Genomic DNA, 102,276 nt, shown 5'->3' on the forward strand with positions numbered 1-102,276 from the left:
GAAATCAGCCCTGAGTGCTCACTGGAAGGACAGATCCTGAAGCTGAGGCTCCAAGACTTTGGCCACCTCCTGAGAAGAGAAGACTCCCTGGAAAAGACCCTGATGTTGGGAAAGATGGAGGGCCCAAGGAGAAGGGGACGACAGAGGACGAGATGGCTGGACAGTGTTCTCGAAGCTACCAGCATGAGTCTGACCCAACTGCGGGAGGCAGTGGAAGACAGGAGTGCCTGGCGTGCTCTGTTCCAGGGGGTCATGAAGAGGCGGACACGACTAAACAACAACAAAAACCACACACACACAAGAGGAAACCTCTATCCCCGACCTCGTAGCATGACACATTTATTTGGGGTCTGTGGTAACCCCTTATGCTAGGCCCTGTTTGCACCCTACATGTAAAGCTCTAGGTCTAGGGTAACCCTTTTCAACACTCAAGGCCTCCAACTAAGCAGACATCTGGGAGATTTCCTTTATTTCATTTTAATGCACAGTGGCAGGTTTTTTTTATCCCACATGGATGTGGCCAAAAGGAGGATGGCATCCCATCATTCTCAGGTGGTACCATATATTTAAAGCACGCCATGATGCCACTTTAAACAGCCATGGCTTCTTCCCCCACAAAAAAAATCTGGGAACTGTAGTTTAAGAGTGCTGAAAGCCGTCCGTAGACCCCTATTCCCCTCGCAGAACTACAATTCCCAGAGTTCCCTGGGAAGAGGGGTTGATCCTGAAAACCATTCTGTGAACTGTAGTTCTGTGAGGGGAATGGGTGTGCGTGTGTCTCCTAACGCCTCTCAGCACCCTACACTTCCCAGAATAATTTCGGGGAAGTCATGTCTGATTAAAATGGTTTCACAGGTGAGTCTCACCAATCTGCATTGTAAGTACCATACTTTTCGCTCTATAAGACACACCAGACCACAAGACACACCTAGTTTTTGGAGGAGGAAAACAAGAAAAAAAATATTCTGAATCTCAGAAGCCAGAACAGCAAGAGGGATCGCTGCGCAGTGAAAGCAGCAATCCCTCTTGCTGTTCTGGCTTCTGGGATAGCTGCGCAGCCTGCATTTGCTCCATAAGACGCACACACATCTCCCCTTACTTTTTTGGAGGGAAAAAGTGAGTCCTATAGAGCAAAAAATACGGTATGTATATGCATCAGTTACAATATCCAATGGGATAGGAGCAATTCTTCCATTGGTCGATAGCAGGGCGGCCGAGCGGCCAATAAGAGTTCCTTCCGCGTCCCATTGGCTGCCAGCTGTGTGGACCGGATTCCGTGGCAGCCAATCACTGCTCGCGTCCTCTGGGCATTTGGAGGAGGACAGCTTGGTGTGGCCTCAGCCTCACTCGGTCCACGTTGCTCTCGCGCTGGGGCTCAGGGTGGGTGCTGAAGAGAACCTTGGCAGGAACCAGGAAGTTGAGCTGGCTCAGGCTGAGCTCGAGGGGCCGTGGCCCCAGGTTCAAGACCACCAGGATTGCGGAGCAGGATCCGGGGCGGAGAAAGGCGAAGACGTCCTCCGAGTGGCCGGCAAGGGGCAGAGGGATGTAATCGACGCCGTGTAGAGCGAAGGAGGTGGCGTGCAGAGTGAGGAGAGAGCGGTGCAGGATTTCCAGCAGAGTCCGGTCAGAGCTTCCTTCCTAATTGAGAGAGCACAGAAAGCAGCCTCAGACCACTGGCCCACCTAGCGTGCTGGTCCTGAGGGTTAAGCGTGTAGCAAGGTCCGAGTCCAGGTCGAGGGTGCAGTATGGAGGCTGTCCGTCAAGGCTGAAGCGGGGTCCAAGGCAAGGAGTCGGGTGAGGTCAGGAACTCTGGCAGAAGAGCAGGACAGGGTGCAGACAGGAACAGGCTACCAACAACGTTGCTCCCGCAACCTGGGACTGGGGCTGGCCGGCTTTTATCTGCCCTGAGGCATAGGGCGGCCCCGGTCCACAGGTGACTCGCCTCTCCTGGCCTGGAGGTGAGCACTCCTCCTGCGGAAACTTAGTTCCCTCTGCCTCTCTGCCCTGAGCCTCTGCAGCTCAGGAGAGGCTGGAGGGTTACCGGACCCAGAGGCAACCTCAGTTTCCTCTGACGGGGCTGAGAGTGGAGCACCTGCAGGCAATGGGTCCTCCATCACCTCAGGGGCCAGAGCAGACTCAGCTGACGCCTGCACCTGAGGACCCAGCACAGGTGAGGACCCTTCAGACTCAGGCCCCAGCCCCGGCTCAGCTGGTTCTGGAGACGGGGACTCCTGTGCAGGCTGGAATTCCTCAGGTTCAGCCTCCGAGTCTGAATCCCAGGCCATCACACCGAGCTCCATACTGTCTGCACTGGCAGCAGCTCTCCAGCGTTTCAGGCAAGGGTCCAGGCCTACCTGCAGATGCCGAGGATCGAACCCAGAACCATTTGCGTGTGAAGCGTATACGCTGCAGCTGCACGAGGGACGTCCCCTCGAAAAACACATACAACAGGATTCTAGTCCTCATCGCTTTGAATAAGGGGCTGATTTAAATAGGGGGTCTGCGGTGCCATCAGACCAAAAGTCAGTGTTGCTCCGTTTGGGCTGGATTAGTGGTTCCCAAAGTGGGGGGGGGGGGGTAAGATCACCGAGGTGGGGTGCTAAGAGTCAAGGGCGCAGCAGGAGGTATGGGTGTACTTAAGGGTTGCGTAGGTTGGGGAGCAGGCCAAGTGTCGAGGGCAAATCTCCGGAGTTTCAGAGAGGGCACACTTACAGCCCTATAGGAAGATGGAGAGGCAGCACGGTATAGTGGTTAGAGTGTCACACTAGGACGGGGAGAGAAAAATACAACAAAACATCAGACATTAAAAACTTCCCAAAACAGGGCTGCCTTCAGATGTCTTCTAAAAGTCATATAGTTGTTTATTTCCTTGACATCTGATGGGAGGGCATTCCACAGGGCGGGCGCCACCACTAAGAAGGCCCTGTGCCTGGTTCCCTGTAACCTCACTTCTCACAGTGAGGGAACCGCCAGAAGGCCCTCGGAGCTGGACCTCAGTGTCTGGGCTGAAAGATGAGGGTGGAGATACTCCTTCAGGTATACAGGACCGAGGCCGTTTAGGGCTTTCAAGGTCAGCACCAACACTTTGAATTGTGCTTGGAAACGTACTGGGAGCCAATGAAGATCTTTCAGGACCGGTGTTATGGGGTCTCAGCGGCCGCTCCCAGTCATCAGTCTAGCTGCTGCCTTCTGGCTTAGTTGTAATTTCCAGGTCACCTGCAAAGGTAGCCCCATGGAGAGCACATTGCAGTAGTCCAAGCGGGAGATAACCAGAGCATGCACCACTCTGGCAAGACAGTCTGCGGGTAGGGAGGGTCTCATCCTGCGTTCCAGATGGAGCTGGGAGACAGCTGCCCTGGATACAGAATCGACCTGCGCCTCCATGGACAGCTGTGAGTCCAAAATGACTCCCGGGCTGTGCACCTGGTCCTTCAGGGGCACAGTTACCCCATAAAGGGCCAGGGAGTCCCCCCACCCGCCCACCCATTACAGCTTGTGCAAAACCCACCTTTTTCTGCATTGGACACCCCTCTTGATTTCAGCTAGTCCATCTGCCTGTCTTCACAAGCCAGGGAAGTCCCCAACTCCAGTATACCTGAAGGAGTGTCTCCACCCCCATCGTTTAGCCCGGACACTGAGGTCTAGCGCCGAGGGCCTTCTGGCAGTTCCCTCAATCCGAGAAGCCAAGTTACAGGGAACCAGACAGAGGGTCTTCTTGGTGGTGGCTCCCGCCTTGTGGAACACCCCCCCCCAGCAGATGTCAAAGAGAAGAACTACTACCAGACTTTTAGAAGACATCTGAAGGCGGCCCTCTTTAGGGAAGCTCTTAATGTTTAACAGACCACTGTATTTTAATATTTTGTTGGAAGCTGCTCAGAGTGGCTGGGGGAGCCCAGCCAGATGGGCGGGGTATAAATAATAAATTCTATTTTATTCTAACTCGCTGAAGGTTTGAGACATGTAATAAATCAATAAATTCCGGGGATTCGACCCAGCGGACATGCTTTAGCACTGAGCTAAAGCCCTTCGCCAAGTGTGAGACAATGGTCTGTGTCTCACCGTGGACGCATTCTCCAACGGAACAGGGGATCCTTCGCCACCTTGCAATAGCGGGACTCCTGGAAGGGTGAGCTGGAGAACTCCCAACATCTGCCCCAAGCCAGCCTTCAGTGAGGATCCCCATGGCACCTGGAAGAAAGAGAGAAACAGAGAACAGAAAACGATGTGGACCCCAAACCAAGGACTTGACTCATTTACTGGTTTATTTTTTTGCACAAGGGATTACCGTATTTTTCGTTCTATAACACGCACCCGACCATAACACGCACGTAGTTTTTAGAGGAGAAAAATCTGTAGGCATGCCACCCGTAGGCATTCCCTCCATAACACGCACAGACATTTCCCCTTACTTTTTAGGAGGAAAAAAGTGAGTGTTATGGTGCAAAAAATACGGTATTTGGGTGCCTTCTCAGCATAACAAATCCTCTTGTAGAATTGTAGATTACAAGCAACTTGTGCAAAATACAATTTACAGCTTGGGAGAAGTTACAGAATTAGGATTCAAAAGTCACAGCATATTACAGGTTGAAAAAAAATTATATGAAAACGATGTACCGTTGGCATTTAACTCCTAGTAAATTAGGAAAAATGTATAAAACCGAGTCAAATGTATGCTGGAAATATAAGGGGAAAGAAGGCACCTTCTATCATATGTGGTGGAAATGTAAGGTAGTAAAAGGATTTTGGAAAATGATATATAATGAGTTGGAAAAAATGTTTAAAATAACCTTTTCTAAAAAACCAGAAGCCTTGCTTTTAGGAATTCCAGGTGCTGAAATCCCAAGGGAGCAGAAAATACTATTTATGTATGTGACCACGGCTGCGCAGATGTTATTGGCCCAGAGATGGAAAGATGATAAAGTCCTGATCAGAAAAAAATGGCAGATCAAGTTGATGGACTTTGCCAAAATGGGTGAAATGAAAGGAAGAATCAGAAATCAGGAAGACCAACATTTTAATAAGGAATGGGGGAAAATTTATCACTGATCTTCAAGACCATTGTAAACAGTTAAAATCGTTAGTAAGATTGGAATATCGCTTGTAGTTTAATGGTGAACATTGGATACAATGGGGAGATAAAATATTTGGATTATTATAAAAAGATGCAGTAGGAAATGATTAACAATAGGGAAGGAGGAAAGCCCAAGAGATTCCTTGTAATTTTGTTTTTAGGTTGGATATGTGAAAAATCTGAAAAACCAAATATTTTTTAAAAAATAATAATTCAAAAAGCAGCTTGCACCAGAGAAGTTTCACGCAGCCCAAGCAAAGTCCCTCCTCACCATCCAGCCGGGCCAGGGCATCTGCGGGTGCCCCAAGGCCCCTTCCACCCGTTGCGCCAGTCCTTGGGCAGTCAGGTTCTTCTCGACTCCCAGCAGACGGCAGCTGAGGATGACGCTGTCAGGCACCCGGCAAGAAATGTTGCATCTTTCGCTCTCGTCCAGGACAATCAGGACCCTGAAAGAGATGCATGTGGAATTAACCCTGTCACTGTTTTGCAGGGCGTGTGCTGAATTGCAGATTTCAAATGCTTGCTGCTTCGACGCTGTGATGGCCTGGGAATCCGATTCAGAGGCTGAACCGGAGGAATCCCCGTCGCGGGGATTCGAACTGCCAACCTTCTGATCAGCAAGTCCTAGGCTCTGTGGTTTCAACCCACAGTGCCACCCGCGTCCCTCGCGCCCCAACCTACACAACCCTTAAGTATGCCCATATCTCCTGCCGCCCCCTTGACTCTTAGCACCCCACCTCGGTGATCCTACCCCCCCTACTTTGGGAACCACTGATCCAGCCCAAACGGAGCAACACTGACTTGTGGTCTGATGGCACCGCTGACCCCCTATTTAAATCAGCCCCTTATTCAAAGCGATGAGGACTAGAATCCTGTTGTGTGTGTTTTTCGAGGGGAGGTCCCTCGCGCAGCTGCTGCGTGTATGCTTCACACGCAAACGGTCCTGGGTTCAATCCTTGGCATCTGCAGGTAGGCCTTGACCCTTGCCTGAAACACTGGAGAGATGCTGGCGGTCAGTGTCGACAGTATGGAGGTAGGTGTGATGGTCTGGGATTCGGACTCGGATGCTGAACCTGAGGGTTCCCAGCCTGCACAGGAGTCCCCGCCTCCAGAACCAGCTGAGCCGGGGCTGGGGCCTGAGCCTGAAGGGCCCTCACCTGTGCTGGGTCCTCAGGTGCAGGCACCAGCTGAGTCTGCTCTGGCTCCGGAGGTGATGGAGGACCCATTGCCTGCAGGTGCTCCACTCTCAGCCCCGTCAGGGAAAGAGGAGGTTGCCTCTGGGTCCGGTAACCCTCCAGCCTCTCCTGAGCTGCAGAGACTCAGGGCAGAGAGGCAGAGGGAACTAAGTTCTCACAGGGGGGAGTGCTCACCTCCAGGCCAGGAGAGGTGAGTCACCTGTGGGCCGGGACCGCCCTAAGCCTCAGAGGAGATAAAGGCCAGTCAGCCCAATCCCAGGTTGCGGGAGCAACATCGCTGGTAACCTGTTCCTGCCAGCACTCTGACCTGCTCTCCCTGAGTTCCTGACCACGCCCGGCTCCTTGCCTTGGACCCCGCTTCACCCTTGACGGACAGCCTCCATACCCTTGACCTAGGACCAGACTCAGACCACGCCACATGGTAACCCCCCACCCCCCGGGACCAGCACAGACACAAGACTTTTTTTTGCAGTAAGGGACACGGCAGGGGTTGCTTCCAGATGGCCTGCTTATGGTGCATGCACCAAGGGGGTTATATGATGTTATGTCCAGCAATAACACAACATTTCCCAGTGCGTTTCGCCATGGCTTCCTCATTGCGAAAAGCTTGCTTTTCTTTTTAAAGCGGGAAGTGGGTTTGTTGTGCAAGAGCAGCGGATCGGCTGTAACCGTGCAGCCTGAATTGCTGGTATGCGTTTGAATCGCACCTAATAATAATAATAATAATAATAATAATAATTTATTTATTCCCCGCCCATCTGGTTGAGTTTCCCCAGCCACTCTGGGCGGCTCCCAATCGAGTGATAAAAACAATACTGCATTAAATATTAAAAACTTCCCTGAACAGGGCTGCCTTCAGATGTCTTTTAAAGATAAGATAGCTGCTTATTTCCTTCACATCTGATGGGAGGGCGTTCCACAGGGCGGGCGCCACTGGAACACGAATGCATTGCAAAGTGCAAGATGGCACTTTTACCTCCCTACAGACCAATCCGAATGAATTCTAAATAAAAGATGGACATTGCAAAATCTCCCGGCTAACTATGTGCAATGCATTGGGGACGAATGACGTCGTGCATTTGAGGGTCAGTCTAGATGATGCCCTGAGTCCCTTCCAGTCCTTGGAGTCCTGTGCCCAGTGCTGGTTGGAATCTATTGGAGGAGGCTGCCGGGCTGGCCGCACACGTTTTTTGTAAGGTCGTTACCTGGGCTGGTCACCTCAGTGTCCCCATCAGCATCACAAAAGACTGAGCTAGGTTGCAACTATGTGAGGGGGCCTTCCAGGCTAATGGGTGGAAAGAGGCTGGAAGCTGGAGACACAGAGACCTGCCAGCTCTGTGCTGGACCTAAAGCTGCAACTAATGGAGAAGCAATTAATGCAGACCCCCCCACCCCACCCCAAGTGTCCCTATTTTCCAGGAACAGTCCCGGATTTGGCAGGGGGTTGGACTTGATGGCCCTTGTGGTCTCTTCCAACTCTATGATTCTATGATTCTATGGATTTACGGAAGCCGTTCTGGTTTCTGATTTGATCCCAGAATGTCCAGCTTTTCCTTCAGGTAAAGGTAAAGGGACCCCTGACCATTAGGTCCAGTCGTGGCCGACTCTGGGGTTGTGGCGCTCATCTCGCTTTACTGGCCGAGGGAGCCGGCGTACAGCTTCCGGGTCATGTGGCCAGCAGGATTAAGCCGCTTCTGGCGAACCAGAGCAGCGCACAGAAACGCCGTTTACCTTCCCGCTGGAGCGGTACCTATTTATCTACTTGCACTTTGACGTGCTTTTGAATTGCTAGGTTGGCAGGAGCAGGGACCGAGCAACGGGAGCTCACCCCGTCGCGGGGATTCGAACCGCCGACCTTCTGATCGGCAAGTCCTAGGCTCTGTGGTTTAACCCACAGCACCACCTGCGTCCCTTTTATTATGGAATAGGATGTCCCTATTTTCATCTGAGAAATGTTGGAGGCTATGCTTAACGTTAACGTATAAATGCCCAGGTTTCATATATGTGTAAGTATATCCTAAGGACACGACAGTATCTGCTGTTCTTCATTCCTATGAAACTGAACCCTGGCCAAGCACTGGAATGTCTTGCCACTCAGATATTGGGGTGATGCGTAACAGTACCCAATAAAAGGCCAAACCCCCAGCCCCCCAAACTTCAGATTCTCCAATGCCTTGGGACTGCCTGCATTCCCCAGTCCTGCCACCAGAGGTCCTCGCAGACCCTGGACTAAGGAGGGTCTGGGGGAAAGGAAATTGAAAAGATCAGAGAATAAAATATATGATGAATTTAAGAAATTATTTAAATTGACTTTTTAAAAAAGGCCGGAGATTTTCCTTGTAGGAATTCTGCCCATAGAAATAAAGCAAAATACAAGACCACTGCTTATGTATTCAATTACGGCTGCAAGAATACTGATAGCCAGAAGTTGGAAAAGTGAAACAACAGCTACAAGAATAGATTGACAATCACTCATGCTAGAGTACTTTCAATTAGCAAAGCTGAGCGGAAAAGTTAGAGGAGCCCCAAATAAAAAAATATACAGACAATGGGGACTATTCAAAGAGTATATATATAAGATTGTGCTGTAAAAATGACGTTATCCTAGCAGAACTGAATGATACTTGTATATAATAAACAAATGGAATAAACATACTAGAAAAATATACAGGAAAAGTTATAAAACAAACCGTGCAACAAAATTAAGATAACAGAAAAAGTACAAAGAGAATGATTGGAAGTTTCTTTCAGAAGACTCTATTAGATAAGACAGGATGTTATAACCAATGTTCATTTCTTCTTGTTAACTCTCTTTTGCTTTTTTATTTTTATTTCTTTATCTTTGTTTCTCTTATAATTTCGTGTTTAATTTTGTTGTAACTATTTGTAACATATATGTAAGATGATATTTTAAATCAAGAAAGACGAATTATTTAAAAGAAAAGAAAAGATCAGAGAACCCCCATAGGCCACTGACCCCTCACTTACTTCTCCTGCCCCCGATCTGGCTTCATTTGCGCACCCAGCTCACTCCAGGCATTCAGCACCTGCAATCAAGCCCCACAGAAGACAGTATCACACACCCACATATTTGGGGTTCATCAATCCTAAGAGGGAAAGCTCAGGTTCCCGACTGCAGTTCCAATCAACAACACACCTTAGATTCCTCAGTGTACTTACAAATGTGCATTGCAAAGGGGGCATTCTAGTTCCCCCCCCCTTTTCTTTACCTATAGAGCAGGCACCCCCAAACTCGGCCCACCAGCTGTTTTGGGACTACAACTCCCATCATCCCTAGCTAACAGGACCACTGGTCAGGGATGATGGGAATCGTAGTCCCAAAACAGCTGGAGGGCCGAGTTTGGGGGTGCCTGCCATAAAGGCATCGTGTTGGCTAGATGGGCTCACCCCAAATGTGAGGAAGCTGGGGTGAGGGTTAAAGGCTGCCCAAAACCCCTTGCTAGGTTTGAGTATGTACAGAGTCTGGAGTTTAAAATGCTTCTATATTAAAACTTCGTTTGTAACTCTCTTTTTCGTGTCTTGCTCTGTAAAGCGGATTTCCCTTTAAAACTGGTTTTGGGGGGTCCCTGTCCTCTCAGTGCCACATAAACCCTGAAGTTGCTACTGCAGACAAATAGGAGGGACTTTGCAATCTGTCCCTTCGCTTCCTTAAGTATGAAAGGCACTAACCTAGCTTGTGTTGCGACATCAGTTAAAGATTTATTTATCCAGGCAGATCTGGATAAAAACCTGGCGGTGGCTTCTTCTTCTTCTTCTTCTTCTTCTTCTTCTTCTTCTTCTTCTTCATCTTGAAACACAGGTGCCTAGCAAGCCGTCTTACACAGAGTGAGACCATTGCTCCATCTAGCTTGATATTTTAAAGCTATGGTTTTCCCAGTAGTGATGTATGGAAGTGAGAGCTGGACCATAAAGGAGGCTGATCGCCAAAGAATGGATGCTTTTGAATTCTGGTGCTGGAGGAGACTCTTGAGAGTCCCATGGACTGCAAGAAGATCAAGCCTCTCCATTCTGAAGGAAATCAGCCCTGAGTGCTCACTGGAAGGACAGATCCTGAAGCTGAGGCTCCAAGACTTAGGCCACCTCCTGAGAAGAGAAGACTCCCTGGAAAAGACCCTGATGTTGGGAAAGATGGAGGGCACAAGGAGAAGGGGACGACAGAGGACGAGAAGGTTGGACAGTGTTCTCGAAGCTACGAACATGTGTTTGACCAAACTGCGGGAGGCAGCGGAAGACAGGAGTGCCTGGCGTGCTCTGGTCCAGGGGGTCGCGAAGAGGCGGACGCGACTAAACGACTAAACAACAACAACAAGCTTGATATTCCTTCCAGTAGCACCTTAAAGACCAACTAAGTTAGTTCTTGGTATGAGCTCATACCAAGAACTAACTTAATTGGTCTTTAAGGTGCTACTGGAAGGAATTTTTTTATTTTGACTATGGCAGACCAACACGGCTACCTATCTGAAGCTTGATATTGTCTACACGGACTGGCAGCATCTCTGCAGGATTTTAGGAAAGGGTTTTTCAGCCCTACCTGGAGATGCTGCCAGCAGGGTTTGGACTTGGCAGCTTATGCAGACAGCACAGGTGCCCTGTTGCTTAGCCACAAACTTCCCCACGTGCGTTTTTAAATTTTTTTCTTTTTTTTAAGTGTCGGTCTGGGATTCGATAAGAAACGGTGGTATATGAATATTTCAAACAAGTAAATAAAACACCACTGGGTGGCACCTCTCTTACCGCCTCCAGACGCCAGGCCGGATCCTTGCCCACCAGGAATCCGTGGACCCCCAGAGCCTGCCAGAACTGGAACGCCCCCTGCAGGGTCAAAAGGAGGCGGGAGCTCAATTTGGCTGCAGAAATCCCAGGCTCACTCAGCTGGGAATAAGACCCACTTTGAGACAGAGGGACTGACTTCTCAGTTAATGTGTCGTGTGCCCACTTGCGGTGCATGGAACTGAACATGCCAGGACCCGTCAGGGCTCAGCCCAAGAGCATGTCAAATCAGAATATTGCGTCTTGAAAGCAAGGGCCGGATTCGAGCCAGGTGTGGCCCCTGGCTCGGGCATAGGGTGTCTCTGTGCATGTACAGGATGAACCCAGGGCCAGATTGAGATTTGATGATGCCCTAAGCTGCTGAAGGTAATGGGGCCCTTTATATGTCCAGCTGTCCTTTGTCAACAACAAATTGTCTGGTTTTTTTGTGTTAAAAGATACACTATATGGTAACTGATAGACCTAATAGGTATCTAAAGCCATTTGCACACAACAAAATATGTATTTTATCCAAGTAATTGTTGAACTGAAATACAATTAAGATAGGAAAATTCATGTTAAATTGCTGTTTTACGGGTTGTTTTTAAAAGTCTGGAATGGATGAATCCGTTTTGCATTACTTTCTATGGGAAAGCGCCCTTTGGTTTTGGAACAAACTGCCGGAATGGATTAAGTTTGAAAACCAAGGTATATAGAAATAAGCAAAGCAGAGATATTTTAGGGAGCAGGCTAGCGGGCGTGGGCCATTATTTACATCATAGGAGCCTACACAACACAAAAAACTGTTGCTGTAGGTAGGTTTTATTTTATTTGTTATTTTATCTTATGTTTTGGAAATGTACATCCAGGTTTTTTTCCCTTTTCATTTTTTGGGGGCCCCCAAGAGAGTGGGACCCTAAGCTATAGCTTGTTTAGCTTCTACGTAAATCCGGCGCTGGATGAACCTTCCCTCAAAACGGACATTGTATAGCTGGAAAAGGTTCACCAAAATGATTGAGGCAGGGAAAGCTTGCATCATTTGGGAGTTTTTATATTAGAGGAAAAAAGCAAGCGTAGTTAATCTGTGGAACTCCCTGCCACAGGAGGCAATGATGGCCATCAACCTAGATGGCTTGAAAAGAGGATTGGGCAAAGTCATGGAGGAGGAGAGGGCTGTCGATGGCTACTAGACAGGACAGCCATAATCTGCCTTCATGGTTGGAGGCAGAAATGATTCTGAATCTGGAAACCGCAAGAGAGGAGAGGGCTCTTATAAATAATAATAATATTTTTTTATTTATACCCCGCCCTTCCTGGTTCAGAAAACCAGGCTCAGGGGAGCTAACAACAAATTTAAAACACATAATTGATGCATCAAAAAACAGCATAAAATACAGTATAAAACGTGAATAGTAAATTCAGAATTCAAAAATCAATTTAGGAGGGGAAATCAATCCAATAAACATTAGATGATCACCAGGGCTAGCTGGCTAAGTTAGTCCTATTTGGGCCGGCGAGGAGACCAGGGGAGAAGTAGCTGTGGGATCCCAGAGCGTGTAATCTTCATAAAAAGGGGAGAAGGAAGGAAGGAAGGAAGGGGAATAAAAGATCAAGCTAAGTTCAATTAAAGGCCAGGTGGAATAGCTCTGTCTTACAGGCCCTGCGGAAGGAGGTTAAATCCTGCAGGGCCCTGGTCTCATGGGACAGAGCATTCCACCTGGTCGGAGCCACCACTGAGAAGGCCCTGGCCCTGGTGGAGGATAATTTAACTTCCTTAGGGCCTGGGACCTCTAAACGTCCTGGACCTTAAGGTCCTCTGTGGGGCAGACCAGATCTTGCACTCAGATCCTGCCTGCAGGTTTCCCATAATGTGCATCTGGTTGGCTACTATGAGAACAGGGTTCTGGACCAGATAGGTCACTAGCCTGATCCCGCAGACTGTTCTTAGTTTCTTATGCACCACCACCCCCAGCCAACTTCTGCACATCTGGGATCAGAAGAAAGGTTTCTGGGCCAAAGTCTGTGAATTCCAACCAGGCTTGAAGTTTATTTCAGAATTTAAGCAAACCGACACCAGCAGCCTACTGCCCTAGCAGCTGAATACGGGCAAACATGGCCAGACTTTGAGGAGGAACGACAACCACATACCTTGAGGTGCTGGTGTGTCCAGTTGTGCTTTGCAGGGGAGTCCAGCTCCTCTTCCCAGACTGGGAGTTCAAGCAAAATTCGGAGTCCTGGGTGGTTGGAGGAGAGGGGCGTTGGAATGGGAAAAGGCAAAAATAATAGAATCATGGCCACCCCAACCGCTGCTTGCAAATCTCCGGTGAAGTTGAGGCCTATGTTGAACAACTCTTATCCTAAAAAAAGTTCTTACTAATGTTTCATCGGAATCTGCTTTCTTGTAATTTGAATGTTTAGCCTGGAGAAGAGGAGGTTAAGGGGTGATATGATAGCCATGTTCAAATATATAAAAGGATGTCACATAGAGGAGGGAGAAAGGTTGTTTTCTGCTGCTCCAGAGAAGCGGACACGGAGCAATGGATCCAAACTACAAGAAAGAAGATTCCACCTCAACATTAGGAAGAACTTCCTGACAGTAAGAGCTGTTTGACAGTGGAATTTGCTGCCAAGGAGTGTGGTGGAGTCTCCTACTTTGGAGGTCTTTCAGCAGAGGCTTGACAACCATATGTCAGGAGTGCTCTGATGGTGTTTCCTGCTTGGCAGGGGGTTGGACTCGATGGCCCTTGTGGTCTCTTCCAACTCTAGGATTCTATGATTCTATGAATCTGTTTATAGAAGTCCACTCCTCTGGAGGAGCAGGTAAGAAGCTTGCTCCATCTTCCATGTGACCACTCTTCAGATATTTGAAGGTGGCTAAAATATCTCCTCTCTGTCTTTTCCTCTCCTGGCTAAACATTCCCAACTCCCTCAACTCTTCCTCTGAAGTTTGGAGACCCAGCTCTGCCTCTCTTTCAAATCAGAACCAGTGAAGGCGGTGAAGGTCCTGTGTGAGTGTCTGGAGGCGGTTGGAGGATGGATGGCGGCTAACCGATTGAGGTTGAATCCTGACAAGACAGAAGGACTGTTCTTGGGGGACAGGGGGCAGGCAGGTGTGGAGGACTCCCTGGTGCTGAATGGGGTAACTTAGCCCCTGAAGGACCAGGTGCACAGCCTGGGAGTCATTTTGGACTCACAGCTGTCCATGGAGGCGCAGGTCAGTTCTGTGTCCAGGGCAGCTGTCTCCCAGCTCCACCTGGTACGCAGGTTAAGACCCTCCCTGCCTGCAGACTGTCTTGCCAGAGTGGTGCATGCTCTGGTTATCTCCCGCTTGGACTACTGCAATGCGCTCTACGTGGGGCTACCTTTGAAGGTGACCCAGAAACTGCAACTAATCCAGAATGTGGCAGCTAGACTGGTGACTGGGAGCGGCCCCTGAGACCACATAACACCGGTCCTGAGAGATCTGCATTGGCTCCCAGTACGTTTCTGAGCACAATTCAAAGTGTTGGTGTTGACCTTTCAAGCCCTAAACGGCCTTGGCCAGGTATACCTGAAGGGGCGTCTCCACCCCCATCGTTCTGCCCGGACACTAAGGTCCAGCTCCGAGGGTCTCCTGGTGGTTCTCTCACTGAGAGAAACCAAGTTACAGGGAACCAGGCAGAGGGCCTTCTCGGTGGTGGCACCCGCCCTGTGGAACGCCCTCCCATCAGATGTCAAAGAGATAAATAACTACCTGACATTCAGAAGACATCTGAAGGCAGCCCTGTTCAGGGAAGTTTTTAATGTGTGACATCTTAGTGTATTTTTGGTCTTTGTGGAAGCCGCCCAGAGTGGCTGGGGAAACCCATCCAGATGGGTGGGGTACAAATAATAAATTATTATTATTATTATTATTATTATTATTATTATCATTATTATCATTATTATCATTATTATCATTATTATCATTATTATCATTATTATCATTATTATCATTATTATCATTATTATTATTATTATGTGGTCACCCTCCTCTGCCCACCTTCCAGCTTATCAACATCCTTCTTAAATTGTGGTGCCCAGAACTGGACACAGGAACCCAAGTGTGGCCCGACCAAGGCAGAAGAGAGCAGGGCTATTATCCCCCTTGATCTGGACACTAGGACTTCTGTTGGTGCAGCCTAGAAGTTGCAGCAAAACAACCTCATCAGGTGTGGGGCAAGATTGTACTTGAAGAACTGCAACCTGCCATTTCCTGCCTTGAAACAGGCCCTGTCTGTGGGCACCGGAAGCTCAGCTGCTGTATGTGGCATCAGGGCCCCTTGCTCCACCAGCATGGCCTGCTCTGACTGGCAGCTGCCCTGTGGGGCTTCAGGCAGGACTCTCCTTCGGTGGAGGTTTTTAAGCAGAGGTCAGATGGGCACCTCCTCTAGCTGCAGGGGGCTGGACTGGATGACCCAGGGGGTCCCTTCTAACAACCAATCAATAATAATAATAATAATAATAATAATAATAATAATAATAATAAATAATGTTTTATTATTTATACCCCACTCATCTGGCTGGGTTTCCCCAGCCGCTCTGGGCAGCTCCCAACCGAATATTAAAAACACAATACAGCATTAAACATTAAAAACTTCCCTAAATAGGGCTGCCTTCAGATGTCTTCTGAAAGTCAGGTAGTTGTTTATTTCCTTGACATCCGGTGGGAGGGCGTTCCATAGGGAGGGTGCCACCACCGAGAAGGCCCTCTGCCTGGTTCCCTGTAACCTCACTTCTCACAGTGAGGGAACCGCCAGAAGGCCCTCGGAGCTGGACCTCAGTGTCCGGGCTGGACGATGGGGGTGGAGACGCTCCTTCAGGGATACTGGACTGAGGCCGTTTAGGGCTTTAAAGGTCAGCACCAATGCTATGAATTTAGGACGGGGTAGGCAACCTAAAGCCTTCTCAATCCAGCCTGCAGACGGTCCAGGAATCTGTGTGTTTTTACATGAGTAGAATGTGTCCTTTTATTCAAAATGCATCTCTGGGTTATTTGTGGGGCATAGCAATTCGTTCATTATTTTTTTCCCAAAATATAGTCCAGCCTACCACATGGTCTGAAGGACAATGGACCAGCGTACGGCTGAAAAAGGTTGCTGACCCCCAGTGGCGTAGCGTGGGGGGTGCAGGGGGGGCCGGCCGCACCGGGCGCAACATCTGGGGGTTAGGGTTAGGGGGCGCAAATCCACGGGTTAGGGGGCGCAAATTACTTGCCTTGCCCCGGGTGCTGACAACCCACGCTACGCCACTGCTGACCCCTGATCTAGGTCTTTACCTCTGCCACTGAGCTGTAACCACCCCTTCATACCTTCCTTCTTCCCAACATCCACCAGGGCTTCCAGCTGTTCCTGAGACCCATGGGCAGGTAGGATCCTGCTCAGATTGGCAAGGTCGCTCTCAAGGATGGGACCCAGCACCAAGGCCTGGATGGAGAAGGCTAGGAGCCGGTCCAGCTGACGTCTCACACCTTGAGGGAGAAGAAGCAGGGAGGAACGGCTGGGTCACTACATAGACTCCACCCCACAACTAACACCCCTCTTGCCCCAATTTTTATCGAGCATGATTAAGTGGGCACAAGATGTGGGTCACTATATTGGTTACGAATGATGGGGAAAGTTGTGGGAAATAAATACGAATTTCACGGCATGTCGTGCAATAAAATAAAACTCGATGAAAATGGCCCACAGAAGGTATTTAACACCCACCAGATTGGGACGCGGGTGGTGCTGTGGGTTAAACCACAGAGCCTAGGACTTGCTGATCAGAAGGTCGGCAGTTCGAATCCCCGTGACGGAATGAGCTCCTGTTGCTCAGTCCCTGCTCCTGCCAACCTAGCAGTTCGAAAGCACACCAGTGCAAGTAGATAAATAGGTACCGCTCCGGCAGGAAGGTAAATGGCGTTTCCGTGTGCTGCTCTGGCTCGCCAGAAGGCGGCTTAGTCCTGCTGGCCACATGACCCGGAAGCTGTCTGCGCACAAATGCCAGCTCCCTTGGCCAAGAAAGCGAGATAAGCGCCGCGACCCCAGAGTTGGCCACGACTGGACCTAATGGTCAGGGGTCCCTTTACCTTTTAGATTGGTGGAAATGTCTTTAAAAAAAGGAAAAGGTCTATTTTGGAAGTGTAATGAAATTGAGGAATCCCTTTACCACATGTGGTGGTCCTGTAAAGTAATTAAGGAATATTGAAAACCATATAGAATGAATTAATTTAAAAAAAACAAAAAACTTTCCCCAGAACACCTGAGGTTTTCCTCTTGGGTCCCAAAAAAGCAAAAGAGTTTATTACTATGCGCCACCTCCTCAGCTACAGCCTTATTGGCACAAAGGCGAAGAACAAGTCTAGTACCCACTAAGGAAGAATTGGCAGTGCGAAATGTTCGAATATGCAGAACTGGCTGGTCTGACGAACAGGGTAAGAGAAAACGAAGATAAGGAATATAAGGCGGAATGGGCAATTGACTATTTTAAGAACCAATCTAGACAAATACGTAGCTTAGCAGGTCTCCAGTAAATCCAGCAGAGCTGAAAGAGAGTATTTAAATGGTAACAAATTGGATGATTAAAAAGATGTGGATTACGCGGAGTAGCCGAAAAGAAAAGGAGCCAGGAATAGGGTGGAAGGGAAGTCATATGGTATATGTATACATTCTGTACTTGGTACAAAGTTTTAAGTGGGACAGGGACAGGAGGTTAAATATGCTCTCCGTTCCTGTTTTTGAAAACGTAATTTTTTAAAAATAAAAACCACAACCCTCCTGACCTCCTTACCTTCCAGGTCCCCTTGCCCATCGCCGTCGGAATCCGGGAAGGAGGCCGCGGGCAGGTGGTAGAAGGACGCTTTCTGCCACCAGACCAAGGGTGGCTGCGGTCGTGGCATCGTAAGCAAGAGGAGGACGGCCAGGGCGAGCAGGCAGGCGAACAGCGCCCCCAGGAGGCAGAGCAGGGCCTTGCGGACGCCCGGCCAGGGGGCAGACCCCGCCTGCTGGACCACCTCCTCCTGGCTCAGGTAGGTGGGGCTGGGGAGGGCGTGGCCAAGTAAAGGGATGCTCTCGCTGGGCACCTGGGAGGTGAGGACCACGTCTTCCGCTTTGCCCATCCTCTATTCCTTTGACCGCAGAGCTGCAGGGGGTCAAAGACAGAGTTGGAAAGAGGGGAGCATTTTGCGGTGGGGATAATGCAAGTCAGCGCAGTATTTGGGGGTCCGTGGGTTTGATTTTGACCAGCGTGGATTTGATTTAAATCAAATCGATTTCAATCACGATTTCAGTCACTAGTCAGGAAGACGTAGAATCATAGAATCCTAGAGTTGGAAGAGACCACAAGGGCCATCGAGTCCAACCCCCTGCCAAGCAGGAAACACCATCAGAGCCCTCCTGACATATGGTTGTCAAGCCTCTGCTTAAAGACCTCCAAAGTAGGAGACTCCACCACACTCCTTGGCAGCAAATTCCACTGTCCAACAGCTCTTACTGTCAGGAAGTTCTTCCTAATGTTTAGGTGGAATCCTCTTTCTTGTAGTTTGGATCCATTGCTCCGTGTCCGCTTCTCCGGAGCAGCAGAAAACAACCTTTCTCCCTCCTCTATGTGACATCCTTTTATATATTTGAACATGGCTATCATATCACCCCTTAACCTCCTCTTCTCCAGGCTAAACATGCCCAGCTCCCTTAGCCGTTCCTCATAAGGCATCGTGATTTCAATCATCTTTTTACAGAAAGGCTCATTCTTGATGGTACAGTCATACCTCGGGTTGCGATTGCTGCGGGTTGCGTGTTTTCGGATTACAGACATGCCGAACCCGGAAGTACCGGAACGGGTTACTTCCAGGTTTCAGCCCATGCGCACAAGCACTAAGTCGCACTTTGCGCATGCGCAGAAGCACTAAATCACACTTTGCGCATGCACAGAAGTGCTGAATCGTGGCACACACGGCACTGCGGGTTGAGAATGTGCCTCCTGCACAGATCACGTTCGCAAGCCTTAGTATTTGCAACCAGATGAAGGTTTCATTTTTGGAATCATAAATTTCCAGAGTAGTTTTTACAGTTATATCAAAAAATAGCTGATTTGGTTATACTATTAGAAATACAAAGACAGGGAATTATTGAAATTATTGTTTATATTTGGACAACTTTTCTGCTGTGCTTTATTGGAAGGAGAAAAATAACCATTTCCTTAATAACAATTTAAACAATTTATTCAACTAAAACACTAGCATTATAGCATATGTATCGATGTTTGTTACCTGATGTGGTTAAACGATTTAAAAAAACAAAAAACAGACTGAGTTTTGGCACACGTGAAAAACTTAAAACAAATCCTTACTTCCTGATGAATAGCCTTTGGACTATAATGTAACCTAAAAAGAAAACTATATTTAGAAAGATTTTTCCTCCGAAAGCATTTTATTTTAAAAATCTGATTTACATTTTTAAAAAAACTAATTTAAATAAATAAATAAATAATAAAACCATTGCTTTTTATCCACCCTGATTCTGAGATGAATCGTGGGTTCACAAAATTCTCCTGCCCACAAGACAATGAATGGGGCGCTCGAGTGAAGTCTCAGCCAAAGAAGAATGGCAACGTAAAGTGATGGAATATGAGCAGCTTGCAGATCTAACTTGCAGAATAAGAGAACAAGAAGAACGTTCATTTAAAGAAGATCGGAAGATGTATACTGACTATACAAGGGGAAATTGTGTACACTTGAGAACATTGGCAGCATTAAGATAAAATCAACAGTGTAAATCAGTTCTGATGGAAGTAATAATGGCATACTGAATGGTTTAGTTTAGGCCTTTGGTCAGGGTTTTTAGTCTGATTATTTTCTTTCTGTATAAGAACAAGCATTAAAGAGGCCTCCTAGCCTGCTCACAGGTCCTTTATAAGACCAGAGGTAACAGCTGGCCCTGGAGAATATTAACCACTCTCAATTTTACCTATGGACAGCCATCTGTCCAGATTTTAATTTGCTCTGAACTAATTTTAAGATGTATTTTAATTAATAGATTGCCTGTTTTATGTTCTTATGTTCTTTGTATACTGTGTTACTTTTATGAAGTTAGCCGCCCTGAGCCCATCTCTGGCCGGGGAGGGCGGGATACAAATAAAAATTTATCGTTATTATTATATAAAATATGCAGGGATTTATGCCTTGCAAAATGAACCATGGAAAGAGAAGAAGGGAAGTCATTGATATTTTAAGGTTGTCTAAATGAATACAGTCATACCTCGGGTTACAGACGCTTCAGGTTGCATTTTTTTTGGGTACGGACCTGCCGAAACCCGGAAGTACCGGAACTGGTTACTTCCGAGTTTCGGCGGTCGCACATGTGCAGAAGCGCTAAATTGCGCTTTGCGCATGTGCAGAAGCGCTGAATCACAACCCGCACGTGCGCAGATGCGGCGCTGCAGGTTGCGAACGCTGCGGGCTGCAAACGTGCCTCCCGCATGGAGCACGTTCGCAACCTGAACGTCCACTGTATTCTAAGTTGTAAAAGAGAAAATTTAATAAAAATTATATATATGAGAGAATGAGTGGGAGTTGCCGCACCCGAACTCTGAAGGCTCCCCGCATATCTCAGTAATAAGGCCAGCCCTCCTGCCGCTGTAAAGGTGGGCGTTGCGAAAAGGTGTCTTGCAAAATGCTTCTTGCGAAGGATGCGGGGACTATGTGGCAATCCTGCCCCGTCTCAGGGAAGAGGCGGAGGTAGCAGGAATTCAGCTTTAATGACCTTCGGGAAAATCAAGGCAGCATTCCAAAGTCACACACGCCTGTCTTTGCTCCCGTGTCTGCCTTTGTGAAGAAATCCACGAGAGGGGCCCGTCTCCAAGGCCTCCTCACCCTTGTTCCAGTTACGATACCTCCAGCTATCTCTAGGCTCAGATCCCTTCCTTAGCAGGATACAGCTGATAAGGAGCAGCCGCGCTTCCTTCCAGGAAGGATCATAGAAGCACAGCAGGGACCCGGGGGTCATCTAGTCCAACCCGCTGCAATGCAGGGACCACAATAAAGCATCCATGACAGATATTATTATTATTATTATTATTATTATTATTATTATTATTATTCCATGGGTGGAGGGAAGACACAGGGCAAGAAATAAGAAATGGATAAATGTTGGTACATAATGAAATGTGAAAATGTGAATTTACAAATATAATGTATATGTATCATTATGTAAAGATTTCATATATGTAAAGGTAAAGGGACCCCTGACCATTAAGTCCAGTCGCGGACGACTCTGGGGTTGCAGCGCTCATCTCACTTTATTGGCCGAGGGAGCCGGCGTACAGCTTCCCGGTCATGTAGCCAGTATGACTAAGCCGCTTCTGGCGAACCAGAGCAGCGTACGGAAACACCGTTTACCTTCCCGCCGGAGCAGTACCTATTTATCTACTTGCACTTTGACGTGCTTTCGAACTGCTAGGTTGGCAGGAGCAGGGACCGAGCAACGGGAGCTCACCCCGTCGCGGGGATTCGTACTGCCGACCTTCTGATTGGCAAGTCCTAGGCTCAGTGGTTTAACCCACAGCGCCACCCGTGTCCCTTATATATGTATTGTAACATTAATAATGAATAAATGAAAAAAACAAATCCTTCTTTTTCTCTGACCTGAATCTTCCAACTCCTATCCTGAGCATTAAAAAAGAGTCAGTGACGATAACAATGATGATACTGCCACTTATTTGTAAAGGGTGCTTCAACGACTGCGTTTTTGGACGATGTTCTGAGAGCTGTGGCAAGCACTGCAGAGCCATTTCAGAATCAGCCGAGGCCTGGCTTTCTGCTGCTTTGCAGAGAGACAACGCCTCTCCTTCCATATCTGTGTTACAAGAAAAGATCTGCCACCGACCTGATACATTCCTCGGGGTTTTGCTGGGATGGAGCCATGATAACCTCTCCCCTCCCAATCCTATGCACTTTTACGCAGAAGTAAACGAAGTAAAAGAAGGGACGTGGGTGGCGCTGTGGGTTAAACCACAGAGCCTAGGACTTGCCGATCAGAAGGTTGGCGGTTCGAATCCCCGCGACGGGGTGAGCTCCCATTGCTCAGTCCCCGCTCCTGCCAACCTAGCAGTTCGAAAGCACGTCAAAGTGCAAGTAGATAAATAGGTACTCCTCCGGGGGGAAGGTAAACGGCGTTTCCGTGCGCTGCTCTGGTTTGCCAGAAGCGGCTTAGTCATGCTGGCCACATGACCCGGAAGCTGTACGCCGGCTCCCTTGGCCAGTAAAGCGAGAAGAGCGCCGCAACCCCAGAGTCGGCCACGACTGGACCTAATGGTCAGGGGTCCCTTTAACTTTACCTTTAAGAGCACTTCCAGAAAGTCACTGTTTGGGGGCAGGATTCAGTCACAGACCTGCGAATTCAGGTTGTACAGTTCAAGCAACCGTTGTGCTCCAACCATGCACCCAGTTCCCAAAATTGGAGGGGGTTTTTTTGCAATAAGGATGATCTGGACTTGTGTAGAATATGCAATCTAACATGCTATAATCGATTACAACGTGGCACCTAACATACTGTTGGTATTCCTGAGCAAGATATTATGCAGTGGGTTGTATAAAAATACTGTACAGCAGCTCTTAATAAAAAAAAGATTTTAATCAAGTCTTACTGACTAGTGATTTAAATCGTGATGAGTAGAATGTGTCCTTTTATTTAAAATGCATCTCTGGGTTATTTGTGGGGCATAGAAATTCGTTCATTTCCCCCCCCCCAAAAAAAATGGGAAAGGTCTGAGGGACAGTGGACCACGGCTGGAAAAGGTTGCTGACCCCAGCCTAGTGGGTTTTTGCTGAAAACAAAATGCCTAAATTCTAACACATCCTAGTACGTACTTTTCTTACAATCTGCTCCTCATTTTGGAGCTCTCTGCTGAGCAATGCTGGTGGCTGGTCTGAAAAATGCTTGTGTTGCATGGATACAGCAGGCTGTGGATGAAATTTACAGTGGATGCTCGGGTTGTGAACGTGATCCGTGAGGGATGCACGTTCACAGCCTGCAGCGTTTGCAACCTGCATCTGCGCACACACGGGTTGCGATCCGGTGCTTCTGCGCATGTGCAAAGCGCGATTTAGCACTTCTGCACATGTGCAACTGCTGAAATCCGGAAGTAACCCATTCCGGTTTCAGCGGTCCATAACCCGAAAAAACACAACCTGAAGCGGCTGTAACCCGGGGTATGACTGTATATCCCAACTTTTTCTCCAAGGAATTAAAAGTGGCATTCATAGAATCATAGAATCCTAGAGTTGGAAGAGACCACAAGGGCCATCGAGTCCAACCCCCTGCCAAGCAGGAAACACCATCAGAGCACTCCTGACATATGGTTGTCAAGCCTCTGCTTAAAACCTCCAAAGTAGGAGACTCCACCACACTCCTTGGCAGCAAATTCCACTGTCAAACATCTCTTACTGTCAGGAAGTTCTTCCTAATGTTTAGGTGGAATCTTCTTTCTTGTAGTTTGGATCCATTGCTCCGTGTCCGCTTCTCTGGAGCAGCAGAAAACAACCTTTCTCCCTCCTCTCTGTGACATCCTTTTATATATTTCAACATGGCTATCCTGGTCCTCCCCCTCATTTAATCACCCCAACAGCCCTGTAGAGGTAGGTGAGGCAGAGAGGGAGAGGGAGCTTTGTGGCTGATTGAGGATTTGAACCCAGGCCCTGGCTGTCTATGGAACAAGGTGTTTCATATACCGGGGAAATGTGGTCATTTCCAGTACAGTGATACCTCTGGTTACATACGCTTCAGGTTACAGACTACACTAACCCAGAAATAGTATCTCAGGTTAAGAACTTTGCTTCAGGATGAGAACAGAAACTGCTCCGGCAGCAGCAGCAGGAGGCCCCATTAGCTAAAGTGGTGCTTCAGGTTAAGAACAGTTTCAGGTAAAGAACAGACCTTCAGGACAAATTAAGTACTTAACCCGAAGTACCACTGTATCTGCATCCAGTAACAATGGAAAGAAAATTAAAATCAGTTTGCATTAAAGGTGGACCTGCCCAATTCACCCTTTCTGGAAAAAATCACGAACCAAAGCCAAACCAACCATCACAAGTCACCCTTCTCTGAATTTTTAACGTAGATCCTCAGCCAAGTCTCATGTACAAAATTACATATAGCAGGACCTGAATTGTGCACGGATAAATTCATTTGTCCGCGCAAATAACACGCAGGAACGCATTGCATTAAGGGCAATCGCTTTGCAAAAATTGTGTTTATTAGGCATAAAATTGCATACGAAAATGCACGTATCGGGAGAACTTTGCACGAAAATGCTGACAAACTGTCGGGAGGCCTTAAAGTAAAATCCTCGAACCGATTTGGAAACGTGCAGCGTGGAACTTAAGATTGGGAAAAGGAGAAACCCAAAATGGACAGATTAACATGTCCCTTGCATAATTTTTTTCCAGGGAAAAAAGGGGGTGGCTTGAGAAAGAAGCCCCCAGAGACCGCTTGCCGTTCAGGATGCAGTTGCTAAACTGGGGATTTGCCGGGTGGCCTAATAATAATAATAATAATAATAATAATAATAATAATTTATTTGTACCTCACCCATCTGGCTGGGTCTCCCCAGCCACTCTGGGCGGCTTCCAACAAAGATTAAAAATACATTAAAATGTATGCGGCACGCTGCCGTCCACTCCGCCGAACCCCCAGTCTCTGTGCCTTCCCACAAGCTGCAAAACAGGGTAATTATAAACGAGGCCTACCTTACAGGGTCGTTGTGACAGTTATACAGAGGCCATCACATTTTGGGAAACACTGGACCCGTTGCCAAATATTGCAATGAAATGGTCCTGCAAAACAGGCGTCGCTCTTACCGTGTTGTGTTCTCTTCTTGCAAAGGAGGGCAGGGAGAATGAGAGTAGCAAAAGAGAGTAACAGGCCTGTCTCTCTGGGTCTCCTCCTTTCCTTCCCAGACTCTGGCGGGCTGGGAAGAAGGCAGGAGTGGGTGAAGTCTCTCCCCAGATATCTCTTGCATCCAATGTCCTGGACAGGGGGGGAGGGGGCTGGGAGCTCCCAGGTCCTTGTGAGCCATTAGGAGGGGGGTGGCAATATTTCGTCAGCTGTGCAAGCGGGAGGAAAGGCCCCTTCTCCTCACCTTGTTCCTTTCCAGCTCTTGAGACTCTTTTTCGGGTGGTCAAATGACCAACAGGGAGCAGTCTTCTCTCTGAAGACCAGCTTGGTCCAAAGATCAAAAGCCAGAAGAAGGAGAGGGCTTTTGCAGCTTCCCACCCCCAGCAGGCCAGTTCGTAACATGCGCAAATAAGCCAAGAGACCATACTGTCTGCAATTTATTTTTAATTAGGTGCCAGAATTCTGACTCTTTTGGGTCTAAATTGCTTCCAGCCAGTGGCGTAGCGTGGGTTGTCAGCACCCGGGGCAAGGCAAGTAATTTGCACCCCCCTAACCCGTGGATTTGCGCCCCCTAACCCTAACCCCCAGATGCTGCGCCCGGTGCGGCCGGCCCCCCCTGCACCCCCCACGCTACGCCACTGCTTCCAGCTATCGGATGATGTCCGTTTAAGTCCTGCTCCAAGCAGGCGTGTTGAAAGCAGTCGTTTGAGGAACGGTTGAGGGGGACACAGTAGCAAAACGAGCACCCATATTTAGGGGCAGTATATCTTTGAATGCCAGATGCTTGAGGGGGGGGGGCAAGGAGGGCTGTTAACCTTTCATGTGGATTTCGCAGACGCAACAAGACTTTCTGAAGTATATCTGAAGGAGCGTCTCCACCCCCATCGTTCTGCCCGGACACTGAGGTCCAGCTCCGAGGGTCTTTTGGCAGTTCCCTCGCTGCGAGAAGTGAGGTTACAGGGAACCAGGCAGAGGGCCTTCTCAGTGGTGGCGCCCTCCCTGTGGAACGCCCTCCCAACAAAGAGAAGAACAACTACCAGACTTTTGGAAGACATCTGAAGGCAGCCCTGTTCAGGGAAGCTTTTAATGTTTGATGCATTACTGTATTTTAATACAGTGGTACCTCAGGTTACATACGCTTCAGGTTACATATGCTTCAGGTTACAGACTCCGCTAACCCAGAAATATTACCTCGGGTTAAGAACTTTGCTTCGGGATGAGAACAGAAATCGTGCTCCGGCAGTGCGGCAGCAGCAGGAGGCCCCATTAGCTAAAGTGGTGTTTCAGGTTAAGAACAGTTTTAGGTTAATAACTTTTTTTATGTATGCAACAGCAGCAGCAAGAATACTCATCGCGAAGTAATGGAAGACACAAGATTTACCCACCAGGGAAGAATGGGAGATGAAGTTGATGGACTACATGGAATTGGCGGAAATGACTGGCAGAATCCGAGACCAGGGAGAAGAGTCAGTGGAAGAAGACTGGAAAAAGTTTAAAGACTATTTACAGAAATATTGTAAAATTAAGGAATGCTAGAAGAATGTTGGAACGAAGTGATATGGCTTTAGTAGAAAGGTTATAAGGAATTAAGTACAAATAGATTAATAGAGTATTAAAGGAAAAATAAGGTTGAAATGTGTTAAGATAATTATAGGATAGGAAACAGGGGAAGATGGAAAGGAATTGCTGAAATAATTAATAGAAGTGGAATACAAAAAGGGAGGTGTGAGGAGGTCGTGGAAATATGTGAAAGAAAGATAAGATACTGAATTTTTCTTCTTCTTTTTTTCCTTTTCTTTTCTTTGTTGATGTGTTTTTAAATTGTTTTTGTTTTGTCTTGTTAGTTTAATGTTTTAGTGTAAGGTAGTGTCTTTGTATTGTAATGTATTGTTTTGTCTTTGTTGTTTTTCTTTGTAGTGTTTAAATTGTTGTAAAAGCAATAAATATTATTTAAAAAAAAGAAGAACAGTTTTAGGTTAAGAACAGACCTCCGGAATGAATTAAGTACTTAACCCGAGGTACCACTGTATTTTGTTGGAAGCCGCCCAGAGTGGCTGGGGAAGCACAGCCAGATGGGCAGGGTATAAATAATATATTATTATTATTATTATTATTATTATTAGTCCAACCCAACTTCCTGTCGGCCTGGTCTACCTCACAGAGTTGCTGTGGGGGATTAAATGAGGCAGGGTTTAGGAAAAGCATCCGTCCAAGTCCTTCACATTTGACTTCAACAATTCAGTCCTTGCAATGCAAAACTTTGACGCACGCACACACTCAAGGGTCTGGAAAACGAAGCCTGGTGAGGAACGGTTGAAGGAGCTGGGTATGTTTCACCTGGAAAAGAGTTGGCTGAGAGGAGATGGGATATCTCCAAATATCTCCCATGTGGAAGACGGAGCCAGGTTGTTTCCTACTGCTCTGTAGGAGAGGGCCAGACTCAACGGCTTCAAATGACAAGGAGATTCCAACTAAACGTGAGCAAGACGTTTCTGATGGTAAGAGCTGTTTAGCAGTGGCCCTCAGGAAAGGGTGGACATGCCTCCATTGGAGGTTTTTAACCAAAGATTGGGCGGTCATCTGTCAGAGATTCTTTAGCTGTGACTCTTGCATGGTTGGGGTTGGACTGGATGACCCTCGGGTGTATCTCGCAACTCTACGATTCTATCCCCCACAGTTTGTTCCACATTTTTAAACAACAACAGCAACAATCTTTATAACGGTCCAGAGACCCAACAAATCATTACAAAGCAATACACAATTCATACAGCCTACCTCCAGGTTAAACAAGCATTTTGTTCAGAATAATAGGGATCATTGGTTCTTGCAACCACCGATAAAAACTTCGCCACCACTAATGTTCTAGCGTTTGTCCGGTCTTCCAGTAGGAACCTGACATAGTGAACCTCTGATTTTCCTGGGAAAGGTACCAGCAAGGGTAGTATCAGTTCAGCCCTGGCTTGCTCATATTTTGCACAGTGCAACAAAATATGTTTTATGGAATCGATGTCATGAGCACACGAGCAAAGTCTGTCCTGGTAGGGAACTCCTCTCAACCTGCCATCCAACACTGCAGAAGGAAAGACCTTTAGTCTGGCTTTGGTGGAAAGCCTTCGGTAGTTTGGTACTGTCAGGTTTTTAATGTAAGATGTTAACTTAAAGACATGCCCATATTGTACTCCTACTGCCAGCGGACTACAGACTGCGTGTGATCGCGATTGCAAGTCACTGTGTGCACTATCCCATAATCTTTGCTTTAACATCTTTTGGGCACCTTCATAACCCAGGTAATACAGTGTGTGTGGGGGGGGGGTGACAGACCAATAGAGGTGGATTTTTAAAATACAAGATGGGGCTGTGGCTCAGGGAAAGCGCATTTTCCTCGCATGCAGGTGGTGCTCGGTTCAATATCAATATTCAATATCGATTCAGGTTTGTCCAGCCTGTAGACCTGACTCTGGCTGGCAGCATCTCCAGATAGGACTGAGAATATCTCCATCCCAAAACACTGGAGCGCTGCTGCCAGTCAGAATCAGGTCTACAGGGTGGACAGACCTCACCTCGACAGAGTCATGCTCTGACTTGATGAACAGCAGCCTCCGGTGACGGCTGACGGTTCTGTTCTGAGGCTGCTTATGTCTCTTTCAATTTCGCTCTGCATAAAACCCGTAATTATTATTATTATTGCATTCATCTGTTTGGCAAATGACGATTCCGGCAACCGTTGCTAATTTCCTTTCCTGTTGTTATGTTACTGAGCTGAGGAACCTTTTTCTCGCATCTGTTACTTAAACGTTATTTTATTTTTTAAAATAAAAGCGTCCCTGTGAAAACTATGATAAATAATTTGTGGGGGGAATGACACGTTGCTGAGTCCTTCCTTTCTTGAGCTGCGCATTTATAACCAGGAAGGAACTTCAGAGGCAGCTGGGCTGGTGGCGAATTGTGAATTTTGTGATATCACAGAAGTACCGTCATTGCGAGTCTCTATCCATCGCAAAGAGCAGGAGCAGCCTTAATAATGATTTGGCGAGTCAGTCCAGCAGGACTTATCATTGTTGACGTAGGACTGATACGGGGGAAAGCAAATGCGCCGTTGAAAGAATGTTGGGGGTTGAATTTCCCTCGCACATTCTGAACAACCCACAGCAATGTATTCAAAGGTCAGTCTGTGCAGGAAACTGAGTTTATAAGTCAGCCGTCAGGCTCAAAAGACGTGCATTGGAGTGTTTCTGCTCTGCGTCCTTACAATAAATATATTTCCTTAAGGAACAAGGTCCAGCCCAATAACCTCATTTGTATTTTTCAGGCACATAGACTTTTCTCTTTCCTCGTTTGGCACCTGGGGTTTCTTCCCCATTTTCTGCCAGTGTGTTAACATTTGCAAACAAACGGCAGTTCGTTAGCAAAAGCAACGTATAATTGTCCCCGAAGACGCTGAATTATGCTGTGTACACAGTCATGAGCTCAAAGTAAGAAACAAACATATTGGATGAAGAAATCCAAGCGAACAAGTGGGTGAAGATTTCAGACCAGTACGATGCAATCTCGCATTCAACCACACAGTAGTGAAATGTGAGAAGCTGAGACAGGCTCACCAATTACGCCACAGAAATTGTCATGTGGAAGCCTGGAAGCACAAAACTTATATGGTACAATAAAAAAAAAGGAAGCCTCAGAGACAACTTGTGAGGTTCCAGAACATTAAATATTTTGATATTTGTGAATACCACTTCCCTGTACAAGAGGTATCTGTGCAGATGATCATATGAGAGAGCCACAGGGATCCCAGAAGAACTAAATTCTGAATCTGTTTTCAGTGTCCTGGGTGCACAGATAAGCGAAGTGTCTCTGAACATGTGCAGAGTGCCCTCACCCACCCGCAGGCCAGATTTAGAAGGTGATTGGGCCGGATCCGGCCCCCGGGCCTTAGTTTGCCTACCCATGGCATAGTATAACTCAGGCATCCCCAAACTTGGCCCTCCAGCTGTTTTGGGACTACAACTCCCATCATCCCTAGCTAACAGGACCGGTGGCCAGGGATGATGGGAATTATAGTCCCAAAACAGCTGGAGGGCCGAGTTTGGGGATGCCTGGTATAACTTTAGGGAAGGGCTTTGCTCTCGGTTGTAGCGCCCCCTGTCTGTGAAAGGGGAAAGAATGGCCTTCCTCACAAAGGGGATGTTCTCAAGGTATTTCGCCTTACCTGAAATATGGCCACTCAACCGCTATGATCTCCGGAACCGGCACTGTTCCAAGTGCCACGTGTAACACCCGTTCCAGATTTGTAAGAAATTGACATTTTTTGTGGCAGCACCTATGGAACTCCCTGCATTTTGCATCAGGCAGGAACTTTCGCTGTTGTGTTTTTGGCACCTGTTTAGGGCAAGCCTCTCCAGATGTGTAGAACGTCAATGCATGTTTTGATCTGCTTTTAGTTTCTTGCTGGTTTTATCTTCTGAATGTTTTAAAGAGTTGCTCTTACTGACAATGCTGTTGTTTCATTCTCTTTGTAAACTGCTTTTAGGTGTCCCTTCCCCGCCCCTGCAACCAAGCAATGTATGAATCTTGTGAAATAATAAACAAAGAAACAAAGGCTGGTGCAAATTTTGCTGAATGGAGCAAAAATATTAGAAACCTGCCCAGCCAAGGACCGTATTAGCGACCCAAAGACTTGTGTTGACATCATCTGCTCCAGGGGTCAGCAAGGTTTACCTTGCCTGGACCGGTTCACTCCAGCGGATATCCCTCCGTGGGCCGGATCGAGCCCGCGCCCACGTTTTCTGGCATCAGAGGCAATTTTCAGCACCGCAGAAGCAAGTCCCTGTGCTGCGTTGCACCGGTTTAGCACAGAGCACCGGGACTTGCCAAGTGGGGAGCTCGGTTTGGGGACTTCCTGGCAAACAGAAGGGGAAGAAATGGAGGCAGTGAGAGATTTTACTTCTTGGGCTCCATGATCACTGCAGATGGTGACAGCAGTCACGAAATTAAAAGACGCCTGCTTCTTGAAAGAAAAGCAATGAGAAACCTAGACAGCATCTTAAAAAGCAGACACATCACCTTGCCAACAAAGGTCCGTATAGTTCAAGCTATGGTTTTCCCAGTAGTGATGTATGGAAGTGAGAGCTGGACCATCAAGAAGGCTGAGCGCCGAAGAATGGATGCTTTTGAATTCTGGTGCTGGAGGAGACTCTTGAGAGTCCCATGGACTGCAAGAAGATCAAACCTCTCCATTCTGAAGGAAATCAGCCCTGAGTGCTCACTGGAAGGACAGATCCTGAAGCTGAGGCTCCAAGACTTTGGCCCCCTCATGAGAAGAGAAGACTCCCTGGAAAAGACCCTGATGTTGGGAAAGATGGAGGGCACAAGGAGAAGAGGACGACAGAGGACGAGATGGTGGGACAGTGTCATAGAAGCTGCTAACATGAGTTTTGACCAAACTGTGGGAGGCAGTGGAAGACAGGAGTGCCTGGCATGCTCTGGTCCAGGGGGTCACGAAGAGGCGGACACGACTAAACGACAAAAGTGGGCTGGTTAAACGACCCCCGTAGGCTGCTTGTGGCCCATGGGCCTTAGGTTGCAGACCTCTGGTCTACACAGTGCTTTGCAAACTTGGGTCTTCAGCTGTTGTTGGACTACAACTCCCATCATCCATAGCTAGCATGACCAGTGCTCAGGAATGATGGGATTTGTAGTCAACAACCGCTGGAGACCCAAGTTTGAGAGGCACTGAATTATACAGGCTGCATTTCCCCTTCTGATGAATTCCAGGGGTGTCTTTCCTGTTGGAATGCAGTGTTAAAGAAGCAAAACTTTAAAAGCAGTTAACAAATACCCTGAGAGGCAATCTAAAACAAAAATTTATGGAAAAGTGGGATAGATATAAAACAATACAGTAAAGTTTTGCTATCTATGCTAGCATTTGATTGACGTAGGAGTGAGACTGAGTTGAGAAATAAGACTAAGAGCACATATTGATATAGGAATGTATTAGAAATATACAATAGTAAGAGTACATTCATGTAAAAAAGGAATACACAACAGTATAGACAGGAAGTCTAGAGTGTTGGAATGTATATGATTTTGGGGGGGAAATTTTGTTTTTGTTTTTTATCTTTGTTCTTCCTTTTTTTGTTTTATTTTCTTTCTAGGCATATAAAATTTGTATATAATTTTTGTATACATGTTGGAAATTATAGTAAGTCCTGTAACGTAATATGACATTCACCGATGTAATATAAGAATGTTAACAAATAAATAAAATGCAAATTCAAAAAAGAAGCAAAAATTCTGTCCAGGCAAGAAACGAAACACATGATCTGTTCTAACATGGACTGCCTTTGCCTTGAGTGCCAGCTGTTCCGCTCAGTCCAGATGGTGTTTTCCACCCTGGGGGCGGTGGGGAAAGGGGGCAGTGGTGGCCCCAATCCGACTCGCCCCACCCCATCCATTGCCATCCAGCTTCCTAAGTTTGCCCAGAAATCCTGGTCAGATTTGCTTCCCCAGCCTCTCTCTTTCGCAGAAATGATGTCTTGGCATCCGTGGTCCAAGCTGCACAGCAGAGCGTTCAATCCGAGGCAGCATTCGCACTCGGGGCCTGAAACGAAGAAGGGCAGGGAGAAATAAGAACTTGGTTGGAGCACCATGAGCAGAAACAGGGTGGGAAATTGTGTCAGAATGCGAGCAGCCAAAGTTTGTTTCAATCGATTGTATTTTCTGGAAACTTGAGAATCAGTGGTGTTAATAATAATAATAATAATAATAATAATAATAATAATAATAATTTATTTATACCCTGTCCATCTGGCTGGGCTTTCCCAGCCACTCTGGGCGGCTTCCAACCAAATATTAAAATACCAACCAAATATAAAAATACATCAAATATTAAAAGCTTCCCTAAATAGGGCTGCCTTCAGATGTCTTCTAAAAGTTTGGTAGTTGTTGTTCTCTTTGACATCTGCTGGGAGGGCGTTCCACAAGGCGGGTGCCACCACCGAGAAGGCCCTCTGCCTGGTTCCCTGTAACTTGGCATGTTGTGCAATGCTGTGTTGAGCAATATATAAATTAAATATTTAAATTACGGTAAATCGAATCAAATTAACCAGCCGGTCCAGCTGTAAAGCAGCCTCCACCACACTTTCACAAGTTCCCAAAAGTTTATTTGGGAGCTTAGCATATGGTTAGGCTGCTCTGAAACTGGTTTAACTTTGTAGAATCGATAGCCAGGAGGCAGGAAGGCACAGAGCAGAAGGACATCAGAAGAGCGCTTGTTGCGTCTGGGCCTTGCAGGTTTCCGTTATGGCTAACTTGTATTTGCTGGATGGGCTGCTGGTGTTTGGCTTGCTCTTCATGTGCACCTGCGCCTACTTCCGGAAGGTGCCTCGGCTGAAAGTCTGGCTGCTCTTGGAGAAGAGGGGCGTCTGGGAGGTATTCTACAAGTGATTGGTACTAGACTCCATGCAGCAGTGGCAATATCCTGCATTATAAGCGCTTTTTATGTCCTCTTTGTAAAATGAATCTCAGCGCTTCAGATGGACAGTGTTGTTTGAATGAAGATGCTAAAGAAGGCATATCTCTTTTGCTTCAGAGGACAAAATATATCTTAGAGGAACTGACACAGAACCCTGCACAGATGTCAAGGGAAAATTCTTCTATGACCAAGCAACCATCCTCTGTGCTTCTAGTAAGCTTGAACATGATCAACAAAGATGGTTTCATGTGCAGATTCTTAAAATCAATATTACAATCTGCACAAGGAAAACCATCAAAAGTTTGTGGCAAATGGGAGTAAATAGTGTGTTTCCAGAGTCTGGCACAGTACAGAGGGGGGAAGGATTCGTATTAGCAACCCAAAGACTTTTAAAGGGAATTGCTTTAAATCCCCAAAATGCAATAATGAACAGCAAAGTACAGATGTGGATTTTGCTCTCATTGGCTTTTCTCTTTTATTAATGCACTTTTAAGATTGGAGGATAAAGCTGTCATAAAAATTAGTCACTGGGTATGGTAAAGTAGTTTGTAAAATCTTTGCACAGTTCAGAGAAGAGGTTTATGCACTTTTTACCCTTGAAGGGAAAAAAACCAATCTGAATCACAAAAGAAATAAAATGCTGTTTGGTGACAAAAAAAGAAGAAAAGAAGAGCACCTGCTGGATCAGGCCATCCTGGCAAGGAGCCACCAAAAGCTCCTGGCTAGGAGCCCCATCCTCTTTTAAAGCCATCCAAGTCCGTGGCCATCACTGCCTCAAGAGGCAGGGAGTTCCGTAGTTCAATTCTGCCACATGATGTTCTTTTACCTGCCCCGAATTTTCCAGGCTTCAAACCCAGTTGTCTGGTGTGGTGGTGCCACGAGGAGAACAAAGGGGTTGCCCTCCATGACCCTCTGGACTCCCTTCCAACTCCTACACACAGTTCAATAAGATCCGGGGGTTTCTTACCGGCATTTCTTGCTCCTCGCGACTCTGCTTCGCCCGCTGATAAGCCTCCATGATCACAGCTCTCCTGTGAGAGGAACAAGGTGGTCACTAGCTTCTGGTACCCCAAGCCGCTTGGCCCTCCTTTCTTTGCAGAAAGAAAAGCTTCTGAGCATAAACAGAGTGCTTTCATACAACCACCGAGCAAACCCGGCCACAGGTCTGGGATTAGGGGGCACCGACTTTTCTCAATTTAGGCTAAGCCTGAAAATGGCCTTTCTTGACAAATCAGATGTAGTCCATGCCCTTTTAAAATGTGGTTCTTTTTTCGGGGGGTGTAATAATAATAATAATAATAATAATAATAATAATAATAATAATAATTTATTTGTACCCTACCCACTCTGGGCGGCTTCCAACAAAGATTAAAAATACAATAAAACATCAGTCATTAAAAACCTCCCTGAACAGGACAGCCTTCAGATGTCTTCTAAATATCAGGTAGTTGTTTGTCTCTTTGACATCTGATGGGAGGGTGTTCCACAGGGCGGGTGCCACTACTGAGAAGGCCCTCTGCCTGTTTCCCTGTAACTTGGCTTCTCGCAATGAGAGAACCACCAGAAGGCCCTCGGCGCTGGACCTCAGTGTCCGGGCAGAACGATGGGGGTGGAGACGCTCCTTCAGGTCTACTGGACTGAGGCCGTTTAGGGCTTTCAAGGTCAGCACCAACACTTTGAATTGTGCTCGGAAACGTCCTGGGAGCCAATGTAGGTCTTTCAAGACGCGTTATGTGGTCTCGGCGGCCGCTCCCAGTCACCAGTCTGGCTGCCGCATTCTGGATTAATTGGAGTTTCCGGGTCACCTTCAAAGGTAGCCCCACGTAGAGCGCATTGCAGTAGTCCAAGCGGGAGATAACCAGAGCATGCACCACTCTGGCGAGACAGTTTGCGGGCAGGAAGGGTCTCATCCTGTGTACCAGATGGAGCTGGTTATTGGATTCTTGCTTTTATTTTGGTTTTATATTTATATTGGTTTTTATGTTGATCTTTTCTGTGAAGTGCCCTGAGACCTCTGGGTATAGGGTGGTACAGTGGTACCTCAGGTTAAGTACTTAATTCGTTCTGGAGGTCCGTACTTAACCTGAAGCTGTTCTTAACCTGAAGCACCACTTTAGCTAATGGGGTTATAAATTCAATAAATCATCATCATCATCATCTGGACCCCGCCCCAAACTCCACCCACAGGTCCGTACTTGGCTCCACCCACCGGCCCTGAAGCCCCGCCCAGGCCCCGGAATCCTTTAGGTTTCGAAAGCTGGTGATCTTTCTTTCTGGAGCGCACCTAGAAGAAACGGACCCCCCTGCAGATATGAGAGCGGGGTGGGGGTGGGTGATTCCCAGGGAATGGGGAGGGAGATCATCATACTTACTTGCTAGCCAGGCCTCCCCCAGGGGGAAGGTTAGGGTTCGCTTCTGTAGCCAGACGTTGGAAGACGGAGACGAGGTTGGGACCCCCTTCCTGTTCCAGTAGTTCATCATAAAGCTCTGGGGTGAGATTTGGGGTGGGGTGGGAGAAGTGGAGGGGCTGGTTACCTCAATGGCGGATAATTGCCCCATGAGTGACTTCTAGGTCCCCATCCCCCCATTCAGACACAACGGGTCCATGAATAATCATAGTTTAGACGTCCCGGGCCCTAAGGAAGTCAGACTATCCTCCACCAGGGCCAGGGCCTTCTCAGTGGTGGCTCCGACCTGGTGGAATGCTCTGTCCCAGGAGACCAGGGCCCTGCAGGATTTAACCTCCTTCCGCAGGGCCTGTAAGACAGAGCTATTCCACCTGGCCTTCAATTTGAACTTAGCCTGATCTTTTATTCCCCTTCCTTCCGTCCCCTCCCCTTTTTATGAAGATTACCCGCTCTGGGATCCCACAGCTAATTCTCCCCTGGTCTCCTCGCTGGCCCAAATAGGACTAATTTAGCCAGTTAGCCCTGGGGATCATCTAATGTTTACTGGATGGATTTTCCCACTAAATTGATTTATTGTTATTCACATTTTATATGGTATTTTATGCTGTTTTTTTGTTGCATCAATTAAGTGTTTTAAATTTGTTGTTAGCCACCCTGAACCGGGAAGGGTGAGGTATAAATAAAATATTATTATTATTATTATAATTATTATTATCATCATCATCATCATCTTTATTTGAGTTTGCAGAACAGGCACCGAAGGACGAGAGTTCGAATGATCAAAACAGAGCCCTATGCAAAAGAGCTCAGCTCCCCCACCTGCTGTTTGGCACAAGCCTTGCAGAACCTGAGCTGCACCTTTGCAAGACCTGTGTAACTTTGCAAGACTCTTTCTTGCCTAAGCTCTGAGCTCAGCTTCTCAGATCTATAGCACTGCATGTAGACCACCAAGCCAAACAAAACGGTGTGCTTGTGTTATGTACTGAGTTGAATGGGATCCAAAATGCAACAGTCTGATTGGTCCTAGAACAATAGGATCCAGAACGCAGCTGTTTGATTGGTCCTAGAACAATAGGATCCAGAACACAGCTGTTTGATTGGTCCTAGAACAATAGAAATCAGAATGCAGCAGTCTGATTGGTCCTAGAACAATAGGATCCAGAACACAGCTGTTTGATTGGTCCTAGAACAATAGAAATCAGAATGCAGCAGTCTGATTGGTCCTAGAACAATAGGATCCAGAACACAGCTGTTTGATTGGTCCTAGAACAATAGAAATCAGAATGCAGCAGTCTGATTGGTCCTAGATCAATAGGATTCAGAATGCAGCAGTCTGATTGGTCCACAGGAGCCACCCAATCCAGCTCCAGGTGGAAGTGAATCTGCAACCTGATTGGCCTACAGGAGAATCCTGGAATTACCCAATCACATGGAGCCCATTGTGTAAATAATGTATATAAAGCAGACATTCTGGGGGAACTTCCATTCCTCCTCACCACTATGAGCTGAATAAAGAGAATCATAGAATCATAGAATCATAGAATCATAGAGTTGGAAGAGACCACAAGGGCCATCGAGTCCAACCCCCTGCCAAGCAGGAAACACCATCAGAGCACTCCTGACATATGGTTGTCAAGCCTCTGCTTAAAGACCTCCAAAGTAGGAGACTCCACCACACTCCTTGGCAGCAAATTCCACTGTTGAACAGCTCTTACTGTCAGGAAGTTCCTCCTAATATTTAGGTGGAATCTTCTTTCTTGTAATTTGGATCCATTGCTCCGTGTCCGCTTCTCCGGAGCAGCAGAAAACAACCTTTCTCCCTCCTCTATGTGACATCCTTTTATATATTGGAACATGGCTATCATATCACCCCTTAACCTCCTCTTCTGCAGGCTAAACATGCCCAGCTCCCTTAGCCTGAAAGAGCATGAAATCCACTCTCGACTCTGAGTATATTTCACCTTGGCAGCGGAAACTGTGGTGTCTTTAGTATATATGGTTTCATTTATCCATATGAACAACCTGAGTCTAGTCTGGAGGGCTCATGGCGTTCGCAGCCCTACAGATCTTGTGTCTCCATTAGTCTTGGGATCCAGCACAGAGCAAGCAAGACTCTGTGTCTCCAGCTTCCAGCCTCCTTCCAGCTCAGCTCACACCTCAAAGCACTGGCTATTGTTCAGATAGGTGAAGGAGCTGAAGGACAGTCCCACCAGTTATCCTGGGGGGCCTTGCAACTCTTGCAACCTAGCTTATCCTTTTGGGATGTGGATGAGGACGCTTTAGCTCCGGGGTCAACAAACTTTTTCAGCAGGGGGCTGGTCCACTGTCCCTCAGACCTTGTGGAGGGGCCAGACTATTTTTTTTTTGGGGGGGGGAATGAACGAATTCCTATGCCCCACAAATAACCCTGAGATGCATTTTAAATAAAAGGACACATTCTACTCATGTAAAAACATGCTGATTCCGGGACTGTCTGCGAGCCAAATAGAAGGCAATTGGTGAAAAAGTTTGCTGACCCCTGTGATGGACTATGTCAGGGGCCAGCAACCTTTTTCAGCCATGGGCCAGTCCACCGTCCCTCAGACCGTGTGGGGGGGGGCAGACTATTTTTTTTTGGGGGGATGAACAAATTCCTGTGCCCCACAAATAACCCAGAGATGCATTATAAATAAAAGCACACATTCTACTGATGTAAAAACACCAGCCAGGCCCCACAAATAACCCAGAGATGCATTTTAAATAAAAGGACACGTTCTACTCATGTAAAAACACGCTGATTCCCGGACTGTCTGCGGGCTGGATTTAGAAGGCGATTGGGCCAGATCCAGCCCCCAGGCCTTTAGCTCATTGCTGTGCAAAGAAACCTGTCTGAGTAGCTCACCCACAGAATCCTCTGTTAGATTCTAACCCTCACTTGGGTACCCAAGAACTGGAAGGGACCCAGGGCATCATCCAAACTGACCCTGCCCCAAAACCTCACAGCACTACTTTGCCGTCTGTTATTTTTCCTCCCCGTTCTCAAAATCCCACTCCTCCCTTTTGCCAGCGGCCACAAGGCCTCCCAGGCCCCGCTCCGTCACAGCGCAAACAGCGTACGCACCTGCCACTCTCTTCTCCAGAGTAGCGTCCAGCTCCTGCTCCTTCTGCAAGGCCTCCTGGGAGACGCCCGGGGCAGCTGGGAAGCAGACCACGATGCAGGTCATGTTGTCACGGCTGCCCTGCAGGGAGAGCGTAGAGCATACCTGTCAGCTTACAGATTTGAAAATAAGGGACCGACAGCCTCGAAAATAAGGGATCAGCAGCCAAAATAAGGGATTTTCAGAGCACAGGTATGTTCAACTTCTTCTTTTTTATATATAAGATATTTATTAAGATTTTTTTCACACATTACAATGAAAATGAAAAAAGAAAAAGAAAAATGCAAAATAAAAACAGTTAAAAACACATTAATTTTCCGTTTCTTATTTTCCTTAAGCTTATTTCCCCGGACCTCCTCATACCTCCCTTTTTTGTATTCCACTTAAATTTATTAGTTCAGCAAATCCTTACCATTAAGCTTTTACCCATTTATAGACCTTTGTTTCATATTCTCTTAAAGCATTACAGCTGGAAACCACTTACTGTATTTTTTGCACCATAACACTCACTTTTTTCCTCCTAAAAAGTAAGGGGAAATGTCTGTGCGTGTTATGGAGGGAATGCCTACGGGTGGCATGCCTACGGATTTTCCTCCTCTAAAAACTACGTGCGTGTTATGGTCAGGTGCGTGTTATAGAGCGAAAAATACGGTAATTTCTATCCAACATCATTCTAACATTCATTAATTTTACAATATTTCTGTAAGTAATCTTTAAATTTCTTCCAATCTTCTTCCACCGACTCTTCTTCCTGGTCCCGGATTCTGCCAGTCATTTCTGCCAATTCCATATAGTCTATCACCTTCATCTGCCATTCTTCTAAAGTGGGTAGATCTTGTGTCTTCCAATACTTTGCAATGAGAATTCTTGCAGCTGTTGTAGCATACATAAAAAAAGTTCTATCCTTCTTTGGCACCAATTGGCCGACTATGTTCAACTTCTGAGCCCCTCTGAGCCAAAGGCAGAAAGCCCAGCCAGCAGCCAAACGAAGCCTCATCAATAAGGGACAGCAGCGGGACATGGCGCTGGGATAAGGGACTGTCCCGCCAAATAAGGGGCGCTTGACAGCTATGGCGTAGAGTCGTCTGAGGATTGTGTCCTTCCGCCTGCTTAGCAAAGCAATTGTTTTGCAAGGGTGACAACCATCTTCTTCAACCTGGAGGACCATATTCTCCCAGGACAAAGATCTCAGATCCGTTTCCTTCCTCCCAGATGCACGAGACAGAGCCAGCCCAGTCTGTTTACAGGCAATGCTTTGACTCCTTATAGGAGGAAAAGTTGCAATATATGGGGTTTTTTAGCAGAGTAAAAGGGCACGTATTTTGGGGGTGCAGACAGCATGTTAGAGGTGTGCACAGTTATGCATGGTGCAAAGAAAGTGAGAATGTGCAGCTTTTTAATAGCATTTTTAATAGCATCAGTGTTGGTGCTGATCTTGAAAGCCCTAAACGGCTTCGGTCCAGTATACCTGAAGGAGCGTCTCCACCCCCATCGTTCAGCCCGGACGCTGAGGTCCAGCGCCGAGGGCCTTCTGGTGGTTCCCTCGTTGCGAGAAGCCAAGTTACAGGGAACCAGGCAGAGGGCCTTCTCGGTAGTGGCACCCACCCTGTGGAATGTCCTGCCTGTGGAACTGTGACTCCTGCATTGCAGGGGTGGGACTGGATGACCTTTGGAGGGCCCTCCTAACTTTACAATTATGAGATTCTATAGCTTATCTTTTCCGTTTTCTTTAAAGCAGCGGCAGGACAGTTCCCTGGAGCCCAGTGAAATTCGGAGGGACACCTGTTCCCCTCACCTGCTGCTTTAACCTCCTTCAAGATGCTCTACGGACCGCAGCTCCTTAAAAAACTCTTCTGGAAACTCACCTTTCTTGCTCCTCCTAAACGGCTTCTTGATGCTCCACTGTCCTGCTTCGCTAATCCTGGACCTCCAGTGCCCTCAGTTGGCAGCTGCTTCCTTAAGCCCTTGGGGGAGGAGGCTGGTGTGTGTTAATTACGTGGCTGGGCCCAGGAATGGAAACGAATGCCCAGCAGGAGAAGGAAAAGGTTCCCACAGGGCAGCAAAAATCTTAAAACTGAATGTAGAAAGTCCCACAGATCCAGTTAAGCCAGGAAGATCTCAGGTTCCTCTAAACTTGGGTTGGTTGGTTTAACACCCCGCTTGCTGGGGAAACTCAGCCAGATGGGTGGGGTATAAATAATATATTATTATTATTTCTTTATAATAATATAATATAATATAATATAATATAATATAATATAATATAATATAATATAATATAATATAATATAATATAATATAATAATATAATATAATATAATAATATAATATAATATAATATAATATAATATAATATAATATAATATAATATAATATAATATAATATAATATAATATAATATAACATAATATAATATAATAATTTTTATATTATTATTATTTATTCAGCCTGCTTAATACTTTAATTTTCATTCTGGGGAAGGGGAGTAGTTTTTCCTTTCCTTTCAAGGAGTTGCGATTCCTGCATTGCAGGGGGTTGGACTGGATGACCCCTGGGGTTCCCTTCCCACTCTGTAATTCTATGAAATGGAGGCAGTGAGAGATTTTACTTTCTTGGGCTCCATGATCACTGCAGATGGTGACAGCAGTCATGAAATTAAAAGACGCCTGCTTCTTGGGAGAAAAGCAATGACAAACCTAGACAGCATCTTAAAAAGCAGAGACATCACCTTGCCAACAAAGGTCCGTATAGTTAAAGCTATGGTTTTCCCAAGTAGGGATGTATGGAAGTGAGAGCTGGACCATCAAGAAGGCTGATCACCGAAGAATTGATGCTTTTGAATTCTGGTGCTGGAGGAGACTCTTGAGAGTCCCATGGACTGCAAGAAGATGAAACCTCTCCAACCTTAAGGAAATCAGCCCTGAGTGCTCACTGGAAGGACAGATCCTGAAGCTGAGGCTCCAAGACTTTGGCCACCTCAGGAGAAGAGAAGACTCCCTGGAAAAGACCCTGATGTTGGGAAAGATGGAGGGCCCAAGGAGAAGGGGACGGCAGAGGACGAGATGATGGGACAGTGTTTTCGAAGCTACCAGCATGACCAAACTGCGGGAGGCAGTGGAAGACAGGAGTGCCTGGCATGCTCTGGTCCAGGGGTCACGAAGAGGCGGACACGAATAAACGACTCAACAACAACAACAACATTTCTGTGGTTACTCACCCTTCCCCCTAAGGTCACAGGGTGGGTTATGGGATCAAATCACAATATTAAACAAAATTTAGAACACCTTGCCATCGTCAAAATAAGGTGGCTCTAAAAAGACGCACCTCCTGTCACTATTTCGGGAAGAACTGTCTGGCTGCAAGAGCTATTTGACAGTGGAACAAACTCTTCGAAAGTTCAGCCAGAGGGCTCTCCATCATTGGAGCTTTTTAAGCAGAGGTTGGAAGGCCATCTGTCAGGGATGCTTTAGCTGTGATCCCTGCAGTATTGCCGGGGAATGAGGAAAAGCCTTTGCAAGTTCTGCAGTTCCTTTCTATTCAACTTGCCCTAGCTGAAGGATGCTATTTCCGGATTCCAGAGTCCTCCCATTTGGAGGTGGCATGTCTTATGATTTACCCCACTTACTGGTTTGCTGAAGCTACGAAAACTTAGGAGCAGCCTTGTTCAATGATTTACATCTCCCAGCTGGGAGGTTGTTTGGATATCCGACTTTTTATTAAGGCACAGGTCTCCTTACACCTCTGAGAAAGGGGCCTGTTTTGCTTTTAGAGTGGCAATTTTAAGGACTCATAAAATCATAGAATTGTAGAGTTGGAAGGGGGCCCTGTCATCATCTAGTCCAACGCCCTGAAATGTTGTCCCATGCAGGATTCGAACCTGCAGCCCTGGTGTTATCACCACAGCAGAAACATTTGTAAGGGATGGTAAGTTACATTTTTTTCAGGGGAGCAAACGCTTGTCTGGTTTTAATAATTATTTTAACCGTGTAATGAGTTTTATTTATTCTGTGTTTTGCAAAGGCATCAATAATAATGGGGGGGTTGGACTAGATGGGCACTGGGTGTCCCTTCCAATGCTGTCATTAGAATCAAAGAATTGTATTGCTGGAAAGGACCCCGAGGGCTAAGTAGTCCAACCCTCTTCAATGCAAGAATCAATATGATACGATAATCTTTATTCTCAGGCGGCTAGTCCTAGTCTTTATAACCCTGTACCTTCTTCCAGAAGGCAGAAGCTGAAAGAGATCATTTCCCGGGTGCGCACTATCCTGAGCTGTCTCTGCAGTTTTCTTATGGCACCTGGAAGGGTAGATTTGATCCAAGGTGGGAAGAGTGCACCCAGTTATTCCCTTCACAGTCTGGACAGCATTGTTTTTTCCCTGACCGTGCAGCTCCCAAACCACACACAGAGACCATAAGTTAATACACTCTCCACAGCACAATGGTAAAATGCCATCAACAGGTCCTTTGAGAGATTATTTTTCCAGAGGATTCTCAGAAAATATAACCTCTGCTGTGCTCTCTTCATCAGGTCTTTACTGTTTTCTCCCCAGGTTAGGTCATCTTTCAACTCCATGCCCAGAAACTGAAACACCGAGTGCTATTCCACACACTTCCCCTCAATAATGAGTGGCTAAATATTTAATTTACGTTTCCTAAAGTCCACAATAATTTTTTGTTTTCTTTAAGTTAAGGAGTAAGTTGTTTTTCCTGCATCACTGCTCAACTTCCTTCCTATAGGCCTCAATCTCAATAATCTGAGACATCTAGAAATCTAAAGGTAAAGGTAAAGGGACTGTTAGGTCCAGTCGCGGGCGACTCTGGGGTTGCGGCGCTCATCTCACTTCATCGGCCGAGGGAGCCGGTGTACAGCTTCTGGGTCATGTGGCCAGCATGACTAAGCCACTTCTGGCGAACCAGAGCAGCGCACGGAAACACCGTTTACCTTCCCGCCAGAGTGGTACCTATTTATCTACTTGCACTTTGACATGCTTTCGAACTGCTAGGTGGGCAGGAGCAGGGACCGAGCAACAGGAGCTCACCCTGTTGCGGGGATTCGAACCACCGGCCTTCTGATTGGCAAGTCCTAGGCTCCATGGTTTAACCCACAGCGCCACCCACGTCCCTTCTAGAAATCTAGTTGGCTGCACTTTCCACGATACTGAAAGCCCCTGGGAAGGTTTTGAAGCAGAGGTTGGATGGTCACCTGTCATGGATGCTTCAGCTGAGATCCCTGCATTGCAGGGGGTTGGAATAGATGACCCCTGGGTGCCCCTTCCATCTCTACAATTCTATGATTCTAAGTGAGAACCCTATCCTCCCCCCTCACCTTGTAGAGGCAGGAGTCCAGCACGCACTCGCAGACGTCCCGCGGGCTGCCGGTGAGGCAGAGTCGTGAGCGCACAAAGGCGCACAGCCCCGCGTTGTCAAAGGTGTCCCAAACCCCGTCGCAGGCCAGCACCAGGAACTCGTCTTCGTCGGGGCAGCGCTCCAGCTGGTAGACCTCGGGCTCGGGGGACACTGGCTGCTCGGTGGGGCCACGCCAAGACACGGCCTTGTAGCCGAAGTCGCCCAGGGCCCGGGAGACGGCCAGCGACCCGTTGACCCTCTGCAGCACCACCGTGCCGCCGGCGTTCTCGATGCGCCGCCGCTCCCTCGGCTTGGTGGGCTTGTGGTCGTCAGTGTAGAAGGTGACGGCAGCCGAGCGACAGAGAAGGGCCCTCGAGTCACCCAGGTTGATGAAGTAGAGGTGCCGGGGCGACACCAGCACGGCCACGGCAGTGGTGCCGGCGTGCTCCCAGGCCTCCGCCCGCGACAGGTCCTGCATGCGCCTGTCGATGGCCAGGAAGGCCTCGCGCACGGCCTCCTTGACGGCTGCGGGGTCCTCCTCCTGGCCGGACAGGGCTTCGGCCTCCAGCACATGCCCGAGCAAGTGCCTGGCGCAGAACTGAGCCACCGTGCTGCCCGCGTGCCCGTCGTACACGGCAAAGAAAGCCCAGCCGGCCAGGGCTCCGGGCAGCTGGGGCTGAGCGGTGTGGGCGTCTTCCATGTGCGCCCGCCAGCCTTGCATGGAGCCCAGGCCGTACCTCAAGCCGCCCACCTCTCCTTCCTCCAGAAGCTTCTCCGTCTGGGGCTTGTCCAGGAAAAAACTGGGGACTTCCTGGGCCTCCTCCGCTTTGAAAAACAACGAGACCCTTCTCTCGGCTTCGGCCACCAGGAGCCTCACGAAAGTGGCCATGCTCAGGAGCTTGGCCATGAAGCGCAACGCGTTCCCCGAAATGTCAAGGGGGCTGTGGCCTCCCCTGGAGATCCTGTGCTGCTGCTGTCCTTGAAGAGCAGAAGAACGGGAGAGCCTTTTGGGTCAGGCCAGGGGCCCATCGGCTCCTTGCAGAGGCAACCACAAGCCCCAACCAACTTTTGAGTGCTCTCTTTGAGGGACGACTCAGGCTGGCATCTTGAAAGACGCGCTAGGGATCTCTCTTGTCCCTGGCGACCACCCGCTGTCGGTCACTGGTGGCTCGCAGATCCTACCCTCTTCCGGAAGGCTGCACAATGTGGCGCCTGGCGGTCCCTGAGCTTTTGACGCCCGTTGTGCGATGGGTGCTGCACGTTAGTCGAGGAGAGTTGTTACAGCGCCGCAGCCTCAGTTGCTGATGGTGGTTTGCCCATGGGACCACCGTGGCAGCCCAGGTGGTCTTTGCTAAAGTCCTTCCTCTTTAGACGGTCCACACATCATCCCCTCTTCCGAAAATAACATCAGCTAACCCTGATGTTCAACCCTAATGTTCCTGCTCTGCTCCTGGCTGCTTCCAGCATCGTCTCTGGGTCACTCCCGCAGCTTCCACCCCCCCCTGCCCTGCACCCATCGGTCCCCACCCTCCGGGAAAGCCGTTCCCAATTGGCTCTCGGCTTCGGCATTAGCCCAGCGGCTCGTAATCTCTTCATCCAGTGCTAAATATGGGGTTTAAAACCCCCTAATCCTCGCCTGTGTCAGAGGCGGCCTTTGCAGGGACTCCCACTAGGGATTCACCTGCCCCCCCCCACTCTGGCCGCCAGATGGTGCCTTTCAGCCAGCGGGAGATACAGTTTCTGTTTTTAAAGCCAGGCGCTTCTTAGGGCCGGTTACGAAACAGAACCCAGAAGGTCGCAACCTTTATCCTGGTATTGCACTCCTTTGCAAATGGCCCCAATAGGTTTCCTTCTGCATCACCTAATTGTAAATTGGTGAATTGAATTGGGGAACATAAACTGGTGCAAGATGTTTTGGAATTTCATTTTGACGGATGTAATAAGAAAACGTCGCCCAAGATTAATGTTACCGAATGTTTTCTATAACACCAACGTAGATATATTGTCAAAAGAACCATTCTTCTGTATGATGTTGGCAGCTCAGATAGTCTTTGCAAGTCAATGGGAAACAGCCCCAAATCTTACAAATCTGGACTGATACCTGATGATTAGATAAGGCTGATATTCTCTTACTTGGACTTTGTTATTTTAACCCCTGGGTAGGCAAGCTAAGGCCCGGGGGCTGGATCCAGCTCAATCGCCTTCTCAATCTGGCCTGCGGAGAGTCCAGGAATCAGCATGTTTTTACATGAGTAGAATGTGTCCTTTTATTTAAAATGCATCTCTGGGTTATTTGTGGGGCCTGCCTGGTGATTTTACATGAGTAGAATGTGTCCTTTTATTTAAAATGCATCTCTGGGTTATTTGTGGGGCATAGGAATTCGTTCATTCCCCCCCCCAACATATAGTCTGGCCCCCCACAAGGTCTGAGGGACAGTAGACCGGCCCCCTGCTGAAAAAGTTTGCTGACCCCTGTTTCAACCAGTACTTATTCTATGTCCCTATTTTACAGCTTTGCTTTTCGGTTTTTAATTTCCACCTGTTTAATTTCCACCCTTTCTTCCCTCTCTTCCATATACATTATACAATCTTTACCAACCACCCTTATCCGGGCAGCTCTGCATGTTCCAGAACGACTCATAGGCCAGCTGGGCTGCAGGAACCTCACCTCTTCAGAGCCCTAGTCTTCATTCTTTCATTCTGTTTCATTTTTAACGCAAGCCTCTTTTCATGTTGTGCTTTTTAGACATGCATCATTTCATGACACAGTAATTCAATTTCACAAGCAAACAGGAGGTTAAGATAACCCCTTTCTAGCGACGCACAGTTTGGAAAGCTCTGTTCTAGACCTTATTGTGACACAGCCCGTGTTGCTTGTGTGTGGCCTGGTGTGACCTCATGGGGCAGGAATGAGTTATGGTGCTGTGGGAGAGAAGGAGGTGAAGACGGATGACTCGACTCGGATGAGCCACAGCTCTCCACACCCACTCCCAGTGCAAGCAGGCGCAGATAAATGAAATCCCAGCACATGCGAACACAAGAGAAGCCCACCTGTGTTCTCATAGCATCCAGCCAGATGCCCCAATGGGAAACCTGGAAGCAGGATCTGACCAAACAAGGTCCCTATCCCCTCCTGTGGTTTCCATCAACTGGTTTTCAGACGGTGCCTCCGACTGTGTAGGCCAGAGCTGCTTCTTCTTCTTCTGTTGCGATCCTTCGTAGCCAAGTAAGATTGTCTTCCATAAACACGGTTTGAACAGTGAGTCCGCAAGTGACTGTGGAGGCCACTTCTGGATCCACACGTCCTTCTACAGTGGGGACATAGGTTTCCGGGCGGGAGTTGATCCCGGTGTGGATTTGCCAAGTATGCCTTCCTCTTAGCACATTTCTCCCTTGCGTCCTGAGTTCGAGTGTCTTCAAAACCCAGGACACCTTTGGTAAAGGCTGTTCTCCTACTGGAGCGCTCACAGGCCAGTGTTTCCCAGTTGTCGGTGTTTATACTACATTTTTTAAGATTTGCCTGGAGACAGTCTTTAAACCTCTTTTGTTGACCACCAGCATTACGCTTTCCATTTTAAAGTTTGGAATAGAGTAGTTGCTTTGGAAGATGATCATCAGGCATCCACACGACATGACCAGTCCAACAAATTTGATGTTGAAGAATCATTGCTTCAACACTGGTGATCTTTGCTTCGTCCGGTACACCGGCATTAGTTCGCCTGTCTTCCCAAGTGATGTGTAAGCGCAGCCATCCTGGCTAGCAGTTGTCAACAGTCCTCCGTAAATCCTCTTTTGGATTTATCCATCTCAGCCTGGAAGTGAGTTCCATCATTCAATTGTGCCCTGAAGAGGACAAGGCTATCAGCATAGGGGCCAAATTCATGGGGCCTGAGGTCCTTTCATCTCCCCACAAAAAAATATTTTGAGGGGGCCAGGGGGCCCCAAATTTGATGAGCATTGCCATTCACACGGTATATGTGCACCCGTGTGGTGTGATGGTTTTTGTGGAGTGGGCCTTACCTGCTTCCCCCAATATTTAATTCAAGCTGGCAATTTAAGCTAGCACCCCTGCCTATCAGTGGCTACTAGCCACAGTGGGGGGGGGGGTCCTTTAAATGCCTCTGAATACCAGTTGCTGGAAGCCACAGGAGAGGAGAATGGACCAGTATACCCTAAGGAGTGTCTCCACCCCTATTGTTCTGCCCGGACACTGAGGTCCAGCGCCGAGGGCCTTCTGGCAGTTCCCTCCCTGCGAGAAGTGAAGCTACAGGGAACCAGGCAGAGGGCCTTCTCGGTGGTGGCGCCCACCCTGTGGAACGCCCTCCCGTCAGATGTCAAGGAAATAAACAACTACCTGACATTCAGAAGACATCTGAAGGCAGCCCTGTTTAGGGAAGCTTTTAATGTCAGATGTTTTATCACATGGGTGGGCAGACTAAGGCCCGGGGGCCGGATGCGGCCCAATCGCCTTCTCAATGTGGCCTGCGGACGGTCAGGGAATCAGCATGTTTTTGCATGAGTAGAATGTGTCCTTTTACTTAAAATGCATCTCTGGGTTATTTTGGGGGTATAGGAATTTGTCCATTCCCCCCCCCAAAAAAAATATAGTCCGGCCCCCCCAAGACAGTGAGACTTGCCCCCTGCTGAATAAGTTTGCTGACCCCTGTTTTATCATGTTTTTAGTATTCTGTTGGGAGCTGTCCAGAGTGGCTGGAGAAACCCAACCAGATGGGTGGGGGTATTAATAATAATAATAATAATAATAATAAAACATCCTTCCAGTAGCACCTTAAAGACCAATTAAGTTAGTTCTTGGTATGAGCTTTCGTGTGCATGCACACTTCTTCAGATACGTGCATGCACACGAAAGCTCATACCAAGAACTAACTTAGTTGGTCTTTAAGGTGCTACTAGAAGGAATTTTTTTATTTTGACTATGGCAGACCAACACGGCTACCTATCTGTAATAATAATAATAAGAATTGCCATTTGCCAGGGATTGTTTCCTGTGATTCCTGCATTGGGCTGGATGACCCTTGGATCCCTATATCCACCCTGTTGACCTGGTGGTGTTCAGCCCACCCCCCAGCATGTGATGATTCCGCGCCCCCCCCCATTCAGCTCTGCAGCGAAAGCAGGAGGGCGGGACTACATGTTGAGTGGCAGGCAGGCCGCCAGGCAACCCAACCATCCATCCATCCATCCTTCCTCCTCCCTGGGCGGGGCCTTCTCCCTACTAAGGCGAGCCAGACCTCTCCCTCTCCACGACCACCCCTCCTCCCTCACCCCACCCTAAAGACCCCCCCCCAAGGCGACCTCTTCCCCACCCTACTTCCTCTCTCCTTCCCTTCCTCCTTCCCTGCCCCTCCCTCCCTGCAATTTAGGCTCCCCCGACTCCATCCTTCTCTCTCTCTCTCTCCCCTGCATCTTCTCCTGCATCCTTTGTCTCCATCCTTTCTTTGTCTCCTCGCCCGCCTCGCCTTTCCGGCCTCGCCCAGGCGGCCCGCGAGCCTCCGGCCGGCCCCGGCCCCCTGCCTGCCTGCCCTCGGGGCGGCGGGCCGCGGCGGGGGGCAGGATGGGGCCGCGGGGGAGATGAGCAGCGGCGGGAGGCGGCGGCGGAGGCGCAGGGGGGCAGCGCGGCCGCAGCGCGCATCCCGCATGGACCACGAGGCGGGCGATGGGGCAGGTCCTGGGATTCGCCCATTGCAGTAGGTATCTTGTGGGGCAGGGAGAGAGGGCGGGAGGGCGGGCAAGGCTCCTTATTTCTCTCCCCCCCTCCTCCAACCCCCCCCCCAAAAAAAACCCCAACCGCCCATTTTGGACGCCTCTTCTCTAGTCATCGATTTTTCAAAGCATCGCCCATTTCCTCCCAGTCAGGTGTGGGAAGAAAAAACAACATTATCCATTCAATAGCGTTAAAAAAAATTATATTTGGGGGGGTTGATTTCCATGTGGGGGACAGGGGAGTACCACTCCCTAGTGGGGGGTGGGAAGGGTTTGCCAGCGCTCCCACCCCCCAAAAACCCCCACTTTTGTTGCCCTCCCAATTCATCTCCTGGACCTGGTGTCCAGCTGGTCCTGAGAGCCATGCTCATTTCTGAAATATTTATTTATAGACATGTTTACCCACCGTTTGTGACTCCTGCTCCCCACCCCTGTGTCATGCACACGCACAGAGACCTCACAGTTTTCACGTGTGAATGTGTGGAGGGGGCGGTTAATTGTGTTTGCGTTTGTGAAAGCAGATGTGGAAAGAGGCCTGTTCAAACGGCACTCTGCACGCGCTCTTGGCTGCTGTTTGGTGCGTCCCAAGGTTGAACCCCCTGCAGCTTCTGGGAGATAAACCCACGCTACCCCACCCCACCCAAAGATGTAACTGTAGGGCTTTTCCAGAGATTAAAAGGGGGGAGGGGGACAGCAGTCGCGAGAGATTCCCTTTGATTAAAAAAGGGTGCATAGAAGCAACTGTTTGGTGCAAGGCTAGGGGAATAGAGGTCATTTGTTGTGTTTTTCTGGAAGAATAAAGGAGAGGGCTGTGGGGAGGAATCTCTGGGCAAGACTGTGGTGCTGGATAAGTTTAATAAGGAGTAAGGCCCATGGAGACTTACTTTCGTGTAGGTGTGCAGAGACCTCACCTTGCCAACAAAGGTCCATATAGTTAAAGCTCTGGTTTTCCCAGTAGTGATGTGTGGAAGTGAGAGCTGGACCACAAAGAAGGCTGATCGCCGGAGAATGGATGCTTTTGAATTCTGGTGCTGGAGGAGACTCTTGAGAGTCCCATGGACTGCAAGAAGATCAAACCTCTCCATTCTGAAGGAAATCAGCCCTGAGTGCTCACTGGAAGGACAGATCCTGAAGCTGAGGCTCCAAGACTTTGGCCACCTCATGAGAAGAGAAAACTCCCTGGAAAAGACCCTGATGTTGGGAAAGATGGAGGGCACAAGGAGAAGGGTACGACAAAGGACGAGATGGTGGGACAGTGTTCTCGAAGCTACCAGCATGAGTTTGACCAAACTGCGGGAGGCAGTGGAAGACAGGAGTGCCTGGCGTGCTCTGGTCCAGGGGGTCACGAAGAGGCAGACACGACTAAACGATTAAACAACAAGGTGTGCAGAGGATTGTATTGCAAGGTAACAGCCGGACATGGACCAAATCACTGCAAAGCATTTACGTGGATTCACGGGACAGCTGCCATTAGGTGTGTCTATATTATTTATTTGTTGCAATTATATCGCACCTCCCCATGTGGGGTACGTTAGGCTAAGGGATGCCCCCACCCCAAGGTCATGCGGCCAAGTGTGGATTTGAACCCTCCGTCTCCCAGATCCTAGTCCTCATTTAACACCCACAACAACCCTGGCGAGGTAAGTTAGTAGTCTGAAAGGGGCAGTAAGGCAGCCGGCAAGATTACACCCAGAGAGCTTCATGGGGATGAGTGGTGGGATTCGAACCCGGGTCTCTCCCAGGTCCTGGCCAGAGACTTCAACCATGGCACCTCACTGGTTTCTCTGCTCAGAGCAGGGCAGGCCGTGGATTCCCAGAGCGCAAGGGGCAGAGGGCAGAGGCGGCTGGATGGGGAACTGGGCTGAAGTCTCTGGCAAAGTTGAAAACCCGCTAGGAGGGGCTCCGATGGCGCAAGAGGAAATTGCTCCCTTTCCCCTCCATTAACCTTTTGTAGGGAGTGAGGCTTGCAAGACATTGTAATAATAATAATAATTTATTATTTATACCCCGCCCATCTGGCTGGGCTTCCCCAGCCACTCTGGGCGGCTTCCAACAAAATATTAAAATACAGTAATGCATCAAACATTAAAAGCTTCCCTAAACAGGGCTGCCTTCAGATGTCTTCTAAAAGTCTGGTAGTTGTTGTTCTCTTTGACATCTGGTGGGAGGGCGTTCCACAGGGAGGGCGCCACTACCGAGAAGGCCCTCTGCCTGGTTCCCTGTAACTTGGCTTCTTGCAATGAGGGAACCTCCGGAAGGCCCTCGGCGCGGGACCTCAGTGTCCGGGCAGAACGATGGGGGTGGAGACGCTCCTTCAGATATACTGGACCGAGGCCGTTTAGGGCTTTAAAGGTCAGCACCAACACTTTGAATTGTGCTCGGAAGCGTACATTGTGTGAAGTAAAGCTTGGGCTGCTGACAGCTGGTGGACATTTTTTTTGGGGGGGGGATACACAACTAAGCACCCAGAGCAGATTTCTCCAGCATTTGGCGCTGTGGAAGTGTGGTCGTGTGCAGCTCTTAGCACACCGCTGGGACGTTGGCACAGGAGCAAAGTGTCTTTTCAGTGGAGTTTCTGGAGGTGTGGGGCTTCTGCTCTACAAAGGTGCCGCCTCCAGCATGTTTGCAGCTGAAAATGTACCTGGGGACATAGGAAACCGCTTTATTTGAGCCCTTGGGTCTACCTAGCTGAGAATTGTCTACACGGACTGGCAGCAGCTGAGCAAGGTTTCAGACAGACGCTCCCCACCCAACCTGAAAATGCACTTGGGTACCTTCTGCTACAGCCCTTTCCCCAGAAGCTGACTCACTTGGATACTGACTCTTTAGGGAAGCTGCATCTCTTTGAAATTTCAAGGTCTAAAACGGAAGAGCCGAGCTTAGCCGACTCGGAGGATTCCTTGACATGGCCCAGGAGAGGCGTGAGGCCTCAGGGTAACCGAAGGCCAAGGGGAGCCAGGCGTGGGGGAGTTGGGCATAGGTGGGCGGTCTTTGGGCAGGTGGTCTTCTTTTTTGCCTGCATAGCTCAGTGGGCAGGGTGCCTGGCGCGCGCAGGAAGCTAAGCAGGCTCAGCCCCGGACAGCTTTTGGATGGGAGACAAGACCAGTGGCCTGGACGGCAGCACCATTTCCGCATATTTCGCATGTTTGGCCTTCCCCGCAGAGCATCTTGCCAAAGACTCCCGAATCTACCAGGATGTCAAGTGCCAACCCCTCACAACTGGGTCACAACTGGAACCGGAAACCAAAAGCGGAGGAGGAAGAGGAAGATTCCTTTCGACAAAATGATCTCCCACACCGGTTGTGCCTCTTTCCACTATGCGATGCGAGGTGAAGCGCTTCAAGGCCCGCATGATGGAGCATGAGAAGCAGAGGGGGACAGAGCTGCAGAGGAGACAGAAAGGGCATCTGTTAGGTTGTGGGTCAACATATCAGACGACACAGCGATTCTTCAGACAGCTTCTTCACAGGCCAGAACAGAACTGAACTGAAGGGTTCAGCCAACCTGCTTATGCAGAGCTCAACTACAAAGCAGCAGGATCAACTTTCTGTAACTATCCAATCACTGAACGTCACTTTCAATTCCTTATTTGCATATGTGGACCTGAGTGAAAACTATCTACTGTTGGCCCAAGGTGAGAACTTCAGTCCATAACAGCATCAAACCACAAGCTGACAAGAGCCAGCTTTGCACAATGGGTTGTGTTCCCTTGCTTGGCTTGGCAGAAGTATTTAACTACTGGCATCGTAGCATAGGGGTTGAGTTCTGGGGGGAAATGTTGCTGTGGGAGGTGGTTCAAAGAGATGGGAAGTAAATGCATGCATTACTCTTCCAGTAATCCCCTGGCTAAACTCTTCTGTTTTTTAACAGAACAAGCAAAACTCATTTTCTTGCCAAAAATTAAAAGGTAGAATTAAAAAACAAAACAAAAATAAAAGGGCCTTTGTGCTTACACAGTGGAAGCAAAGAAAGGGAGAGAGCAAGAGAAATTCCACACACCTGAGATGTTTCCTCCTTATGACTGGGCATGCTTACCTGTCTGGCCCCAGAGCATTCTGGGTAAAAAAAGGTAAAAGGTAAAGGACCCCTGGATGGTTACGTCCAGTCAAAGGCGACTATGGGTTGTGGCGCTTATCTTGCTTTCAGGCCGAGGGAGCCGGCGTTTGTCCGCAGATAGCTTTCCGGGTCATGTGGCCAGCAGGACTAAACTGCTTCTGGTGCAACGGGACACTGTGATGGAAACCAGAGTGCACGGAAACGCTGTTTACCTTCCTGCAACAGTGGTACCTATTTATCTACTTGCTGGTGTGCTTTCAAACTGCTAGGTTGGCAGGAGCTGGGACAGAGCAACGGGAGCTCACCCCATCGCGGGGATTCAAACCGCCGACCTTCTGATCGGCAAGCCCAAGAGGCTCAGTGGTTTAGACCACAGCGCCACCCGCAATAGGTTGGTCCATAAGGTGGGCGCCCATTCCCACATCCTGGGTATCCAGGCTTCCTTTAGATTAAAAAAACACATGTTATGCCTCTTTGAAGGAGAGCCTCAGGTCAATCGCAGAGTGAGTGCGAAAGGTCCTGAACTCAACCCCCACATCACACGGCAGTGCAAAGATGAACACCTGCCTGCAACCCCAGAGAGCCATTAGCTCAGCGCAGATCATGTGGAGCTGGGTGGATCAATAGTCTGTCTTTGCAGAAGCCAGCCAGCTTCCTGGACTCCTTGATTCTTACTCCATGAGCCCTCTTCCCTCCAGTAATTTCCAGCAACTGTGATTCAGAGGCATTGCCAACTTCCAACCCTGGAGGCAGAGAACAGCCGTCCTGGCTAGTAGCCCGACGAAAGCTCTCTCCTCCTCCATGAATTCGTCCAATCTGCTTTTAAATCCATCTAGGCTGGTGGCCATCACTGCCTCCTGTGGCAGAGAGTTCCAAAGTCTAACTATGCACTGCAGTGAAGAAATACTTCTTTGATGTGTCCTGAATCTTCCAATATTTAGCTCTTTTATCTATCCACTTTCCCTATGCCCTGCATAAATTTTAAAACTTCTATCGTGCCCCCTCTTTACTCAGTTTTCTCTAAACTAAAAAGTCTCAAACACTGCAACCCTTCTTCATATTGGAGTTGTTCAGTCTTATATTGTAATCTCCTTGGGGCAGGGATCTGCCCCTTTGCCCTTGGTCATGTAAAGCGCCACACTGTGATAATTATACTTACTTAATTACTTACAGTCATTCCTCGGGTTACAGACGCTTCAGGTTGCGCATTTTCGGGTTGTGTACCGCGCTGAACCCAGAAGTATTGGAACGGGTTACTTACGGGTTTCAGCGCAGAAGCGCTACATTGCGCTTTGCGCATGTGCAGAAGCGCTAAATTGCAACCCGCGCATGCACAAACATGGCGCTGCGGGTTGCAAATGTGCCTCCCGCACGGATCATGTTCACAACCCGAGGTTCCACTGTACGTGCGTATGTACATACTTACTTATTTATTGGAGTATTGAATGGTTTGAACAATCCCCAATGCACGGCTGTAGTTGGATAATTTTAATTTTGAGCGGACTTCAGTCCAATACAGTCGTACCTTGGAAGCCGAACACATTGGCTCACGAACGATCAAAACCCGGAAGTGAGTGTTCCGGTTTTTGAACGATTTTCGGAAACTGAACATCTCCGGCGCGGCTTCCAATTGGCTGCAGGATGTTTTCGAACAGTTCTGGGAGTCAATCAGACTCCCGGAACACATTGTGTTCGAGAACCAAGGTTCAGCTGTACAGAGAAAATCATGGCAATCAGAACCCCACTCCTGTCTCGGGGCTCCTACCCTGAGTGATGCCCCCTAGTGGATGGGTGTGGAGGAAGCAGGGACATGGTGCCACAGCGCCCCCTAGTGACCCCAGTCCCACAAATCCAGTCCCATTCTTGCAATCGCTTCCTGATGTTTCCTGCTGCTGGTGAGAGGCGAACGTAGAAATCTGAGGGCTCCCTCGGACAAAAAACAAGGACCCCAGCCAGGAATACCAGATCAAAACAGCAGCCAGTCGGCTTCGTCTTCACTGAAGGCTGTCGCGACAGGACTCCCACCTGCCACAAGATGGAACAAGATGGAAGCCCCGAACAAAAGAGAACCCAAACTTTTATTAGGTGCTAATCCCCATGTTACACCCCCCCAAACTACATCACTCATACATCATGAAAGGGGAGGTCTGGTGGCAGTAATCTGAGCATCCTGGACCCTGCCCCATGGTTCCCCTTGCCCTCCACCAAACACCCATCAAGTGAAGCAAAAGAGAGATTTACATTTCCCTGTTTCCCAGCCAAGTTCATCACACCCTTTTGTCTTCATCTGGGTTTGTTATTTCTGGAATGGCTACCTGTCTGGCACTCAGGTATCAGGAGGCCAGGGATTATCCCTCAGGCAGAGGGGCTGCTGAGTAGCTGAGCTCACACGTCTATATTAATTTCTGAAGTTGTCCCAGTGAGCCAGTACATAGATGCATTTATCAGTGAATTCTTACATTTGGTATCGTGCAGCAAAGGCCGTTTGAACAGATAGGAAGAAACTGTGATGAAGTGTTTTGTTGGGACAAATCACAACAGTGATTGTGCTGGTTTTGGTAGTGGGCTGCATGTGCATGATATCTGCTGGAGGGGCAACCCCCCCAACCTATACATAAATTCCTGCAACAGTTGGAAGGCAGAGTCCGGCTGATGACTGCGGGGCGAGGCTTGTTTACCTGCACAGGCTTCTGGCGAAGCTCCAGATGGCGCGTTCAATGCGTAATGCGTAGAACACCCAGGCCTGTGTGGGGTGAGCTGAGGTCATTTCCCAGATCTCCTGCTTGATTTCCTGTGTGCATGGGGGGGGGCATGGCCTGCCCAGATGGCCTCGCCAAATAAATAGCTGCCGCTCATCCACCTTGCCCTGCCAGCAGATCAGCAGCCAAATCATTATGTAATGATAATAATAATGCGTTGCAAAGGTATATAGTGTTCTAGAGCAATCGTAGGCAGTCATTTAAGACCCAGGGCTGCAGCAACATGCAATTCAGTTTTAACAGTTGTACATCAGAGGTTCCCAAAGCTAGCGGTACGGCCCCCCCTGGGGGAGGTGGGATTCCTTAGGGGAGTGCTCAAAGGCAAAGGGGTCTTAGGAGGAAGCAGGAGGTGTGAATGACTCAGACTTTGAAAGGATCACTGGATCAAGTTCATCAGTTTTGTTAATTGAACTAAGTGGTTTTAACTGGACGTTGAATAAATGTGTGATTAGTTCATTGCTTCTGTTTTGAATTTTATTGTGTTGCTCACTTTCTTGGTGAATTGCGCAAACTGCAATTCTGAATAATGCTTTTTAGAGGGTAGGGTGAGGGCACAGGTGGGGGATGAGTTTGTGGAACCCAGGGGTCTGGGGTCCCCAAAGGTTTGGGAGCTGATGTCATCGGGAGAGCATGCATTTTACCTGCGTAGGGACCAGAGGTTCAACCCCACCAACTCCAGTTCAAGAATCTCTTGAAAAAAGCTCTGGCTGATAAGAGTAAAGGTAAAGGGACCCCTGACCATTAGGTCCAGTCGTGGCCGACTCTGGGGTTGCGGCACTCATCTCGCTTTATTGGCCGAGGGAGCCGGCATACAGCTTCTGGGTCATGTGGCCAGCATGACTAAGCCCCTTCTGGCGAACCAGAGCAGCGCACGGAAACGCCGTTTACCTTCCCACTGGAGTGGTACCTATTTATCTACTTGCACTTTGACGTGCTTTCGAACTGCTAGCTTGGCAGGAGCAGGGACTGAGCAACAGGAGCTCACCCCATCGCGGGGATTTGAACCACCGACCTTCTGATTGGCAAGCCCAAGAGGCTCAGTGGTTTAACCCACAGTGCCACCCGCGTCCCTTAATAATAGGCTGATGGTAGTAAAGGGGGCCAATGATTTGACTCAACATTTATAAGAAAATCCTCCTCCAAGGATCTTAAGACAAAGAAAAAATGAGTACACAGTTTGCTGTCTCAACCTCAGAACAACCCTATGAGGTAGGAGAACAGCCAGCCAGTAAGCCTCCTCTTGGTTGAGTGGGGATTTGAACCCGTGTCTTCCTAACCTGGTGTCCTGACCACTAAGCAGTGGCATCTTCTAATGTCCAGGGTTCTGATCATTTTGACCGCATCTTCTCCATAATCGTTGCACAAAAAGCCCTATAAGATTCCCCATTCCTGGTTGTAGCCAGGAGAGAAGGACTGGCGACTTGGAGCCATGTGATGAATTCATGGCGTCACCGAGATTCGAACCAGGGTCCAATGTCAGCCTCCCTGTCGTGCATTACTAAAAGTGTGTGTGTGTGTGTGTTTGTGTGTGTGTTAGTGGCTCTGGGTTCTAAGGTCTTCCTTCTGTCTTTTGCAGAAGAGTCGCCGTCTACCGCTTCCACCACACCTGACTCCACAGATGGTGAGTAACTCCGGGACGTTTTGCACAGCTGCCCAAGACCCATAGCTGTCAACGTTTCCCTTTTCTTGCAAGGAATCCTATTCGGAATAAGGGAATTTCCTTTTAAAAAAGGGAAATGTTGACAGCTATGCCAAGACTGAGCTCGCAAACCCTTGTTAAGACCCTAAGGGTCCCAGGTTTCTTAGAGAAAGAAAACAAACAGTGCAATATGTAAATCAGAGAGTGTCACAGGCTGGAAGGACAAAAGGGCAAAGTGCAGCTCCAAAGAGATAATAAAGTATTAGAGCTCAGTTGGTTAGAGTGCCGTGCTGATAAGGCCAAGGTTGCAGGTTTGATCCCCGTTTGGGACAGCTGCATATTCCTGCCTTGGACTAGATGATCAAAACCCAAAGAGTGCAATAATAGTATCGAATTTAAAAGATATGGAAGTCGTGATGTGGTGGAGGGAAGTTGAGGAGTGTGGTGGTGGGGATGTAAAGAGGGTGGGAAGGATTTATGTTTGTGTAAATAGTAATTTATTTTTGTGTATTGTTGTATTTGTAGGATGTACTTTCTTTTTTCTTTTTGTATTATTAAAAACTCAGTAAAAATAAATTATAAACACACACAAACACACACACAAACAAACACACGGTTTTAACAATGAGTCCATAAGTGACTGTGGAGGCCAATTCTGGACCCACACGTCCTTCCACAGTGGGGACATTGGTTTCTGGGCAGGAGCTGATCACGGAGTGGATTTGCCAACTATGCCTTCCTCTTAGCGCCTTTCCCCCTTTTGTCCTGAGTTCGAGTGTCTTCAAAGCCTTTGGTAAAGGCTGTTCTCCAACTGGAGCGCTCGCGGGCCAGTGTTTCCTGGTTGTCGATGTTTAAACTGCATTTTTTAGATTTGACTTGAGAGAGTCTTTGAACCTCTTTTGTTGACCTCCAGCATTACACTTCCCATTTTTAAGTTCAGAATAGAGTAGCTGCTTTGGAAGACAATCATCAGGCATCCACACGACATGACCAGTCCAACAAATTTGATGTTGAAGAATCATTGCTTCAACACTGATGATCTTTGCTTCTTCCAATACATTGATTTTAGTTCGCCTGTCTTCCCAAGTGATGTGTAAAAGTTTACGGAGACAAACACACACACACACACACACACACACACACACACACACACACTCTGTGACCACCAACACAGAGGGAAGAGAAATGACGGGGGGGGGGGCAATTGAATCCAGATGGAGGTGATCTTATACCTGCAAGGGACACCCGTGACGTTTTTCCCTCCCCAGGTGGCAACGATGAATCTGACTTCCCTGAACTGCAGACGGCGAGGGAGTTCTCGGAGGACGAGGAAGACGAGGAGGTGTCTGTGGAGTGGGGGACCCCCCGGGAGCTGACTTTTTCCTACATCACCATCGCGGGGCCCCTCAACAGCAGCCCGACGCTGGGGGAGCACGCCCCCCGGGGCAGGCGCGACTCCCAGACCCGCCGGGCGCGGGCCCCGCTGCCGCGAACGGACACCTGCGAGACCTTTGTGCCGGCGCTGGGGGACAGTTTGGAGAATATCCCCAGCCTCTGCCCGTCCCCCGAGGGAGAGGGGGCGCCCCCTCCGGGCGACGGCCAAGGACTGGACCCTTTCTTGGGCTGGGAAGCCCATGCAGGCTCCGTGGAGGAAGCAGACCGAGGGGAAGGAGAGGGGTCGCAGGGGGCGCAGAGGCACAGCCCCCTGGCGCAGGCACTGGTGGGGGGCCAGAGCAGCAGCAGCAGCAGAAGCAGCGAGTCGTCTTCAGGTACGGGGAGGGGTACCCAGAAATGGGCACCCCAGGGGAAGTGGGAGGGGACGCCATGGGGTGGAACCGTGGCCACGAAACACGACTCTCGCCTTTGCTTCTTTGCCCAGGCGAGAAAAACGCCTCTGGTGTCTTTAAAAACAATTACAGATAGGTAGCCGTGTTGGTCTGCCATAGTCAAAATAAAAAAAATTCCTTCCAGTAGCACCTTAAAGACCAACTAAGTTAGTTCTTGGTATGAGCTTTCGTGTGCATGCACACTTCTTCAGATACACTGAAACAGAAGTAGCCAGATCCTTCTATATAGTGAGAAGGTGGGGAGGGGTATTACTCAGAAGGGTGGTGGGAATGGGAGATTGGCAGATAGCTGAGATGAGCCTGTTGACGACTCTTAACGACTGTAATAGGTCTTACAGGAAAAGGCAGGGAGTTTCAGTGTATCTGAAGAAGTGTGCATGCACACGAAAGCTCATACCAAGAACTAACTTAGTTGGTCTTTAAGGTGCTACTGGAAGGAATTTTTTTTATTTTAAAAACAATGTTGTTTTTTAAAAACCCTTTTAACCATGGCTTTTACTGTAAGGTTTTACGTGCAATGCTTAGGCAATGTTTAGACAATCCTTATAGAATTCCTTCAAATTTGAACGTTGAAAGATAAGCTGTTTCGTAGATCTACGTCAGAGTGGTGGGAGAATATGGAATTGTTTCATAAAAGTACAGTGGTACCTCGGGTTACATACGCTTCAGGTTACAGACTCCGCTAACCGAGAAATAGTACCTCAGATTAAGAACTTTGCTTCAGGATGAGAACAGAAATCGTGCTCCGGCGGCAGCGGGAGGCCCCATTAGCTAAAGTGGTGCTTCAGGTTAAGAGCAGTTTCAGGTTAAGAACAGACCTCCAGAATGAATTAAGTACTTAACCTGAAGTACCACTGTAAAGGTAAAGGGACCTCTGACCATTAGTTCCATTCGTGACTGACTCTGGGGTTGCGGCGCTCATTTCGCTTTATTGGCCGAGGGAGCCGGCGTACAGCTTCCGGGTCATGTGGCCAGCATGACTAAGCCGCTTCTGGCAAACCAGAGCAGCGCACGGAAACGCCGTTTACCTTCCCGCCGGAGCCGTACCTATTTACCTACTTGCACTTTGATGTGCTTTCGAACTGCTAGGTTGGCAGGAACTGGGACCGAGCAACGGGAGCTCATTCCGTCGCGGGGATTGGAACCGCCAACCTTCTGACTGGCAAGCCCTAGGCTCAGTCATTTAACCCACAGCACCACCCACGTCCCTAATTGTTTCATAAACCCATCTTATTTTGAATGCATATATATGAATGAAAATATCAAATGCTGTGGAGCAGTGCTCATGTGAAACAGCAGTCAATATCCGGAATCTCTGTTCAGTGTTGGACATTATATTTGCTGAATACACAAAGCTTCACAGCTTGTCTTTCATTGTACAGAGTTTGGTACCTCTCTTCGTTCAAAGACTTTCAGAGACTTTGAGTCTGAGATTTCATTTTGAACTTGTTGTTGTTTGACGGAATTCTATAAAGATTGTCTAGTACGTATGTACATGGTCATCGTGTTGCCTAAACATTGTTGATGTTCTCTTTTGCAACACAGGGTTTGTTTGGGTACCTACTGGTTTTTACGTGCAGCTGTTACAAACTGCTCTGATATTTTATTAGTGACTATTCCTATTTAAAGAGATAGAGAGATAAATTGCATGCGATCAATTGTTTGTATAAATGTGCCTCTACTTGGTAAGATCTGAGGCACTGAGAACAAAGATCTGCCCCTATACAGATCTCAACCATAGAAGCATTAAAGAGATTTGCAACATATCTATCTCTATCTCTGTCTGTGTAATAGTGTGATATTATAAACAACTAGGAGGCAAGGTAGTGATTCCAGATCAATTCATCCATACCACGTGATTCCTGGATGGCCGGGGGTTAGAATAGAGTATCCCTGGGGGTCCCTTCCAACCGAACAATTCTACGATTCTATTTTTTTTAATTCTTTATTGCATTTTAAAAATTTACAAAGGAAGCATATATTAAACATAACATCCAAATATTTGAACTAAAAAGAAAAAATACAAAACAAAGAAAAATAAAGATATAAAAGGAATATAAAAAGAAGAAAGAGAAAAAGGAAGGGGGGGGGAAATTGATCAAATACACCAAATTATTCAAAGGATACGAACAGTGATTTGATTATTCTATACGCCAAGTTCCCAGAAAGAGATTACGTTTGTATTCTTTTTCCTTCCTTCCTTCCTTCCTTCCTTCCTTCCTTCCTTCCTTCCTTTCTGTTCCGGAAAACTGGTTTGAATCCCTTCTATTTTGGTTAACTTCCCTCTATCTCTTCGCGGTTTCAATACTTTCCTTAAGTAGTGAATATTCTGTATTCATTTGTTAACATCATGGGTAGGCAAACTAAGGCCCGGGGGCCGGATCCGGCCCAATCGCCTTCTCAATCCGGCCCACGGACAGTCCGGGAATCAGCGTGTTTTTACATGAGCAGAGTGTGTGCTTTTATTCAAAATGCATCTTTGGGTTATTTGTGGGGCATAGGAATTCATTCATTATTATATTTTCAAAATATAGTCTGGCCCCCCACAAGGTTTGAAGGACAGTGGACCGGCTCCCTGCCGAAAAAGTTTGCTGACCCCTGGTTAACACCAATTTCTCCCATAGAACTGTGAAATGAATCTGGGCAAAACAAAGTATTGTTTTTGAAACCATATTTTAGTTTTTGGAAGCAGTCCCATTCCTTTTTTCACCGTATCGCCTGAGTGGTTTCTTATCAGGTCTGTCATTTTGGAATTCTACGATTCTAAGAGGAATAAAAAGCGTTGTGACCCTTCTGGTGTTGTCCGCTTTCCCCCAGAAACTTCCCTGGAGGACCTGCCGCCACCCGACGCCTTAGCGCCCCACCCGGAACCAGGCGCCCCCTGCGATGCTGACACCACCCAGCACCCATCACTGACCTCATCCGAGTTCTGCCAACACCCGTTGTGGAACAAGGAGGTAGAGCAGAGGGAGGAAGAGGAGGAGGAGGAAGAAGACCGGGCGCCGATCTCAGAGCAGCGTCAAGCAGAGGCGGACCAATCAGGGAACACTCTGGAAAACTGCCCCGTAGGTGAGCGAACCGCTGGCGGCTTGTTCAGACAAGGCATAGGCTGCGCTACAATTCCCAGAGCGGCTAAAACAGTCAGCTCCTCTCCCCAGGGAGCTCTGGGAATGGTAGTGCTGCCGGGGGGGGGGGGTTAGGAAGGCTGCCAAAGAACGTTCGGCGCCCCAAACTATAACTCCCATAATTCTTTAGGAGAGGGGAAAACTGTGACTGTATCACAGCCCTGTATGCTGTGAATGCGAACGGAGAATGATGAGGTGCCGTTCCTTAAAAGCTTTTTGCGGAGAATTTGCATGGTGTTGCTTTTTTTTTTTTTACTGGCTGCCTCCATGAGGACTACAAACTTGTATATTAAAATGAAAGGAAGGGAAACCTCCCAAGTTGTCTGCTTAGCTAGAGGCCTTATTCTGCAACTCGTGAGCTGCCGCCCATGGATATTAGTGGGGAGGTATTAAATGAAAAATCAATAAAAAACATTTTTTTTAAAAAAAAAAGGATTTTAGGGGGGAGGGGGGCGTCTGTGGCTTTCTAGCATCTCCCCCCCCCACCATGCCTGAGCTTTCATGGCGTTGGCCTAGTAAGGCCTTCTTCGCCCAGAAAACATCCCTACTCACCCCCCCTGGCAACTTGCCCGGACCGGGATGGTAGCCAAGTCGAGTCAGCGAGTAAAAATAGCTTCTGTGCTGAGCGGAGCAGGAATTGGAGCCAGGAGGGTTTCCTACGTGTGACTCCCAAATATTCCTCTCTCTCCCCTCACCACCCCCCTCTCTCGCACGGCAGCTGACTCTGTGGCTGAGCACCTGAGAAGGAACACTCTTTGTCTTCCGCTCTCACACACGCAGCCTGCTCTGCAAGGCTGGCGTTGGCTCCCAGTTCCTGACTCCCGGCTCCCAGTCCCTTTAAACAGAGCTGCACAAAGCAACATAAATGAGGAACTGAAGCGTTGCGGAGAGAATATAATCTCCTGGTGATGTGTGCACACCCAGAGTCTATTTGGGGGCACAAAAGCCCAGTTTTGAGTTTAATCCGGAAGTAGTAGTAGTAGTAGTAGTAGTAGTAATAATAATTGTTGTTGCTTAGTCGTTTAGTCGTGTCCGCCTCTTTGTGACCCCCTGGACCAGAGCACGCCAGGCACCCCTGTCTTCCACTGCCTCCCGCAGTTTGGTCAAACTCATGCTGGTAGCTTGGAGAACACTGTCCCACCATCTCGTTCTCTGTCGTCCCCTTCTCCTTGTGCCCTCCATCTTTCCCAGCATCAGGGTCTTTTCCAGGGAGTCTTCTCTTCTCAGGAGGTGGCCAAAGTCTTGGAGCCTCAGCTTCAGGATCTGTCCTTCCAGTGAGCACTCAGGGCTGATTTCCTTCAGAATGGAGAGGTTTGATCTTCTTGCAGTCCATGGGACTCTCAAGAGTCTCCTCCAGCACCACAATTCAAAAGCATCCATTCTTCGGCGATCAGCCTTCTTTATGGTCCAGCTCTCACTTCCACGCATCACTACTGGGAAAACCAGAGCTTGAACTATACAGACCTTTGTTGGAATAATAACAACAACATTAATAATAGTAATAATAATAGTAATAGTAGTAGTAATAATAATAATAATAATAATAATAATAATAATAAATTATTATTTATACCCCGCCCATCTGGCTGGGCCTCCCCAGCCACTCTGGGCAGCTTCCAACAAAGTATTAAAATACAGTGGTCTGTTAAACATTAAAAGCTTCCCTAAACAGGGCTGCCTTCAGTTGTCTTCTAAAAGTCTGGTAGTTGTTCTCTTTAACATCTGATGGGAGGGCGTTCCACAGGGCGGGAGCCACTACCGAGAAGGCCCTCTGCCTGGTTCCCCGTAACTTCGCTTCTCGCAGTGAGGGAACTGCCAGAAGGCCCTTGGAGCTGGACCTCAGTGTCCTGGCTGAACGATGGGGGTGGAGACGCTCCCTCAGGTATACTGGGCCTTTGAGGCCGTTTAGGGCTTTCAAGGTCAGCACCAACACTTTGAATTGTGCTCGGAAACGTACTGGGAGCCAATGTAGGTCTTTCAAGACCGGTGTTATGTGGTTTCAGCAGCCGCTCCCAGTCACCAGTCTAGCTGCTGCATTCTGGATTAGTTGTAGTGTCTGGGTCTTTAATTCCTGTGACATCGTGCGTTAAAAGCGTGTTGCAGGAAAGCAGCTGTTTAAGAGGGGCTTCCAGAAAAAGTCCCATCGTGTCCAGCATCCTGTTTTCACTGTTTTCACAAAACCTAGGATTCTGGGTAGACTGCCTCTGGAGCTGGAGGTTCCATCAGAACGGAAGAAAATCCTGGGTGCTAGGTCAGGTCAAGGACCCACCCAGTCTGGCATCTTTGTCCTCACAGAGGCAGCCCAGATGCCCCGTTGGAAAACTCCCAAGCAGGATTCGAACACAAGAGCCCTCTACCGCCCTGCAGTTCCCAGGAACTGACATTCAGAAGCATTGCTGCCTCCCCGAATTTGGCCAATCCTCTTTTAAAGCCATCCAGGTTGGTGGACATCCCTAACCTCCAAGTGGCAGGGAGTTCCACAGTCCAATCTGCGCTGCTTGAGGAAGAACTTTTTTAAAAAATCTGCCCTGAACCTTCCAACATTCAGCTTCAGGAGAGAGGGAAAACTCACCCCTTGTTTGGCTGCAGATGGAAACCAGGAGTGCCCCCCCCCTTTTAACGGAGAAATCTGAGGGCTCCCTTGGACAAAAAAACAAGGACATCAGCCAGGAATACCAGAGCAAAACAGCAGCCAGGAGGCTTGGTCTTGATTGAAGACTGTCGCAACAGGACTCCCACCTGCCACCAGGTGGAACAAGATGGAAGCCCCGAACAAAAGAGAACCCAAACTTTTATTAGCTGCTAATCCCCATGTTACACGCCCCCCCAAACTACATCACTCATACATCATGAAAGGGGAGGTCTGGTGGCAGGAATCTGAGCATCCTGGACCCTGCCCCATGGTTCCCCTTGCTCTCCACCAAACACCCATCAAGTGAAGCAAAAGAGATATTTACATTTCCCTGTTTCCCAGCCAAGTCAATCACACCCTTTCGTCTTCATCTGGGTTTGTTATTTCTGGAATGGCTACCTGTCTGGCACTCAGGTATCAGGAGGCCAGGAATTATCACTCAGGCAGAGGGACTGCTGAGGAGCTGAGCTCACATGTCTATATGAATTTCTGAAGTTTCCCAGTGAGCCGGTACAGATATACATTGATCAGTGAATTCTTACATTTGGTATCGTGCAGCAAAGGCCCTTTGAATAGGAAGAAACTGTGATGAAGTGTTTTGTGGGGACAAATCACAACAGTGATTGTGCTGATTTTGGTAGTGGGCTGCATGTGCATGATATCTGCTGGAGGGGCAACCCCCCCCCCAACCTATACATAAATTCCTGCAACACCCTAAAATGACCATCTCCCAGCCGCCCCGCCCCCCTGAATTTGGGTGCTTGGCTCCCTCCCTTTGGCCTCCCCGCCCCCGCCATCGGAACCCTCTCTGAGCGAGCCAAGGCAGGAGATTCTGTGACGGTAAATGGCAGCTGGGATTCGTCAGCTATAAATAGCCCCCCCTCCTCTGCCCCGACACCCCCCCCCTCCCAGGACTGGGCACCTCTCCTCCAGCCAGACGCTCGTGAGAGGTTCCCGCAGAGCCGCGACGAGTCTTGGATCTGCGAGAAAAAGGGGCTCGCCATGGCTAACAGAGGTAGGAAACACCCCCCCAAAATAAACACACACTTAAAAATATATCTATACCCCCCAAGGAGGCGCAGAACTGGGTGGAGTTTAAAAGATGGGTGGAAGGACCTCTGAAAAGGGGAATTTCTTGCCAGGGAGAAAGTGGGGGGGCTGTGTCAACCGAGGGTCGAGGGCAATTGGGCTACTTCGACACGGGAGGAGGGAAGATCTGGGAGGAAAGTGGACCCGATCCATAGAAGCTGTGTGCTGCTGTTTTGATGGACAAGGGCATCCTATATGGCATGGGGGGCGTTGAAATCAGGGGAGGCAACGTTTTGGGGCGTGATGCGGGTGCCATAGGAGGTGGGTGGTTAGGTAGGTGGGACCCCCCCCCCCAAATCCCTGCAGCCAGGGCCTGCCTTTTTCCGCCCCCCCTCCCATCGCAGCCTCTCTTTTCCTCGCTGAGTTGCCTGCCTGGCATTTGGGGCTGTCAGTTATAGGGGTTGAGCAGGGAGGAGTGTGTGTGTGATACTTCTGACAGCTGCAGGCATTTGGGTTCTTTTTCCACCCTCCTCCACCGTCCTCCGGGATCACTGGGGCCAACCGCAAGGATTCCCTTCCCCAACCCAGCGCCCTCCGGGTGTCCCAAACTACAACTCCCATCTCCCGATGCTACACCTGGGAGTTGTAGTTTGGGACATCTGGAGGGCACGGGTTTGGGCGAGGCATGATATATCAGCTGTTTTAAAATGAGGCTGCATTTTAAATTGCATTTTAACCTGTATTTTAAATTGGGGTGTTTTTCCTTTTCCTCCCTTTCCCCCCTATTATGTTTTTACTGTGATTTTATTGGCGTTAGCTGCCCTGAGCCCAGCTCTGGCCGGGGAGGGCGGGGTATAAATAAAATTTATTATTATTTATTATAAAGGAGAATAGAAAGCGAGTGGTTTAAGCCTTTTACCATTTGCCCAAGACCCTGGAGAGCAGCTGTCAGTCCGAGTAGACAAGGCTGAGCCGGATGGAAAAGACAAATAATATGATCTGGCGTGAGGCCCTTTCCTTTGTTCCTGAATCCGCACCTGAGCACATATAGGAAGATGCTTGTTGCTAGAGGAGCCTTGGGTCCAGCGTTGTCTGCTCTGACTGGCAGCTGCTATCTACCTGCAGGCTTGCAAACTCATCCAAACCTTTCAGCCCAGCACGGACTCTCCGATTCATCCTGTCGGAAAGGCGTGGCCTCCCCTTATTTGTGGATTTATTCCATCAAACGTACGCACAGGCGGACTGTGAAACGAAAGCAACCCTCAGAGCAGTTTGCAGAGAAGACACTGAAAGGATTGGGCAGAAGAATGAACGGCAACCATTCTTTTGGAACGTTAAAATAACAGTTAACAGAAAACCCGCACTGGCTTCCCAGGCACCTGGGTTATCCAAACAACGATTCTTTTAGCAGTTGCCAGAAAGAGGACGCTGAAGGCGGCCTGCCAGATATCACTAGGCAAGGAGTTCCAAAGGGTAGGTTCTGCCGCAATAAAAGACCCGAGTTCTTACAAATGCGAGGCAGGGATTAGGTGGAACCGTAGCAGGGCAGCTCCCTTTGAGCTTGGAGGGCAGGGCGGAAGAGGGAGGAAAAGCCACCGCAAAGCCATAGTGAGGATTGGTTGGGCTTTGGAGCCCTGAGTTCGGATTTGAGTCCAAATCCAAGCCTCAGGCTTCTTCATGGGGAGGGAGGCTCCTGGGGATGCAGGAAAGGGCCTTCTTGGTGGTGGCTGCTCCCAGGCAACTTTGGAACTTCCTGTCTAGGGACGCCAAACTGGCTCCCTCCTTGCTGTCCTTCCCCTGGCAGGTGGAAAACAGCTTTATTTATTCCAACAGGCCTTTGAGAAGTTGTGTTGTTTTTTCAGATCAGAATTTTCACACGTGTTGCTTTAATTCTATTAGAATTCAATTAGTTTTCAACCGTGTTTTTTTTAGCTTTCTGTGTTTTGAGCTGTGTTGTTTTCAGTTTGTCTGGGATATAACCAAGTGCAACAATGGCAATGATTAGGGAGGAAAGCAAGGGTGCCCCTGACCATGTGCAGAGTGCTTTCCCCATTTCTGGGGTGTAGCGGCAGCCCCTGGGTTGAGGAAGCAGGGTCTCCTGCGTCCAAAAGAGCAGCTTCCAGCTGGCAGCTCCCTCCTTCGAAACATAAGTGCAGGATGCGGCCGTTACACTTGGAGTGGGTGGGGCGGTCAGAAGAGGATTGATTTCTTCTCCTGGAGTGCTGAGTTTTCCCCCTTAGCCAGCGTGACCCACCTTAACCCTGAGTCAGGGGTGAGTGCCCGGGGCAGATAGGAGACCTCTCACCTCTGTATCATGGGATCGCCTGCGGCGACAGAACCTGCTGGTTGGAGAAAGCTGGACAGGGGACGGGGCATCACTCCCCCAGGACACAGGGATGGCCACCGAGTTTGGTGGCTTTCAAAGAGGACTAGACAAATTCACGGAGGAGGAAAAGGCTGTCGATGGCTCATAGCAGCCATGGCTGTGCTCTGCTTCCCCGGTCACAGGCAGAAAACCTGCTATCACTGGATCAAGTGCCTCAGTTTTCTTGTTTTTACTGTGAATTACTTTATCCACTCGGGACACGGTGGCGCTGTGGGTTAAACCACAGAGCCTAGGACTTGCCGATCAGAAGGTCGGCGGTTCGAATCCCCGCGATGGGGTGAGCTCCCGTTGCTCGGTCCCTGCTCCTGCCAACCTAGCAGTTCAAAAGCATGTTAAAGTGCAAGTAGATAAATAGGTACCACTCTGGCGGGAAGGTAAACGGCGTTTCCGTGCGCTGCTCTGGTTCGCCAGAAGCGGCTTAGTCCTGCTGGCCACATGACCCGGAAGCTGTACGCCGGCTCCCTTGGCCAGTAAAGAAGAAGAAGAAGAAGAGAAGAGTTTGGATTTGATATCCCGCTTTTCACTCCCTTTAAGGAGTCTCAAAGCGGCTAACAATCTCCTTTCCCTTCCTCCCCACAACAAACACTCTGTGAGGTGAGTGGGGCTGAGAGACTTCAGAGAAGTGTGACTGGCCCAAGGTCACCCAGCAGCTGCATGTGGAGGAGCGGAGACGCGAACCCGGTTACCCAGATTACGTGACTACCGCTCTTAACCACTACACCTGCAACCCCAGAGTTGTCTGCGACTGGACCTAATGGTCAGGGGTCCCTTTACCTTTACCTTTACTTTATCCACTCACTTCCCGCCCTCCCCTTCCACACTTTCCCTATTTCCCTTCGGAAATGCTATTCCATTCATTCATTTTACCTATTTATCTCATTAATTAACACAGTTGCTCATAATTCGAGCCCTGCTCGTGTTTTCATCCTGCTATTTTAGTTCTTTAAAAGCTCAGTGAAAGGTCTCCAGTCCTCAAGGAACTTTTTCATCGTTTTGGTCTCTAATCTTGCCTGTCCTCTTGCCAGTTCTGCATCCTCCGCCTTTTCAAAAGCTGTTCTTCCTCGGTTGGAACCTCTCTTTCTTCCCATCTTTGGGCGTACAGTGTTCGCGCTGCAAGTTCCCCAGCTTGGTTGAATTATTGAAATCAAATAGTTTCAATTGGATTTGGAACAAATGTGCAATTGGTCTACCACTATTTTGTTTTTTTATTAACTCTTTTTTATTAGTTTCAATTAGCTATACAACACCAAACAAAGACAAAACAACAACAAACATAAAAAAAACAGAACATACAGTAATTCAACAACACATCCTTATTTGACTTCCCTTCAACTCGGTTTTGGACTATATTACAAAAGATTTCCTTTCTGCAGTTTCTTTTTTTCAACCTCTACCACTATTTTGAATCGGATTATGTTACTGTATTGCCTTTCTCAGCGGGTCTTGCAAACTGCTATTCTGAATAATGCTTTTTATAGGGCGGGGTAGCGGGCACTGGGGCGAGTTTAAGGAACCAAGCAGGCAGGGTCTAGAAAAGTCTTGGAGTGCGTTGAAAAGCCAGTGCTTTAAATTTCAGACCTGAGATTGATGATGTTGCTCGATCCCTCATGGTGGTTCTGAAACTAGGTAGGCAAACTAAGGCCTGGGGGCCGGATCCGACCCAATCGCCTTCTTAATCCGGCCCACGGACGGTCCGGGAATCAGCGTGTTTTTACATGAGTAGAATGTGCCCTTTTATTTAAAATGCATCTCTGGGTTATTTGTGCAGCCTGCCTGGTGTTTTTACATGAGTATAATGTGTGCTTTTATTAAAAATGCATCTCTGGGTTATTTGTGGGGCATAGGAGTTCATTCATTTTTATTTTTTTTCAAAATATGGGCCAGCCCACCACATGGTCTGAGGGACAGTGGACCGGCCCCCTGCTGAAAAAGTTTGCTGACCCCTGTTTTAGTGCCTCCTGCTTCCCTTTCCTTGCCTGCTATGTTGCAAATCCCTACACCTTCATGAGGTCTTGCAACATGGGTGGTTCTCTCTACAGCACAATGAAGTTGCTGTTGCTTGCTTCGCTTTCTCCCTGCAGTGGCAGGGATTTGGCATCATGAGCGTGGCCAGATTTAGGTTTGATGAGGCCCTAAGCTACTGAAGGTAGTGAGGCCCTTTATATGTCCAGCTGTCCTTTGTCAACAACAAATTGCCGCTGTTTTTTTGTGTTGAATATATGCTATACGGTAATTTATGAGCCTAATAGGTATCTCAGGGACACGGGTGGCACTGTGGTCTAAACCACAGAGCCTAGGACTTGCCGATCAGAAGGTCGGTGGTTCGAATCCCCGTGACAGGGTGAGCTCCCGTTGCTCGGTCCCTGCTCCTGCCAACCTAGCAGTTCAAAAGCACGTCAAAGTGCAAGTAGATAAATAGGTACCGCTCTGGCAAGAAGGTAAACGGCATTGCCATGTGCTGCTCTGGTTCGCCAGAAGCGGCTTAGTCATGCTGGCCACATGACTTGGAAGCTGTACGCCGGCTCCCTTGGCCAATAAAACGAGATGAGTGCTGCAACCCCAGAGTCGGCCACGATTGGACCTAATGGTCAGGGGTCCCTTTACCGTTAGTTATCTCAAGCCATTTGCACATGTTGCCGTGCAACCAGTCCATGCAGAATGTAGGCACCCTATGTATAGAAAGGAGCAAGGCAGTGATATTTGAGGGAGCAGGCGGGGCCCATGACTTACATCACAGGAGCCTACACAACACAAAACATTGTTGCTGTATGTAGGTTTTAATTTATTAGTTTTTTATCTTCTATTTTGGAAATGTACATCCAGTTGTTGTTTTTCCTTTACATTTTTTGGGGGGGCCCTAAGCTAGAGCTTGCTTAGCTTATAAAGTGGTACCTCGGGTTAAGAACTTGATTCATTCTGGAGGTCCGTTCTTAACCTGAAACTGTTCTTAACCTGAAGCACCACTTTAGCTAATGGGGCCTCCCGCTGCTGCTGCTGCGCCACAGGAGCACGATTTCTGTTCTCATCCTGAAGCAAAGTTCTTAACCCGAGGTACTATTTCTGGGTTAGCAGAGTCTGTAACCTGAAGCGTATGTAACCCGAGGCACCACTGTACATAAATCCGGCACTGGTCATGAGGACTAGCAAGATGGGTGGTTTTTAATCTCTCTCCGCAGCATCATGCAGCTGTTTTTCCTCTTTTGCTTGCAGTGGCAGACTTGGTGTACTGGCGTGACACCCGCAAGTCGGCGTTCGTCTTCACCGCCTTGATGGTGGCCCTGCTGTGCCTGCTGCACTTCAGCATCATCAGCGTGGCCTCCTACGTCTCCCTGGCGGCCCTCAGCGTCACCATCTCTCTCAGGGTTTACAGCAAAATACTACTCGCCGTCCACCGAGGGGAAGGACACAACCCTTTCCAGTGAGTGAACCACAAGGCACCCACCAGCCCCATTGTTGTTGTTGTTGTTTAGTTGTGTCCGCCTCTTCGTGACCCCCTGGACCAGAGCACGCCAGGCACTCCTGTCTTCCACTGCCTCCCGCAGTTTGGTCAAACTCATGCTGGTAGCTTCCAGAACACTGTCCCACCATCTCGTCCTCCGTCATCCCCTTCTCCTTGTGCCCTCCATCTTTCCCAACATCAGGGTCTTTTCCAGGGAGTCTTCTCTTCTCCTGAGGTGGCCAAAGTCTTGGAGCTTCAGCTTCAGGATCTGTCCTTCCAGTGAGCACTCAGGGTTGATTTTTTCATAATGGAGAGGTTGGATCTTCTTGCAGTCCATGGGACTCTCAAGAGTCTCCTCCAGCACCATAATTCAAAAGCATCAATTCTTTGGCGATCAGCCTTCTTTGTGGTCCATCTCTCACTTCCACACATCACTACTGGGAAAACCAGAGCTTGAACTATACGGACCTTTGTCGGCAAGGTGATGTCTCTCCTTGGCGTATAGGCTGTAAATACACAACCTAGGTCCATGGGGTCACGAAGAGTCGGACACGACTAAACGACAACAAGAATTCGTTGGTTCCACCAGTCCTTGGCTCTGGCGCCCCCTGCTGTCTGCCTCCCTTCCCTCCATCCTGCCCCTTCCATCATCGGAGCAATGGTCTGGCTTAGGAAAAGGCAGGCCGCAGTGCCAGATTTACGTATAAGCTAAACAAGCGATAGCTTAGGGCCCCACTCTCTTGGAGGCCCCAACAAAATTAAAGGAAAAAAACCTGGATGTACATTTCCAAAATATAAGATTTGCTGTTGTTATTTAGGCGTTTACTCGTGTCCGACTCTTTGTGACCCCATGGACCAGAGCATGCCAGGCATGCTTCCCTAAACTTCTCTAAACAGGGCTGCCTTCAGATGTCTTCTAAAAGTTTGGTACTTATTTTTCTCTTTAACATCTGCTGGGAGGGCGTTCCACAGGGAGGGTGCCACTACCGAGAAGGCCCTCTGCCTGGTTCCCTGTAACCTCACTTCTCGCAATGAAAGAACCGCCAGAAGGCCCTCGGCGCTGGACCTCAGTGTCCGGGCAGAACGATGGGGGTGGAGACGCTCCTTCAGGTATACTGGACCGAGGCCGTTTAGGGCTTTAAAGGTCAGACCAACACTTTAAATTGTGCTCGGAAACATACTGGGAGCCAATGTAGGTCTTTCAAGACTGGAATCATATAGTCTCGGCGGCCTCTCCCAGTCACCAGTCTAGCTGCCGCATTTTGGATTAGTTGTAGTTTCCAGGTCACCTTCAAAGGTAGCCCCACATAGAGCGCATTGCAGTAGTCCAAGCGGGAGATAACTAGAGCATGCACCACTCTGGCGAGACAGTCTGCAGGCAGATAGGGTCTCAGCCTGCATACCAGATGGAGCTGGTAGACAGCTGCCCTGGACACAGAATTGACCTGCGCCTCCATGGACAGCTGTGAGTCCAAAATGACTCCCAGGCTGCGCACCTGTTGCCCCATTCAGGACCAGGGATTCCTCCACAACCGCCCACCTCCAGTCCCCCAAAAACAGTCCTTCTGTCTTGTCAGGATTCAATCTCAATCTCTTAGCCGCCATCCATCTTCCAACTGCCTCCAGACACTCACACAGGACCTTCACTGCCTTCTGCCTGGGGCTCAGCCTTCCATCCTTGAATGGCACCCCCAAAATCCCCCTGCACCTTGCTTCCCAGTAAATCCCCCTCTCTCCAGGAGAGCAGCTGCAAAAGCATACCACAGGATCATAGACTTGGAAGGGATCCCCAGAGCTCATCTAGCCCAACCCGCTCCCATGCCACTTTGGAGGAGCATAATTTGAGCTGGGCAGCCTGGGATCTGCCAAGGGGTGCTTCTTAAGGTTGCCTTTGACAAGGTCGCCTGACGTTTGCTCACCCACCCATCCTATCCTTGCCAGGGCCCAGCTGGACGCCGACTTGGGGCTGTCGAAGGAACAGCTGGAGCGCCTCACGGAGAGGGTCGTCTTCTACGTCACGTCGGGCACCAAGTCCCTCCAGCGCCTCTTCCTGGTGGATGACTTGGTGGAGTCCATTAAGGTAAGGAGGAGTCGGGCTCAACTGCCCCTGGATGTGGAGGTTCCGCTCAGCTGTCACGGAGCAGGGCCCGGTTGGCCGAGAGATACGTCCGACTAAATCCAACTCAAGAGTAGACCCTCTGACATGAATAGCCCCTAAGATGGCCATGTGTGCTGACGTCAACAGACCTGGTCCAAGCACCACCAGTGGTTGTCAACAGCCTGAAGGTGCAATTAGCCTGGCGTGTCACATATATTTATTTTATATTTCGTGCTCTTGTTCCATCTACATCCCACCTGGTTTTAAACGCAGTGTAAGGAATCTCTTAGGGGACTCTCTAAGGGGACGCGGGTGGCACTGTGGGTTAAACCACAGAGCCTAGGGCTTGCCGATCAGAAGGTCGGCGGTTCAAATCCCCTCGACGGGGTGAGCTCCCGTTGCTTGGTCCCTGCTCCTGCCAACCTAGCAGTTCGAAAGCACGTCAAAGTGCAAGTAGATAAATAGGTACCACTCCGGCGGGAAGGTAAACGGCGTTTCCGTGCGCTGCTCTGGTTCGCCAGAAGCGGCTTAGTCCTGCTGGCCACATGACCCGGAAGCTGTACACCGGCTCCCTCGGTCAGTAAAGCGAGATGAGCGCGGCAACCCCAGAGTCGGCCACGACTGGACCTAATGGTCAGGGGTCCCTTTACCTTTACCTAAGGAGTCTCTATGGGAGTATATTGTATTTAAAAATGGGGTATCAGAGTTTTTAGGGGGCTAACCAGGCTGGGATAGCAGGCTTGTTGGTTTTTGAATATCTTATGCAGATTTTTCAATTTTGTTGCTCTGTATGGGACAATGACAATAAAGATTATTGTGCCTTTCCTCCAGGGAGCCGAAGGGGGTGTCCATGGTTCTGCTGCTCCCTATTTTATCCTCACAACAGCCCTGCGGGGTAGGGCAGAACGAGAGCAAGCCAAATTACTGGCCCCCAAGATCACCCAGCGAGCTTCATGGCCTAGTGGGGGGATTCGAACTCTGCTCTTCCAGTTCCTAGTCTGACACTCTAAGCACTACACCCTCTGTGGCGGATGCTGGGGTGTGTGTGTGTGTGTGTGTGTGTGTGTTTGGAGAGGGGAACGGGTTCCGATCTCGCCAGGGACACAGCAGGACGGGGACAGGGCAAGATTGCACTCCAGCTGGTCTCAGAACTTTTTCTGAGCCTAACGATGTATATATACAATATACGATATCTTTATTGTCCTTGTCCCATACAGAACAATGAAATTGAAAAGCTACATAAAACATTCAAAAGCCCCTAAAACCTTTCAAACCCCATTTTAAAATACAATATACTATAGAGACTCCTTATGCTGCATTTAGAACCAGAATTGCATTTGCGTAGAAACTGTTTCTCAGGCGGCTAGTCCTGGTTGTTATAACCCTATACCTTCCTCCAGAAGGCAGACGCTGAAAGAGATCATTTCCGGGGTGCGCACTATCCTGCGCTATCTCTGCAGCTTTCTTATGGCACCCGGAAGCATAGATTTGATCCAAGGTGGGAAGAGTGCACCCAATTATTCCCTCCACAGTCTTTACAACCCTGGACAGCATTGTTTTCCCCCTGGCCGTGCAGCTCCCAAACCACACACACAGACCATACGTTAATACTCTCTCCACAGTACAATGGTAAAATGCCATCAACCGGTCCTTTGAGAGATTGTTTTTCCAGAAAATATAACCTCCTGAGCCTTTTTCTTTTCTCCCCCGTTGCTTCTCAGTTTGCTTTCCTGTTCTACATCCTCACCTATGTGGGAGCCGTCTTCAATGGGCTGACTTTGCTGATACTGGGTAAGGCCGTGGGCTGGGCAAGGAGCAACGCATCTCAGGGCTGGGGCAGAGAGAAGAGGACCCCACCAACTGGGGGAACAAGGAACAACAGCCTTGCAGGCGGTCTCAGTGGTTCAGTCGAGATTCGCTGCGCCACCTTGGACTAGGCAGAAGAAGTCAGGGAGAAAAGTCTCCTGCGCCTTTAAGAGCAGCTGGTGAAGCTTTGTCACAAAACACCACCTGTTGGATTTATGACACAGGTGCCCTGCCAGATATATACAGTGGTACCTCTGATTGCGAACGGGGATCCGTTCCGGAGGCCCATTCAGAACATGGAAAGAGCACAACCTGAAGCGCCGTATCTGCGCAGGTGCGCGGCGCGATTTGGCGCTTGTGCGCATGCACGAAGCACAGTTTAGCGCTTCTGCGCATGCACGAGCAGCGAACCTGGAAGTAACGCTTTCTGGTACTTCCGGGTCACCGCGGGACATAACCTGAAAGAACGTAATAAGAAGATAAGAAACTTTATTTGCATTAGCCGACGGCCATAGCAACATAAAACACGCAATATACCGTATTTTTCACTCCATAAGGCACACCGGACCATAAGGCGCACCTAGTTTTTAGAGGGGGAAATCAAGAAAGCCTGTCCGTTTCTCCCAGAGCTTCTCGGGGCTGCTGGGGGAAGCCCGGGTCATCCCCCCCAGCCCCAAAGAGCAAAGAAGCCAAGACAGCGAGCAGGATCCATCCAGCCGGGAGAGGCTGCGCGCGACTATTGCAATTCCCCCACCTCCCGCAAAAGCCCACATGAGCTGCACACCCTTTAAGGAGCGTGTGGCTCCTGCGGGCTTTTCTACGTGTCAGTCCCTTCTCCCTCCTGGGGAAAAGCCCCCAAGAGCCGCGCGGAGCTTGTGTGTGGCTCATGGGGGCTTTTCTTGCCTGCCTCCCCCCTGCATTCGCTCCATAATACGCACACACATTTCCCCTTACTTTTTAGGAGGGAAAAAGTGTGTCTTATGGAGTGAAAGATACGGTATACAAATAAAATACCATATTTTTTGCACCATAACACTCACTTTTTTCCTCCTAGAAAGTAAGGGGAAATGTCTGTGTGTGTTATGGAGCGAATGCCTGCGGGTGGCAGGGGGGGATCTGCTGCAGTCGTGAGCAGAGGATCCATGGTTCCCCTTCCTTCCCTCCTCTGTGGCTCGCTTTGAAACAGCAAAGCGAGAGAAGAGCCACTGAGTGGGGAGGAGAGAGGGACAGAGAGCCTGCTTGCTTTAAAGGAGCAAAGCGGGAGAGTAGAGGAGCCTTCTCCCCTTATACCCCTCTTCTGCATTATTAACAGCATCCTTCTCCACCCACCCCACGCATGTTCCTTGTCCCTTGAGTGCTTTTCCTTCCCTCCCCACTTAAAACGTGGTTACAAAGCACGGAGCCACATGGATCCTCAGGATTTTTGCACTGGGTCACCCCAAATTCACCATCAGATCACATAGCATGTCCATGGCTACAGCTTGCACCAAAAAAATCATGCACCCACTATTGCCTGGGGCCGCAGTGGTGCAAAAACGTGGTTACAAAGCATGGATCCACATGGATCCTCAGGATTTTTGCATTGGGCTACTCCAAACTCACTGTCAGATCACATGTCTGTGGCCACAGCATGAACCACAAAAATCATACATCTGCTGTTTCGTTTAGAATATTTTTTTTCTTGTTTTCCTCCTCTAAAAACTATGTGCGTGTTATGGTTGGGTGCATGTTATAGAGCGAAAAATACGGTATATACAAATAAAAAAGACAGCAATTGGTAAAAAGAGCAATCAAATGACCAAGATTATCATTCAGATAGTGGCCCTTAATCTCATTGCACCCTTGACGTAACATGAAGCAAATGTAACATGAGGGATGACTGTACCGTACTTTTCTGTGTATGACTAGTTTTTTTCCCCTTTAAAAATCATGCAAAAAAAATAATATGGCAGTCGTCTTATACATGGGGAGTGCATAGGGTGGATGTTTGATTGGTTGCTGCCGCAGCTGTTAGCGGCTATTGTGCGTGTTATTGGTTGCTGTGTCAACGGGTGGCGTTGATTGGCTGACGCTGCTGCAATAGGGCGGGCGTTTGTCAGCTTCTGCCGGCGAGGGCGCAGACGAGAGGCGAATTTTGCGATGCGTGAGAGGTTTTCAGCAACCACCCCTAAAATCCTCTGCTAAAAAGTAAATATTTGAACTATTTGAAGGACAGTTGTAATAAACAGATTACACTAGTAGGACCGCAGGAAGTTCTGCAAGGAGGACTACTTGAAAAAGACTATGATGAGAATTATTAGTTAAGGATAATTAAAAGTAATAGAGAAATTAAGAAATGCAGAACAAGTGATAAAGAACAGAAAATCTTCAGAAGTTGTTGACGGAAGTCTAAAATATTGTATAAGATAAGAAGTTAGGTTAAATGATATGTTTAAAAAAACCAATAAAAATGTATATATATATTTTTAAAATTCCTCTGCAAAAAAGCTCAACTCTGTGCCATCTCCCCCCATTTTCTTAAATTTGAGTCCCCCCAAAACGGGGCGTCTTATACATGGGGGTGTTGTATACATAGAAAAGTACGGTATATATATTTTGGGGTGGGGAGTTTACACCAACGGTTCATTATTGCAACCGTTTCCTACTGCTGTTAAAAAAAGGGGGGGAGGCTTTTGACTAAAGGCAGTTTTAGGTATTTTTAAACTACCACTGGAGAATCTGCCATGGTTCCCTGCTATTGCCTCTTAGATTTGCTAGAAAGAGACAAGATGAACTGGGGTGGGGGTGGGGGGGCGGCAGGCCAGTTAACAGCCCAGTTGCAAGGTCTCTCTCGGTTAGGGTATCAGGGTGGGGAAGAAAGCCAGGGAGCAGCGCGGCAGATTTTTACTCTCATTTTTCTTTATTCTCCTTTCTGCAGGTGTGATAAGTGCATTTACCTTCCCTCTGCTGTACAGGCAACATCAGGTGGGTGTCCTGGGCAATGAAGGGGGGGGAGTGTAGCTGGAATTGGGAGACTTTACCCAAGGGAAAATTCAATTCCTTTAAGGTGCGGGGGCCCCTTCTGCTGACATCAAAGCCCTTGAAGTGTTGGTGCTGACCTTTAAAACCCTAAACTGCCTCAAAGGCCCAGTATACCTGAAGGAGTGTCTCCACCTCCATCGTTCTGCCTGGACACTTGAGTTCCAGCATCGAGGGCCTTCTGGCAGTCCCCTCGCTGCGAGAAGCAGCCAAGTTACAGGGAACCAGGCAGAGGGCCTTCTCGGTGGTGGCACCCGCCCTGTGGAACGCCCTCCCACCAGATGTCAAAGAGAACAACACCTACCAGACTTTTAGAAGACATCTGAACTCCCATAATTACTGACCATTGTGGAGCTGGGGGCCAACAGCATTTGAGGGCAGGGTCAGCTGTCCCCTATCCTTGTTATGACCCTGATTGACTAAGGTCTGCACGAAGATCCACTGGGTTCAGACCTGCCCATCAGACCTGACATGTTATTGCATATTCAGTGGTGCCTCGCAAGACGAAAAGAATCCGTTCTGTGATTCTCTTCGTCTAGCGGTTTTTTCGTCTTGCGAAGCAAGCCCATTGACGGATTAGCGCTATTAGCACTATTAGCGGCTTTTAGCGGCTTATCAGCTTATCGGATCAGCTGATAAGCGGTTTAGCAGCTTAGAAAAAGGGGGGGAACCGCAGGAACTCGCAAGACATTGTCGTCTTGCGAAGGAAGCCCATAGGAGATTCGTTTTGCGAAGCACCTCCAAAATGGAAAACTCTTTCGTCTAGCGAGTTTTCCGTCTTGCGAGGCATTCGTCTTGCGGGGCACCACTGTTCCTTGTTTTGCCCTCTCTCACTGGGCAAAGAACCCTGGGAGCTGTAGTTCACTTATTAAGGTGCTCCAGGAGTGTGCAAACTACAGTTCCCAGGATTCTTCCAAGAAAACCGTGTGCTTCTGATGTTTGGGCATGGATTGCATGCAAGTCTAGGAACCCCTTAAGCAGCTGCCGAGTGCCTTTCGATTTCTCTGGAAAGCAGCTTTTCAAACATACCGGTGGAAGGCCAGCGTGCCTCTGAGCATGTATGGAGTGACCCCTGAAGGAAGCAGTCTCTTTAAAGCACGCACAGACATATCCTGGAGCCTGAACGTCTTCCTGGCATTTCCAGCAAATCTCCGCTCACCACAGACCCTTTTCCTTTTTCCTCTTTCCAGGCACAGATTGACCAGTACGTGGGGCTGGTGAGGAATCAGTTGAGTAACCTCAGAGCAAAGTAAGTTGTGGGTTGTTGTTTTTTTGGGGGATATTTTCTCTCCTTTGCCCCCTGCCTCTTTTCCATGCTTCTTCCTCAGCTGGGGAGGGGGCCACCAAATCTTTCCATTGCCCACCAGGCCTGGATCCTTGGTCAAAGGGGATAACAGTTCGATTCCCCCAACCCTAAGTGGGAATTTTGATTTCCTCTGCGCGGTTCGCCTTCTGCATTTCAGGTCCTGCCTTTGGTCAAGCTTGCGGGCCAAGCAGCACCCCCATAACTCTGCTGTCCTAGAATCATAGAATCCTAGAGTTGGAAGAGACCACAAGGGCCATCGAGTCCAACCCCCTGCCAAGCAGGAAACACCATCAGAACACTCCTGACATATGGTTGTCAAGCCTCTGCTTAAAGACCTCCAAAAAAGGAGACTCCACCACACTCCTTGGCAGCAAATTCCACTGTTGAACAGCTCTTACTGTCAGGAAGTTCCTCCTAATGTTTAGGTGGAATCTTCTTTCTTGTAGTTTGGATCCATTGCTCCGTGTCCGCTTCTCTGGAGCAGCAGAAAACAACCTTTCTCCCTCCTCTATGTGACATCCTTTTATATATTGGAACATGGCTATCATATCACCCCTTAACCTCCTCTTCTCCAGGCTAAACATGCCCAGCTCCCTTAGCCGTTCCTCATAAGGCATCGTTTCCAGGCCTTTGACCATTTTGGTTGCCCTCCTCTGGACACGTTCCAGTTTGTCAGTGTCCTTCTTGAATTGTGGTGCCCAGAACTGGACACAGTACTCCAGGTGAGGTCTGACCAGAGCAGAATACAGTGGCACTATTACTTCCCTTGATCTAGATGCTATACTCCTATTGATGCAGCCCAGAATTGCATTGGCTTTTTTAGCTGCCGTGTCACACTGTTGGCTCATGTCAAGTTTGTGGTCAACCAAGACTCCTAGATCCTTTTCACATGTACTGCTCTCAAGCCAGGTCCTCTTCATTACCTTTGCCATTGAATTGCATTTATATCTCACCTTTATATTTATATTCATTTATATTTCACTTTCTGGAGAAGTGTGCATACACACAAAAGCTTACACCCAGAACAAACTTAGTTGGTCTCTAAGGTGCTCAGCACGCCACAGGCTTCAGGATGCAGGCTGCTATCTGCAAGCCTAGGGAACTCCCACCGGGCTCCCAAGGCTTGCGGATAGCTTCCTGAAGCCTGGAGAGGGAGAGGGGTCGGTGCTCACAATTTCATGGAGGAAGAGAGGGCTTCTCATGGCTACTAGCTGTGATGGCTCTGTGGTGCCCTCCACAGTCGGGGGCAGCGATGCTTCTGAACATCAGTTGCTGGAAACGGCAGGAAGGGAGAGTGTTGTGCACAGATCCTGTTTGTGGGTTTTCCCTGCAGAAGCGGGTTGCCTTCGCTTCTGGATGCGAACAGGGCTCCGGAACGGATCCCGTTCGCATCTAGAGGTACCACTGTACATACTCCCGTACAACTGAGATTTGGGCTACCATAAAAAAATTGACCCTGAGGCTCCCCAAAGGGCAACTTCAGCATTTCCCTAGTGAGCTACCGTATTTTTTGCTCTCTAAGACTCACTTTTTCCCTCCTAAAAAGTAAAGGGAAATGTGTGTGCATCTTATGGAGCGAATGCAGGCTGCGTGGCTATCCCAGAAGCCAGAACAGCAAGAGCGATCGCTGCTTTCACTGCGCAGCGATCCCTCTTGCTTTTCTGGCTTCTGAGATTCAGAATATTTTTTTTCTTGTTTTCCTCCTCCAAAAACTAGGTGCGTCTTGTGGTCTGGTGCGTCTTATAGAGCGAAAATATGGTATTTTATTCTAGACGGTGTCCTGCAGATAATTTTTTTAAAAAGCCAAAAACTCTTTCCACTCGCTACTGGCTTAATTTCTTCTCTCTCTCCTTTCCTTCCTAGGATGCTGTCGAAGCTGCCGACGGCCAAAGCGAAAGCCGAATGAATGAACCCTCCCCCTCCTGCTCTGACCCCCTTCCACACACACACACGGATATATATACACCCACACATACCTCCTCTTCCTCCTTCTGCCCCTTTCCTTCCCTCCAGCTGCCCACCCACCCCTTCCCAAAGAGACCCTCCTGCCCTCTCACCTCCTCCCCCCCCGCCTGCCATGGCCTGGACACGACAGAAAGCCACTTGCCTTCTCCAGTCAACCCCCCCCCCCTTTGCTAACTGTGTGCCGGAGACGTCCGTTCTCCCAGCGTAGTCCTCTGGGCGGCTGCCATCCTTGGGCAGAGTTGGCACAGCTTGGAGGGGGGCACCCTTCCCGGCAGCCCCAAGGGAATTCCAGGAAGCTGTGGCTGTTTGGGGTGGGGTGGGGTGGGCTAAGGCCCCTTTCTTACCCTAGTGCCACCCTCCCCGGTCTCCCTCCCTGCCTGCTGAATTTATTTCTTAAGGGAAAGTTGACACGGGCCCGCCAGTCTTGGAGCAACACCTTCTTTCTCCAGGAGAAAGTCTCTGTCTTAAACAGGTGCCCAACGCTGGCCAGAGCACACAATCGACCTCCACGCACCTTTTTATGTTTCTTTCTTTCTCCCGGGACGCTCCACTTTCTGCCATACCCATCCCGGCCAACGACGGGGTTGGCGTGAGCCGGTTCTCAACCTTTGCCTGGATTTACACTTTAATAAAAATGGTTGTTGGGGAAAAAACAACAACAACAAGTGTCTGACGTGTGGCCTCCTGACTGTGATTCTTGCATTGGGGGTTGGGCTCATGTACGGATGGGCTGCTGGGGGGTGGGCGGGCTGGGGGGGTGACGTGAGAGCGCCTGCATTTGCCCAAATCACCCACTCCCCTTTCCGCACAGTTTGTAAAAGGGGCAGAGCGTGCCCAGTCTTCCCTCTGTATTGCCGGCCGGGGGGGGCGGGCGGTCTCCAAAAAAATAATGCACCCTTCACAAAACATCAAGGGCTGGAGCTATAAAAGAGGGAAGGTAGCAGAAGGCGTTGGAGGCATTCGCATCTGGAAATGTAAGATGATCCTGCTGGGATGTAAGCCATCATCCTGCTCTGACAGTAGCCAAATGTCCCAAAGAACCTAGGAATCCAGGTAGACTGCCTCTGGGCCTGGAGGTTCCATAAGAGGCTAAGAAGAGCCTGGTTGCTTGTTGTTTAGCTGTTTAGTCGTGTCCGCCTCTTCGCGACCCCCTGGACCAGAGCACGCCAGGCACTCCTGTCTTCCGCTGCCTCCTGCAGTTTGGTCAAACTCATGTTGGTAGCTGTGAGAACACCGTCCAACCATCTCGTCCTCTGTTGTCCCCTTCTCCTTGGGCCCTCCATCTTTCCCAACATCAGGGTCTTTTCCAGGGAGTCTTCTCTTCTCACAAGGTGGCCAAAGTCTTGGAGCCTCAGCTTCAGGATCTGTCCTTCCAGTGAGCACTCAGGGCTGATTTCCTTCAGAATGGCTAGGTTGGATCTTCTCGCAGTCCATGGGACTCTCAAGAGTCTCCTCCAGCACCACAGTTCAAAAGCATCCATTCTTCGGCAATCAGCCTTCTTGATGGTCCAGCTCTCACTTCCATACATCACTACTGGGAAAACCATGGCTTTAACTATACGGACCTTTGTTGGGAAGGTGATGTCTCTGCTTTTTAAGATGCTGTTTAGTCGTTCAGTCGTGTCCACCTCTTCGTGACCCCCTGGACCAGAGCACACCAGGCACTCCTGTCTTCCACTGCCTCCCGCAGTTTGGTCAAACTCATGCTGGTAGCTTCGAGAACACTGTCCCACCATCTTGTCCTCTGTCGTCCCCTTCTCCTTGTGCCCTCCATCTTTCCCAACATCAGGGTCTTTTCCAGGGAGCCCCATAGCACATGACTTCAAGCGCACCGTAACTCATCCCTGGGGATTTCTCCTGCACAATCCCCCTTCGTCCCAGGCTGTCTGAAGCGCCGTATCCTGCGCCCCCTCCAATATGTACCTGCCCAGGCCCTAGGTCTTCAGGGGAGACCCTTTTCTCATGCCCCCCCCACCCTCTCGGACCCCCATGGTGAGGATGCAGGAAAGGGCCTTCTCGGTGGTGGCTGCTCCCAGGCAACTCTGTAACTCCCTGTCCTTCCACCAGCAAGTGAAAACCACCGAGGGGAGGGACACAACCCTTTCCAGTGAGTGAACCGCAAGGCACCCACCAGCCCCATTGTTGTTGTTTAGTCATGTCTGACTCTTCATGACCCCCTGGACCAGAGCACGCCAGGCACTCCTGTCTTCCACTGCCTCCCGCAGTTTGGTCAAACTCATGCTGGTAGCTTCGAGAACACTGTCCAACCATCTCATCCTCTGTCGTCCCCTTCTCCTTGTGCTCTCCATCTTTCCCAACATCAGGGTCTTTTCCAGGGAGTCTTCTCTTCTCATGAAGTGGCCAAAGCATTGGAGCTTCGGGATCTCATCAGGCCAAATGACGCCCCTCTAACTCAATATCCTGTTCTCAACTGGAGCCAACCAGCTGCAAAAATGATTGTCTTGGCTTCTCACATGCAAGAGCAAGAAGTTGGTGATGGAACAAATTTTGGTGCTTGCTGGAGCCCTCCTAGAACATGCAGAAGAGCTGCTAAGAATGGGACTTTCTGCTTCAGAGGTAATAGAAGGCTATGAAGCAGTTTTGGAGACAGCCTTGGAGATACTTCCTGATCTAGTGTGCTGCTCTGCAAAAAATCTCTGGGATGTTGAAGAAGTGGCGTCTTTGCTGCAAACTTCGATAATGAGTAAAAAATGTGGCAATGGAATATTTCTTACTAAGCTTATCACTCGGGCATGTGTCTTCCTGAGTCGGGCGACTTTAATGTTGACAGCATCAGAGTGTGGAAGATCCTAGGTCAGGGGTCTGCAACCCGTGGCTCCGGAGCCGCATGTGGCTCTTTTACACCTTTGCCGCGGCTCCGGGACGGATACTAGCGAGGGGAGGAGGCGCATTGTGCGCCCCGACACTCCCCACTGTGGCGGGCGCTGTACTGGCTGTGACGTCGCATGGGGGTGGTGCGTGCGTTAGTCACGCACCGTCCCAACGTCACCTTCCCGTCTGCCTGCTACATTGTAAGGGGCATGTACGCTGGTCACTGCATTGAAAGGGGGCATGTACGCTGGTCACTGTTTTGAAGGGGAGTGAAGAACACACACACAAAAAAGGTAACTTGTTAATTTAACGTTTATTTCTATGAGGAGGAGTAATTCTGAGGGGTCAAACAAAGAAATAATAAAAAAGTGACAAAAAAGTTATTTTTATAATGACGTGTTTTGCGGCTCCCAGTTTTTTTTCCCTTCGGAAACGGGTCCAAGTGGCTCTTTTTGTCTTAAAGGTTGCAGACCCCTGTCCTAGGTTCTGGCATTTGTGCTTCTACAGTATTGCATGGCCTGGTTATTTAAAAAGGAAACTGGAGGTGATGTTACTTCTGCCAAAGATGCTAAAATAGCCGTGTATTCTTGCCCTTTTGATGGTATGATAATGGAAACTAGGGGAACTGTACTCCTCAATAATGCTGATGGATTTTAGCAGAAGAGAGCTGTCCCAAAGGGAAACTTCAGGATCTGAGCATGAGAAAAACTCCCTGCTTTGGGCTTCCAGCAACTGGTATTCTGAATTATTGCTGCCTCCAGCTGCCATCAACAGCCCTCTCTTCCAGGAATTTCTCCAATCCTCTTAAAGCCACCTGGGACCCCACATTTAAACTCTTCCCTGGTCTCCTGCTGGCCCTAGTAGGACCAACTTGACCACTTAGCCCTGGTCTAACATCATTTGATGTTTACTGACTGGGGTTTCCCGCCCCCGCCCCCCCCCAAAATGACCCCTGAATTTTTGAACTTTATTGACATTGATGCTGCATTTATGTTGTATTTTATGTTGTTTCTATGCTGTTTTTAAGTCGCATTTTAATCAATGTTTTGTGTTTGCTGTTAGGCACCCTGAGCCCAGTTTTTAAACCCGGAAGGGCGGGGCATAAATAATAATTTAATAAGTTGGTGGCCAGCCCTGGCTCCTGCGTGTGATGGCCTGGGACTGGGGCTCGGACTCGGAACCAGAGGAGTCTCATTCTGCACCGTATCCTTTGCCTCAGGCATCATCTGAACCAAGTCTGGGGCCTGATCCTGAAGAGTCCCAGTCTGCACAGGGTTGGAACGTTCAAACCAAAAGTTGGCTGGAAGTCCGGGGGGTGGGGGGGTGGGGAAGGTGACATGCAATTGGGAGGAGCAGCAAAGTTTCCTAGTCTTGCAAAACTGCCTTTATTTGCTCTTTTTGCTAGCCAAGGTTAAGTGCAGGGAAGAGTTGCCAGCCGGGTCCAGGAGTTCTCTTCTCTCCTTCCTATCTGACAGCCCCCCCTGCAAAGGACTCTATAAGGGCTCTTGTGTCCCCCGCCATAAGGGAAGATTTTTGTTTATTACAATGGAATGCTGGGAAGAGCCTTCAAGATCCCTCCCATGCAGATGTGCCACCTAGGAAATTAATGGAAGAGGAAAAGGAGAATGTCTTCTAAAAGTCTGGTAGTTGTTCTTCTCTTTGACATCTGGTGGGAGGGCATTCCACAGGGCGGGCACCACCACTGAGAAGGCCCTGTGCCTGGTTCCCTGTAACCTCACTTCTCGCAATGAAAGAACCGCCAGAAGGCCCTCGGCGCTGGACCTCAGTGTCCGGGCAGAACGATGGGGGTGGAGACGCTCCTTCAGGTATACTGGACCGAGGCCGTTTAGGACTTTAAAGGTCAGCACCAACACTTTGATCATGGGTTCTTTTGAATTTTAGACCCTGGATTTAAGGGTTGTAACTACACACATACACCCCAAAATCTGCTTTCCAGGAGATCTCACCGTGTGCGCTTTCGCTTAGCAGGCTGCAGAGGGCACTCCAACACCAAACAAGGTCCCAGCGCATAAACATGGCAAGCCAACCCCAATAGCAGCTTCTGCTACCCGGCCACCCCAGGGTCTGCCCCGCCCTGAATGTGAAGGGTTAAGGCACAAGGTGATGGGGGGGTTCGGTGCGGAGAAAGCCAGGCAGCTCGACGGCTCGAGGTTTTTCTTCTTTTTTTTATTGCACCTTAATGTTAACTTTACAGGAGTTTGAAAAAATAGAGATCTTATATCCATCGTTAAAAAGTGCATTTTTCAAAGCTGTCTTTATTTGCTATTTTTGCTAGCCAAGGTTAAGTGCAGGGAAAGAGTCGCCAGCCGGGTCCAGAGTTCTCTCCCCTCCTTCCCGTCCGACGGCGCCCCCCGCTGCTGCTTAACAAAACAACATCACACAAAAAATAATATTACAGCACAAGGGGGTAAAAATAATATAATAATTATTATAATAGTTAAAAAATTAAAAATATTCCCCCGTTTCCCCAGCAAGTGTATAATAAGCAATTAAAAATAAAAGCCGGTTAAAATAAAAGTCCATGAGATTAAAAATAATTCTGGTTTTTTTTAAAAAAAATTAAAATTAAACACAACATTGAAAGCTTGGTCACGAGGAAAGTTTTTGGGAAACATCCTGAACGGCGTGTTCTAGAGCTCCATAAAAGCAACAAGGCAGCTGTTTTTGGTTTTTTTGTTTTACCCCAGTCCATAAACACACTCATGTGGCAGGTTAATAAGAGGCAGCGCGGTGTCAGAAGCGGGCAGCGCTGTTGCACAAGATCACACACAAGAGATACACAAGCGCCGCTTGGCGTTGGCAACCAAAGCAACAGGGCGCAAGGAGACCCTGGGGTGGGGTTGGGGGGGCCACTTCACAAGCTACACGGCTGCAAACCGATTGAAATGCTGGGACAGACTGAGCCACCGACACTTTTCAAAAAGGGAGCTCACATTTGAGGATCCGGGCACCCTAAAGTGATATCCACCAGGGTGCAGCGAGGCAGGAAGGAAGCCAGAAGCCCAGAAATTAGGAAAAGGCTGCAGCCGGGGATGGAAATCAGCTAAATATCCAGAGGTTGTTTTTTTTCTCACCAACAGTGTCACCAAGGGAGAAAAGGATGGTGGGGAGAAGAGCCAGCTTCAAAAACCACGGATACATCAAGCAAAAGGAAACCGAGAGGTTACAGGCAGCTTAAAGTACATAGTGTCACAATATCAAGGGTCGGGGAGGAAAGCATCTATACAAGGAGGGGGGGGGGAGAGAGGTCCGTTCACAGTATATCACCAAGCGCAGCTCCCCAACATCCCGGCAAAATGGTTGCCAGCCACCCACCCACCCACGGGAAACCGAGCAAAGGAAGAAGCCCCTAGTGGGAAGAGGATTCATTCGGGGGTGGGGATGTGGCCAAGTTTAAAAGGCGGTGGGTAGACCCAACGTAGAGCTGGCCCCCCAACCAGCTGGACAAAAATAAGAGACGTGGCGTTCCAGACAGCCCACTGTGCAAATTCCTAGCGAAAAAAGCTACTTTTCCTTTTTCTTTACAAGCATGGAGGCTGCCATCCTCTAAAAGGCTTCTGTATTTTCTGACAGGCACACCAGGGCTGCCAAACTATTGCACAAGTTAAAAATCTGGTGAGTTTTGCAGCCGAGGTTCTCATTAATTAAGTTTTCAATTTTGTATTGAACTCAATATATGTATATATAAACACAGCATGAAGAAAAAGAAGAAAACTACTTTTTCTTCATGCTTTGTTAAGAGCAAATACTTTTCTACCGCCCTTTGATTATATTCCCAGGACATTCACCAAAGTGCCTCAACTGGTAATCGTGTGAACTGGAATAATTTCTGCTTGCAAGCCTATTAAAGTAGACTTGCTCCTCTGCGCGTTAAGGGTGCAACTCATAAGGAACTGAATTCTGTTGCGCTTACTTCTGTGTAAGCATGTGCCTCACAGCAAGTTTAAGCCACACAGAAAGCAAAGCTTTTAAGCACCTCCTGCGCCATCTTCTAGACTTTTTTGAGGTTGACAGTAGGCACCTGCCAAAATAATTTGGGAAAGGATGGTCGATGGCCGGTCAATCTCTCAACCACGTTTCATAGTGCAGGCTGATAACTTGGAAAAGTGCCTTGAGAGTGCCCATTTTTAACCATGCAGCTGGCAGAAGATTCACAAGCAGCCAGGCAATGTAGGGTCTGCTAGAACAGGGGGGAGGGAGCCCACCCCCATTCCTCCTCATTCCCCCTACTGACAGGTCATCCGCTTTTGCTCAGCTTCTTACAACAAGACCACACCTTGGGGTCCCTTTCCAAGTCCACAATTGTATGATTCCATGAACAAAAGGCAGCAAGAATCAGAGAACCATCGTCACAGTCCATACTCAGCCAAAAAGTCCACGTTCGGCAAAAGGCAAGGGCCCCGTTTCCCCCCAGAAAGCAAGTTTTAGGCTCAGAGTTCTTCCGAGGCGGAGGGTACATCATCCATCGCTGCAGCCCAGAAACATCCTTCCTCCTTCGCTCTCCCCATTTGGAAATTGCAAAGCCCAAAAAACAAGGAAATGTTGAAAGCGACCGTCGAGACACAAAAAGGCGTTCCACTCACTGCACCCCGGCAGTCTGAACATCAACAACAACATGGTCACAGAGCTTGTGATTGTGGGTGCTGGTGCAGCGAGGGCTGGCGGGTGACTTGGTCTCTTTATAGATAGATATTGGTGTTTTAAAGGTTCGATGCTCCCACGCTGGGGGGTACGCATTTGCCATTTCTCTCTCTCTCTCTCTCTCTCTCTCTTGTGCCCCCCTTCGCTTAATGCAGAAGTTTGCGCACGTGGGTCGTTTGGTTTTTTCCAATGGAGGTCAGGCAGAGAAAAGGTTTCGAGATTGGGAGGCAGTTGGGCTTTTGTGTTTTGTTTTTGCGTGGTTTGTTTTTTTTTAGTTTCACAACGCAAGGAGCGAGGGAGAGTTCAGGGAGTCCGAGGACTGGTCGCTGCTGCTGTTCCGCTGGTGCGTGGCTCCGCAGGTGGCTCCCTCTGGGTAGGTGAAGACAAACGAAGACGTATAGGAAGGGTTAGCCGGGTACGGGTCGGTCAGCTGTTCACCATGTGAAAAGTAAGAACTAGAAAATGCTACCTCCGCGGGGGACAAGGCCTGCGCTCCGCCAAGGGTCTGCTGGTAGTGGAGGGGCAGCGACGAGTAGGCCGTGGGCCCAAAGGGGTCCTCCTTGACCGCCAGGGCTAAAGCGCTCACCTCGCCCGAGGTGCCCGGCTGCCCGATCAGTTCTGGCACGTCCTCATAAGGGATCTTGCAGCTGGGCTTGTGAGCCACCAGGACAAACTCCAGCCGTTCGCGCTCCTTCTGAAGCTCCGCGATCTCCGACTCCAGCTCAGCCTTCTCCTCCTCCAGCTGGTCGGTCTCCTGGGGAAGGAGCGGGGACATCAGCGGAGTCAGCAAGGAAGCCATGGGGGGGGGGGGCAGGGAAGGGGAGGTGAGATGGTGTGGAATTGGGGAGCTGGGAGGGACACCAGGTGCGCCTGGCCAAAATTCCCCAGAGGCTCAGGACCGCAATACCTCAAGGACCGCCTGCTTCTATATGAACCAACCCAGACCCTGAGATCATCACCTCCTTTGTGTGCCTCCTCCTCAAGAGGTGCAGAGGGTGGCAACACAAGAACAGGGCCTTTTCTGCGGTGGCTCCCCATCTGTGGAATGCTCTCCCCAGGGACGTTTGCCTGGCGCCTTCATTATACACCTTTAGGCGCCAGGCAAAATCATTCCTTTTTAACCAGGCCTTTGGCTGATCTGATTGGCATCCTATAGCCTTTTAAAATGTGTTTTGTTTTGTGGGGGCGGCTATTGGGTTCTTGTTTTTCTTTTTATTAGGTATTTTGTGGCTTTATATCTTGGATTTATTCTGTGAACCGCCTGGAGACCCCCGGCTACAGGGCAGTATATAAATTCTAATAATAATAATAATAATAATAATAATAATAATAATAATAATAATAATAACAACAAAATAAAAAAATTCCTTCCAGTAGCACCTTAAAGACCAACTAAGTTAGTTCTTGGTATGAGCTTTCGTGTGCATGCACACTTCTTCAGATACACTGAAACAGAAGTTGCCAGATCCTTCTATATAGTGAGAAGGTGGGGAGGGGTATTACTCAGAAGGGTGGTGGGAATGGGAGATTGGCAGATAGCTGAGATGAGCCTGTTGACGACTCTTAACGACTGTAATAGGTCTTACAGGAAAAGGCAAGGGGTGAGAAGGTGAGAAATGGCTTAGTCATGTATAATGAGATAAGAATCCAATGTCTCTGTTCAGACCAGGTCTCTCCATGGTTTTAAGTTTGGTAATGAGTTGCAATTCAGCAGCTTCTCTTTCCAGTCTATTTCTGAAATTCCTTTGTAGTAAAACAGCTACTTTGAGATCTTGTATAGAATGTCCTGGGAGATTGAAGTGTTCTCCTACTGGTTTCTCTGTTTTGTGATCCTTGATGTCAGATTTATGTCCGAAATAGACTGGAAAGAGAAGCTGCTGAATTGGTCTTTAAGGTGCTACTGGAAGGAATTTTTTTATTTTGACTATGGCAGACCAACACGGCTACCTATCTGTAATAATAATAACAACCACCACCAGAAGGTTGGTGGTTCAAGCCCAGCCAGGGAAGCCTGTGGCTAGTCTGCATCTGCCATCTTGCCTCGCTGCCTGCTCCAATACCCAACCAAGGAGAAGCAAGAGTGGTCATGGATCCCACCAGACTAGACCCAACTCATCTCCCTTTTCCATATGCTATACAGAGACCAAACTTCCATGGAGGGCACCAAGCTCTCAAAGTCTTCCCTAATTCCATCAACTTCAGAGGATAAACTACTTTAAAAGCCTCCCAGGCAGAAGTCTATGCCTAGTTTTTTTTGGGGGGGGCATCCTAGTTTTGGGGGGCACTGCAGTCCGGGAGTCTGCCATTTCTCCTGCTCTAGCCAAGCAAGCGTCCCTTTGCCCTCTTTCAAAATGGCGCCTGCAGGACCAGAGGGGCAACCGCTGGGCGAGAACCACTCCAGCCAACAGACTCTATGGCGCCCATTCCTCTAGCATCCTTCAAGATGGTGGCCTAGAGCTGTTACCTACATTGCAGGGAAAGTGGAAGGAAAGCAAGAGGAGACAACCCCCTCTCAGCTTGAAGCTCAGGAGGGAGGGAGGGAGGAACTGGGGTTTGCCTGGTCCCCAAAAGATGGGGATGAGCTGTCCGTTTTTGAAGATTTGTAAATAAAGCTTGTTATCCTAAATATGGGAGCCCAAAACAGCTTAGAACAAGCCACAGGCAGAACAGCATTAAAAATCAGCAGTTGCAGCCTTTTTTAAAAAAAAACAACCCAACACCTTTTTCAAATATCCCAATGGGAGGAAAAACATTTCAAACCCTTTGCCCTGAAAAACCTGGATCTTGGGGCTTCAGTGGGGTTTTGGAAGATTGGATCAATGCAGCTTTGGGGCTGTGTGGGGTTGGAGGGCGAGAAACTGGAACATGTCCAGAGGAGGGCAACCAAAATGGTCAAAGGCCTGGAAACGATGCCTTATGAGGAACGGCTAAGGGAGCTGGGCATGTTTAGCCTGGAGAAGAGGAGGTTAAGGGGTGATATGATAGCCATGTTCAAATATATAAAAGGATGTCACATAGAGGAGGGAGAAAGGTTGTTTTCTGCTGCTCCAGAGAAGCGGACACGGAGCAATGGATCCAGACTACAAGAAAGAAGATTCCACCTAAACATTAGGAAGAACTTCCTGACAGTAAGAGCTGTTTGACAGTGGAATTTGCTGCCAAGGAGTGTGGTGGAGTCTCCTCCTTTGGAGGTCTTTAAGCAGAGGCTTGACAACCATATGTCAGGAGTGCTCTGATGGTGTTTCCTGCTTGGCAGGGGGTTGGACTCGATGGCCCTTGTGGTCTCTTCCAACTCTAGGATTCTATGATTCTATAAGGGCAGGAACAGGAGAGACATTCCCAGATAGACTTTTTGGCTTTACCCCATGGTCATAGGAATTGAAATAATTGGCTGTTTATGGCCCCTTAAAATGGTAATCCCCGCCACGCAGAGACAACATGGGGTAGTGGTTAGAGCCTGAGAGACACCAGGATTCAAACCCCCACTTGGCCGTGAAGCTCACCGTGAGATCTCCGGTCACAGTCCCTATCTCTCAGCCTGACCTTGTGGAGATTAAATGTGAGGGAGGTGGGATATAAATGCAACAGGCAGAAATTGGCCATTAAGCCAAGCAGAACAGGGCCCTGAGGCAGCTCCACCTCCCTCAAAGCTTGTGGGTCTCCCCCCCCCCCAAGGGCAGGGCCAGTTGCACCAAAAAAGCTCATGGCCAGGAAGTCCCCGTTCTCCACTCACCGCTTGAAGTCGGTCTGTCAGTTCACGGCGGCGATTCCTGCACTTGGCCGCTGCAAGCTTGTTCCTCTCCCTCCGGACACGGCGTTTCTCTTCCTCTTCGGGTGTCAGCTGCAAGGGCAGGAGAAAGAGGCGGTCAGTCCATGGATGAAGGCTATAGACAATTCTCCCTTTCTGGACATGGCATCGTCCCAAAGGACTTTGCCACCACCTCTCTCCTGCAGGGCAAAGCAGCTGCAGCCATCCCTAATGAACCTTGGAAAAACTGCTCTATCATTGGACTTCATGAAGAGACAGCAGATCCCTTTTCCGGACTGGCTGTCAAGAATCCTGGGATCCACACAAGCGACCCCTGCCGCCAACACTATCCTTGCTCATTCTGGTGGGACAAATGGACATACTGGGTTTTACACCCCAGTATTCAACCCAGGAGAATACACTCAAGTGACCCTGTGAGACTCTTAATCCGGAGGTTGTGGGTTTGAGCCTCGCATTGGTCAAAAGATTCCTGCATTGCAGGGGGTTGGACTACTAGATGACTAATGGTCCCTTCCCAACTCTGCAAGTCTATGAAAAGATGCAGCAACGTCGGAACACCAGATTTGGGAGGGTCAAGCAGCTCACCTTAGCTGGACGCTGCCCAGCCCGGAATCCGAAGTGGTTCCGGCTACAGTGGACTGGCAAATTCGTCGCTGCAATCTGAATTAAGTCGCCCATACTTTCTCCCACCTTTTCCCCAAGCTACCAAGGGGGCGAGAGGGCAGAGAAGGCAACCAGCCAACATCCCTCCCCAAAAATATATATATACCAAAGGCAACCGTTAAGGCTATTTGGGGAATCTGTCAAGCAGGGCCAAATCAAGGGTGCAAAACGATTTGAGTTAATAACCTCGTCGCCGGCTCCCCAGAGGAAGTTCCACAGGAGAAGCAGGGCCCTACAATCCTCCCCGCTCACCGTTTCCTCCCGAGTCCTTCGGGCCCGGGCCCTGGTGGAGCGTGGCTGGGCGGCAGGCAGCCCCGAGGGGCCGGCACCGTAGGCAGCGCTCAGTCCTGGGGTGGAGTAGCTGGTCCCCGGCAAGTCGTAGGGGTCCACAGTGGGTGGCTGCTGCTGCTGTTGAGGCATTTGCTGGCCCGGAGGCTGCTGAGACTGGGCCATGGAGGAAATCAAGGTGGGCTGCACCAACCACTGCAGGTCTTGGCTAGTCGATATGGCAGTCACTGTTGGCACAAAGGATCCGGGCATTTCCCCAAGGCCACTGCACTCCTGGAGAGGGAGAGAGAGAAAGAGGCATGCATGCTCAGAGGACGGCAGAAATAAGGCTTCCATGTTCCTTCTTCACGAAGCACCTTTGCGGGCAACCGTGGCCTAAATGATCCAGGTGACATGGATCATTCGCCCCCCCAAGGCGAATGCCTAACAAATGAAGTATTTTGCTTTATCAATAAAATGTTTGTGGGAGCTAGTGTGTGCAGCTGGTTTCTTCTCAACCTCATTCATTATTACGGTTTTTAAAAAGCAACCTTGGCCACTACCGAGAGGGCCTTCTTGGTAGTGGCACCTGCCCTGTGGAACGCCCTCCCACCAGATGTGAAAGAGAAAAACAACTACCAGACTGCTAGAAGACATCTGAAGGCAGCCCTCTTTAGGGAAGCTTTAGGGAAGACTACTGTATTTTAATACTTTGTTGGAAGCCTCCCAGAGTGGCTGGGACTTAATGTTTGTAAGTCGCTTTGAGCTCATTTGGGGGGGGGGGGCGGAGAGAAAAGTGATGAGCAATAGCCTGCTGCCCTCCAGGTGTTCACAGAACTGTAGAGTTGGAATGGGATCTGAGGGTCATCTAGTCCAATCCCCTGCATTGCTGAACCACAAATCCCATCAACTTCAGCCGGTGTCAAATCCCATCAGCTTTAGTCCCAATGACACCTGGAGCACCAACCCCGTATCTAAGCCAAAGTGTCACCTAGCGAAGACCAAAGGGGGTTGGAACCAGATGACCCCTTATGACCCCTTGGCAACTCTGATATGAGCCACCACAGCTGGCTCTGTCATCTAGTCCTGCCTGCCATCTGGGTTATGAGAGAGGAATTGCCAACTGCAGTGGAGATGCAAAACAGATATTCTGTCGCTGAGTGTGTTGGATTTCTGTTAAAAGAGTTGGAAGCTTGTGGCAAACACTGTTCCCTCTCCAGCTTGAAAACTGAATGCTAACCTCTCATTCCTTGAATAAGTGACATCAGGAAATATTAACAAATATCACGAGATCAAATGAAGGGGAAGCATCAGCCATCAGTGACTGCCACCACCATGGACACTTTTAGGGCAAGATACCAGAATTCTTTTTATTGCTTTTCAGGGGGAAGATACACGTGTGTGTGTGTGTGTGTGTGTGTGTGTGTGTTGTATCCTGCACCTATACTGGGAATAATAGTCTCTGGTTCGAAACCTTGGCTTTTTTCCTCGTCTTTTTTTAGGACGAAACCTCAAAGCACACAAGCCACCAGAAGGTGTGATATAATAAGAGTCCCAAGTACAATAAGATCTGAGGGGAAGAAAGCTGCCGGAGATTCCCCCTGCAGGTAACACAGCTCAGAAATAACTCTTAGACAAGGAGCTCTAAAGCAACGCAGCTCCAGGTGGGGAAAGCAGTGAATCGGAAGACAAAATGAGGCTCATCCCTAAAATCTGCGGCAAAGGGAAAGGGTTTCACCCGAGTGACGCTATGCAATTCACAGGGAAGCCAAGCTGCCTCCAAGCCACTTTATCTGTCCTTCCAAATGGGTCGGGGGCCGGCTGCCATTCCTGGCTGGAGTGTCAGAAGCAAGCACATTTATACCTAATATTATTACCCATTTCCCACGTTCGCCAGTGGGTCAGAGCAAGCCGTGGGGCTCCTCCATCCCTTCATTGCACCCCCCTCTGAATTGCAGAGGGGGGTGCGCGCCCCTACAGAGCTCCCAGAGGACCAGGAACAACATTGGGAGGGCGAGCAGGCATGCATCTTCCTCTCCCAATTTAACATGGGAAGGAAAGAGATGGATGCTTATTAGGGGCTGGAGGAAGGCCCATTTCTCTCTTCCAGCTAAAGGGGGCATTATGGAGTGCGGTGCTGGAAACTGCCCCCCGAAATACGGGACGCCAAGCATTGCACTCCTGCTCCTTCCACAGTTGGAGAGGATTATTTTTAGCATTTCCTTTTTGCTCTGCTGACTTGCACCAAGATAGAAGCAGCAGCAAGCAGGGGCTGGAGGGGGCGTGGCCTCCCCTTCCCAGGCCCGGCCAATCCGCGCGCTCCTCCCGCCCGCCCCGCCCCTTAGCAACGGGGGTGGACCAGCGTTCCAAAATAACCCGCGCGCCTCGGGGAGGAGGAGGAGGTGGAGGAGAAACGCGCCGTGCGTGCTTCACGTCAGCACGGAGGGTTCCAGCACGTCATGCGTTACGCACAACCCCGCCCCCCTTTCCCCCCTTTCGTCTTCGCGCTCGCCTCCTCCACTCCCCCCCTCCTCCTCTCCGCGCATGCGCGTTCGAAACCCCGGAGGGAAGCGGGGTGCGGGAAGCGGAGAGAGAGTTTAGGAATGCGGACCGCAGGGGAGACTTGCGCGCGCGGGGAGAGTTTTGCGGGAGATCCGTTTCAATCGCTACTGCCGGAATATTTTAATTATATTTTGCTTTCCAATCGCGGGTCGGACACCCGGTCCGGAGAATTAATTTCCGCGTGTTTTAAAAACGAAATAAAATAGGGAAGGGGGGGATCTGTACCGCAATCGGGATCAATTTGGGAGGGGATCGGCCGAAGTGGGCAGGTGGGGTAAAAAAGGAAGGACGGCGGGGAGGGAAGAGGAAAACGAAAGGCACATGCAGTTGCGGTGGGGGGGGGGCGTGAGAGTCCCCCCATAGGCAGACAGGCATGCAAGCACCGGAGACCCCGAGCTGACCAGCGCTTGGATCAGGGGCTGGGGGTGCAGGGAACTGCAAGGGGAGTAAGAAGGGAGCCCCGTCCCCGCCTCCGATCTCCTGGATCCCGGCGCCGGGAAGAGTCCGGTGCAAAGGACGCACCCCCCCCCCCCACTCCTATGGCTGGAGGAAAGAACCCGTCAAGCAAGTGTTTGTCCCTTCACACACACACACACACCGCGATCCGCGGCTCTTACCTGCGAGGAGGCGGCAGCGGCGGCCGTGGGGCTCCCGAAAGAATCCACCGAGGAGAGGTACTGGGACTCGGCCGAAGGGGACGAGCTGCACCGGGAGGTGGAGTCGTAGTCTCCGGGGAAGCCCTGATACATCTCCCTCGGGGGCGCCGGGGAAAGGCCGCGGCCTCGCCGGGGGCGCCTGGAAGCCAAGGTGAGCGCCGAGCACAGCCAGCCGGCCGACCCTCCCGCCGCTGCTGCCGCCGCCGCTGCCGTGGTCGCCGCCGCCGCCGCCGGATCCGAGGCAGGAGGAGGCTCGGGGCGCCTGCGAGAGTTGCTCTTCTCCGGGTCGCCGGGCGGAGGGGGAGACGGCTCCCTCGGGTCCCCCCCTTCGCTCTCCTTTCAAAGCAACAGCATGGTCCCGAAGGCAGCGGCAGGCCGAAGTTCCACCGGTCGAGCCAACTCCAACCCCAACGCGCGCCCGGGAGAAAAGCCTCCCCCCTCCCCCCCAAACAAGCAGCCAGCAATCCGAAGCGATCGGTCGGTTTCCGAGCAGTAGCCTCGGGATCTCCCCTCCGGCGCTCGCTTCTGTCTCCGCTGCCCGCCGCCGGTCTTCCTTCCCGGGCCCGAAATCTTATGAATGAACCACGCTCTGCCTCGCAGCCTATTTATACAAGAGGGGGGCCGTGCCCCTCGTGACGTCAACCAGGAAGCGCGCCGATCCGGCCCCCCAAACGCGGATCCCCGGCGATCCCGGACCTCGCCGACCCCGAAACTCGGCCCGCGGCTCCCTCTCTCCCCGACCTCCCCGCTTGCCCAAAGGGGTCTCCGTGCGGGGCCGCCAAAGGGCTATTTCAGCGGGGATCCCTCGCTCCGCCCCGCCGGAGTTCCTGTGACGCAATTAGCCATATATGGCCTTGTCTCGGCTGTGTTTGTTTGGTATCCTAGCAATGACGTCAGAGGGAATCCCTTTCTCACAGGCCTCGCGGATTCGGCGGCGGCGGCGCTGCAGAGCTTTCGTGTTTTGCCGCCGCGGCTTTTTATTTAGAAACTTTTACTACCGTTCTAGAAATGGCATTGGGAGCGGGAGGCGCGCGGAGGGGAAGGCGGGGGGGGGTCACCTCTCTTCTCGCCCCCCTCTCAAGAAACCAACCCCCCCACCCCACATTAGGGGGAAAATTCCGCGGGATGCTTTTAAATACCTGCCAAGGAGTAGATTTGTATTATTGCCAGGAGGGTCGGCACTTAGCCCCACCTCCCCGCCAAAAATATATGTATCACAGTATCACAGTTCACTCACGGGACTCATTGCCACAAGATGTGAAGATGACCCTTTTAGGGAAAGAGCGAGGGGAGGGGAAACAAATTCAGACAAGCTCCCGCAGTCTACCGCCAATAACCCGCTTGGTTCAAAGGTAGATGGTTAATTAGATATTTGTTTAATTTTTGCATATTATCAAGAAATAAAAAGGTATGTGGGATGAATTGTACAATACTTTGCCATTCACAGCCTAACATTCGTTGTTTGAAGGTAAGAAAATCATGTGTTTGTGTATATATATATATATACACACACACACACACACACATGTATACATACACAGTGGTACCTTGGGTTACATGCGCTTCAGGTTACATATGCTTCAGGTTACAGACTCCGCTAATCCAGAAATATTACCTCGGGTTAAGAACTTTGCTTAGCTAAAGTGGTGCTTCAGGTTAAGAACAGTTTCAGGTTAAGAATGGACCTCTGGAACGAATGAAGTACTTAACCTGAAGTACCACTGTGTGTATGTATATATATATATGTATATGTGTGTGTGTGTGTGTGTGTGTGTGTGTGTGTGTATACACACACACACACACACACACACACACACACACACTGAATTGTTGTATCATATGTAAACTAAATTGCTCTAAACTCTGAGCCTCACGGGTTACTGCCCCTCCCCCCACATCAGTTCACAAATGAGTTGATTGATCCCAAGTCTCATATTCTCCTATTTTGGAAAGGTCTTCGGGAGCCATTCTGCTTGTGACCCATAAATCTGCCCGAGCTTTCTTTTTTCCTCTTCCCTCACAATCCCTTTTTTCCTTTTGTGCTGTGGGCAGGGGTTTTCAGTGACATTTGCTAAGCCCCTCCTTGACAGCTTCATTTGGCTGAAGAGCAGGATAAAAACGCCTGGCATCAATAAGGAACATTCCCACCATCCTGGGAACATGGCGGCGCTGCCCCGGCCCCTGCATGGGAGTATGTCTGAAGGACAGCACACAAATGCCAATAATGAATCCATTCTTTGGCTGGCTTTCTTCTCTCTCCCTCCCTCCCCCACCCCCTGTTTTTATGATGAATTTTCAAACTAATCATCACCACCCTTCATTCAGATGCCTCACTAAAAGCCCCAGGAACACCTGCTTTGAATGCAGAACACCCAAGATTAAATCCCTGGCACCCCTGCGCCTCCCTGACCCAAACAAGAGTCCAGTTCTAATCAGAGCGGCTCTGGGTTCGAGACAGCCTGCAAGCAGCGTCCCTCAGTTTCAGAGGGGTGGAGCTTCTGCTAGAGAGCGAATTCAGAGGTGCAAATATCCTCTGTGGATGAACCGAAATATTGCCACTCCCACGCAGGCTTCACCTGACCTTTCCATAGCTTATGTAAGTGCAAGACAGACACACCCTTCCCAAGGGTTTGGATTAGCCGTCTTGTTAAAATCCACTTTCGTCTAGTGGCTGGGAGTTCCCCAGGTTCCATTGCAACACCTGGATTAAAGGGTTTGACCGTGGCAACATCTTCAAGTGTGCTGATAGCATGTATGGAACATAATAAGCAGTTTTATACTGAATCAGACCACTGGGCGGACCTGATTTATTATTGATTACGCTAATTGGCAGTGTCTTGCCAGGATTCTGCGCAGAGAGTCTCTCCTGACTCTTGGATATGCTATTTGAAGTGCTAAGATGCTATGGAGTGGTCGATAAAGGACAATGAAGTTGTAAAAATAAGATATCGGTTCCTCTGAGCACATCCAGAAATATAGCACAGAACCAGGAACATAGCAAACCATGATCCCCCTGCCCCACCAAATGGAAAATTGCCTCTGAACATGTGCAGATTGGCCTTTACATATTGCTTGAGTATCCACAAACAGTTTGGGGTAAGTTTCGTGTTCAGAGGGCTTGTCTTTTAGAAGAGGCTATGACGCGGGTGGCACTGTGGTCTAAACCACTGAACCTAGGGCTTGCTGATCAGAAGGTCGGCGGTTCGAATCCCTGCGACAGGAGCGCATGTCAAAGTGCAAGTAGATAAATAGCTACCACTCTGGCGGGAAGGTAAAGGGCATTTCTGTGCGCTGCTCTGGTTCGCCAGAAGCGGCTTAGTCATGCTGGCCACATGACCCGGAAGCTGTACACCGGCTCCCTCAGCCAATAAAGCGAGATGAGCGCCGCAACCCCAGAGTCAGTCATGACGGGACCTCTAATGGCCAGGGGTCCCTTTGCCTTTATGCCCTGGCTGCCCTCTTGTTAGAAACTGAACACCAACTAATGAGCAGTTGTGAGGTGCAACCTCTCACCTCCCAGAGAATGAGCTGCATAGTCGAGAATCTCTTGCTCGGAGCTGTGGGAGACATTGATTCCCATCATGAGGACAGCCAGGTTGAACCATCACCAACTGCAACCAGCCCCATTGTTATTGTTGTTGTTTAGTTGTTTAGTTGTGTCCGCCTCTTTGTGACCCCCTGGACCAGAGCAGGCCAGGCCCTCCTGTCTTCCACTGCCTCCCGCAGTTTGGTCAAACTCATGTTCA

General features: G+C 49.1%; 4 protein-coding genes and 1 pseudogene across 6 annotated transcripts; 2 read left to right on the forward strand and 3 right to left on the reverse strand.

Annotated features, from left to right (window-relative positions):
• Window positions 1-412: 412 nt before the first annotated feature.
• On the reverse strand, window positions 413-24,959 carry LOC309536857 (amino acid transporter heavy chain SLC3A2-like). Its single transcript, XM_082231225.1, has 9 exons — window positions 24,890-24,959; window positions 17,827-18,177; window positions 16,367-16,525; window positions 13,186-13,271; window positions 11,023-11,100; window positions 9,256-9,314; window positions 5,343-5,517; window positions 4,060-4,188; window positions 413-1,638 (listed from the first exon to the last, which is right to left on the reverse strand). Exons 2-9 carry the CDS (start codon window positions 18,152-18,154, stop codon window positions 1,288-1,290), a joined length of 1,365 nt encoding a protein of 454 aa, XP_082087351.1. The 5' UTR covers window positions 18,155-18,177; window positions 24,890-24,959; the 3' UTR covers window positions 413-1,287.
• A 7,025-nt stretch (window positions 24,960-31,984) lies between these two features.
• On the reverse strand, window positions 31,985-46,771 carry PPM1N (protein phosphatase, Mg2+/Mn2+ dependent 1N (putative)). The gene is made up of 5 exons (XM_082231255.1): window positions 44,271-46,771; window positions 38,905-39,022; window positions 35,769-35,883; window positions 34,364-34,427; window positions 31,985-32,523 (listed from the first exon to the last, which is right to left on the reverse strand). The coding sequence occupies exons 1-5, from the start codon at window positions 45,195-45,197 to the stop codon at window positions 32,494-32,496; spliced, it is 1,254 nt and encodes a 417-aa protein (XP_082087381.1). The 5' UTR covers window positions 45,198-46,771; the 3' UTR covers window positions 31,985-32,493.
• LOC309535919 (protein kish-B pseudogene) lies at window positions 33,207-33,584 on the forward strand (annotated as a pseudogene). The gene has a single exon. The product of its transcript is annotated as a protein kish-B pseudogene (transcript).
• Window positions 46,772-49,875: 3,104 nt separating the features above from the next.
• Window positions 49,876-83,784, forward strand: RTN2 (reticulon 2). Its single transcript, XM_082231217.1, has 10 exons — window positions 49,876-49,998; window positions 58,406-58,450; window positions 59,737-60,237; window positions 63,133-63,384; window positions 72,698-72,905; window positions 74,868-75,006; window positions 76,746-76,815; window positions 79,748-79,794; window positions 81,039-81,097; window positions 83,018-83,784. Exons 1-10 carry the CDS (start codon window positions 49,968-49,970, stop codon window positions 83,058-83,060), a joined length of 1,395 nt encoding a protein of 464 aa, XP_082087343.1. The 5' UTR covers window positions 49,876-49,967; the 3' UTR covers window positions 83,061-83,784.
• A 4,415-nt stretch (window positions 83,785-88,199) lies between these two features.
• Window positions 88,200-99,295, reverse strand: FOSB (FosB proto-oncogene, AP-1 transcription factor subunit). Of its 2 annotated transcripts, XM_082231283.1 has the most exons (5): window positions 98,492-99,295; window positions 95,298-95,606; window positions 94,347-94,454; window positions 91,083-91,367; window positions 88,200-90,982 (listed from the first exon to the last, which is right to left on the reverse strand). In XM_082231283.1, exons 1-5 carry the CDS (start codon window positions 98,621-98,623, stop codon window positions 90,917-90,919), a joined length of 900 nt encoding a protein of 299 aa, XP_082087409.1. In that variant the 5' UTR covers window positions 98,624-99,295; the 3' UTR covers window positions 88,200-90,916. The 2 variants fall into 2 exon arrangements, with proteins under 2 accessions (XP_082087409.1, XP_082087408.1); XM_082231282.1 differs by having other exon boundaries at window positions 88,200-91,367; window positions 98,492-99,293.
• Window positions 99,296-102,276: the final 2,981 nt, after the last annotated feature.

This window comes from Podarcis vaucheri, assembly GCF_965113315.1.
Source record: "Podarcis vaucheri genome assembly, chromosome: 7".
In the NCBI taxonomy this organism is placed as follows: Eukaryota; Metazoa; Chordata; class Lepidosauria; order Squamata; family Lacertidae; genus Podarcis; species Podarcis vaucheri.

Excerpts from the sequence above, each read along its gene's own strand:
- LOC309536857 (XM_082231225.1), bottom strand. The coding sequence starts at position 18,154 with ATGGGCAAAGCGGAAGACGTGGTCCTCACCTCCCAGGTGCCCAGCGAG. Across the intron at positions 11,101-13,185 it reads GGACACACCAGCACCTCAAG|GGGGCGTTCCAGTTCTGGCA; the intron begins GTATGTGGTTGT and ends TTGACCCTGCAG. Across the intron at positions 9,315-11,022 it reads CGGCCTGGCGTCTGGAGGCG|GTGCTGAATGCCTGGAGTGA; the intron begins GTAAGAGAGGTG and ends GCTTGATTGCAG.
- PPM1N (XM_082231255.1), bottom strand. The coding sequence starts at position 45,197 with ATGGCCAAGCTCCTGAGCATGGCCACTTTCGTGAGGCTCCTGGTGGCC. Across the intron at positions 39,023-44,270 it reads TGGACTCCTGCCTCTACAAG|GGCAGCCGTGACAACATGAC; the intron begins GTGAGGGGGGAG and ends CTCTCCCTGCAG. Across the intron at positions 34,428-35,768 it reads GGGGGAGGCCTGGCTAGCAA|GAGAGCTGTGATCATGGAGG; the intron begins GTAAGTATGATG and ends TTCCTCTCACAG.
- RTN2 (XM_082231217.1), top strand. The coding sequence starts at position 49,968 with ATGGGGCAGGTCCTGGGATTCGCCCATTGCA. Across the intron at positions 58,451-59,736 it reads CACACCTGACTCCACAGATG|GTGGCAACGATGAATCTGAC; the intron begins GTGAGTAACTCC and ends TTCCCTCCCCAG. Across the intron at positions 63,385-72,697 it reads TCTGGAAAACTGCCCCGTAG|TGGCAGACTTGGTGTACTGG; the intron begins GTGAGCGAACCG and ends TTTTGCTTGCAG.
- FOSB (XM_082231282.1), bottom strand. The coding sequence starts at position 98,623 with ATGTATCAGGGCTTCCCCGGAGACTACGACTCCACCTCCCGGTGCAGC. Across the intron at positions 95,607-98,491 it reads CCGCTGCCGCCTCCTCGCAG|GAGTGCAGTGGCCTTGGGGA; the intron begins GTAAGAGCCGCG and ends CTCCCTCTCCAG. Across the intron at positions 91,368-94,346 it reads TGACAGACCGACTTCAAGCG|GAGACCGACCAGCTGGAGGA; the intron begins GTGAGTGGAGAA and ends CTCCTTCCCCAG.